General features: G+C 37.4%; 2 protein-coding genes across 3 annotated transcripts; both read left to right on the top strand.

The window, feature by feature from the left end:
• The first annotated feature begins 38,846 nt into the window (after positions 1–38,846).
• Positions 38,847–70,291, top strand: CCDC112 (coiled-coil domain containing 112). Of its 2 annotated transcripts, XM_059919416.1 has the most exons (10): positions 38,847–39,115; positions 52,029–52,150; positions 55,759–55,880; positions 59,074–59,163; positions 62,887–62,962; positions 63,360–63,750; positions 66,883–67,296; positions 68,746–68,841; positions 69,558–69,676; positions 69,890–70,291. In XM_059919416.1, the coding sequence occupies exons 1-10, from the start codon at positions 38,999–39,001 to the stop codon at positions 69,918–69,920; spliced, it is 1,578 nt and encodes a 525-aa protein (XP_059775399.1). In that variant the 5' UTR covers positions 38,847–38,998; the 3' UTR covers positions 69,921–70,291. The 2 variants fall into 2 exon arrangements, with proteins under 2 accessions (XP_059775399.1, XP_059775400.1); XM_059919417.1 differs by lacking the exon at positions 68,746–68,841.
• Positions 70,292–73,480: 3,189 nt separating this feature from the next.
• Positions 73,481–133,703, top strand: PGGT1B (protein geranylgeranyltransferase type I subunit beta). Its single transcript, XM_059916904.1, has 9 exons — positions 73,481–73,621; positions 81,105–81,223; positions 92,574–92,641; positions 96,426–96,577; positions 97,919–98,051; positions 111,063–111,108; positions 118,607–118,791; positions 124,335–124,443; positions 128,329–133,703. The coding sequence occupies exons 1-9, from the start codon at positions 73,482–73,484 to the stop codon at positions 128,508–128,510; spliced, it is 1,134 nt and encodes a 377-aa protein (XP_059772887.1). The 5' UTR covers position 73,481; the 3' UTR covers positions 128,511–133,703.
• Positions 133,704–144,179: the final 10,476 nt, after the last annotated feature.

The raw sequence follows: 144,179 nt of genomic DNA, 5'->3' as shown, positions 1-144,179 counted from the left end.
AGCCCAGGTGACACCTCGAAATGCAGTGAGTGACATTATAAGGGAGAAACTCTGAGCTTAGGGAAGCCAAATATTTTATAAAGGCAGTAAGCATGCCTGTTCTTTGCTCCAGAGGGAGACATGATCTCTGTCTTCCAAGGCTGTTCTCTGTATAAACATTCTTGAAAAGATATCTCAGAACAAAAGCAGCCTGCGCCACTATTCACAAGACCTGCAGAAATTCAAGAGTCCCCGTGGAGAATTATCTTCCAACAGTTGTTTGCTGGTAAATGGGTAAAAAAGTTTAAATATTTTTCCTTAGCAAGCAAGTTTAATTTTTCTTACTTGAAGCAGTTGACTAATATTCTTTTAATGTAAGATTTGCCATGTGTATAATATGTTGGTGGGGGACCAACTGTTCCTGGGCCTTTATATGAGAAGTCTTAATAGATGAAGTGAAACTTATTATGTATAATCATTATCCATGTCCACTCACAGTTTAGTGTACACTGATAACTGGGCAGCTCTAACTGGAATGCCTTAAAAATAACACAGGTTAGTATAAATTCTACCATATCCCTGTAAAACCCAGCACAACTCTCATCTGCAACAAGATAATGTCTCCTCACTTTAAATTAAGTGGACAGGCACTGGTTCAAGATGGCAGACTAGAAGGAGGTGCTCTCACTCCGTCTTATGAGAGCACCGGGATCACAACTAACTGCTGAACTATCATCGACAGGAAGACACTGGAACTCACCAAAATGATACCCCACATCCAAAGACAAAGCAGAAGACACAATGAGACGGTAAGAGGGACGCAAACACAATAAAATCAAATCCCATAACTGCTGGGTGGGTGACTCACAAACTGGAGAACACTTATACCACAGAAGTCCACCCACTGGAGTGAAGGTTCTGAGCCCCACGTCAGGCTTCCCAACCTGGGGGTCCGGCAACAGGAGGAGGAATTCCCAGAGAATCAGACTTTGAAGGCTAGCAGGATTTTTTTTTTTTTTAATAAATTTATTTATTTATTTATTTATTTATGGCTGTGTTGGGTCTTCGTTTCTATGCGAGGGCTTCCTCTAGTTGCGGGGAGCGGGGGCCACTCTTCATCGCGGTGCGCGGGCCTCTCACTGTCGCGGCCTCCAGACGCGCAGGCTCAGTAGTTGTGGCTCACGGGCCTACTTGCTCCGTGGCATGTGGGATCTTCCCGGACCAGAGCTCGAACCCGTGTCCCCTGCATCGGCAGGCAGACTCTCAACCACTGCGCCACCAGGGAAGCCCGGCTAGCAGGATTTGACTGCAGGACTTCGACAGGACTGGGGGAAACAGAGACTCCACTCTTGGAGGGCACACACAAAGTAGTGTGCGCAATGGGACCCAGGGGAAGGAGCAGTGACCCCATAGGAGACTGAACCAGACCTACCTGCTAGTGTTGGAGGGTCTCCTGCACGGGGGGCGGGGGGGTGGCTGTGTCTCACCGTGAGGACAAGGACACTGGCAGCAGAAGTTCTGGGAAATACTCCTTGGTGTGAGCCCTCCCATAGTCCACCATTAGCTCCACCAAAGAGCCCAGGTATGCTCCAGTGTTGGGTCACCTCAGGCCAAACAACCAACAGGGAGGGAACCCAGCCCCACCCATCAGCAGACAAGCAGATTAAAGTTTTACTGAGCTCAGCCCACCAGAGCAACAGCCACCTCTACCCACCACCAGTCCCTCCCATCAGGAAACTTGCACAACCCTCTTAGATAGCTCTGCCCACCAGAGGGCAGAGAGCAGAAGCAAGAAGAACTACAATCCTGCAGCCTGTGGAACAAAAACCACATTCACAGAAAGACAGACAAGATGAAAAGGCAGAGGGCTATGTACCAGATGAAAGAACAAGATAAAACCCCAGAAAAACAAGTAAATGAAGAGGAGATAGGCAACCTTCCAGAAAAAGAATTCAGAATAATGATAGGGAAGATGATCCAGGACCTCAGAAAAAGAATGGAGGCAAAGATCGAGAAGATGCAAGAAATGTTAAAGACCTAGAAGAATTAAAGAACAAACAGAGATGAACAATACAGTAACTGAAATGAAGAATACACTAGAAGGAATCAATAGCAGAATAACTGAGGCAGAAGAACAGGTAAGTGACCTGGAAGACAGAATGGTGGAATTTACTGCTGTGGAACAGAATTAAAAAAAAGGATGAAAAGAAATGAAGACAGCCTAAGAGACCTCTGGGACAACATTAAACGCACCAACATTTGCATTATAGGGGTCCCAGAAGGAGAAGAGAGAGAGAAAGGACCAGAGAAAATATGTGAAGAGATTATAGTCAAAAACTTCCCTAACATGGGAAAGGAAAGAGCCACCCAAGTCCAGGAAGCGCAGACAGTCCCATACAGGATAAACCCAAGGAGAAACATGCCGAGACACATAGTAACCAAACTGGCAAAAATTAAAGACAAAGAAAAATTATTGAAAGCAGCAAGGGAACAACGGACATACAAGGGAACTCCCATAAGGTTAACAGCTGATTTCTAAGCAGAAACTCTTCAAGCCAGAAGGGAGTGGCATGACATATTTAAAGTGATGAAAGGGAAGACCTACAACCAAGATTACTCTACCGGGCAAGGATCTCATTCAGATTCAATGGAGAAATCAAAAGCTTTTCAGACAAGTAAAAGCTAAGAGAATTCAGCAGCACCAAACCAGCTCTACAACAAATGCTAAAGGAACTTTTCTAAGTGGGAAACACAAGAGAAGAAAAAGACCTACAAAAACAAACCCATAACAATTAAGAAAATGGTAATAGGAACATACATATTGATAATTACCTTAAACATGAATGGATTAAATGCTCCAAGCAAAAGACACAGGCTCGCTGAGTGGATACAAAAACAAGACCCATATATATGCTGTCTACAAGAGACCCACTTCAGACCTAGGGACACATACAGACTGAAAGTGAGGGGATGGAAAAAGATATTCCATGCAAATGGAAATCAAAAGAAAGCTGGAGTAGCAATACTCGTATCAGATAAAATAGACTTTAAAATAAAGATTGTTACAAGAGACAAGGAAGGACACTACATAATGATCAAGGGATCAATCCAAGAAGAAGATATAACAATTATAAATATATATGCACCCAACATAGGAGCACCTCAATACATAAGGCAACTGCTAACAGCTATATAAGAGGAAATCTACAGTAATACAATAATAGTGGGGGACGTTAACACCTCACTTACACCAATGGACAGATCATCCAAACAGAAAATTAATAAGGAAGCACAGACTTTAAATGACATAATCATGTCTTGGGTCACAAATCAAGCCTCAGTAAATTCAAGAAAATTGAAATCATATCAAGCATCTTTTCTGACCACAGTGCTATGGAATTAGGAATCAATTACAGGAAAAAAACATAAAAAACACAAACACATGGAGGCTAAACAATACGTTACTAAAATAATCAAGACATCACTGAAGAAATCAAAGAGGAAATCAAAAAATACCTAGAGACAAATGACAATGAAAACACGGCGATCCAAAACCTGTGGGCTGCAGCAAAAGCAGTTTTAAGAGGGAAGTTTATAGCAATACAATCCTACCTCAAGAAACAACAAACATCTCAAATAAACCATCTAACCTTACACCTTCTCTAAAGGAACTAGAGAAAGAAGAACAAACAGAACCCAAAGTGAGTAGAAAGAAAGAAATCATAAAGATCAGAGCAGAAATAAATGAAATAGTAAGAAAGAAAACAATAGAGCAAAGATCATTAAAACTAAAAGCTGGTTCTTTGAGAAGATAAACAAAATTGATAAACCATTAGCCAGACTCTTCAGGAAAAAGAGGGAGAGGACTCAAATCAATAAAATTAGAAATGAAAAAGGAGACGTTACAACAGACACCGCAGAAATACAAAGCATCCTAAGAGACTACTACAAGCAACTCTATGCCAATAAAATGGACAACCTGGAAGAAATTGACAAATTCTTAGAAAGGTATAACCTTCCAAGACTGAACTAGGAAGAAATAGAAAATATAAACAGACCAATCACAAGTAATGAAATTGAAAAATCGAAAAGTGATTAAAATTGAGAAAGTGATCGAAAATCTTCCAGCAAACAAAAGTCCAGGACCAGATGGCTTCACAGGTGAATTCTATCAAACATTTAGAGAAGAGCTAACACCCATCCTTCTCAAACTCTTCCAAAAAATTGCAGAGGAAGGAACACTCCCAAACTCATTCTATGAGGCCACCATCACCCTGATACCAAAACCAGACAAAGATACTACAAAAAAAGAAAATTACAGACCAATATCACTGATGTATATAGATCCAAAAATCCTCAACAAAATACTAGCAAACAGAATCCAACAACACATTAAAAGGATCATACACCATGATCAAGAGGGATTTATCCCAGGGATGCAAGGATTCTTCAGTATATGCAAATCAATCAATGTGATACACCATATTAACAAATTGAAGAAGAAAAATCATATGATCATCTCAATAGATGCAGAAAAAGCTTTTGACAAAATTCAACACCCGTTTATGATAAAAACTCTCCAGAAAGTGGGCATAGAGGGAACCTACCTCAACTTAATAAAGGCCATATATGACAAACCCACAGCAAACATCATTCTCAATGGTGAAAAACTGAAAGCATTTCCTCTAAGATCAGGAACAAGACAAGGATGTCCACTCTCACCACTGTTATTCAACATAGTTTTGGAAGTCCTAACCACAGCAATCAGAGAAAAAAAGAAAGAAAAGGAATACAAATTGGAAAAGAAGAAGTAAAACTGTCACTGTTTGCAGATGACATGATACTATACATAGAGAATCCTAAAGATGCCACCAGAAAACTACTAGAGCCAATCAATGAATTTGATAAAGTTGCAGGATACAAAATTAATGCATGGAAATCTCTTGCATTCTTATACACTAATGATGAAAATTCTGAAAGAGAAATTAAGGAAACACTCCCATTTACCACTGTAATAAAAAGAATAAAATTCCTAGGAATAAACCTACCTAGGGAGACAGAAGACCTCTATGCAGAAAACTATAAGACACTGATGAAAAAAATTAAAGATGATACAAACAGATGGAGAGATATACTGTGTTCTTGGATTGGAAGAATCAATATTGTGAAAATGACTATACTACCCAAAGCAATCTACAGATTCAAGGCAATCCCTATCAAATTACCAATGGCATTTTTAACAGAACTAAAACAAAAAATCTTAAAATTTGTATGGAGACACAAGAGATGCCGAATAGCCAAAGCAGTCTTGAGGGAAAAAAACGGAGCTGGAGGAATCAGACTCCCTGACTTCAGACTATACTACAAAGCTACAGTAATCAAGACAATATGGTACTGGCACAAAAATAGAAATATAGATCAATGGAACAGGATAGAAAGCCGAGAGATAAACCCACGCACCTATGGTCAACTAACCTATGACAAAGGAGGCAAGGATATACAACGGAGAAAAGACAGTCTCTTCAGTAAGTGGTGCTGGGAAAACTGGACAGCTACATGTAAAAGAATGAAATTAGAACACTCCCTAACCCCACACACAAAAATAAACTCAAAATGGATTAGAGACCTAAATGTAAGACCAGATACTATAAAACTCTTAGAGGAAAACATAGGAAGAACACTCTTTGACATAAATCACAGCAAGATCTTTTTTGATCCACCTCCTAGAGTAATGGAAATAAAAACAAAAATAAACAAATGGGACCTAATGAAACTTAAAAGCTTTTGCACAACAAAGGAAACTATAAACAGGATGAAAAGACAACCCTCAGAATGGGAGAAAATATTTGCAAACGAATCAACTGACAAAGGATTAATCTCCAAAATATATAAACAGCTCATGCAGCTCAATATTAAGAAAACAAACAACCTAATCCAAATATGGGCAGAAGACCTAAATAGACATTTCTCCAAAGAAGACATACAGATGGCCAAGAAGCATATGAAAAGCTGCTCAACATCACTAATTATTAGAGAAATGCAAATCAAAACTACAATGAGGTATCACCTCACACCAGTTAGAACGGGCATCATCAGAAAATCTACAAACAACAAATGCTGGAGAGGGTGTGGAGAAAAGGGAACCCTCTTGCACTGTTGGTGGGAATGTAAATTGATGCAGCCCCTATGGAGGACAGTATGGAGGTTCCTTAAGAAACTAAAAACTGAATTACCATGTGACCCAGCAATCCCACTACTGGGCATATACCCAGAGGAAACCATAATTCAAAACGACACATGCACCCCAATGTTCATTGCAGCACTATTTACAATAGCCAGGTCATGGAAGCAACCTAAATGCCCATCGACAGATGAATGGATAAAGAAGATGTGGTACATATATACAGTGGAATATACTCAGCCATAAAAAGGAACGGAATTGAGGCATTTGTAGAGACGTGGATGGATCTAGAGACTGTTATGCAGAATGAAGTAAGTCAGAAAGAGAAAAACAAATATCGTATATTAATGCATATATGTGGAACCTAGAAAAATGGTACAGATGAACCGGTTTGCAGGGCAGAAATAGAGACAGAGATGTAGAGAACAAACGTATGGACACCAAGGCGGGAAAGTGGCAGGGGTCGGTGGTGGTGGTGTGATGAATTGGGAGATTGGGATTGACATATATATATACCAATATGTATAAAATGGATAACTAATAAGAACCTGCTGTATAAAAAAGTAAATAAAATAAAATTCAAAAGAAAAAAAGAAGGAAAAATAAATAAATTAATATATTAAGTGGACATTTAAGGTCTTGGAAGAATATGGAGAAAGGGGGATTGGGGTTGTCTGGGAAAAGAGAGAAAGGCTAAGAATGTACAACAGGAAGAGATCCATAGCTACTCAATTGTATTATTTAACCAAACACAAAGAGATATAAAATTTTCTCTAAATGAATAACAGCACTAGCTCTCCCCTCAAGTATCACGACATAAGCTGACCTTTGCTTCATCAATTCCAGTGTGTAGGACTCTAGTGGACTTTGGAATCAAACAAGATGTTCCAGCCTCTGCTGCTGACTAACTTTGTGAGTGTCCACAAGTTTCACATTTTTGCTTCTTAACTGGAAAGTAGATATGATAATAGCACCTACCTCATAAGGCCATTATGAAGAGTAAATTCTGAAAATTTACTCTTTAGCATAGAGTCCAGTATACATTGTCAGTAAATGGTAGCTGATATACATGTTGAAAAAATTTTAGTGATGATAGTCTTAATGATATATGAAAAAAAATATGTCCTGTCCTCCATCCATATCCCTCATACATGTGGGACAAAAACCATTTTATAAACCAACTACACATGATGAGTGTAGACTGGTCATCTAAATGATAAGGCATCCCAGAGACTCAGTGCCACCTCCAGGCCACCATGAGGTGTCTCTGGGTAATGTTCATCTGTCCATTTCCTGTACTCTGTGCAGTCATAGAGCCTGTTCCCAGCTCCAGAAGATGGGTGTAAGATGCAGTAGTTAAATTTCAGAATGTTCTTTATGCATTCTGGTTCCACTTCTTTTTTTATTGAATTATAGTTGATATACCATGTTGTATAAGTTTCAGGCGTACAACATAGTGACTCACAGTTTTCAAGGTTATATTCCATTTATAGTTGTTATAAAATGTTGGCTGTATTCCCTATGCTGCACAATATATCCTTGTAGCTCATTTATTTTATGCATAGTAGTTTGTACCTCTTAATCCCCTACCCCTGTCTTTCCCCTCCCCCCTTCCGTCTCTATATCTGTCTCTCTTTATTTTCTTATATTCACTAGTTTGTTTTATTTTTTAGATTCCACATGTAAGTGATATCACACCTTATTGTCTTTGACCTATTTCACTAAGCATAATACCCTCCAAGTCCACCCATGTTGGTGCAAATTTTTATTCTTTTTTATACATACATATACACACCACATTTTCTTCATCCATTCATCTGTTGATGGACACTTAGGTTGCTTCCATATCTTGGCAATTGTAAATATTGCTGCTATGAACATGGGGGTGCATGTATCTTGAATTAGTGTCTTGGGGTTTTTGGGGGGATATGTACCCAGGAGTGGAATGGTTCCACATTTTGACTGTAAACTGATAAACACCTCAACAAAAAGTTGTAATATTTAAATAAATTATGTTTATAAATTTCTAACTAGCACCGTTTCTGGCACATTTTACACATTCAATAATTATTTATTCTTTCTTTTTCTCTCTGTTGTATTAAGGTGGACCAAGTATTTTCTCCAAGTGGTTGTCAACTGACACTTTTGGGGTCTAGAAAGAGCAACTCGTTCAGCAAATCTTAAAGTCCTTAAATTTTAGTGAGCATCAGAATCACTCAGGGAGATTGTCAAAAATGCAGAATTCCCAGGCCCCATCCACAAAATTTTTGAATGAATAAATCTGAGGTGGTGCCCAGTAATCTGCATTTTTAACAGACTCTCCAGGGGATTCTTCTGGTGTCAGGGATGCGTGGACCACACTTTGAGAAATATTTCCTCAAATGTACCAAACTGTTTTGGGCTCAATTATCTATGTAATATTATGTATTTCTATTTCTCTCTTACCATATTAAACCATAAAAATTTGCTTTTTGGAATGAGGTATATAGAACAGTGGTAGAGAAGATCAAGTAGGGTGAGGGAGGGCAACTCTTCTATTTCCACCCCAGAGCACTTATTTGTCAAACCTAGAGTTGACACTACAAATAAAAAGTGAATTTTCCACTGATTAGGAGACTCTGTCTTGGTTTGAGAGAAGAGAAATGGAGAAATTTTCTAACTTTAAGGGTACAGAAACACATGAAAGAAAAAGGTTATCAAAGAATAATGAAAAGGGTTTTTATTAAGTAAAAAGAACACCATCCATTAATGTGGTTGGTCAGTGAGGATTCAGGTTATTATACAGCTAAATACAGAAGTGGTTTATATGTTTTCAGTAACGAAAACAGACCCTCACGTTCTAATTATGTTAATTGATATCTGCTGAACTTGAGAAGAGAAAAATCATAGGATAAAATTGATAATAAATACTCTGCACTCTTCCATGGTATCATGTTGCACATGGAAATACCTGATGGGGGGTGGCTGTCAGTTTTTCCCTATAACGCAGGCCTGGGGACAAGTGGGGTATTGTGGCCTGTTCCCAGCTGGCTATTTCTAAGAAATGAAGGATTTCTGTGACAGAGACTCTGTGTTCCTGCAGGAACTTCCCTATTCATTATTCAAATCCATACAAATCCCTGGAACAGGTTCAGCAGCAGAAGCTCCTTTGCTTCAGGACGGTGAGGTATAAATAGTTTTGTAAGATTGAATGCCTAGGTCATCTCATAATATTGAGAACATTGGAAGGTAACTGTGAATCAGGTTTCAAGCTGTTGTACCATTTCTTGAAAAAAAGTATATTTTAATTTATCTCTCAAAGGTCTAATGAATTTAATTGCTCCTATTTTGAGCCTGGCTTCAAACAGTACACCCAGTTAACCTGGCTGTGTTTAAAGGAGGAGGAAAAATCATCAAATCAAATAAAAAGGCAACACTCAGAGATACAAAACTGAAGACAGTGTTACTCTTTATCGAGTCATTTTTTGAGAGGAGTTGTGTGACCTGGAGGCCTGAAATCTCCAGGCCACCCTAAATTTGGAGGTGAACATGGACACAGTGAAATGGAATGGTTGACTTTCTTCACCAGGAGGAGGAAGCTGATCTACAGCCCAGAGAAGGGAGAAGAACCTTTCTTCTCTGTCTCTGACATAGGCAACATCACACCCCAACACCTTCCTAGGAAAGAAAAGCCTTCCTCCACCACCTTCCCAAATTCTATCACAAAGGACGTGATAGATGCTATGAGAGATGCTGATCCAAAAGCTTTCCTACAGTATTTTTAAATGAAACAGAACACCGTTTACCAATTATTTTCAATCTATAAGACAACTGTGACTTACTGTACATACCTCTTTTCCCTTGCCCTTACTTAGATATAACTGTCCAGCTATACGTCCATCTCTTCCCTCCCACTCTCAGACTCACTGTTCAGAGATCACTTCCCCAACCCTTTCCACCGTGGTCACTGACTTGTCTCACTTCTTATTCCCTCTGTACAGAAATTATCAAAGGAGATTGATGAAACACAGAAAGCAGTAACTGCATCTTTAAGATGCATCACAATTTCTCTGTGCGTTTGTGAAAAGCACTGGGTTTGAGAAAACCAGATAACAATAACCAGCTGATACTTCAGGAGCGCTTATCATGTGCCTGGTCTTGTTCTAATTTAAATACTTCATCCTCATGTCAGGCCTATGTTTATTATATCCATTTTACGAAGAAGTAAATCAAGGAGGAGAAAGGATAAATGACTTGGCCCAAGGTCACAGTTCACAAGGCTTGGAGCCAGGATTGGAATGCAGGCAGTATGGCTGTAGAATCTCTGCCACTAGCCACTGTCTAAACAAGAAGATTAACCAACAGTGTGCCGGCAACCCCCATTCTCCTGGCCAGACCTTCAGTGGACCATGTGACTTGAATAAAAGTGGGGAAGAGGAGGCACTGCTGCTGTCCCTCAGAGTCAGGAGGACCAGCCTCACCCCCAGCTGGAGAACCCTCAGAGGGAGCTGACGGTAATGTTACGTGAGCCCCCTCAGACGTGGGCTCTGGAAAATAGGCCTCCCTCTTTCCTGAAGCCACAGGACTTTAAAGATCAGTTGACATTGTGCCGAGCAGACTGTCTCTGAGAAAAGGGAAAAGTTTCATTTCCCCTTTAGGCGTCAAGACCCCCATCACACGTGTCGGTGGCGAGGGAGGCCACTGTCTTCTGCCCTGGCTCTGTGGTCTTGAGCCTGCTCAGCTTCATTCTCTAAAGCAGAGGTGCCAGAGCTCCCCTCCACCGCCCCTCTGGTTGGACAGAGGTCCTGCACTGTGAGGATTTGGTGCACATGGAGGGGTTTCCTCCCGTGAGCAAACAGGACCCTCAAGGCCCCGGGGGTGGCAGTGGGAGGTGCTCACCTGAGAGAAGGAAGACACGCTTCTGTTAGGGCCTGGTCCAGCGTGGCCCCTGGGCACTCACACAGCGAGCGACACTCACGGGCATCTTTCCTGTAGTCCACTCACTGGGCAGCCCCTTCTTTAGTGTATCCCAGGATCAGATTCCAGGTGCAGAAGAGTATGTAAATTATACCTGTTTTAACCACTTCAGATATATATATAAACTCTCAGAAAAATCGCTAGATATTGTCTTCCTTTCTCTTTTTCCTTTCTCTTCTCCTCTGTTTTTCTCCCACACGATGAAAGCACAGAGTATCTTCTGCGATTTTCGACAGCAGTTCACTTGGCTTATATCCCCTCCACTGTGTTTTCATAATAGTGCTTCCAGTAATTTCTAAACTTCAACGTAATGCGAAGCTTGCTTATCTTTGACAAGTAGAAAACCACTTTTAGAGAAACAAAAGTGCATACTTATGTTTACATATGTTTGCAATAACATGGAAAAAATATGTGAAAAGAATACACCCCAGGTCATGAGCATTGGTTACCTTGGAAAGGGGGTAGTAATAGGGAGGTAATGGAGGCAGAGTTTATATTACTGTTTTCCTTATACATATTTTTATTGTTTCACTTGTCAGAGTAAACATGGTTTTTTTTGTAAATTAAAATAGAGAACATTTTAAGAGGAAAAAGTGGACTTCCACTTCTAGAAAGATGGAGTAGACATACTTTTCTCTATTCCTCCCACTGAGTGCAACTAAGAACCCTAGACATTATATATAAAACAAAAATTAAAATACTCTGAAAGGTGGAGAGAGAAGGCAGACCGTCCACGGACAGAGGAACCCACAGAACAACTTGGTGTTTAATTCTCTGGGTTGTCCTTCCACCTCCTTTATCCCTGACCTGGAGCTAAAGAAGCCAGCCACCCAGAAAAGCCAGTGGTTGCAGACACAAAAAAAGCCCAACAAAAGCCAGCGCTCTCTAACCAAAGGACCTGGAAAAGGGCAGCCTAGTAAGACAGAAAGCCTTTAGATAATAACCACTCTCCTCCAGCCAGACACCCAGCGAAAGTTAAGTGGGAAGCCTAGACTTCCACCCTCAGCAGGCTGGAAGGAGATGGTGTCAGAACAGGCCAGGTCGGAAGCCATCCCTGTCAGACAGTAACAGGCCCTTCCCTTGGCGGTGTCAGGTGAGAGCGTGGGGGGGCCTGGCAGGGTCAGTAACGAGGCACTCCTCCTGCTTCCCACCGGGGTGGCGTCAGGGAGTCAGTCACCGCCACCCAGTGGCACTGAGACTCCCTCCCTCCCCAGTCAGTGCCAGTGGAGCAAGGGACTTCCCACCCCTCCCAGCCAGGGAGGTACCCACGGAGGCCTAGTGAGAGCCAGAACGCCATCCCTGCCTAGCTGTAGCTTCTATCACACCAATTTTTAAAAGCTGTGCGACTCAGAATAAGCACAGTGAGAAGTTGCATGTTTACTTGACTAAAGAACTACTAATCAGCACTTCATTAAATCTGGTGCCTTGGATGTTTGAAATATCTGGTTTCCTCTTTGTTCTCAAAACTTGAATATTTAAAAAATTTACATAAAACAAGAATATATTCTAATTTGTTTTAAAAGTTCAAAGTATATAGAGGTATATAGAAGAAGAAGACAATCATGGCTAGCAGTTTGATATATATCCTTCCAGATGATTTTATATCCATTTATATAAATACACATGTATATATTTATAGATCTACGGATAGAAAAATGTCCATTGGAAATTTTAATGTAAGTGGAATTAGGTTTTATGGGTTGTTTTACTACCTTTTAAAACCTTAGCACAATATCATGGAGACCTTTACATACTAGTACATGATAGTTACATGTCAGTACAGTTTTTTTCTCCACTGTTGTGAATATATCACATGTGTATATCATAACTCCATCATTACCATAATGAATATCTTTGTATTCTTTGGGCACATATATGTATTTTTCTAAGGAAACTAGCTAGAAGTTCAATTTCTGGTTTGAAAATCACACACATTTAAAATGTTTGACCCATGCCGCCACGTTGCCATCAGTAACGCCTGTACCACTGTGTACTCCCTGTGTTGTGGGACCCTCGTGTCCCCGTATCTGGGACCCAGCGTCTGTGATCCGGGAGCACTTGCCCTCTCCAGCAACGTCCTCTATCAGCCAGCCCTGTCTTCTCGCTGTCTTTCAGGGAATTTTCAAAATGTCTAGTCTATTAGTGGCAGTCCTTGTTTTTTAGCATGACTTTATTATTTATTTTTAAAATATGTATCCTGTTAATTGAAAAGATTTAGAGAGGTAGGTGTGTGTGCTCAGTCTGACATCTTGTTCTGATCTTTCAGCTCTGCATAAAGGAAGATGAGTGGTTCAGAATTGTCACAAGAGAATGACTTGTTAAGAATCTTTACATAGAAACTCTCTAGGAAATTTTCCTCTTTTGGAAATCTCTGACTCTGAAATCTGCCAGTGGGCTCTGTGAAACATCATCTGTCATGCTAGTTTTTTTTGGGTTGAATGCCTCTAGCTGTGGGTCATGGGGGCAGAGGACATAGATTTTTATATCATCCTAATGGATTAATGGCTCGAAGTCAAATCCTGGCAGAGTATCAAAGACTCACATCAGAAATGCAAGGGTGAAAGTTCCCTCTCTTGAAAATGTATAATTTGGGACTTGTGTTTTAAACGTTGAATATATTTATCATTTTCTTTTAATCTAAGAAATCAAAAGAAAACCACATGGTGCCAAAGTAGGAAAGAAAGCCTGCAAAGAACACAATAATTTTGGAAGCAATAAAATCTACTTTAAAAGATTTGCTTCTTTTGAAGAGCAGCTTAAATGACCTCATGTTTCATATCAGATTCTCAAATCTGAACGTTTGTATTCTGTCTGCTTAAAAGTCCTGTACAGGAGTCCAAGCAAATGCTTTGTTCAGCTGCTTTGTTCCCTGAGCTGCGTCTGCTGTGACAGGATTTCACCTGCGTCAGTTGGCAGGAAGGTTTCTGGCCATAAACTCCACACTCAGGGCTGGATCTCAGCAATGTTGTGAAGTGAAGAGATTTTTTTTTTAGCCCCTGGCTTCCCAGTTTGAACAATCTTTTTCTTCTTTCTCTGCATTTTCTTCCGTCTCCTACCTGTTAAAAAAACTTTGGTTCTTTGTTAGATTTAGGTGCAAATAACTGACAATAACTTAAACTTTTACCCCTTTAAAAGTACCTGCATTTGATCATTGGTGCTGTAACTGTGGCATCCTGGTGTCAGCAAGCAGGTGAGGGGCAGGTGAAGCAGGACTCTGTGGGCACCAGGGCCTTCCAAATCCCACATAGGTGAGGGGGAGGCTCTTTCATCTGCCTGGGTGCCATTTCTCTTCTCACCAGGACTCTCACCCCATTGTGGCCAACAGGGTAATACTTTTATGCCTCTTCTGTTCAAAGGAGAGTCAAAAGTCAGCAGGGCTTCATATAGTAACTGCTTCAGTATGAACCCCTCAGAGGCCTCCAGGGGAGGGAATTGGTGAGAGCAGGTGGGGCTCTGGCCCCTCCCCAGCCCTGTTCTTCAAGCAAAGCAATTATTTTTTCCTTTTCTTCAGTGTAAAATGTTTGAAAATGGGGTTCTGTGGCCAAAAGAAGGAAAACAACAGTGAAGGAGAAAAAGTTCTCTGGAATGGGAAAGATCTGGGCTCTAATTCCTGCTTCCTGAAGCTCAGGTGAGTTCAATATGCAGTGGCTGATATGAATGAGTCTCAGTGCCACATCTGGCCAAAGGAGATTGTGCCCTACAGCCACATCCCAGCTCAGGATGCACATTTGTAGAGAGGGGATCTCTTCACTCCATCCTTGGGGCAGGAAAGATAATATACATGAGAGGGACATTTTCAGTAAACATGGAAAACCAGACTGTGGTAAATGACATGTGATATTTTCACTAACTCTCCAAGCCTCAGTTTCCTCATCTGTAAGATGGGAGTGATGGCAGCAACCTCATAGGGTTGTTGTGAGGATTGAGTAACGAGTAATATGCAAAGCTCTCTGCCCAGTGTTTGGCCCACAATCAGTGTAAGTGCCAGCTATTACCATTAAGTATATGCTGTTCTATTTCACTCTCCAGTCTCTTCATGTGGGACCATGTGTCTCCCAGCTGGACAGGAAGTGTTTGGATGGCATTATACTTCTTATCCTATATTTTTAAACTTCCATTTCCCTACAACACCTAGCGCAGTGTCTGGCATATCATGGATTCTCAACAAAAACCTGTCAGTTGAGTCATTAATATTGCAGCTGAGATCATCGACTCTTTTTTCTTCTGCAGTCCATGAAATTGTGTCACCTCGGCTGCCCTCATTTCTGTTTGTTCTTTATATATAGAATGCTACCTTTACTTCTACCTTTACTTTTGATTTTTTTTTAGAAAAAGAAGTTTCTCCTGTTTGATCTTTTGGTCTACCTACATGAAAATGTAAAGGAAAAAAAGGGATAAAAATCAACTTCTGTGTTTTTTTAAATGTACTTTTAAGTCAACTCAATAAGAGCTTATATTTTCTGCTCTTAAACTGCAGGATATTGGAAGAATCTTTTGGTTTCACTTTGCTTTATACTCTCCTCTTGTAAAAAGAGGAGAAAAACATGTTCTTGAGTGCTGCGGAGACTGTCTTGTTTTTATAAGATTAGAGAGGTAAACATCAATAAAGATCAACTGCATAAAGTGTATTCAGTAGTAGGGACATGAAGAGGATTACATTCTCTTCCATCATTGGGTGGATTTTAAGTTAAAAATAGATCTGATATAAGGTTAACTTTGTAATTTATGAGGTGGCAAAGTAAATGATTTAAGTTTTTAAAATATGAATAATAAATATTGTAGCTAATATTGAATAACAAAGGAGTTTTCTTATTTAATGTACGCTTTAAAAACAAATAGGAACAAAATGGTATAGTTACTCCAGAATACAGTTGGGTAGTTTCTTTAATACTAAACATGCACTTATCACATGACCCAGCAATTGTACTTTGGGGCATTTATCCCAGAGAAATGAAAACTTACGTTTACACAAAAATTTGTACGTGAATATTCACTGCAGCTTTATCCATAATAACCCCAAACTGGTAACAACCCAAGTGTCCTTCAGTCGCTAAATGGTTAAACAAACTGTCGTCCATCCATACTCAGCAATAAAAAACCCAACTATTGTTATACACAACAGGAATTATGCTGAGTAAAAAAGCCAATCTCAAAATATATGATATTACATACTATATGACTCCATTTGTGTAACGTTCTTGAAATAACAAAATTAGAATGATGGAGAACAGATTAGTGGTTGCCAGGGGTTAAGGAGGGAGGGCATAGCTATAAAAGAGTAGCATGAGGCAGCCTTGTGTTGATGAAACAGTTCTGTGTCTTGATTGTGGTGGTGGTTACATTCATCTACACGTATGATAAAATTGCATAGAGCTGTGCACACACACATACAGGCACACACATAAGGGCATGTGAAGCTGGTGAAACTGAATAAGCTCTGTGTATTCTACCAATGTCAGTCTCCTGGCTTTGGTATTGAACTATAGCTGTGCAGATGATACAGTTGGAGTAAACTGGGTAAAGGGTATTTAAGACCTCCCCGTGTATCTAACTCCAGATATGTCTATTAATCTCTTAAAAATCCAGGAGCGTTCCCCAGCATGGCTATTAAAGAGCACACATACTTATCCATATTTTTAGAGAAATAAAATGAAGCATAAAATGTCTCACTGGATGTATAGTTTATGCTACCGAATTTCTGTTATGCCAGAAATTCTTTATTCTCCACAGTTCTCTATATTTCTTTCCCTTTTATTTGATCTTCACAATAATCACATGAAATATGTAGGGGAAAAAACAGAAGTAGAAACATCTTAGGCTGCTAATATTACTGTTCTTCTGTGAACTGCCAAGATGATCACACATACCCAGGCACAGGTGTCCTCAGTAACCCAGAGACCCCTGGTATCCCTCAAATATTACATCAGAAGGGCAAGGACACAAAAATGTGGAGTGACTTGACCACTCCTCCGAAGTACTGTGCTGATGCAAACATTGTACTGTTTGGTTCATTCCGTTCCCCAGCAGTTTGTTCTTTCACAGTCCTATGAGGTAGGCATCTTATAAAGAATCCAGGTAGCTCGTAAACTTCGATGAAGTCTGTAGACAACTGAGCGCAGGGCTAGTCCTGGCCGTGGCACACTTGAGGTGCCTCTGTGCTCAGTGCCTGGAGTCACTCTGTGTGGGTATGAACTTCAGCTCTGCAAGGTATGAGCTGTGCCATCCAAGCCAGTTACATGGCCCCTCTGTGCCACGGTTCATTTGTGAATTAAAGGCTATAGAGTGTTTTGAAGATCAAATAAGTTAGTACATGTAAGTCACTTAGACCACGGGTCATCAGTAAGTCACTTAGATCAGGAGCTGTCAAGCTGTGTCCTGTGGGCCACATCTGGCCCCACCCCTGTTCAGAAAAATTAAGTTTCGCTGGAACACAGCCAGACTCGTTCCTTCCGTATTACCTGTGGCTGCCGACTTACTACAGCAGCAAAGTTGAGCTCTGCTAGCAACAAGACCAGATGGCCCACAGACTGAAAACACTTCCTGTCTGTTCCTTTACAAAAGTTTGCAAACACCTGAGTTGGATGAATGCTTGGCGAAAACTAAGTGCTCAGGAAGTGGTGGCCATTGTTGTCACTGTTATTGTTAAAGTTGACCCTGAAGTCTTGGAGAACAGGCTTGCACCATCCATTGAGGGCTGGCACAGTTCATACTTCAAGTAGTTTATCCTTCAGTCATAATTCTGAAGTCTCTCACTTAGAAAACGTATACAGCTAGCCATGTTTTAGGCCTGTGTCCTGAGGGCAGTAACCTGGTAGAACTGGTTTATACTTTCAGAGAAAACTACAGTCACTCTAATTAATCAAGTACAGCTGACCTGTCAAAAATTCTTGGTTTTTGGCAGAGTTGCAGCATAGCTTTTCCAGGTCAGACAAACAAATGTGTTTGCTAGGAAAGCATGAGGCAATGGACTGATTTTCTCCTATACTAGGTCATGATGGTCATGTTCCCTGGTGCTAGGAAAGGTCATCACCTAGAAGGCCCTGCTGTTTCTGGAGGTCAAGTCTAAAGATAATAAGGAGAAACATCAGAAGCTAATCTGGATTTGCAAAAAATAGGAAATAAAAGTAACACTGACCCCAGTAGAACTCCTGGATGAATTGGGATCAGCCCAAATTATAAAGCTAAAATAGATCCACTTGTCACATAGCATTCAGCTCCATCTTTGACAACACAGAGCAGATTACATCCCTCCCTTGACTAAAATCTTCCACCAACTTCTCCTTTTAGCATAAAGTCAGAATTCTATGATCTTACACTGCTACTTCTCTGACCTCAGTCTGCCACCAGTCTCCCCCTTGCTCCCTTGGACGCATCACATAAGCCTTCTTTCCTTCCCAGCATGTCCAGAGGCTCCTGCCTGAGCTGTTTGCACTTGCTTTCCTCTCTCTTCTCTCTGCCTGGAACCCTGTGTTCCACATCTCCACAGGGCTGGTTCCTGCTCATGTTTTGGGTCTCAGCTCAAATGGCACTTCCCCAACCAATTTTCTCTCAAGATCACCCGCTCACATTCTCCATTACATCTTCCTGTTCCATTCTGTTGGTAGCCCTCCTCACTAACTGAAATGATCTTATGTATTTGCTTACTTGATAACTGTCCTCCACCATTAGTATACAGGCTCTGTGATAGCCTGGAATTTCCCTTGTACATAACCGGTGCTTAATGAATAGTTGTTCAATGAAGAATGAATGCTCCAGCAAGGTTTTTACCTCACAACTTACCAAAAAACTCTGAGGTAAAAAAAAATAACTCTCTAGGGAAAATTAATTTAGGTCAAAGAGTAGGGTGTAGTTGGAGTGCAGTAAGGTAGCAGAGACTGTGTCAAGCAGAGCTCTTTGGGATGTGATTTCGAAACGTGATCTACTGATGCATGCATCCTGTCTCCTCCCATTTAGGCAGGACTTTCCTGTTTACAAAGTCTGTGGAAGTGTGCTTTACCTAGCAATTCCATTCCTCCTTGTTAATCTTCATCAAGCTGCCTTTAAAGCCAGCAGACAAATGGAATGTCCCTGAGTGTTGAGTTCACCTAAATGCCTGCAGGTAATTTTTCCTTTCAGGTAATTTTTCCTCTGGCATCGTGGTCAAAAGGTCATGTCCCTCTTTCAGTACAGAACAAAAATCACTTATAAACACTTTTTGAACTTTTTGTTAATCGTTCCATTTCCAGTTTTTAAAAAAATGTGGAAAGTTAGTAACACATAAAAGCCCATTAAGGAAAACAATTTTGTATCTGAGAGTAGTTCTCTAATATTTTCACAAAAAGTAAAACTGGATTGTCATATGGAAGAAATGATGTCATTAACCCTTGGAAAGACCTCTAACAGAAGTTCTTTTGTACTACTACCAAAATTAGACAAACATTCCACCCAGAATGAGAGATCTAAACAGCCCCTTAAATTATCTATACTGGCAAAATAAGGCTGCTGTGAAAGCAGGCATCCGTTCTTCAGGAATCTCTCTTAGGACCAAACATGTCTAGTTCGTTTGTCAATAGCACATGGGTATTATCATTGAAAATGTATTTAAATTTTCATACAAGGTAAAATGTACACAGTTCATACATGTGAAAGGTTGTAGATTAACTTTAGAAATGAAAAAGAGAGGAGAGTTAAAAATAATTAAAACTACTGGTAAAACTCAGTGCATTTAGATGAAAAAAGCTTAGCCTAGTACAGATCTTATTTTCTAGCCCAGATATTATTTTTTTAGTTGTGTGGTAAAAAGCTTGCTGGTTCATTCACCGTTCATGCATTCATTCATTCATTCAACAGTTACCTATTAAGTTTCTATTATGTACCAGGTGAAATTCTAGATTCTCACAGGACTTATATACTAGCAAAGGGAGACAAACAATTATCAAGAAAGAAATTTAATTTCAGATTTAACACTGGAAGTTTTAAATGTCAAGCAAACTGTCTGAAAGAGTTATAGTCTTGACCAAGCTTTAATATTCTTCATGTAAATTATTGGACATCGATCTGGGCAGGCTTAGGGAACATTAATTCTAGCAAGAATTCAGAATTTCATATAGACACAGATTTGAGTGAGAATTTCAAAGTGGGACAGATGAGAAATGTGTCTTCCAGTAGGATTTTATTTTTATTGAATTGAAAGAGGATTGGGCCCAGATTTTACTGAAACAAATTAAATATTGGACATTTGCTCTAATTATGTAACTAAATGCATTTTGTAAATGGAGTTTATAAAATAAAAAAAAGCTTTTCATCTATTTGGTGGATTAGAAAGACCAGTCTTTCATGGAGCGATACATTTTGCTGTTCTCCACGGAGCGCTCCTCTGAGATGGGTCTCTGAAGGGGAGCACACGTGTGTAGGAAAACTCAGGGCCTTACTTGCTGACTGCTGGGGCTCTGCCATGTGCAGAGGGCTTTATAGCCATCACCTCATTTAAACCTCACACACAGCCCACCAAGGCAGGTAAAGGAAATGGACGGAAACAGAGAAGTAATTTGCCCAAGGTTTGCACAGCTAGTAGGTTAGTGGGAGGATCTAGATTCAAATTTAGGTCGGACTCAAGAGTCCGTAAGCCCTCAACCACTTCACTGGGACCTCTCTCAGTTGAGAAATGTGTGGTGAACTTGAATTTGAATCGAGAAAGCATTATGGGCTGTTTGACTGTTTCCCTAAAGTGAACTGCTCAGATCCCCTGGACAAACTCCAGGCATTTGACAGGCTCATTTTGACGATGCCTGACAAAGATATTTGGTCCCAGTACATAGTTTTCACTGTGGATCTTCACTGTGGGTTTTGCCTTAAATTTTTGTTTTTCCTACAAATTTATTAATAAACCCTATCAAAAGGAAATTCGTGACATAGTTAAATGCTAAGAGACCAGGGGACAAACTTAGCCCTGGAAATAGTGACCTGATTTCACTAGATATTACAGGAAAATTACTGATTTATAGGTCACTGGTTTTTTTCTACCAGAAGTGTTTGACTAAATTAGGTTACAGCCTGCAGGCCCTTCACCTGTCTCTCACATAAATAAAATTTCCCAAGAGTGCCCTCTCAGCCCTACTCACTGCATGGCTGACACAAAGACATTTCAGCTAGTCTAAACTACCTTTTGTTTGTTTGCTTATTTCAGAAGAAACTCGGTTCCCTCAGATGGATGTGAGAGTGATAGGAAGATTTGCTTAAAGCCAAAGGTGAGTGATAAAACATAATAGTCTCTAAAAGGATCCTTCTATGATTCTAGAATTCTTTGATTATAGGATATGAAATAGAAATTAATGAGTCATGTTTCACATAAATGAGCAAATCTAAGATTAGGAGTATGTCATAATTTAAAGACAACCCCAAATTTATTTTTAGGCTGCATGAATCCTTCAGGGTCCTTGATTTAAAAAACAAAAACAAAAAACAAAACACATTCTAGCTGGTTTAAGGAAAAAATAATTTTTTTTATTAAAGGTTTTAAGTAGTTCTCAGAATCCTGGTGAGGGCCAGAGAATCAACTATGGATGCTCTGAGATCAGGAGCTACATGCAGGTTACATAGGGGGATGGCCCTAGGGGACACCTCACTGTCCCTAGGCCTAGACAGCTCATCTCTCGCCCCCAGTGGTGGACCCTAGAGGCTACTGCTAGGACCTCTGGTCATGGTCTCTCGAAGGTGCTGCTTCTCCCTCCACCTGCCATGATGGATTCCGTGAGGAACCTTGCTCACTTCCCCATGGAGTTCTCAGTCAAGTGGGTCTGATTGACAGAACCTGGACCCTATAGTTGGACATTCTCCAAATATAAAATAAGCCCAAAGATAATGAGTAGCCAAAAAACATGACAAATGCCCACTTCAGTAAAGCAGTATAACCTCAGCTTCTCCTCGGTGCCTGGAGACACTGAGTCATGGCTTTCCAGGGTAGTTAATGCCCCACAGGGCAGACTTATGACCAATGGGAAGTGAGGAGTGGGAAAGAGCTGACAGATAAATTCCTTTCCCTTCCCTTCTCCTGATGGGCTGCCTTGAGATGCAGTAGCTTATCTGGTCTTACTGAACACATCGCATGAGATGGAGCGTTAACTATACTCGTTACCAACCACAGGCTGACTGAAGCCTCCCTCACGTTGCCTCTGCCTCACTCCTTTTCCCCTCACTCTTGTTTCCCTGAGATTATACCTCCCTAGAAAGTGGCAGCTCATCAGCTTTTCCCTTAGGCTCTGGATTCTTGCAACCCAGGCTACAAGAGCATCTCTTGCAGTTGCAGTGTATTCTCACTAGAGTCTTTGCCTGGTCTCTAAGACCAGCTTCAATTATTTTCTCTAGAAAGCTAGTAATAGTAGCTCGTGCTGATTTGAAAACCTGCGTTTGCCATAACTGTCACTCATGTGGAAAACTTTTCTACTGTCTCTATTTTTTCCTTATGCACAAACAAAAAAGAAAGAAAGGAAGGAAGAAAAATTCACTGGGAGGTTGGGTTGTGAGAGTGGGGGTGGAGGAATTAGCTTGTCATTGAGAGTCTCCTAGCTTCTAGTTGACGCTCTTCTAATTCCCTAAACAAGCCATTGTGTCTCATTTCTCTGCGCCCTCCCTCAGATTATTTTCTCTTCTAAAAAGCTATTTGGGGCTTCCTGGTGGCGCAGTGGTTAAGAATCCGCCTGCCAATGCAGGGGACATGGATTCGAGCCCTGGGCTGGGAAGATCCCACCTGCCGCGGAGCAACAAGCCCGTGCCCCACAACTACTGAGCCTGCGCTCTAGAGCCCACGTGCCACAACTACTGAGCCCATGTGCCTAGAGCCCGTGCTCCGCAATGAAGAGTAATCCCCGCTCACCACAGCTAGAGAAAGCCCGCGCAGCAACGAAGACCCAACGCAGCCAAAAATAAATAAATTAAATAAATAAATTTATTTTTTAAAAAAAACTGTTTGCCCTTTCTTTATTTTTACAGTTAAATATTTCTTGTCCTTGAAGACTAATCTTGGGTGTCTCCTCTTTAAGGAAACTGTCTTGACCCCCGACCCAAATCTAATTTACATTGAGCTGTGTATTCCTATGGTACCCTGTACATCGTATTTATGTGGGCCATGCTGGACTTCAGCTATTGGTCTTCCCTAAAAGCCTGTCTTCCCTAAAAGATGGTAAGTTTCTTGGGGACAAGGACCATGTCTCATTTGGCTTTGTAGCCCTGGCTTAAATCAATATAACTGGCACATAATGATTACTCAATTTTAAAAAAGCTGTTGAATATGTGATTAATATATGTGGAATAACTGGTTGAATAATTCCATTCAGGATCCCTGTGCCATGTTGTGGCAGTGCCTGGAAAAATCCCCCATCTAAGCCCTTGGCTGGGTGGAAGAGTTGTTCCACCCTTGCACCCACCTAAGAGATAGTCAATAATTGCACTGCACTGTTCTACTTGACAAATCCCAGTAATTTCCCCAGAAAAGAAGAAAACCCTATGAAAGGGTTTAGTGTCGTATTTTTTCTTGGCTCCTAAGTGAGTGAGTGAGGGTAATAAGAAACAAAATTTCTACTAAAAAAAATAAGTAAAGTGTAATTTCACCTAGAACTTGCCTCATAGGTGACCAGTGTTTTTGTCATCCACATACCACTTGGTCAGTGGACAAAAATAGGTGTTAAAAAAAGACATTTAATTGTTCCCATGTTTGGCAGCCCTGTCTAAAGTTAATCCTCATTTCATATATGTGTCCAAATGTGTTCTAATTTTTTGTGTAGAAGATATCTACTCATTCATTTATTCATGGATCCATTTAACAAATATTTATTGATGCCTGCAATGGGCTTGTGTTGGGCTAAGGATGCAACAGTGAGCAGAACAAAGCTCATTCCTCATGGAACTTGCATTCTAATAGGGGAGGTGTACAAACATTGTAATCCATATTCAATAATTCTTTCTTTAAATAAATAATTTTTAAACATTATTTATTTATAAATAAATAAAAATAAGTAAATATAAATTTATTTATATTTATTAAGCACTACTGACGACTAGATGGTAAAGGTATAAGGGTGCCCCGTGGAGGCTACTCTCTAGATCAAATCAAATGCTGACAACTGTTAACGAAGGAAAAACAGATGAGAAGGGATCCAAATTTCGGTAGGGGTGGAGGTGGCCAAAGAAGGCTTCCTTGGGACCTGACATTCAAACCGTGTGCAGAAGGATCATGACTAATAAGATAAAGGGAGGGTTAGAGGTTCACTCTACATTGCACTGCTAACATAGGCAAAGGGATACTTGGCACATTTGGGGATCTGAATGAGGCCCAGGGTAGCTGGAGAACCAGGAGAGAAAGAGTGGAAACAAGAATGGTGGTCAGGGCCAGATCACACAGGGTTTGTAGATCATTTAAGGAGTCTCGTCACACACACCAGGGGATAATAGATTATCGAAGACTGAATGAGATTGTTGGTAAAAAGGAGTTTGTGAACTTCAGAGTTACTAGTCTCTATTCTTTTGGCTTACATTCTAGTATGAGTAGTTGAGCTTTTTAACTGTTTGCATCATGTAGAAATTAGTATTAAAAGCTGTTCTAACAATTTTCACTAAAAAGAACTCTTAAATTTAGTATAAAATTTGGGAAACTCAATCTGTTTAAAAGACTTGAATGTCAGTTGACTATATTTGAGAATCTGAATATGAGAGTAAATCTTTTTATTTTCTGTCTGGGTTTTAACTGGTATGTGCCTTCATATCCCTACTGCTGATATATCCTAACAAGAACATTCTAATTTTTATGCATGAAAGATGAAAATATTATTCTTTTGCAAAGAATCAAATATAGACTCCCCACTGTTGTTTATTGTTTCTCAGGTGACATCTGGTGGATAAAAACTGAAATGCAGTTCTCTGTAGTTTCGGAAAGGTGAGGTTCTCAAATGTCTTTGGGAGGAAATCATTAAAGAATATGAGCTGAATTGGTTGAAGATTAATTTTGCTTACACTTTTGGCATAATATTTTCGGCATTGTGGTATCAGATGTAATGGAGAGAACACTCCAGTGCTCTGCTGGATTTGGCAGGCTTTGAGTTTTGCTCAAACCTCTGACAGTAAATAGCAAAGTGATTTGCTTTTGTTTTTGCTTTTTTAAAGAGCTTCCAAATTAAAACAAGAGATTAGCTACAGAGGGACAAAAATCAGATTGCTATTGGACTTCTCAGTGGCAATACTGGATAAAAGAGACAAGAGAACAATATCTTCAACGTTCTGAGGGAAAATTTCTTTCTATCTAGAGTTCACTACTGAATCAGGTTCTCCTTCAGGTATGAGCAAAATAAAAGCATTTTCAGACATGCGTGGGTATGAAAGTTATCCTTTTGCGTAAGTCCTCTCTGAAAGAGTTACTAATTTAAAATGTTGTCTTTGTTAAGCACTATGTTTCAGTTTATTTTTAGATATTTTCTTTTTTGCTATTGCAATTTTGGTCTTTATTTCCATTATGTTTTCTTTTTTTACTTTGAGATGTAATTGACATATCCATGATGTTTTCTACTGGTTGTTTGTATAGATGAAAGCAACTGATTTTTGCACACTAATTTGATACCCATCCATCTCATAAGTCCTCATACTGTTTGCAACAGATTTTTAATTGAGTTTATTGGGTTTTCCAGGTATACAGTTATCTATAAATAGTAAAAAATGTACCTCTCTTCCAATGTTTATACCTCATATCTTTCTCTTGTCTTATTGCATTGGTTAAACCTCTAGAGTTATGCTAAAAAATAGTGGTGACTGTAGACATAATTGTATTGCTGTTGATTTTAATGGGAATACTTCTAGTGTTTCCTCATTAAACATAATGCTGGCTTTTAAGATCTTTCCTATTTTATGAAGATTTTTAAAAATTAATTATGGATACTGAAATTTATCAAATGCCTTTCCCACATATTTGAAGAAAATTGTACATTTTTTCTTTCTCTTAATCTGTTTTATCAATCAGAGTTCACTTGGCAGAAAACAGAAAGGGATTTAATACAGGGAATGAACTGCTTATAAATCAGTGGAGAGCTAGAGGTTCAAGCTCTCTAGAAATAACTCCCAAATCCACACTATAGAACTGGCCCACCAAGAGACCTGCTCCCTCTGCCACAGTAGAAAGTCATGCTCCCACTGTTAGCTCCAGGAACACACCATCTTAATGTGATCTGGGAATGAGAAGTTGCCACCAGAATTCTTAGCTGCCGGAATACACCTTCTTATTTGTCACCTCTGAATCAGAAAACTAATGCTAGAACTGTCAGCTCCAGAGTTTCACTATGTCTGCTATAATGCGTCCCAGTAAAATGTGTGCCTTGCTACTATGTCTTCCCCTATTTAAATGAGTTCTGAAATCGAACTTCACACAAGTGTATCTGATTGGCAAAACATAATTTACATTGAGGACCCTAGCTGCAAGGGAGCCTGGGAAATGAGGGTTCTGAGCTTTCCAGCCTCTGCAGTATACATGGCACACTAAAAAGAGGCTGAAATAGATGCTGAGTGAGCCAACCAACTGTACCCAACCACTTCCTAACATAGGAAATGAAACTGAATCATTCTTATGATACTGGGAGTGGGGGGAACTAGTTTTCTTTTAATTCTTCTAATACGCTGCTGGATTCAGTTTGCTAAAACTTGGTAAACATTTTCTGCATCGATATTCATAACTGATTTTTGTCAGTAGCTTGCTTTTTCGTATTATTGCTGTCAGTTTTTGGTAACAAACATATGCTACTGTTATTAGAATTTGGAAGTCTTCCTCTTTTTGTCTCTGCTCTGGAACAGTTTAAAAAGCATTAGAGTCTGTTTATTCTGTAAGATTTCCTAAAATCAGCCTATGAAGCCCTCAGGGCCTGGTGCTCTTTGGGAGCCTACCATTTTAACAATTTCTTCCTTTTTCTTAGGTTTTTAATATTTAATGTTTAGAATTTTAATTTGCCAACTTTAGTAAACTGTGTTTTCTTAGAAAAATGATTCATTTCATCTGGATCTTCAAATTTATTTGCAGATAATCGAAAAAAATAGTCTCCTGTGATTCTTTTTTTTGTATTTTTATTATGTATATTTGTGCTTTCTTAATTTTAATTCTTGATCAGGTTAGCTAGTGGTTAATCTGTCTTAACTGGTTAAATTTATTCATTAGGATTATCATTTCTCTGTTTTTTATTTTATTATTTTTTTCTTTCACATTTCTTAATTCATTTCTCCTTTTTTCCATTTTTGATTATTGATTATTTTTTCCCCTATCTTCTTGAGCTAGGTGATTAGTTCATTTATTTTTATTCTTTCTTATTTATTAAGGTAACTACTGAAACTGCTAATTTTCTGCTGAGGATGGCTTTAGCTGTATTACATGGATATTGGTTTGTAATATTACCAATGTTTTCTAATTAAATTGCAGTTTTAGTTTTGATATCCTCTTTGACTCAGGATTTTAAAAATTTTATGTAATAGGGTCTTTCTGTCTTCTCAGTTGATTTCTTTCGTGACCAGAGAATTATATCTGCATTATTTCTGCTTTTTGACATTTATTGAGGTTTTTGTGGCCTAAATATATGGTCATCTTTGTGAATAGTTCATGAGTGTTAAAAAAGAAAGTATAGTCCCTGTTTTCAGTGAATAGAGTTCAGGATATGTCAAGTAGAATTACCTTATAAATCTATCATCTAGTCTACTCTTTATTGAAAGCCCCTTGTCTGTGACCTTCTCCAGGTAGTCTCCCCGTGGCTTGGCAGCCTTAAAGAAGGAGAGCAATTCTGATATAGGTGTCTGACAGCTACAGTCCCAAGCTCTGCCAAGAAAGTGAACATCCCTGCCTCCCCAGCTAAGAACTAGTCCTTGCAGAAATATTGATAGGCAGGGGAAAGAAATCTGCAAGAACTAGTCATTATGTCTTATTCATTTACACTGACCAATAGCCAAGTCAGGCACACACTTGGCTTTACATATTTGTACAAAACCAAAACCTTTCCTTTTTTCTTTCTTTCTTTCTCTTTTGATTCCACTGAGGTTTCCACCAAGTACTTCCTGCAGACAGATGTGTAACACACTCTGAGCAGTCTTTCAGTGCTGCCTACTTCCATGCCCAAGTCAGGATGGCACTTCCTTGTATTTCCCTGTCCTTGGAAACCTGGTTTGGTGTCTACAGTCTTTCCTTGATAATGGCCCAACGCTTGTTGATTTTCCTTCCAACGTGAGCAAGCCATGCAGTGTCTCTGTGCTCCAGATTATGCCCATCACTAGACATTTACTGGTGTTATAAGCACCGGCTAGTGTTAAAGTGCTAAGTTTATCTCAGTCTATGTGTAACAAAAATTCAAAAAGCACTGGTTTTAAAAATAGTTCTTTTTCTTACATAAAAGGAAGCCCGGAGGCAGCCAGTACAGCTGCTCAAATTAATACATGATAATTGTAAAAAAATCTCAAACATTACAGAAGTCCCAACCATTCAGTAATATTTTCTTTATCATTTTCATGATGTACAGTTCCTTAACTTCCACATTTATATACAGAGATCTGTTTCTGATTTAAAATTCTCAAGCAAGAGTATAAATACTTAATTGAAAAGTTATTTTGTTCCTGTGAGCTAGGAGTTCCTGAAAATTTTCCCATAAATCCAAGGGAATATATAGATGATATACAAGTTTCATTTTCTATCTAATTGTAGAAGAATGACCCTGTGATAACTTCTGAAATTAACTTTTTAACGATAGGTTCATGTTCATCAAATGGGTTTGAATTTTCAGGGAAAAGTGCTCTATTGGGACTAAGTGGTGTAGTCATAAAACTGTCAACCATACTGAAGATTTTTCATTTCCCTGAGTCTGATCTGAAGGATGTAAACCTGGGACTACCTGCAAAAGAATAATCAACATCCATTCAAACACAAGTGATTATCTTCTTTATTTTCTACTGGCATCCAGGAAAAAATTATTTTTCAAAAGAAGAAAAATAGACTTGGAGGTTTTTTTGCTTTAGGAAAATAAGTTTTAACTATTAAGTCAGATCCAGGCTTGATGCTTGGCTCTGCCATATTCTAGCTGTATTATCTTAGAAAGTTTGTTGACTAAGATTCTCAAACTTTATTTATTTACAGCAAAGAGTAGCTATGTGTGTTGTTAAGAGTGTTTGGCACACGATAGGCCATCAAAAGTAAGGATTATTATTTTTAAAGTAAATATTCACATTTTTTCCTTTTATCTAGACCTACCTTTAAATTGTTTTAACAGCTACGTTTGGTGTAAAGATTCACTGTTGTTGCTTTGGCTGTTGTTGTTGTTATTGTTCAACAATAAATATTTTTGCCCCATCAGGGAACTGACAATCTGTTGGAGAGTATCTGGTTAGGGAACTCTGATATTACTGAGGAACTATAAAAAAAGAGCTGAAAGACTGGGAAGTCTTTACACCACTTTCTCTTTTCTGTTTCTAGAAATATAGTTCAGTTTAAACAATTGAACATTTTGTATGGGGATAGTCATTTAAAGGTCAGTGGAAGGAGTTCAACTGTTTTTATTTGAGAATAAAAATTGTGGAGGAAGTTATCACCCCTTACATAAGTAATATTGATTAGCTTTTTTTTTTTTTTCCGTTGGGGGTATCAAGAGGTATCCTTTTTTTTTTTTAACATCTTTATTGGAGTATAATTGCTTTACAATGGTGTGTTAGTTTCTGCTTTATAACAAAGTGAGTCAGCTATACATATACATACATCCCCATATCTCTTCCCTCTTGCGTCTCCCTCCCTCCCACCCTCCCTATCCCACCCCTCTAGGTGGTCACAAAGCACCGAGCTGATCTCCCTGTGCTATGCGGCTGCTTCCCACTAGCTATTGATTTTACACTTGGTAGTGTATATATGTCCATGCCACTCTCTCACTTTGTCCCAGCTTACCCTTCCCTCTCCCCATGTCCTCAAGTCCATTCTCTAGTAGGTCTGCATCTTTATTCCCATCCTGCCCCTAGGTTCTTCATAACCATTTTTTTTTTTTTAGATTCCATATATATGTGTTAGCATACGGTATTTGTTTTTCTCTTTCTGACTTACTTCACTCTGGATGATAGACTCTAGATCCATCTACCTCACTACAAATAACTCAATTTCGTTTCGTTTTATGGCTGAGTAATGTTCCATTGTATATATGTGCCACATCTTCTTTACCCATTCATCTGTCGATGGACACTTAGGTTGCTTCCATGTCCTGGCTATTGTAAATAGAGCTGCAATGAACATTGTGGTACATGACTCTTTTTGAATTATGGTTTTCTCAGGGTATATGCCCAGTAGTGGAATTGCTGGGTCGTATGGTAATTCTATTTTTAGTTTTTTAAGGAACCTCCATACTGTTCTCCATAGTGGCTGTATCAATTTACATTCCCACCAACAGTGCAAGAGGGTTCCCATATTGATTAGCTTTTATTCTGATTTCAGAAGTCAATATGAAGCAACCTTATTCCAGCCCTGTCAGTTTATACTGGTGAATTCTATAGCTCACCATAAAATTATCCATTTGTTAGTGTATTTAAGACAGTAATACAAATATTTTTTTAATAATTAAGCCTATATAAAAGAATAAATCTGGTGCCCAGGCATAAGAGTATATTTGATTGTGCCTAACTGTCTGGAGCAATTCCACACATTTTCAGCATATTATTCTGTAGCTTTGGGATGGATCATAACTGCTTCACCATTGTTCAGTTTGCAATAGTGATCTCTACATAATTATTAAAACAAAACATTTGCCTCTTCTTTTTTTTTTTTTATTATTAATTAATTTATTAATTAATTTATTTATGGCTGTGTTGTGTCTTCATTTCTGTGCGAGGGCTTTCTCTAGTTGTGGCAAGCGAGGGCCACTCTTCATCGCGGTGCGCGGGCCTCTCACTATCGCGGTCTCTCTTGTTGCAGAGCACAGGCTCCAGACGCGCAGGCTCAGTAATTGTGGCTCACGGGCCCAGTTGCTCCGCGGCATGTGGGATCTTCCCAGACCAGGGCTCGAACCCGTGTCCCTTGCATTGGCAGGCGGATTCTCAACCACTGCGCCACCAGGGAAGCCCACATTTGCCTCTTCTAAGTCCTAGTTTCATGATCTGACTTCAAGGAAACCCAAATTGACAGCCTTTCTTTTTAAGTTAATTTTTATTGGAGCATAGTTGCTTTACAATGTTGTGTTAGTTTCTACTGTACAGCAAAGTGAATCAGCTATACATATACATATATCCCCTCTTTTTTGGATTTCCTTCCCATTTAGGTCACCACAGAGCATTGAGTAGAGTTCCCTGTGCTATACAGTAGGTTCTTATTAGTTATCTATTTTATACATAGTATCAATAGTGTATATATATCAATCACCAATCTTCCAATTCCTACCACCCCCCCTTCCCCCTTGGTATGAATACATTTGTTCTCTACGTCTGTGTCTCTATTTCTGCTTTGCAAATAAAATCATCTATACCATTTTTCTAGATTCCACAGATATGCGTTAATATACGATATTTGTTTTTCTCTTTCTGACTTACCTCACTCTGTATGACAGTCTCTAGGTCCATCCACATATCTACAAATGACCCAATTTCAATCCTTTTTATGGCTGAGTAATATTCCATTGTATATGTGTACAACATCTTCTTTATCCATTCCTCTGTTGATGGACATTTAGGTTTGACAGCCTTCTTCCATCTTCCTCTCTGGAAGAAGTGTGAGAATTGGAAAGAAAGCGATAACATGATCTCTGTTTGCAGATAATGTAACAGAATAAAAGGAAACCCTAAGATAATCATTCTAAAAATAAAACCAAAATTAAGAGAATTGATTAAAGTAGCAGTATAAATAATAAAGAAAAATCAATAGTTTCATATATCCAAAGATTAACTAGCTAGATGATATCAAGGGAGGGGAAATCACACTTGTAGTTGCAAGAGATTATTTTTTTTAAACTTAGGAATAAGCTTAAAATGTTTACTCTTCAAAGATGCAAAAGTAGACTTGAACAAATGTAAAGGCATCCCTTGTTTATGGGTAGGGCAACTCTACATCATACTTATGTTAATTCTTCCCAAGTTAATAAAGAAATTTAATGTGATTCCATTAAAAATATTGAGATTTTTCTCTTAAAGTAGACTATTGATTCTAAAGTTCTTTTGGGAAATGAGTAAGCAGGAAAAGGAAGGGAAACCCAAAAACAAGAACAATGAGAGGAACTAGCCCTGTAAGATATTAAAACACTGTATAATTTCCCTATAAATAAAAAAAGCATGTTCACTGATACATAACTAGATATACAGAATGATAGAATAGACAAAAAATTCAAAATAGAACAATTATATGTGAAAAGTTAAGTGACACCTCAAATCACTGGGGAAATATACTTTTTTAAATAAATAGTTTTGGCATAACTAGATAGCCTTTTGGGAAAAAGTAAAATTGAATCCATATCTCATCCTGGATATCAGAATGAAATCCAAATTATCCAGATATCTAAATGTAAAAAGTAAAACTGCACAAGAACACAAGGATTCATTTCTTTATAAACTGGGAGTGAGAAAAGCCTTTCCAACTATGATTACAAATCCAGAAGCATCAAAGAAAATACTAAAACATTGACAAACTTGACTACATAAAAGTAGAAAGAACTTTTTCAAAGCAAAAAAAAAAGCAAAAGTCACTAAACAAATTAAAAACCTAGAAGAAAATATTTTCAATTTATATGAAAAAATTATATCACAATCACCTAATTGATAAAGAGCTCTTAAAAACTGGGAAGACCATACACAAAAATAAACTCCAAATGGCTTAAAGACTTAAATGTAAGACCAGACACTATAAAACTCTTAGAGGAAAACATAGGAAAAACACTTTTTGACATAAACTACAGCAAGATCTTTTTTGACCCACCTCCTAGAGTAATGGAAATAAAAACAAAAATAAACAAATGGGACTTAATTAAACTTAAAAGCTTTTGCACAGCAAAGGAAACCAAAAACAAGACAAAAAGACAACCCTCAGAATGGGAGAAAATATTTGCAAATGAAACAACAGACAAAGGATTAATCTCCAAAATATACAAACAGCTCATGGAGCTCAATATCAGAAAAACAAACAATCCAGTTAAAAAATGGGTGGAAGTCCTAAATAGACATTTCACCAAGGAAGACATACAGATGGCCAAGAGGCACATGAAAAGATGCTCAACATCGCTAATTATTAGAGAAATGCAAATCAAAACTACAATGAGGTATCTCGCCTCACGCCGGTCAGAATGGCCATTATCAAAAAATCTAGAAACAATAAATGCTGGAGAGGGTGTGGTGAAAAGGGAACCCTCCTGCACTGTTGGTGGGAATGTAAATTGATACAACCACTATGGAAAAAGTATGGAGGTTCCTTAAAAAACTAAAAATAGGACTACTATATGACCCAGCAATCCCACTACTGGGCATATACCCTGAGAAAACCATAATGCAAAAAGAGACATGTACCCCAATGTTCATTGCAGCACTATTTACAATAGCCAGGACAGGGAATCAACCTAAATGTCCATCGACAGATGAATGGATAAAGAAGATGTGGCATATATATACAGTGGAATATTACTCAGCCATAAACAAATGAAATTGAATTATTTGTGGTGAGGTGGATGGACCTGGAGTCTGTCATACAGAGTGAAGTAAGTCAGAAAGAGAAAAGCAAATACCATATGCTAATGCATATATATGGAATCTAAAAAAAAAATATGGTACTGATGGACCTAGTTACAGGGCAGGAATAAAGAGGTAGACATAGAAAATGGACTTGAGGACATGGGGTGGGAGGGCAAAGTGAGAGTAGCATCGACATATATAGACTACCGAATGTAAAATAGTTGGCTGGTGGGAAGCAGCAGCATAGCACAGGGAGATCCGCTTGGTGCTTTGTGATGACCTAGAGGGGTGGGATAGGGAGGATGGGAGGGAGGCTCAAGAGGGAGGGGATATGGGGACATGTGTATGCATATGGCTGATTCACTTTGTTGTGCAACAGGAACTAACATAGTATTGTGAAGCAATTATACTCCAATAAAGATTTATTTAAAAAAAAAAGAAACTGGGAAGAGGAAGACTAAATACCATTGGGGAAAGATGTGAACAGAGTTTAAAGAAAAAGCTGACATTCTTCAACTTACGAAAAAAGGCTTCATTCATAACAAAAGAAAGGTATATTAAAATTACTGAGAGATACCATTTTTCACCTATTCAGATTGCCCAAAATACAAAAACTTGAAGAAATACTGTGATGGCAAATAATAAGGAAACAGGCACCCTCAGGCATTGCTAGTTGGAGTACAAAATGGTACAACTTCTATGGAAAGGAATTTAACAATATCTAACTACATTGCCTTTGCATTTATCACTTGACTCAGCAATTCCACTGAAGATACACTTCCCCAAATATGAAATACTAATCATTACTTGTCATGGGGTTCAGGGCGGGCCACCCCAAAATATGCTACTTTGGCATATTGATTGCTTTGAATTCAAGTTACTTGAGAAACAGCCAGTGCAAGATGGACACCCTGACCCTGCCCTCTTTCCGCCTGAAAGCAGGAAATAAATCTCCCATCTGAAAGGCAACCTCTGAGCACCAAGACGTAGGGACATTTTTACCTCCAGGGATAGAAAATTCAGGGTGGAAAAGGCTATGTAAACTAATTCTGCTTAGTTTCTTCACTAATTAATACCCAAGCCTAAGTGTCTTTGTCAGTTCTTCACAAATTTATTGTTTCTTTGTCTAAAAAGTATAAAAGCTGCCTGCTTTGGTCATTTCTTTGAGTCTCATGTTTCTGTGAACTCCCACATGTATGAAATTAAAATTTGTCTCCTGTTAAATCTGTGTCATGTCAATTTAATTATTAGACTCTCAGAAGAACCTAGAAAGGTAGAGGAAAAGTTTTTCTTCCCCAATACTTGTAACAGCAAAAGATTGGAAATAACCCCAACATCTGTCAATAGATGCCTGGTTGAGTAAAATAGAGTATTATGCATCCATTAAAAAAATGAGGAAGGTTTCTGTGAACTTACATCAAGCGAGTTATAAGATATATTGTTAAGTGAAAAAATGTAAGGTGTAGAGTATTATATATGTGTTATGAGTTGAATTGTGTCCTCTAAAGAGATATGCTGAAGGCCTAATGCCCAGTACCTGTGAATGTGACCTTATGTGGAAACAGGGTCTTTACAGATATAATAAAGTAAAGATAAGGTCATACGGGATTAGGGAGAACCCTAATCCAATGACAGGTGTCCTTATAAGAAGAGGGAAATTTCGACACAGAGACACAGACACATAGGAGAGAAGGCCATCCAACCATACAGGCAATGACTAGAGTAATGCTTCCACAAGCCAAGGAATACTACAGGGTGCTAGTGACCACAGATGCTGGGAGAGAGGCATGGAACAGATAACTCACTCTGAGAGGAAGGAACTCAGGAACCAACTCCTTAGGAACCAACTCTGCCGCCACCTTGATTTTGGACTTCTGGCCTCCTGAACTGTGAGAGAATAATACATTTCTGTTGTTTTAAACCACCCAGTTTGTGATACTTTGTTATGGCAGCACTAGGAAAATAATACAATATGCTACATGTTTTTGTAAGAGAAAAGGAAAAATAAGAACACATATATATACTCATTTTTGCAAAAAAAAAGTAAAAGAGCAAGCCAGAAATTAATAAAAAATGGTCACATATAGAGGATCAGTTGAAAAGGCCATGGAGAGGATGTGTTTGGGGGCAAGACTTCCTTAAATATGTCATATCATTTTGACTTTACATATATTACATATGTTTTACATATTTTTTAAAAAGGATACCAAAAAGAAAAAAATAGAGGAAACACTAAAAGTGAAGACAAATACAATCAAAAGAATCTGACTCATAAAAATTGATTCTTTTACCACCCAGAAAAGAGAAATTTCAGAAAACTCTTGAACACAACACTCTGACTGAATATCCTGTGCAGGACATATTCTAAGGGCAAAAAGAACTACAAAATGATCTTAAACTTCATTCAGTAGGTTTACTGTTAGTGGTAATATCAGAATTGTAATTTGAAACTACATAATTGTTGCAAGAAAAAGCAAATAAGTAAATATGTTGATATTCTAAGGAAATTCTAAGATTTTTAGTGTTTAAGAGAAAAGAAATACAAATATAAAAGAAATTAAGGAATGACAAACTTCTGATGTAACGTTAGAATTAGTACAAAATGTAAGAAATGAAACTATACAATGAAAATATATTCTGTAGCTCTGGCCACTGAAAGGGCCCCAAAGTGAGGGCCCAGGCAGCTGCCTAATCTTCATGTTGCAAAGGCCTGCTCTGGTTTTCTGTTTACGAGATTCTTAATCGTTTTTTGGAATTTTTCATCCTAATAAAACAGTAAAAATCTTAAAGCGGCCATCTTGCGTGTTGTTACTATTAATATATTCCCTTATAGTATCCAGTCCAGTGTTGTCCCCGGCAGAGACCACTCAATTCAAGTAATTGGTTGACTGTTTTCCCTTGAGGCTACCAGATTATTCTAGACTAACAGTTACAGGAACTCAGTGCTGTGACAACAGACCTCATTTTGGGTGAAAGATAAGTACATAAATTAAAGAGATCTTACCTTCTCAATACCCTGAAGCTTCCCTCTTCCTTCTAGTGCATGGGGAAAGGAGAGCAGCCCATCTTTTGTCTCCAAATCTACCAGCCACCTTGTGCTGCAACCCTCCAGTAAGGAAGAGCAGGTGCCCCTCTCAGAGACCAAACTTTCCATTTGTGACCTAGACTCCAAGGTACAGATGCCCTCCACTAGTCCCCAGCTTGAAACATACACACACACACACACACACACACACACGCACCCCACATGTATCTTCTTTGATCACACATCTTCAAGCTACCACCTCATTTCACTGGTCACCTGCATCACAGAATCATCAAAATAGTTGTCTAAAGACATCATTTCTACTCCTCACCTTCATCATCTCCTCAACTGTCTCAGCCAGGCTTTGGCCCTCACCACCCCACTGACAGTGCTCTTGTCAGGGTGGCCAGTGGCCTCCTCATTGTCAAATCCAACCATCAGCTGTCTGTTTTCATGTCACTCAACCTCTGGGCAGCAGACCACACAGTTGATCATTCTTGAAACACTTTCTTCCATAGGATTCCGGCTTTCCTCCCTTCTCACAGACCTCTCCTATCAACTCCTCCTGTCTGTGTCATCTGTGTTGGAGGGCTCTAGGCCTCAGTTCCCAGACTTCAATTTATACTCTCCCTGAGTGATCTCATTCAGTCTTTTAAGATGTTTTCTACATGGAGATGAAGATCAAATTCATTATTTAGCTCTAGTCTCTTTCCTGGGCTCCATCTGCCTGTTCAACGTCTCTACCAGGATGGTCTCTGGAGTTAGGCCAGCTAGGCTTGTATCCCAGTTCCTACTTGTATATGGTCTTGTGTTACTTAACATTATCCATGAAATGAAAATGATAATAGTACCTACTTCACTAGATTGTTTAGAACAGTGCTGGCACAAAGTAAGTGCTCGATAAATACCCTGTTTGTTTACTTGTTTGAATTCCCTGGTAGAAGTTTGGAGAGAAGGAACTTCGTGTGTGTGTCTAATTCAACAGTTAATTTTCAAGGTCTGGCATATAGTAGCAGCTGGATATTGATTGAATTAATGAATCGATGAATGGATGAATACATTCGTTTAAAGGAGGAAAACGCAATGCATCCACAAATCAGCTGAATTGCCACTGGTTTCCAATGCCTTGACTGCAGGAGTCATCTCTGGCTCTTTGCCACCTTCCCAACACTGTATCTTTGGAGTCTCTCTTCTCAATGGCCAAGTCCTAGGAGTGTGACATCCCTGTGACATCTGATACCTGATAGTGTAGGGCATGCTCTGTTTTTTTTTTTTTTTAATAAATTTATTTATTTAATTTATTTATTTTTGGCTGTGTTGGGTCCCTGTTGCTGTGCGTGGGCTTTCCCCAGTTGCGGCGAGCGGGGGCCACTCTTCGTTGCGGTGCGCGGGCCTCTCATTGCAGTGACCTCTCTCTGCTGCAGAGCACAGGCTCCAGACGCACGGGCTTCCGTAGCTGTGGCTCGCGGGCTCCAGAGCGCAGGCTCAGTAGTTGTGGCTCACGGGCCTAGCTGCTCCGCGGCACGTGGGATCCTCCCAGACCAGGGCTCGAACCCGTGTCCCCTGCATTGGCAGGCGGACTCCCAACCACTGCGCCACCAGGGAAGCCCGGGCATGCTCTGTTTTGTTTGAAAATGTGAAATATGGTCTGTCGTTCAGGCTCATCAATAATGTTTTTTCATTTAGACTCAGTTTCACCAGAACTTAGCAGAAACCTAGAAAGAAGTTCTATTATGTAAAGTATATCTCTCTATGGATGTATAGATATCTATGTATATCATATATCTATATATAACACTAATAAATTTAAGTAGGACAGTGAAAAACAATGAATTTTCCCGGCGGTTAAGGGACAGGGGCCGGGGAGAAAGATTTTTTGCCAAATAAAGAGTAGATAACGTGCACTGTAATACAACCGCGCCGCAGAGCACAGCGAAGCCGAGCCCGCCACCGGCCCGCGCTCCCGCCCGCGCTCGGGCCCCGCCCTGATCCCGACCCCGCCCCGCCTTGCACCGCGGCCCACCTCCGCCCTGCACTCCCGCCCCGCCCTGCGCTCCGGCCCCGTCCCACATCTCGGCGGCGCTCTCCCGCCCGGGGGAGCCCTGCCGCCCCGGCGGAGCCAGGCTCTCTCCACGCCCGAACCCCTCCACCCCAGGCCTGGGGGGGCCGCAGCGCACCGAGCGGCTCGGCGTGGAAAAATGGCCGCCCTGACGACGGTCGTGGTGGCGGCGGCGGCCACAGCTGTAGCGGGGAGTGTGGCGGGGGCGGGCGCGGCCACCGGGACCCGCGTGGGAGCAACGCCTGTGCCGCAACAGGTAAATGGAGGAGGCAGACGTGGGCCGGGGAGCTGCAGGCGCCGGAGGCTGGACGGGGCCCCAGGCTGAACAGGTGTGCTCTGTAGCGCGGCCCCGGGAGGCGGGAGGCGCGGTGTTAGCCTCCCTTTGCTCGGGGCCTGGCACACGCCAGCGTTTCGCTTTGTTCGCTTGTGCGTTTAACTGCTTTTACGGAGCCGCCTCTCTTGTGGTTTTGGAGTGGAGGAAGATCTGGGTGGAAACGCTGGCTCTGCCTCTTCCTAGCGTGTGATAGGAACATATTTAACCTCTCGGTGACTCAGTTTCTTCTCGAAACGTTGGAACTGATAATATGCACCTTCCCGAGCCGTGCACATTGTCTGGGAAGCCCCTGGTACAATGCTTGGTTGGAGAGAGATTCGGTGCCCAGTGACTGGTGGCTGCTGTATTATTGTATCAGCGCTGGGAATACAAGGAGGAGTCAAACATGGGATGGTCTGAGGCTGCCAGAGATCTTCTCAGGACCCGTTTCTCTGCAGTGAGGACCAGAGGATCCCCCAAGGAGAATTGTTGGATCCAGCTGCTCAGGTCAAAGATCTTGACTCCTCTCCTTCTCTCACAGCCCACACCCCAGAGCATGGGCAGTTCCCGTCTGCTCTACCTAAGGAATAAGTGCAGAATCCCACTCTTCTCACCACCTCACATGGTGGTCCACACCATCATTTCTCCCCCAGCAGAAATACTTTCCTAGTTGGTTTCTCTTCTTCCACTCTTGCCTTCCTGAAATATTCTCAACAGTCAGATGATTGAGTCCAATAATGACACTTGTCTGCTCAGATCCCTCAGAGTAAAAGCAAACGTTTTTACCGTGGTCCACAGGGCCTCTGAGCTGCCCCTACCACCTCCCTGTCACCTCATCCCCAGTCCCCTGCCCTGAGTCTCCTGCAGCCATACTGGCTTCCTGGTGGTCCTTCAGACAGGTGGAGCACACTTCTCCCTCAGGATTTTTGCAGTTGCTGTTCCCTCTGCTTGGAATCTCTTTCCTCATGGTCTCATGGCCAGCACCATCACCACCTTCAGATATCTTTGTTCAAATGCCATCAGCTCAGTGATTCTTTCCTTGACCTCCCCTTACTGAATCCCCCTTCCCAGCACGCCCTGTTGTCTTTTCTGGTTTTGTTTTTCTCCATAGCACTTATTACCATATAATATATTACATATTTTATGCTTACTTTTTAATTTTTCTCCACCCTGCCTGGGAACGTAAACCCTGCCCTCTATGAGGGAAGAAACTTTTGGAAGTTTATTCACTCTTGTATTCCCAGCACCAAAAGCTGTGCCTCTTTAGTCCAGGAACATAGTAGATGCTCATTAAATAATTGTGGCTTAGTCCAAACCTTAAAGCAGGCTGTTGGGAGCTGAGGACAGCTTCTATCATTTTCTTCCTCTAAGGAAATACAGTGTCTTTACCTGTTTCAAGAAATTCAGGAAATTCCACCTCAGACAAATTTTCTCACACATCCTCTGTATTTCTTTTTATTATTCTAACTCTGGCCCAGATGTCTCAGGAAAAAAATATAAAATACAGAAAAATACATAATAGATATATATTTTTTTCAGATATATTTTAAATACTTTAAAAATATTTTTTTAAATGTATGGCCCTAGTGTTTTAGCCCTCTTGGTGGCTCTCTCCATGAAACCTTTCTGGCTTACTTTAGTTGAAAATGATTTGTTCTCTAAATTCTTATAACCATGTTTTACCTCCTGGTTTGCATTTCTCACAAGTTGCCTAATACTGTTATTGATGCACACTCTTGCCTACTACAGTGATTCTCAGAGGTTTGCCTTCCTTGGTGTTGGATCAGAATCACCTGTGGAGCTGTTTCAACTGTGACATCGGTTTCTCACATTCAGCAATGTCTGGAGACAGTTTTGGTTGTCACAGCTGCAGGTGGACTGTGGGGTGTTTGTGTGTGCTCCTAGCATCTAGTGGGTACAGGCCAAAGGACAGCTCCCCCCGCAAAAAAATTACCTGGTCAAAAATATCCGTAGTGCTGAGGTTGAGACACCCCACTTTATACCCTCTCACTAGTTTAGGGAGGGCAGAGCCTCATGGTTGACAGTCACAGCAGTAGCGAGGTAGAATTTCTCAAGGGTGTTTGGGTTTAAAAAAAAAAGAAAACAATTAGAATCTCTACTGTACCATACTGCTTTTTGAGGAGTTTAACTATGTGTTATCCCTCTGTGTATTCCCCCCAACGTACCACATACACATACACACAGACACACACACATACGCACTGTACACTCAAATTCTACAGCCTCGCACTGAACTTGGATATTTGTCATAGGATTTCATGAATGAGTATTCCTATTGATTCTAACAGTGAAACCAACTAATGTTTTCCTGAGAAGAGATAATTTTCCTCATGATATTAGAGATGTCCTCCAAAATATCTGGAGTTCCTATATTAGCCTGCTAGGGCTTCCATAACAAAATACCACAGACTGAATGGCTTAAATGACAGAAATTTACTTTTTTACCATTTTGCAGGCTGGGAAGTCCAAGATCAAGGTGCTGTCAGGGTTGGTTTCTGGCTTGTAGACAGTCACCTTCTTGCTGTGTCCTCACATGTGCACACGCAGAGAGAGAGAGTTTTCTGGTGTCTCTTCCTCTTTTTATAAGGACACCAGTCCTAATGGATTAGGACTCTATCCTTATGATCCCATTTAACCTTAATGACTTCCTCCAAATCTAAGGCCTCAACCTGTGAATTTGGGGGGTGATAATTCAGTCCATAACTGTTCCCTTAAATTATTTTGGAATAATTATCTTTGAAGTTTTAGAACTATTTTATATTGTGTTTTATTTTACAACCTCCATAGAGTGTGGAATCCCATAAATTTCTCATTCATTTTGAAAAGAAATAATGTACCCTATCTATGCATTTTAATACTTGTATATTATTTGTTCATAATTCTCCTCAGCCATTGCCTTTCAAGGCCGAAGACTATGAATCTCTTGATTGTCCTCTCAGATGCCTTTTCCCTTTTTATCTTTTCAGCAGCTGAATTATAACTTTTTTGAAGTATCTCTAGCAGTATCACACTAGTGTATGTTCTGGTTGTACCAAGATAGAGCTGTGTCTTCTGTTTGTTTTGTTTCTAGTGCCCTTCCTGTGATGACTTGTATTTTATGGCATTTGGCTGCCTGGAGTGGTCCTTCAGTAATAAGCACATTACTTTTCTGACTTTAAATGATTACTCAAAATGGATTTCCTCTAGAAGATCACACACATGAATAGGGCTGTGTGTATGTGGTAGAGTGCAGAATCCACCTCCCCCCTCAAGGATAGTCACATCCTAATCCCCAGCACCTGTGACTATGTGACCTTACATGATTGAAGGAACTTTGCAGATATGATTAAGTTGAGGATCTTGAGATGGGGAGTTTATCTGGGTGGGCCAATATATTCACAAAGGTCCTTGTAAGAGGGAAGCAGGAGGATCAGAACCAGTAGGAGAGGTAACAGTGGAAGCAAGAGGGTGAAGTTATGTGAGGAAGGGGCCATGAGCCAAGGAATGAAGGTGGCCTCTAAAAGCTGAAAAAAAGGTAAGGAAGTAATAAATTCTCCTCTGAATCTCCAGAAAGAACACAATCCTACCAACACCTTAATCTTAGACTTGACCTCCAGAATTGTAAGAGAATAAATTTGTGTTGTTTAAGCCTCTAAGTTTGTGGTAAACTAATTTTTGGTAAGTTTGTTATAGTAGTGATAGGAAATGAATGCAACCAGAGGCCTGAGCTCTCACCTTTGGCTGGTCTTGAAACTCTGTGCAACAGGTAGTGAAGGCTAAAGTAGAGTTTTAAACTGCTTGCCCAAGTACTGATGGCACGCTCCAGCATGTACTCAGACCACCTCAGCAAAGACTGGGGACTTAATTGGTTCAAGACATCTAAGAAAATCTTTGACCAACCAGTTGTTCACTGACAACTAAGCTAACGAAACAGGGATTTCAGTGCCACACAAACAAAGAATACAGACTTTACGGAATTGGTTCAGAAAAATGACTAAACAAACAGTGACAACAACAAACCTTGGAGAGGGGAAAGAATCTCATTTTCAGAGTTGCCACATTATATTATTTAAAGTGTTGAGTATTTGACAGACAAATTATGAGATATGCAAAGAAACAAGAAAGTATGGTCCACACACAGAAGAATTAAAAAGAAAAAAGAACAGTAAAAAGAAATTGTCCCTTAAGATGACCAAATGTTGGACATAATAGACAAAGACTTAAAATCATCTACTTTCAATATGTTCAAAAATCTAAAGGAAACCATTTCTAAAGAAATAAAACAAACTATGAGAATGGTGTCTCACCAAATAGAAAATATCTATAAAGAGAAAAATTATAATAAAAGAATCAAATAGAAATTTTGGAGTTAAAAAATACAAGAACTCAATTCACTAGAGGGACTCAACACTAGATTTGAGCTGCCAGAAGATAGGTCAATTCAGATTATCCAGACTGAGGAACAGAAAGAAAAAAAGAATGAAGAAAAATGAACAGAGCCTTAGAGACCTGTGAGATACCATCAAGTGTCACAGCTAATGAGAGTCCCAGAAGGAGAGGAAAGAGAAAAGGGGGGAAAAGAATATTTGAAGAAATGATGGGTGAAATATGAATCTACACATCGTTGGAACTCAGTGAACTCCAAGTAGAATAAACTCAAAGAGATCCATACCTAGACATGTCATAATCAAACTGTAGAAAAGACAAAGACAAAAAGAAAATCTTGAAAGCACCAACAGAGAAGCAACTCAACATATACAAGGGATCCTCAGTAAATACTGGTTTCTCAACAGACACCTTGGACTCCAAAGGCATGGAATGATAGACATAGTCAAAATGCTGAAAGAAAAGGACTCTCAACCAAGAATTCTGTGTCCAGAAAAATAATTGTCTAAAAATGAAGGAGACTACATCAAACTAAAAAGATTCTGCACAGCAAAGGGAACATCAACAAAATGAAAAGACAGCCTACTGAATGAGAGAAAACATTTGCAAATCATATAAGGAGTTAATATCCAAAGTATATACTCGTACAACTCAATAGCAGAAAAAAAATCAGATTGGAAAATGGGCAAAGGAACTGAATAAACATTTTCCTCAAGAAGACATACAGATGACCAACAGGTACTTGAAAAGATGCTCAGCATCATTAATCATCAGGGAAATGCAAATCAAAACTGCACTTTTTAGAATAGCTGTTATCAAAGGGACGAGAAATAACAAGTGTTGGTGAGGATGTGGAGAAAAGTGAACCCTTGTGCACTGTTGGTAGGGATATAAATTGGTTTAGACGCTCTGGAAAACAGTATGGGGGTTCCTCAAAAAATTAAAAATAGAACTACGATATGATCCAGCAATTCCGATTCTGGGTATTTATCTGAAGGAAATGAAAACACTAACTTGAAAGATACATGCACCCCAGTGTTCACTGTAGCATTATATACAATAGCCAAGAAATGGAAGCAACCTGTGACCACTAATGATGAATGGATAAAGAAAATATGATACACACACACACCACTGGAATACTATTCGGCCATAAAAAGAAGGAAATCTTGCCATTTACAAAAATGTGGATGGACCTTGAGGACATTATGTCAAGTGAAATAAGTCAGACAGAGAAAGACAAATACCATATGATCTCACTTAAATGTGGAATCTAAAAAAAAAATTAAACTCATAGGTACAAAGAACAGGTTGGTGGTTGCCAGAGGCAGGGGATAGGGGCTGGGCAAAATGGATAAAGGTAGTCAAAAGGTACAAACTTAGTTATAAAATAAATAAGTCCTGGGGATGTAATGTACAGCATGGTGACTAGTTAACAGTAGTTGCTAAGAGAGTAGATCTAAAAAGTTCTCATCACAAGAAAAACATTTTGTAACTCTGGTAATGGATGCTAACTAGACTTGTGGTGAGCATTTTGCAATATATACAAATATTGAATTATATTGTACATCTGAAACTAATATAATGTTATATGTCAATTATATCTCAATTTAAATATCAAAGGAGATTGGAATTCAAAGGGAGCTTAGAGTTTATCTAATAAAATATTTTCATAAAAATAACTTTAAAAATAAAGTTGAGACTTAAAGATATTAAATAATTTGCCTTGATTTCTGTTATCAGATATACATCTCAATAGATGCTCTGTTTCCAGCATAGTGTTTCTGCCAATGCAACATGCTAACTCAAGCTCTAAGTGAGTTGATTTGTTAAAAATATAGATAGTATTATCTCTTACAGCATAGTAAAACCCAAAGACTTTATTGTTTGCCAAGTTACTTTTCATAAAAAACATATAAAATGGAAACCTAGGTTACAAAATTTGCTGCCACTAATTATAAGGACATCTTCACTCTATTGTCCCCAAAATATAATGGCAGTAAAATATAATGGATAATGGTAGACTATGGAAAATTGAATACATATGCACAGGTCCTCTATTGGCTCCCATGTAAATTCTCCTAGAAGTCCACATCCCTGGAATTCACATAACTAGAACAAGTAAGTGCACTTGACCCTTAAACAACACGAGGGTTAGAGGCACCAACCCCTGCATAGTCAGAAATCTATATATAGCTTTTGACTCCTCAAAAACCTAACTACTAATAGCCTACTGTTGATCTTTTGGTCAATTAACACATATTTTGTAAGTCATTATACTGTATTGTTACAATTAAATAGGCTAGAGAAAGTAAAATGTTACTAAGAAAATCATAAGGAGGCAAAAATACATTAACAGTACTGTACTGTACTTATCGATACTGTAAGTTTACATGATTTGTTTATAAGATGAATTGCCAGTCAGTATCTACATCAGTATTGTCATATACAAAACACTATAGGGCTTCCCTGGTGGCTCAGTGGTTGAGAATCTGCCTGCCAATGCAGGGGACACGGGTTCGAGCCCTGGTCTGGGAGGATCCCACATGCCGCGGAGCGGCTGGGCCCGTGAGCCACAATTACTGAGCCTGCGCGTCTGGAGCCTGTGCTCCGCAATAAGAGAGGCCGCGATAGTGAGAGGCCCGCGCACCGCGATGAAGAGTGGCCCCCACTTGCCGCAACTAGAGAAAGCCCTTGCACAGAAACGAAGACCCAACACAGCCATAAATAAAAATAAAATTAAATAAAAATAAAATTAAAAAAAAAAACACTATAGATGTTGTACATATTACTAACACTAGACATCAAAAATGAAAACATAATGTGAAGAAGAAATTCATATTTATTTACAAATATAATGGTCCATGCACTGATAATGAAGAAGCAGCAATATGATTGCTTTATGGTAGCCTAATATAGTCGATATGTTTGCTTCACAATAGCCTAGCCTGTACACGAATGAATCATTATAAAATTTTTATGACATACAATATTATCATCATATTCATAATGTAACACTGGGAACATTGTTCCATTTTTTTCAAAAACCACTTACCTGTGATGATAGGCTGCTAGGCACTTTCTCCAATTAAGAGAGAGAAAAGCATACTGTACGGTAATGTAATTCTTTGAAAGCAAAGTTATAAAACAGTAAGAAAACTAACACGTTATTAATTTTATATGACTATCACTCACCTTATGCCTATGTAGGGATAGACTAGTATCTACATATATTTCATGCATTCATGACATACCTAACTTTTTCTTAATTTTTTTGATATTTCTAGGCTGTGTGATTCGTCTGTTTTTTCAAATTGTCACAAATCTCCAAAATTTTTTCCAGTATATTTATTGGAAAAAATCTGTGTATAAGTGCACCTGCTTCAAATCTGTATTGTTCAAGGGTCAGCTGTATAGTATTTCTCAGAATTGGAGCGTATTTTCCTCAGCTAAACATAATTTCCCCATATGATCAAGATTATATTATACTTATAAACTAATGAACAAATTTTTAAAAATTGTATTCTCTGCACACATTTCTCAAGTAAAATGTAAAAATCTTTAGTGAAAAAAATGGAGAAATTTAGACAATCCCAGATTTTAAAAAACTGAGAGGATTCATTGCCAGCATATCTGCCCTACAAGGAATACTAAAGGAAGTCCTTCGAGCAAAAGTAAAAAGATACTAGGTAATAATTCAAATCCAAATGAAGAATAATATCAATAAAGAGTACTGGTAAAGGTAAATATAGAGGTAAATATAAAAGTCAGTATAATGTAAAGGTATATAATAATAAAGGTAATGTATGATAATATAAGGTAATATTATAATAAAGGTATATATAAACATTTATAATATATAATAGTAAAGACAAATGTAGAGGTAAATATAAATGTCAGGGTTTTTTTGTTCATAACAAATTTCTTTCGTAAAATAGAGAAGGGAACACTTCTCAACTCATTCTATAAGGCCATTGTTACCTTGATACCAAAATTAGACATCACAAGAAAGAAAATAACAGATCAGTATCTCTTATGCATACAAATGCAAAGATTCTCAACAAAACACTATCAAGCCAAACCTAACAACATAGGGGAGGATTTTACACCATGATTAGTTGGGATTTATTCCAGGCATATGAAAATCAATCAACATAATGGAATTTATTAATAGAATAAAGGACAAAAACCATATGATCATCTCAATAGATGCAGAAACAGCAACTGAAAAAATCCAGCACTCTTTCATGATAAAAATATTCGACAAGTTAGCGATAGAAGGAAACTCCTCTGCCTGATAAAGGCATCTATGAAACACCAACCTTTAACATAATACTTAATGACGAAAGATTGAAGACTTCCCCATAAGATCAGGAATAAGACAAGAATATCCACTCTCACCACTTTATTCACTGGAGATTCTAGCCAGGCAACTAGGCAAGAAAAACAAAAAGCATTCAGATTGGAAAAGAAGAAATAAAACTATCCTTATTTGCAGATGACATGATCTTGTATATAAAAAATCCTAACTAATCCTCCAAAAAAACTATTAGAGCTAATAAACAAGTTCAGCTGTTTGCAGGAACTTGCAGGAAACAAGAGCAATGTACAAAAATCAGTTGTACTTCTATACAGTAGTAATGGACCATTCAAAAATGAAATTAAGAAAATAATGCCATTTTGGAGTATTACTCAGCAATAAAAAAGAATGAAATATTGCCATTTGCAGCAACACAGATGGACCTAGAGATTATCATACTGAGTGAAGTAAGACAGAGAAAGACAAATAGTATATGATATCGCTTATATGCAGAATCTAGAAAATAATACAGATGAATTTTTACAAGACAGAAACAGACTCACAGAAAAAACAAAAACAACAAAAAAAGTATGGTTACCAAAGGGGAAAGAGGGGGAGCAGGGATAAATTAGGAGTATGGAATTAATAGATACGTACCACTATATATAAAATGGATAAACAACAGAGATTTACTGTATAGCACAGGGAATTATATTCAATATCTTGTAATAACCTATAATTGAAAAGAATGTGAAAAAAATGTAAGAATCATTTTGCTGTACATCTAAACTAACACAATACTGTAAATCAACTATACTTCAATTAAAAAAATTTAATATTCCATAGTATAACGAAGAATAAAATACATAGGAATGAATTTAGCAAAAGAAGTGCAACACGTTTAAGTTTTTGAAACATATGTTTCGAAAACTCAGAAACATCATTGAGAGAAATTAAAGAAAACCTACCTAAACGAACGTTTTGTGTTCATGAATATGAAGACTTAATATTCGTGAGATGGTAGTACTCCCCAAATTGATTCAATGCAATCCCTATCAGAATCTCAGCTGCCTTTTTTTTGTTTTTTTTGCAGAAACTGTCAATCTGATCCTAAAATTCATATGGGAAATTCAAGGGACCCAAAATAGTCAAAACAATCTTGAAAAAGAACAAAGTTGGAGAACTCCCACTTCTTAATTTCAGAATTGAATATGAAGCGACAGTAATCAAACAGTATGGTACTGGCACAAGGATAGACATACCAGTGAGAGTTAAGAGTAAACCGTTACATTTGTGGGCAATTGATTTTCAACAAGGGTGCTAATATAATTCAATAAGGAAAGAATGGTCTTTTCAACAGATGGTGTATTCACATACAAAAGAGTGAAGTTGGACTTCTCCCACACACCACATATAAAAATTAACTCAAAATGGATTAGAAACCTAAATGTGAGAGATAAAACTGTAAAACTCTTAGAAGAAAACTTAGATGTAAGTCCTCATGACCTTTAATTAGGTAATGGTGTCTTCTATATGACATCTAATGCACAAGCAACTGAAGATAAAATAAATTGGACTTCATCAAAATTTAAAACTCTGTGCTTCAAAGGACATTATCAAGAAGGTGAAAAGACAGCTCAGAGAATGGGAGAAAATATTTACAAATCATATTTTGATAAGGACATATCTAAAATATGTAAATAACTCTTACAACTCAAAAATAAAAACACAACCCAATTTTAAAAATAGGGAAGGATATAAGTAGATATTCCTCCAAAGAAATAGCCAATAAGTACATGGAAAGATGCTCAGTATCATTAGTCATTATGGACTAATGAAAAACCACTGTGAGATACCATTTCACATCTATTAGGATGACTGTAGTAAAAAAGATAGACAATAACAAGTGTCGGTGAGGATGTGAAGAAACTGGAACCCCCATATAGTGCTGTTGGGAATGTAAAATGGTGCAGCCAGTGTGGAAAACAGTTTGGCACTTTTTCAAAATTTTGTGCTTCAAAAGACATTATCAGGGAAGTGAAAAGGCAACTCAGAATTGGTGAAAATATTTGCAGATCATTTATCTGATAAGGGACTTATAAGAATGCTTAGAGCTTAAAAAAAAAAAAAAACACGAAAATTTTAAATGGGAAAGTAAAAAAGAGTTACCTATGATCCAGAAATTCCACTGCTAGGTATATACCCAAGAAAATTGAAAACATATATTCATACTTAAACTTGTACACAAATGTTCTTAGTAGCATTATTCGTATTGACCAAATAGTGAAAGTAACCCCATTGTCCATTAACTGATGAGTAGATAAACAAAATATGCTAGATCCGTATGGAATATGACTTAGCCATAAAAAGGAATGAAGTACAGATTCATGGTACAACGTGGATGAATCTTAAAAAACATTATACTAGGGACTTCCCTGGTGGCTCAGTGGTTGAGAGTCCGCCTGCCAATGCAGGGGACACGGGTTCAATCCCTGGTCCAGGAAGATCCCACATGCCACGGAGCAGCTAAGCCCGTGCGCTGCAACTACTGAGCCTGCACCCTAGACCCCGCGAGCCACAACTACTGAAGCCCACGCGCCTAGAGCCCGTGCTCCGCAACAAGAGAAGCCACCGCAATGAGAAGCCCGCGCACCACAACAAAGAGTAGCCCCCGCTCCCCGCAACTAGAGAAAGCCCGCGCAACAACAACAATCCAACGCAGCCAAAAATAAATAAATACATTAAATAAATTTTAAAAAAATTATACTGAGTGAAAGAAACCAGACAGAAAGTTTGCATATTGTATGATCCTGTTTATATTAATTGTCCAGAATAGGCAAATCCATAGAGTTGGAAAATAGATTAATGGCTGCCTAGGGGTATGGGGAGTGACTGCTTAATGAGTATGGGGTTTCTTTTTGGTATGATGGAAATATTCTGGTACTAGATAGTGTTGATAGTTGCACGACTTTGTGAATATACTAAAAACCACTGAATTGCAAACTTTATGTATACATTTTATGGTATGTGGATTATATCTCAATTTTAGAAGTATTCCCTAAATTCATTACTTTATTCTTGCTTGCTTCTCGAAATTTAAAGGCTTGTTTCCTTTTTTCTTTATTTCCCACATCCAGGCTGTCAGCAATTCCTCTTGGTTATACCTCCCAGATATATTTAGTCTTCTTACTTTTAATCTTCACCATCACCCTGGTAGCCCTGAACACCATTCTTCCTTGTCTGTGTTGCTGCGTCACCTGCCTCATTGATTCTCCTGCTTCCAGTCTTGCCTCACCTCCTCCTCCACCTTCCATCAATTTATTCTTCAAAAAAATAGCCAAAAGGATTTCCTTTAAAAATTAAGTGTATTGTGGCATTCTCCTACTCTAAACCCTTCAGTAAAATCCAGACTCCCCTAGTGACTTAAAATGCTGGTGTGATGTGCCACTTGCCTACCTCTGTATCCTCATCTCCTACTTTACTCTGCACTTTACTAATCTCGTGTCACAGTTGCCTTTTCTCTGCTTGAACTAGCCAAGGTTTTTCCTGCTCTAGGGCTTTTGCACATGCTAGTCCCTCTGCCTGGCACACCTTTCCCTATAGTTTTTGGCATGGCTGGCTCCATTCTTCCTTAAACATCATCCCCTCAAATAGACCTTATGTGGCCATTCTAACTGAAAAAAAAAAGACGCTTTGCCCCATTATCTTCATCTCAACATTGTTTATTTCCTTAATAGCACTTACCATGTTGTTTGTTTTTTTTTTAAATTTATTGCTTATTTACTCTTTTCTTTTTAAGTCTGTTCCCCTCACTAGACTTTAAGTCAAGGGCCATATTATCATGGGCTATCATTGTTTCTCTAGTGTCCAGTGCAGCACCTGTCACATCATAAATGTTCAATACATATTGGTAAATGACTGATTGAATGAAAGAATTAGATCTTTTTCTGAAAATCCCTGAAGACTTTACATATCTTACTTACTAATTTAGCATTTTAAGATAGATATTCCTTCTTCCACAAAATGCATTTTTAAAAATTAAATAAGATTGGCCCCCAAATTATCCCCTGAGAAACTCCATCATTGATGGTTTTTCTCTGAAAAAAATTCCACCTTCATCTCCTACCACTTTTATTATTGAGGATAAACTTATTTTTGTTTTCTATTCAGAATGATGGCTGTTTTGGTACTTCAGGTGGAATTCGTCCTTTTCAGCTTCAAAACTGGAAGCAGAAAGTTAGTCGGACTAAGAAAGCAGAATTCATACGTACAGCAGAAAAATTTAAAAATCAGTAAGTATAAAAACATTATCTTCAAATAACATTACTAGCTATTTTATGGTGAACAGTATAAAAATTCTACTCCACCCTATTCAATCCCACACTAAGTTACGAAATTCTAGTCACTAGTCTTTCAGATGTAAAACAAGAGAAAGGTGAGAAGTGTGAAATAGACAAATGATAATAAACTATTTAGTATAAAGTTAATTTTAAGTAGAGTTATTTAAATTTTATTTATTTATTTTTACCATTTTGAGACAGTGTATATCAACAAAAACAAAAGTTATTTCTTTAGATCACATATATCAAGTAACAGATTAAATACATTTTTACTAACCAAGGTGAGCACTTAGTAAATCTTTCTGAGTGAGTGAATAATTTTAATGAAAAGTCTGTGCTGTACCCTTGAGTTTTTTTTATTGGCCTTTTCATTGGTTTCCCTTCCTTGGTCTCTGCCCTTTCAGATCCATCCTGCACATTATGACTAGAATAATTGAGAAGTTGGCATTTATTTTAAGTTTTAGCGTATATGTATTTTTAAAATAACCAGTGATAGTTACTGAATGTTTAACATTATCAGTAGCACCATATGATATGATGAATATCATGAGTAAAGATAAAATAATTAGTATTCAGAACACCCAACCCTATCCTATAGTTGGAGGCTTTGTAAAAACACTGCTTTGAATTTATACAAAATCAGTTTGCTAAGGAACCAAGAGAAAAGGAGTCATTTGTAAGAAAGAGTCTCTGGACCAGAATTAGTGGCAGTTGGGTCTGTTTAGAAATTCTACCAATAAAAAGTGTACTGTTTGAATTTTGAAAAGTTATACCATACTGTAGTCTTGTGAGATTGAATTCTCACTGTATTTGTATAATTCTTGTATTTTTAATACTCAGAATTTGATAAAATACAAATTTTTTTAAATTTCCAAAATGCATTACCTTAGATAGAATTGGTTAAGAATTCTGGTCATGTTTCTCTCTAGATAGGGTAATCCACCAGGCGGTTAATGTCCATATATATAGCAAACCAGTAGATTACGCCAGTATAGATAGATACCTTGTCTATCAGTATGTGTAGGTTTTGTAACTGATTAACCTTCCTTCATCTGTTGTAAGGTTTTAGAAAAACTCATTGAAAGAGTATTAGAAAAATCCGTTGAAATTGAATCCAACAATTCTCATTGGATACAAAGGAAAGAACACCATTTGTAATATAATTGTTTTATTTTCAGAATAGGTTATACATTCACATAATTCAAAAATCAGTTCATATCAAAGAGTCCACAGTGGAAGGTCTTTGTTTCAAACACTCCCCTTCCCCTCAGATAGCCAGTATTTTTAGTTTCTTGTGTATCCTTCCACAGATATTTTATGTACTTATAAGGAAATAAAAAGACATATTCAGATGGTTCCTTTTTTATATAAATGGTAGCATACTGTATACACTGTTCTGCATCTTGTTTTGTTTTGTTTTTTTAACTTAAGAATATATCCTAGATACCAAGGAATTATTGATTTTGTCAGGCATGATAATGGCATTATAATTATATACGTCAAATATCCATAATCTCTAGAAATGCACACTGAAGTATGTTGGGGTGAAACTACATAATGTAGTAGATTTACTTTGGAATACTTAAGCAAAAAAGGAAGAGAAAAGATAAGAAAAGGTAGCTGAACCAAGAGAGGAAAAAGGTAAAATTGTTGAGTGAATCAGAGTGATATGAGGTATATATCATATGAAGCTATCTGAGGGGAGTCAGTTTACCATTCTCTACTTTTGGGTATATCTAACATTTTCATATAAAACCTTTGTTAAAAAAGAGTGTATCTTGGAGTTCTTTCCTTATCAGTACATAGAACATGGTACTACTGCATTGTATTCCACTGTAGGAGTGTACCATCATTTATTTAACCTGCACCTTAGTGATAGACATTTAGGTTATAGCAAATCTTATGTGATAACAAATAATGCTGAATTAATTGCAGTTTCAAAGGTTCACATTATTTTGCACATGTGTGAGTGTATCTTTAGGAACAATTCCTAGAAGTAGAAATGCTGGGTCAAAGGTATATGAATTTGCAAATGTGATGAATATTGCTAAATTGTCTTCCATAGGCAATTTATGATTTCACCAACAATATATGAGAGGACCCATTTCATCACAGTTTTATGATCAGAATATATTATTTAAAGTTGTGATTTTTTTCTCTAGTCTGATAGGTATACAGTGTTACCATGGTATAGTTTTAATATTCATTTCTCATGCTATGAGTGAGGTTGAACACCTTTTCATATGTTTGGCAAGTTGTCTCCATTATTACGTTTTGAATGTCTTTATAGGTTAATATTTCTAATCCAGGAATATCAAAACATAACTTACTTACTGTCGTTGCATATCCTGTGTCCATGACAGACATTTCTATTTGATCACAGTAACTTCCCCCACCCCAACCAGAGACTAGATGGGCTGGAGTCCTCAGCGCAGGACTCCAGTAGCCACCCTCAATCTGTTAGAGTTGACCTGCAGACTGACATCTATTTGACGTCTCTGTTCTACCCCTTCCTTCCTTTCCCAACATACGTGCAAGTTATGACCTCCTCAGCCTTTGGGGCAGCCAGGTAGGGCCTGTGACATTCTCATCTGTTTACCCCAGTATGCCTTATGAATATTAAATTTTTCTCTATGTGTGGCAAGTGAAAAAGATTGGGAAACTCTACCTTAGATAGTTGCCCCTGGGGTTATATGAAATTAAGTCAGTGGCCAGAGATACTCCACCACTCATTAAATTCAGGATTAGTGGAGAAGTAGTCATATTAATTTCCACCTTGTGGGAGAAAGAAAACAGGTGTTGAGGAAGTAAATTTCTTTGTCCAACTAAAAAAAGTTTCTTGATGGTAATTGTTTTGTTTTACCCCAGGGTTCAAGCTCACATTAAAAGTCCTACCTACCAATAGGTGGATGGACTAAAGCCAAGGAGCAAGGATGAGACGAAGGAAGCTTTGAAGTAAATGTAGACAGTATCCCTTAAATATACGAAAATTCCTAGATTGTTTGCCTTTTGAAGTTTTAGTTTTACTAATATTAATGACTTGCATTTCCATAGTGCATTTTACTATATAAAGATCCCTCACATATGTCATCTCATACAGTATTAATCACAGCCCTGTTGGCTAGTCGTGAGTTGTTATTACTCACTTTTTAGTGGTGAGGATGTTCATGCCTGGAGAGGTTAGATGTCTTGGCTGCAAAGTTAACAGTATCTCCTATTGAAAGCAGCCATCCGCAGTGGTGACAGTTTTCAGCCCACGGTGAGACTGAGTTGGAATCAATAGCCAAAAGTTTATGTATTTTCAAAGCAAGTCTAGGATTAAATTTTCTTAAATTAACATTTTGTAACTTAAGTAACAACTCAAGTTACTCTTGATTTTAGTTGAACTTAACAGGTTTCTAACTACTATTTTGACTCCTTAGCCTTATTGATCCAAGTAATTATATTTTGAATCCTTAGATGAGTTAATCCAAATATAAAGTACAGATTGTATCTTCATATTTTAAACAATTAAAAATATACTTAAATCATATTTACACTATTTGTTTCTTTCCCTAAAGAGTTATTAACATAGAAAAAGATAAACACAATCATTTCTACAACCAAAAAAGTGACTTCAGAATTGAACATAGTATGCTGGAAGAATTGGAAAATAAATTGATTAACAGCCGGAAAACAGACAGTAAGTTGAGTTCTTGATGAACAAAACCTGAGATATAAAGTTATAGTTTTGCCCTGTGCTTTGTCTTTGTTCATTGACTGTGTTATTTTCTCTTTAAAGATACTTTCTAGCTGGTAATGAGTTTGTCTTTTAAGGATATGTATTTATTTTTTCGGGTCACTATTTAGTTATTCTGACTGGATTGTTTTCTGTGTATATTTCTTTAATTTTAATAGGAAAAAGAGGGTTTTGTTTTCTGGTTGTCAAATCAATTAATGCTATTAAATTTTTTTAAAGTAAAGGGAAATTGATTCCTGGGCTATCTGATCTTACTTAGCTCATCACCATGATCTTACTGACTGAGCCCTGGACTAAGTAAGCATCAACAGATTCAGAACCTGTACTTAGTGGTATGAAGTGGTCAAGTCACATAATTGCTTAAACTGGAGTTTACTTGTCTGTGATATAAAACCTACCATTTCTACCGTAGTAGAGCTGTCTGTGCATCTGATGAAATAATATATAAGAAAGTGCCTTAGAGGTTGTACAGTGAATATGTTCTGTTGTTTGTTATGAATATTAACATTGTTAACAGTGTACTAAATGTTGGCCTTAAAAAAGAATTCTACAAGAATACTTTGTTTCCTTGTAGAGTAGATTTTATATGCTGCAAAGTCCTTATGTTATAATAAAAACATCTTAGCTTTGATTAAAGGAAAAATAATGGTTATCAACCCACTAAGCTTTATAAAATATTAAGACTTATTATATAGAGATTATACTGCTCATGGGACTCCCTTATAGTCAATTAAAAGAATATTTTAATAAGTTTTTCTTTTCAGAATGTAAGATTGTGCTATTTTAAAAAGTCATCTTTTGTGAGATAGTGGCAAGAATCATTCTCCCTCTTGTGTTGGAATGATAAGACCTAACATAGATGCCAAATTTCCATTTCTCCTCTTTGATTCATAAAGGAATCTAAATATCCCTTGTTTAATATTTCTTAATGTCCCTCAGTTCTTTTGCAGACAACAGCAAGGCTGATCTTTCTGTCTCTCAGTCATGCCATTAAATAGAGTGTCTCCATTCTGTGCATTTTAAGTTATTTGATTTTCCCCCTTTTAAGGCAACTTTATTTTTATCATTTTATTTCCCTTCTACAATTTTGCCTCTTCTTTATTCACACTTTGTGTTTATCTTATCTAGGAGAAAAATGAATGCACTGTGTTAGTATAAGGATATAGAAATTTCCCCTTCACATATTACAGCTCAGGAGTACTAAATACATATTCCTTACATCAAATATCATGCCACAATTTTAGCCTGAATTTGTGTAATATTGTACTTGAATGGTTTGCCTACAGTGCAGAATGTCAGTTCCAAATGAATTAATAAAAGATCATTTGCCCGGACTTCCCTGGTGGCGCGGTGGTTAAGAATCCACCTGCTGGGCTTCCCTGGTAGCACAGTGGTTGAGAATCTGCCTGCCAATGCAGGGGACACGGGTTCGAGCCCTGGTCTGGGAAGATCCCACATGCCGCGGAGCATCTGGGCCCGTGAGCCACAACTACTGAGCCTGCGCGTCTGGAGCCTGTGCTCCACAACAAGAGAGGCCGCGATAGTGAGAGTCCCGCGCACCGCGATGAAGAGTGGCCCCTGCTTGCCACAACTAGAGAAAGCCCTTGCACAGAAACGAAGACCCGGCACAGCCATATAAATAAATAAATAAATAAATAAATAAATAAATAAATAAATAAATAAAATAAAAATTAAAAAAAAAAAAAAAAAGAATCCACCTGCCAATGCAGGGGACACACACGGGTTTGAGCCCTGGTCCGGGAAGATCCCGCATGCCACAGAGCAACTGAGCCCGTGTGCTGCAACTACTGAGCCTGTGCTCTAGAGCCTGCAAGCCACAACTACCGAAGCCCGCGCACAGAAAAGAAGACCCAACACAGCCAAAAAAAATAATAAATTAATTAATTAATTAAAAAAATAAAAAGATCATTTGCCCTGTAGCAGTATCACTATAGCTGATCAAACTATGGCAAAAATAAAACAACAAAAAACACTTTCCTGATTACTTTACTAGGGAAGTTTCTTGACCTAAAGTTTCAACAGTAAGACTATAAAATACGTTGGATAAAGTTTCTACTTTTATGGAACGCTTGAATTTTAATAAAAAATAGAACAAGCCAAAGTCACATACACATATTTGAGGTTTGTTTTGAATATTAGCACTGGCTTCAGGCCTAAAGGTAAACTTTTTAAAAAATAATTGCTTTTAAGGACTTTTGAACAGAGCCTTTTGGTGCTTCATGTTCATTTGTGGAAAAGTTGCAAAAAAATAAGGGGGGTGCATAAGTAAAATACCCAAAGATGATAAAATATTATTATTATATGAATATGTATATGAATGTGAATATTTGACTTTAGCCTAATAATTTAAGTAAATATTAAAGTAAGATTACAACTTCAGAAAGAAAATACGAAAGAAGAATCCAGTCTTCCTGCTGCTGATATGGAACATCTGAAAATGGCTTTGAGACCCTCTTCTGTTCTTCAGGCTCTTATTGTGGGCCTAACACTTTACTTCAGACTGGTCCTTTGGCTGAGCTTGGCAACATGTAGCATACATACCAGTAAATGGCACCTGAGACATCTCCTCAAGGCCATGACTGTGACACCAGTGGGTATCACCAGCCCCATCTTAGAGGATGTGGTTAGATGAAGTTAATTCTCACTAGGAAGTTTGTCAGTATTCATAGAATTAATATTGGTTAGACAGTTTTAATATTCCAACAATAGTTGAGGTCAAAATCTATGTCCATAAATTATAACAAATTAAAAGAGAAAGAGAAAAACTGTTAAAGAACAAAACATGACTAAACCTATGCTACTGATCCGTGTATTTGAGTGTCCAATAACTCAGTCTCTAGAGTTCAAAAAAATATTTCCAAGGACATTTCCTTGGCACAGGTTATAGTAAGATTTAGCCTATTGTGCTTTAAAACATTAGAGGAAATTGAGAGATGCTTTAGTTAGAGCAAGAGTTTGTTCAGGCTGTTTTGACACTTATAAATAACCATCTTTTGTTCATTATTTAATTGCTCTTCACTATCATTTACTAAATGGTGGTGATCAGTCTTGTGTGAAGAATCCTGAACCACATTTGTCATAGAGTTATTTTAAAGTACATACTTCTGCCTTACAGGAGTAAAAATCCAGCAACAATTGGCCAAAATTCACAACAATGTAAAGAAACTTCAGCATCAGTTAAAAGATGTGAAGCCTACACCTGACTGTAAGTAAATTTAGATTTTATATTTTTTCTTATGTATTAGTTTTTTCTTTTGTTCATTAGAAAAGTTTATACTTTTCTAGTACGAGTTTTTCTATTTGGCATTAATGGAGGAGCTAAGCCCTACTTTTTGGTTAGGGATTAATAAGGATACATCAGAAAACTGTAATATCTGGTGTTTATGTATTTTTTTTATCTTTAAGATGCTATCAAACCCTTACAAATTATGAAGTAGACAGAACAGATAATAGTGTCACATACAGGATGAAGAATCTGTGGTATGCAAAGATTCAGAGTCAGCTGATGAAGAGGAAAAAAAGACTGATTTCTTGATTCTTAGCCTAGTGTTTTCCCATCATTTGCTTTTTGAAATTATTGCCTTGCAGAGGCATTTCAGATACCTAAGGGAATGGCTAAGTAGTATTGGGGCAAATTCTAGTCATTTGTGAAAAACAAAATTGTATCCTTATCTCCTTGCTTAAGCCAACATTCATTCCTGAGAGATCAAAGCAATACAGTAAAGTGCTCAAGTTGTATGGACTTAAGAATCAGACACATGTTGGGTCAAATCCTTGAACTATCAGTTAAGTGATTTTAGGCAAGTTACCTGATCTCTGAGCTTTCATTTACTTAGCTCTAAAATGGAGATAATCATACAACCTAACTCATAGAGTTGTTGCAGGAATGAAGTGAGACAATGCACATAAAGCATTTATGCACTGCTTATAACATAGTAAGCAATAAAAAATAGTAAATATAATTATTATTTATTAAATTAATACATGAAACCATTAAAATATTAGAAAGGAACATGGGTTAATATTTTTGTAATTGTATTATAATTTATAAGAATGACAAAGATCAGAAACCATAAAGAAAAAAGTGGACATAATTGACTATTAAAAAATACCTTGGGGGCTTCCCTGGTGGCGCAGTGGTTGAGAATCTGCCTGCCAATGCAGGGGACACGGGTTCGAGCCCTGGTCTGGGAGGATCCCACATGCCGCGGAGCAGCTGGGCCCGTGAGCCACAACTACTGAGCCTGCACGACTGGAGCCTGTGCTCCGCAACAAGAGAGGCTGCAATAGTGAGAGGCCCGCGCACTGCGATGAAGAGTGGCCCCCGCTTGCCACAACTAGAGAAAGCCCTCGCACAGAAACGAAGACCCAACACAGCCAAAAATAAAATAAATAAATAAATTAAAAAATACCTCAAACCCATAAGCAAAGTTGAAATACAAATTAGGAAAATATTAGCAGTATATATGTAACTTAAAAAGCTAATATCCATAATGTGTAAAGAGTGCCTACAAATTAGAGCAACAGAAAAATGGGCAAAGATTGTAAGTTGCATATTATAGCAAAAGAAACATAAAACACATGTGAAAAAGTGCTCAGGCTTATTAATTATTATAAAAATATCAATTAAATCAATGACAATAAAGTTTTGTTTATTTTTGAACTGGCTAGAATTACGTGGGAAGGAGCACTCCCAAGAACTGTAAAGAGATAGAGCCTCTTTGAAGGACAGTGTGACAGTATTTAGCATACTGTAAAGTGGGCATACCTTTTTGATTTAGCATTTAAGGTTATCAATTATCCCCTAAAAGTATTTATTTGAGGGGGCAGGGATAGACTGAGAGTTTGGGATTGACATGTACACACTGCTATGTTTAAAATAGATAGCCAACAAGGACCTACTGTATAGCACAGGGAACTCTGCTCGATATTCTATAATAACCTAAATGGGAAAAGAATTTGAGAAAGAATAGATACATGTATATGTATAACTGAATCACCTTGCTGTATACCTGAAACTAGCACAACATTGTTAATCAACTATACTCTGATATAAAATAAAAATTAAAAATAAAATAAAAATATTTATTTGAGCATGCAAAAATATGTATGCAAAGATAGTTACTACAGCATTGCATCTATTTAAAGGTTCATCAGTTGGAGAATTAATTAAATGAATTAGGGTAGCATTAGACAATGAAATACCATGTAGCCATAAAAAGAATGAAGTAGCCATATGTATATTGATATGGAAAATTAACTACAACATTTTGTTAAAGAAAAAGTGCATGTCACAAAAAAATATATGTGGTATAAAACATTTTTTTGGAAAACATAATATTTAAGATATGTGCATAGGAAAAAATCTGTAATCAAAAAACTGCAATCATAAAAATTCTTTTTTTTAAATTTAAAAAAAAATTTTTTTTTAATCAGTCATCAATTTTATACACATCATTGTATACATGTCAATCCCAATCTCCCAATTCAGCACACCACCATCCCCACCCCACCGCGGTTTTCCCCCCTTGGTGTCCATACGTTTGTTCTCTACATCTGTGTCTCAACTTCTGCCCTGCAAACCGGTTCATCTGTACCATTTTTCTAGGTTCCACATACATGCGTTAATATACGATATTTGTTTTTCTCTTTCTGACTTACCTCACTCTGTATGACAGTCTCTAGATCCATCCACGTCTCAACAAATGACCCAATTTCATTCCTTTTTATGGCTGAGTAATATTCCATTGTATATATGTACCACATCTTCTTTATCCATTCGTCTGTCGATGGGCATTTAGGTTGCTTCCATGACCTGGCTATTGTAAATAGTGCTGCAATGAACATTGGGGTGCATGTGTCGTTTTGAATTACGGTTTTCTCTGGGTATGTGCCGAGTAGTGGGATTGCTGGATCATATGGTAATTCTATTTTTAGTTTTTTAAGGAACCTCCATATTGTTCTCCATAGTGGTTGTATCAATTTACATTCCCACCAACAGTGCAAGAGGGTTCCCTTTTCTCCACACCCTCTCCAGCATTTGTTGTTTGTAGATTTTCTGATGATGCCCGTTCTAACTGGTGTGAGGTGATACCTCATTGTAGTTTTGATTTGCATTTCTCTAATAATTAGTGATGTTGAGCATCTTTTCATGTGCTTCTTGGCCATCTGTATGTCTTCTTTGGAGAAATGTCTATTTAGGTCTTCTGCCCATTTTTGGATTGGGTTGTTTGTTTCTTTAATATTGAGCTGCATGAGCTGTTTATATATTTTGGAGATTAATCCTTTGTCCGTTGATTCGTTTGCAAATATTCTCTCCCATTCTGAGGGTTGTCTTTTCGTCTTGTTTATGGTTTCCTTTGCTGTGCAAAAGCTTTTAAGTTTCATTAGGTCCCATTTGTTTATTTTTGTTTTTATTTCCATTACTCTAGGAGGGGGATCAAAAAAGATTTTGCTGTGATTTACATCAGAGAGTGTTCTTCCTATGTTTTCCTCTAAGAGTTTTATAGTGTCCGGTCTTACATTTAGGTCTCGAATCCATTTTGAGTTTATTTTTGTGTATGGTGTTAGGGAATATTCTAATTTCATTCTTTTACATGTAGCTGTCCAGTTTTCCCAGCACCACTTATTGAAGAGACTGTCTTTTCTCCATTGTATATCTTTGCCTCCTTTGTCATAGATTAGTTGACCATAGGTATGTGGGTTTATCTCTGGGCTTTCTATCTTGTTCCATTGATCTATGTTTCTGTTTTTGTGCCAGTACCATATTGCCTTGATTACTGTACACATTAAAAGCACATTTTTTTCTTATCCTTTAGGCTAAGAAATGTTTTTAAATTAAGGGAACATTCTAATTTTCTAACTAATTTTTAATTCTTAGTCATAATAAAATATGACATAACATAATTTTTCCTTTTTTTTTTTACAGTTGTTGAAAAGCTCAGAGAAATGATGGAAGAAATTGAAAATGCAATTAACACTTTTAAGGAAGAGCGGAGGTTGATGTATGTTTTAAATACATTTTAATATACAATTATTTACCTTTTTTTCAATAACTCTTTACTAGGTTGTTGTATGTAAACTATTTTATTGTTATGTATTTAATACTAGTCTTACACAAAGGCAATATAAAACTTCTTTTGCTTTAGGTTTTAGACTGCTTTTCATGTTTGAAGTGAATTTTCATTTATATTTGGACACTATAAAATCTCAAATAAGAATTTGAAAGATTGTTTTTTCTCTGAGGAAACTCTTTTAAGGCTTAGATTTATAAACGTTAATAATGTAAGGTGGAGAAGATGACATCAAAAGAGTTGGGCATAATAAAATTTGAAGAAAAATGAAGGGTTAATATGGATTGGTTTGTATCTTATTTTTCAAACTTTATTTTTAAAATTTTAGCTATGAAGAGCTTATTAAAGAAGAGAAAACAACTAATAATGAGTTGTGTGCCATATCAAGAAAAATTGACACATGGGCTTTGGATAATTCAGAAACAGAGAAAACTTTCAGAGCAATGTCGAGCAAAGTTCCTGTGGACAAAGTAACACCAAGTACTCTTCCAGAAGAAGTGGTAGAGTTTGAAAAATTCCTTCAGCAAGCAGGAGGGCGACGAGGGGGCTGGGATGATTATGATCACCAGAACTTTGTAAAGGTGAGAAACAAGCATAAAGGGAAGCTAGCATTTATGGGAGAAGTTCTTGAACACCTTCCTGGAAGAACACAGGATGAAGTTCGACAGCATGAGAAATGGTATCAAAAATTTCTGGCCCTAGAAGAAAGGAAAAAAGAGGTAATAACAATTATAATAGCTATTATTTGTTGTATATTTTTGTGTTCTAGGACTGTGCTAAACTCTTTAACATGTATTATTAACTTTACAACAACCCCATGAGGTATGTTACAGTTTTTCCCGCCATCTTATAGAGGGTGAAACTGAGGCATTGAGAAGTGAAGTCATTTTAGTGGAACTATAGTTGGACATCCTCAACATCCAGCATATCTACTCCAGTAAATAATACAGTGGGTCAGAAAACGTCTGACAGTGGGCAACACCCTCTGTGTCCACTAGAAGTGTGGGAAATGCAGATTTACCCGGGCTTTTGATAAAAGTCATCTTACCAGCAAAGGCCACATTATTTTCAACAGAAAATAAAGAGGCAGTAGAAAGAAAACTCTTTGACTCAAAAGTTTCTTTTAGTTTTGGCACTTCAGCCTCATTGTTTATTTTAAAAGACTCAAAATTTTGGCAACTCCAGAGTAAAGGGGTAACTCTTAATTGCAGCAAATACCTAAAAAGTTCCATTTTCACAAAAATATTATTCTGGCTCTGGTTTAGATCAGGATTTCTCAACATTGGCATTGTTGACCATTTGGGCTGGATAATTCTTTGCTCTGGAGGCTGTCCTGTGCATTGTAGGATGGCTAGCAGCATCCTTGACCTCCACCCATTAGATGCTGGTAGCACCCCCTGAATTGTGATTATCAAAAGTATTTCCAGACATTACCAGATGTCCCCTGGAGGGTAAAAATTGCCCCTGGTCAAGAACCATGGGTTTAGATAGTCTAAGTCTGAGTCACTTTTTTGTAGACTTCAGCTAGATAAACTTTAACTCGATTGGTTTAACAAGAAAGGTATGACAATTCAACAAACAACATACCTAAGGAGCGTTAAAGAAATATTTGATTCCACGTGTAGTCTAAAGTTTTAGAAGAAGTAGCTGGCATTTGTTGTTGCAGTTGTTTCTGTCCAAAATAAGTTGAATGTTCGTAAGGTTGAGACTTGAAACTTTAAGAAAAACTTTGAAACATAAGTCATTTTTAAAAACTCAAAATAACAAGCAATTAAGAATTATTTGGGATTTTTTTTTCTCCAGGATACTGAAAACTTGAGGTCCACAGGCCAGCAGAGTGGTCTGTGGACCAGCGAAGTCAGCATCACCTGGGAACTTGTTAGAATTTAGCAGGCCCCAACCCCAGACCTAATCTCAGCTCTGGGGGCAGGGCCCCAAAATCTGTGTTTAAACAAGTACTCTAGGTTATTCTGTTAACAAGCTAAAGTTTGAGAACCACCTCTCTAGGGAAAAGGAACAGACACACTGCTTCTTGTAATGAAGGTAAACCACCTGGATTCCAGCTTTCTCTTCTTATTCCCAGCCACTCTGTTTCCTGATATCTGATGATTGATTGGATGTAGGGGTGAGGTAAGGGGGGGTGTGAAGGTGGAGGTGTCATTTACTGAAGTAGGACATGGTGGAAGAGAAGAGGGAAGTTTGGGGGTACAGCATCAGGAATGCAGTTTCAAATCTGTTGAGTTTAAAATGTTGAGTAGGAAATTTACCATTTTTATCTCCCACTTCCTTTAATATATCCTGTGTTTTGCCTAAATGAACACACTTATTTTCAGACATTCCATGAACTTTCTGGCCCAACTACCCTTGCTTATCTTGTTCTCACTTTTTGGAACTTCCTTCTTTCTTCCCCCTTCCACTATCAACCTACCCAAATCTGCCCAGATCAGATGCTGCTTCCTTTCTGCCCACTCAAACATAAATAGTCCACTCAGAATTTCACTAGTACTTGTTTATACGTCTTGTGTGATGTGCGATGGCACATTCTGTATTCTAGTATTTATGTACATATCTCACCTCGAGCAATGCTGCTCAAACGTGGTGCATGGACTGGATGTTAGTTTGCAAACTATTCTGGTCTTCAATGAGTTATCATGATTGCATGAGAATCAGCTACCCAGTAAGCACACTATTTAGTTCAGGTGACTGCTTTTTCATAGAAAACTTTCTCATTGAGGAAGCAGTACACTGATTTACATTCTGGCATGAATTCCTGATATTGTTGTGGACCAGTACTTTGAGTAGCACTATACTAGATGGCATTTGGTATTGTTTTAATCATCTATGGTTCCCGTCACATTGTCTTGCATATAGTACACATAGCATAAGGATTTATTTAATGAAAATGAATGATATACCATAAGGAAAGATGAGGAAATGATTTCCCAACTTGAGGGGAAAGTAATTCAGTGGATGTTTCCTTTATGGCATAGAGAAGGCTGCTAGAATTTTAAATAATCTTTACATACCATATATAAAGATCTGAAGCTATTTTACCTTTTACTTTTTTTTTTTTTTTACACTTATGAAGCACTATGTGCCAGGCATTTACTCATTTAAACTTCACAACAACCCTATTTGAGAAGTGCTGCCTACCACTTACAGATGAACAAAATGAGGACAGAGACATTTAGTGACTCGTCCAAGGTTACACCTAGTAAATGGCACAACCAGGATTTGGTCCCAGATACCTGGCTTCAGAGCACATAACTCTCAACTACCCCACTTTTAATTCCTCTTCTGATATTTGACCAGAGATAGGTCACTCAGAAAGGATTCTAATCCTAGAAAGAGGATTTGGAAGCAGAAGTGAAATGATCAGAGGCAAGGGATGTTTCCCCTGAACACAAATGAAGGAGGTAAAGGGGAGGAGGATACTTCATGAGGTGTTGTCCTTGTGCACCTGGGGATTAAAAGAGGAAGAGAAAGGCCGATGGAATAGCCATTATTCAGTGTTTTAAAAGATACATTAAATTTTTTACAAACAGAAGTAGAAAAAACCTGCGTTGGTTTAAAAAAACACTTTTAAAACCTAAGCAACTAGCATCCTGCATCACTATTGTAGAAAGAAAGATGGATTTGAGGTTGTATTTTAAAATATTTTTGGCGGGAATTTTCTGGCAGTCCAGTGGTTAGGACTCAGCTCTTTCACTGCCGGGGCCCAGGTTCGATCACTGGTTGGGGAACTAAGATACCGTATGCTGCGCAGTGTGGCCAAATAAAAAAATAAAATAAAAAATAAAATGCTTTTGGCTATTAAAAATATTTTTTCTTACTATGTTTTAACCATTTAGTCTATTCAGAATTGGAAAACCAAAAAGCAGCAAAAAAAGGAGGAAATTTTCAAGTTAAAGGAAAAAGCAGAGAACATACCAATGCTTTTTCATAATAAACAGGAAGATAATCAAAAGCAAAAAGAAGAACAAAGAAAGAAGCAGAAATTGGCAGTTGAAGCTTGGAAAAAACAGAAAAGTGTAGAAATGTCAATGAAATATGCTTCCCAGTTAAAAGAAGAGGAAGAGAAGGAGAAAAAGCAGCAGAAAGAACGTCAACGCCAATGTAAACTAAAATTGCTGCTAGAAACTTATACCCAGCAGAAGAAAGAACAGGAAGAATTTTTGAGACTTGAAAAGGAGATTAGGGAAAAGACAGAAAAGGTAGAAAAAAGAAAAACCGCTGCTGATGAAATTTCCAGGTTTCAAGAAAGAGTGAGTAAATACATTTCCTAAATAATTTTTCAGTGATACACATGGAGGTATTACTTCCAGGTTCAGTTCAGCAAAAATTAATTGAGTCCTTCTTATATATCTGGCCTGGACCTAGCATTAGTACACCAAAATGAGTGGGCCACGCTCCCTGCTTTCTAGTAGATTATAGTCTACTGGGAAAGACTGGTGTGCAAATAGAGGACTTCAGTATAATATGGTAAACAGTGTGGTGACTGAGGTGTGGACAGAGAACTTTCGGAGGTGAATGTGCAAGGAGGAAAGCTTACCATAACTGTGAGTGTGAGACAGAAGGTGATACTTGAGTTGAGTCTTGGAAGAGAAGAAAGGGGAAGGAAAGGGGAGATCTTTCTTAGTAGAGTGAACATGAATGGGCAGCTTGGAGGAGTGTAACAGAGTAGTTTGTGGGGGAAACTGTAAACACTTCAGTATTTTTAGGGCATCATCTGGGAGATGGGAACCAGCAGGAGACAAGTCTGGAAAGGTAGCCACAGGCCAGGCCATGAATGTCTTGTTTTCTCTGCCAAACTGGCTGGCTTTTCCCCATAGGTGATTTGCTTACTAGTTCACTGTCCATCTCCCTACCATAATGTAAGCTCCATGAAGGCAGAGGTTTTGCCCTTTTTGTTCATCCTTTACCCTAGGGTCTAGCACATTATAGATACTCAACATATACTTAAAGGAATCAAGGTTATGGCTGAGAGGGAGGATTATAGGTGATTTTAAACAAATGTATATAAGAAAAATCCTAATCAAAGAAAGAAGTTGCAATCTTATTATCAGACAGGGTGGAATTCAGTCCAAATGTATTAAAAAAGACAAGGAAGGGTACTTTAAAATGAAAAAGAGTACAAATGAGAGGTAAGTGTTATGAATTGTTATATGCATCAGAATACATAGGAACAACCCTCACAAAGCAAAAAATAAGGGAAATACAAAGAAAAATAATAGAAAAAAACACATTACTAGTGGGATTTCTTTTGGTTCATATATAAAAATCTCCCTAAATAACAAAAGATCCACTCCCCAAAAAGGCAAGCAGGTCACATAATTAAAGGCTTAGAAAAAAAAGAAAACCTGTTATACAGAAAATATATGAGAGGTCTAAAACCAGACATATCTGTATTGATAAGTGAAAATAGGCTAACTCACCCATTAAAAGAAAGGAAGTTTTAGACTGAGCCATAAAATAAAACAAGAAACACCTAAAAGAAGGTGATTCAGAAAGGATGTGAATGTATTATATTTATATTCAGAAAATAAAGCTCTTAGCTTTTTTTGGATAAAGTTGATATTAAAGGAGTATTGCTACTTAAGGTAATTTAATTTTAATTTAAACTTTATTAAAGTTTACTTTAATAAACTTTGAAACAAATTCTAACTAATTTTAATTTCTTAATGTTATCTTTTTTGTTGGTATATGTCTTTTAGGATTTACATAAACTTGAATTGAAAATTCTAGATAGACAATCAAAGGAAGATGAAAAGGCAGAAAAACAAAGAAAACTGGCAAAATTAAAAGAAAAGGTACTCAGTACTGAGGTTAATTTATTTTCATTGTTATTATCCTAATTCATTGATTTGTAAGGATACAAACATAAAATCCATTTTCTTTTTATCCATCTCCTTTATTTCATACTTATTTATTTACATATTACAAAAAATAACTTGGTACAACTTAAGCAGCTGTTGTTTGAATTCTACCATTTCACATTATAAGCACCTCATTTTCTTTTACCCTAAATTCCTTCTCTCTTCCTACTCTTCATTCTTTTCTTCATTCTTCCTATGTGAGCCTATATTTTAGACCTATAGCAGCTATGAGCATTGTTTAATTTCATTGGTGATAAAGATACTGGTGACTCTCATGGATAAAACAAAGGACTTACTGGTGTTTATTTATCTTAAATTTATTGTCTGGCTATATCACTATCATACTTTGCTGCATTACATTTCCCTCATGATAGAAATAGAAAAAAATACAATAACAGTGGAAGTAGAATAAAATAATTGAACTAGAAAAAAACCTAAATTAACACTTTATTAATAGATTGATATAATCCAAATTTTATTTTAGCTATATGAGCACAATTATAAGTTTACTGAAACGGTTTTATTTCTGTCTAGCGAATATCAAGTATTTTCCTTAAAACTGCTTTCTTTCCTTAAAACTAAGTATCTTACAAGTACAAACTTAATAGTTCATATAAATTAACTGGCACTCATTTTACTTCTGATTACAGGTTGAAAACAACATTAGTAGAGATCCCTCTAGACTTTACAAACCTACTAAAGGTTGGGAAGAACGGACCAAAAAGATAGGACCAACAGGCTCTGGGCCACTTCTACATATCCCACATAGGTAAAAAGGAGTTAGAATGGGTGTTCACTCTATAATAATTTAATAAACTGCATATAAATTGTATATATTTTATGCAGTTTATGTATGTATATTGTATTTTATAATAAAAAGTTGATAAAACAAATCTATATACTTTTTTAAAGTTAACATTTAATCAGGACTTTAAAAAAATATCCTATATATTTGTAATTGCTCTTTTCTTCTTCTCCTTAGGGCTATTCCAACCTGGAGACAAGGAGTTTAGAGAAGAATATGGGATTATGAAATTGGCATTCAGTTGATGAGAACGTTAGCATATTCCGTTACAGGAGAGAGTGACTGTGTTCTTGAAATATCACTAGCCTAGTCAGATTGATTATTGTGTTGCATGTGAATTGGCAGGTAGTAAGTTCCATGAGGCATTGTCATTAGTATTTCCTGTTTATACTAAGAGGGTAATTAATGTGTAAGTTGGCCTATTATTGATGTAAAAGTTCCTTGAATAAGTCTATGTTAGAAACAGTATTTCATTTAAATACTTAGAACATTTGAAAGATACTTTGTTTTTGTCATGGCATAGCAAAATAGAGGCAATCATAGAGTAACATTTTTAAACCAAAATTGTAAGATTTATAACTTGGAGCTAAATTAGCTTGAGTAACAAAAATGTAAAGTTTTTTTTTTTTTTTGAGTTATGAAATAAGTTGCTACTTTTTCTAAGTTTAACAAATTGGTAATTTGTCAGTTACTACATTTTTGTGTACCAAATATTTTGTATTTGTTTGAAGCATGCTTTGTTTTATATAGAGAATATTTATTTTAAAAATATGCCTCTCATCTCATATATACCCTATTATTTGTATTATTGATATTTAATCTTTTTGGTTTCTTTTAGCTATTCCAAATCTCCTTTCAGCCTTTCTGGACTCCACACATTTATAAAATCTTGTGTCTTTCACATCTTCTTGGCTGATGCAGTTTTCTTTTCTGCTTTGTTTGCCTCAAAATATGAAAATCTTCTGTTTTGAAACATCATCTGAAATAAGCTGGCTTTAGAATACTATGATTTCTCTTAGTGGTATTTAAAATGTTTTAAAATTGCTAGACTAATATATTTGGTCAAAAGAGTTAATTTTAAAATTTCCAAACTTTTGTAAATGAAAACACAATTTAACTTAATTTGACTCAACTTTTCATATTAAAAAAATCTTAGTTCCTAACTTTAATTAGTTCCCATCTTATAGGAAAGGCATCATATACATAATAAATATAGAAACTCATTTCTTATAACTTTTATATTAGAGTATCTTTAATTGTAATTTGATACATTTAGGTCAAATGACTCAGAAATTTACTATGAGTAGTAGTCAAAGCCTTTTCTTATTTCAAAGTTAATATTCAAAGTAGATGGCCTCCAAATTTTGGAAACTGAATTCTGATTATACAATTATTGGTGCAAAGTGAGAGAATATAAAACATCCTTAATCAGGAATGCCCATTTTATTTATTGTACTTGTTCTCCTTAACTTTTAAAAATGATTTGAGGCAGTTTAGAAATAAAAGAACAGGACAAGGGAATTTAAAAACAGAATTGAACAGTGACAAGATACAGAAAAGTAAAGGTTTCTTATATATTACTTTCTAACGTGTTCCTTTTTGTTGTACACAAATACAGCTTTTAGTTTCCTGCATCTAAGGTAAGCTTACTGGGTGATATGGTTCTTATAGCTTTTTGTTTTATTTTTTGTTTTTTAAATAAAAGTAAGTATGGAAGTATTTTGAAGAAACTAGTCCTTCCAACTGAATCTGTTGATAAATGAGGAATTTATCATATGGATCCTTTGTATAAAGGACGTAGAATAAACATAATTAATAATGTCTTCAGTTACAGGCTCACAGAAGATATGTCAAATAAACATTTCTTATGCCAGATTAAAAAATATATTAATAAGAAATTTAGAAAAAAACACTAAAGGAAAAATGTTATAAAGCACCCATAATTCCACTACCCTAAGGTAATTTCTTCCAAAAATACACCTACATATTTTAAATAGGTAGTCTTAGAATACATTTTAGATATTACACTGTAATCGCTTAACATTACATCACATATTTTTCTATGTTTCTGTATAGTTCAAACATTATCATTTAATGGATAAATAGTATTCAATTTTATAGATACTCTATCATTCCAATACTTTGAAGACGTGCTATTTACACTTCTTAACTAATAATGTAGAGTGACATTTTATGTAGGGGGTTAGATTCTGTCACATGTATGTCAAAAATCTTGTATGGTCAGAATCACCCATGAAAAGGTGGGTGATTACTTACCTAGGAGGTATATTATCTCTCAATGAGTCCACCATAGAAGTATTTCCTCCAGATTTGGATCAGATTAGTGGTTCTTGGGCTGAGAATCAGATGAAATATTGGCTTCCCTTTAAGGGCCAGGTTGAATAGGATTGTCTTTCTGAGCTTATATAGAATGTGCATAATTGATTCTAGTTAAGTTATATGTGTGTGATGTAATTTCACTTTGAACATCTTCAGACATTTTGTGGTGTATATGTGTAAGTGAGAGAGAAAGATCTTCATTGTAATAATGGAGTGAAAACTTCTCTGAACTGGGCACACCTAAAGGGCAAGGACTGTTGGCCTCTGTGTTTGTAGGGAAGCACCAAGGACAGCCCTCTGCCCCTACCTGGCAGTTGTTAATGCAATATTTGTTAAAGACATGCAGAAGTACCTGTGAATAATTAGTTACTAGTACCTAACATTATGCAAGGTGCTTTGGATTGGTGAATTAGGATAACTCCAGCCCACATGGTATGTTTTTTAAGAAATACATTTTCTAAGAAAGCTAACAATTGAAATTATGCCCAAACTTCTATTAGTTGATTGTAAGAACCAAGTTCAGGCCTGATCCTTGCGTGGAATTTTTTCCCCCAAGACTGAATCGTAAACTTTTAAAGGGAAGAATATATGGTTGAAGCAACTTAAATACCTCTTTTTGAAGAAGAAAAAAAAAGCTAGAAGCCTATGTTATTTCATTTTTTAGCATATGCGTAGAGAACACGTTGCGCTTATTTTCCGTTGCAAATTGATCCAACATTGATGCTGGATGACACATTGACTCAAGGAGTAAAATCTTTGTCCCGTGAAAGCAAATGATACAAACCCTCGCACGCGAGTGAACAGGGTGTGTGTGTGTGTGTGTGTGTGTGCGCACGCGCGCGCAATTCCTGGTATTCTATAGGACTAGGAACGTCTCTGAACTTTTGTAACATCGATAATTATTTAATAAGCATTTGGTTATCCCCATAACCAAATAATTTGATTTGTAGATTGAGTTTCTCCATCCATTCAGCTTAAAACTGTGGCCTTCCAAAAATGAGTCTGTTGGCAAATTTATACTGGCCCATCTCTGTTTTCATATGTACCATCTTCATGTTCTTTAGGGCATTACTTTTCTCAAAGCGAACTTGAAGCTACTGACCTTGCACTTCCTCCCAAATATCGAAGGTAAAAGTTCTGGAAGGATTTGTGGATTTGTGGGCTGATTTTTACAAGGCTTGCGAGGTGTTTCCAAACCTTTGGAGCTTAGAGTAGAAAAGGCGGGGTCGTGCGCTACCTACGGAAAAATAGGAGGGAGAAAGCGCCGCGTAAGGCCTTCCGTTGACAGCGTGTAGCTTCAATCACCGAAGTGGGAAGCGGAGAGCGCACGCCCCCTCCCCACCCGACCCCCAGGTGTCGCCCCTTGGGTTTTCTTCGCGCCGCGAGCCAACTGCTTCCGGGTCGCGGCGGACGTCGTTTCCGTAGCAGCATGGCGGCCACGGAGGATGAGCGGCCGGCGGGGAGTGGAGAGGGAGAGCGGCTGGATTTCCTACGGGACCGGCACGTGCGGTTCTTCCAGCGTTGCCTCCAGGTCTTGCCGGAGCGCTACTCTTCGCTCGAGACAAGCAGGTAACTGGTGGCCACAGTCAGCGAGGCCGACACAGGGCCCGGCCCCCCGGAAAGGCGCTGCGGAGCCTGATGGCTAAGTGGGCGCCCGCTGAGGGCTGCGCCACCGCCCACCCGGCACTGCTTCCCCTCCCGGGCCGGGCTGCAGTCACCCTCGCTCCCGCGAGCTACGGCGAGAGGGCTGGGGCGAGCTGTAAGTCGAGGGCTTTTGGAATCTACAGGTTCCGCCCTTTTCACTTCTCAACCATTTTTTCGTCTCAACTCTGAGCTTCCTTTTTACCCCTGCTCCGAACCTGTGAGTCCCTTGGCCTCGCTTCCGAGTATAAATAGAAAAAGACAAAGGGTTTGGCATCGTATTTTACCTAAATGGCCTCTCCAGTGCTTCCCTTTTCGTCCATAAAGTCATTAATTCTTAATTGAATGCCTGTACGGTGTTCAGTGTATAGGAGCGGTAGGGAGCCTCTACGGTTTGCGTAGATAAGAACTTTCCAGGAATCGTAAATCTAATGATAGGATTGGCGGAAGAGGTACAGTGTTGCTGGAAGCAGCCTGTTAAAGTTTATTTGCAATAGCATTGTGAGTTGGGGTGGTCTGAGGACTGTGGTCTGGCAGAGGCTAAGAAACTGTGAATTAGTCATTCAGAGTAAACGTCTGGGGATGAGAATAACGAAAGGAGGCGGCGATCTTTACTTTGCACTGCTGTGTTTAGAAGTGAGACTCCAAAGCTTCACGGGACTGGCTTGGAAGAGAGAGCCAATTGGTTTTGCTCAGATCTTTTCCGTATTTTCGTAACTGAGTCTGTGGTGTATTTTGAACACTTCAGTTTTGGAAGTTTTATAGATTACTTTCGCATACATGGTCAAGAAATATTTATTATGGTAGGTGCTGGAGGACAGCTAAACAAGACGTACAGGCAGTTTCAGTAGGGCAGGTTCCTAACCCGGATTTCCTTAGAGAGACCTTCCCTAATCACCCTTTCCAAAGGAGACTACTTCCAGTCACCACCTGAAATTATATATTGATGATACCCTTCTTTCACACAGGATTGTAGACTTCATGAAGGCAGGATTTTTGTCTTTCTTGTTTACCTCCGTAATACCAGGGCTGCCCTGTCCAATTTGGTAGCCACATTTGGATATTTAAATTTGAATTAATTAAAATTAAATCAGATTAAAAATTCACTTCCTCTGATTTCAGTAGATACCACTTTTCAAGTGCTCGGTCACCACATTGGCCTGTGGCTTTTGTTTCTATCTCAACATTTACGTCATCTCAACAAGTCCTACTGGACAACATTGCACTAGAACCTTGACTGATATCTGGCATAAGAGAAGGCAATAAGTACATATTTGTTGAATAACTATTCCGAGCTGAGCCCTGAAAGATGAACAGATTTTTGCTAAAGAAAGAGTGAAGCATCATTTATATTCCTTTCTCCATCCATGTATATTGATTGACTAGCAGAGCCCATACCTCGATCTAAATTAACATTTCCAAGACTCAGTCATTGATTGTAATGATGTGGGATGTTTAGAAATATATTGATAAATCACATTTATATTTTATGAGGATTAATTTTATGTGAATTTAAAGCATTTGGATAAAAAAAAATCCATCCTATTTTGACTGTTAAACAGTTGAACTTTGCTTGTAGCTGTCACAGGTCTGTGGTTGCATTTTCAAAATGCTAGTGTGTTTGGTCTATATAAAATTCAGCAAGGACAGAATCATACAGACTAACGCATGTTGGCAGTAAACTGTAATCCTGCTCACAGCATAAGTAAAACAGCAAAAATTGTCTGATTAAACAACTAACTTAACAATAGATTTAATAACTTAGTATGATTTTAGGATTTACACCAGGCATTGTATATTAGGTAATAGATATGTAATATCACAGTGCACTAGTTAAGAGATATTAATTATGTCCTTTTTATGCCTCATGTTTGTCACTTAAGTATGTTTTATCATTTTGTTTTTTTTTTAATGGCTCAATTCATAACCACATTTAAGATAATATGCACATACTGGTTTTTGTGGTGATTTTTTAAAAAGTTTTTCAATTTTTCTCTTTCCTGATTCACATTCTTTACTTTCCTTAGTTCAGCATTAAGTCCTTTTGTGGTGTATGTGATTCATAATTGACTTTAAGATGCTTGTGAAGAAGCTCCAACTTTTTAAGCAAAGGTGACTGGTCACGAAATTTTTACTAATAGCAGAGTTTTAAGATAAAACAATGTATTAACTAAGTCATAATTCTTAGCTAGTATTATAGTTCAATTCCGCAAGCATTTATTGAGGGACTAACATGTATCTGGGTATGGGGATAGGTATAAAACAATGATTCAGGTTTTCCCATGTTCATTTCTTTTTACTGATAGATGTGAAACAGCTGACTCCTAGGAAGGCTAATATTGAACTAGACATTTAGACCCTTATTTTCTGACCCACCATTTTGAAAAAATTATTCTATTTCCCTGTTTCTTTTAGCCAGATCAATAGAATAATTTTAATTTTCCTAATAGCAGTGGCTTTATGAAAATTAAAAGGTATACTGTTTGTTGATTCACTCGAGGTTTTTCTCTTATATTAACTTAGGAAAAGTGATGGTTACTAGTTAACTCAAGTGAATATAGACCTTGGATTGTGAGCTTTGTCAGTTAACAGGTTTCTTTTCATGAGTGGTTTAGAGAGCTTTTTGGTTATGTGATATTGTTGTCATTTGTGTTTGGGCAGTAGGCATTAGAGTAGGCCTTTTTAAATTGAGGAGCAAAATATTGACCATTTTCTTTTATGTTATTTTTACAGACCCAACTCTTCTAGAGGAAGGGTTTCGATGATTTCCCCCCCCCCCCCAAGACATTCACAATCTTTCTATTCTGGTTTCCTCCATATCCCCTCTGTATCCTGTGTCGTAACCACTTAGCTGCCTACCAGCCAGCAACTTCTCTGTCCTTTTGTTCCCTCCCTTATCTGAAGTATATCACAGTCTGGCAGTGTGTCTCTCAAAGTGTGTTGGTGAGGGAGGCTTTTAATCAGTGATAACAGAGTACTTATAAAAATACGCATACCTGAGCCCCTCCCCAGATCTACTGCATTGGACTTTCTGTATGGGCCTGGGAGTCTAGCTTCATAATAAGCATCCCAGGTAGTTCTGATGCACACTAAAGTTTGAGACAGTTTGCCTAATAGGAGAAACAAAAGTACAAACAGATTATTTAATACAACAGTGCTTCCCAGCTCTAATGTGCATATGAATCACCTGGGGATCTTGTTAAAATGCAGGTTCTTGTTGTGTAGGTCTGGGTGGGGTCTGAGATGCTGCAGCTGTGACAGGCTCCCAGGTGAGGCTGATGCTGCTGATCCCCGGGCCCACTTTGATTTTGTTTGCACCGTGATTGTGATATTCACAGGGCGTTCCGGAAGCACCTAGTGATCAACCTGAAGAGACACTCGTGGAAGAGTCTGAGGCTTCCTGGAAGAAGTAACCCTGGAGCTAAATATTAAAGAATGTGTTGAGTTTTTGTGTGGGTGGGTGGATTATAGGCAAAAGGACAATAAATAAAGACAATAAAGATAGATAAGTGAGTGTTGAGCAGGGAAACACCACTCAGTTCTCTGATAGTGGTTCAAAATGTAAGGCAGGTGTGGTAGGAATTTAGTATGGAGAGTTAGACATAGACTTTGTTTGCCATGTCAAGAACCTGGGAATTTGATATCATTTAAGTGACGGGCAGTTGCCAAGCAGTGGATCTTCCTGGTTAGATATGCATTTTAGAGTGATCATTGGATTTGAGATTGGTTATTGTACCAAGTGGGGCAAAACCAGAACCAGGGACACCAATTAGGAAGCTGTTGCAATAGTCCAGGAGTCAAGTGCTGGAACAGCAAAATTAGGGATAGAAAGGAGGGGATGAAGAAAGAAGGAGGAGTCCCAGAATTCTAGGGTTGGAACTAGCAACTGGTCTAGAGAACAAGAGGCCAAAGGAGCAGATTTAGAAAGGAAGAGGATGTTATCTGTAGTAGCGCTTAGAAACATCATTTAGTTTACCTGCAAACTGATCTGCTGATGAAGCAACTTGATTGTGGTGGGGGTTGGGGGCGATGGGGGTGTGGGCAGGGCGGTGGCGGGATGTTACTTGTTCATCCAAGTAAGATAAACTTTTTATATGTACTGTTCAGAGGAGGAGAAGGGGCAGGAAGACATGGCTTAGTTCAGTTTTTCAGAGTTCAATTCTAGGGAAAAGAAGAAAGGAAGAAAACAGATGCTCTCCAAAGAAGTAATAAAGTAAAAATCACTTCTCTGGCCTGATTTTAGGTGCATGCATTGGCAAGATTACCCCTCTAGATGCCTGAACCAAGGCAGGTTGCCTAGCAGTCTCTACCCCAAGCAGCAGTCAACTGGGCACCATAAAACCCTACATTATTTCTCCCAGAGGCCCACAGCCCAGAATTCCTTTTTATTCCTTGTGACTTATTTAATTCTCTCCCTCTCAGTGTTTTAGGACTACTTGAGAACTCTAGTGTGGTCGGAAAAGGAATACTTTATTATCCTTAGAGGAAGTCTGGATGTTTGCTCCAAACTGACTTCTTGGTTCTGTCTGCCAGCCACTGCTGGGTGCTTAACTTGATAAACAGGCTTTTCACTATAACGTTGTTAATCCTATAAACCTTAGTCTAAACTGCTGTGAGTTGAAAATGCTGGACTTTGAGAAGCTTTTAATAGTTAAGTATGCAGGACTTTAAAATGACTGATTTCTGGTGTTTGCATCCATACCGTGGAGCAAGTAAAACAAAAAAACAGATCATTCAGTTATCTCTTATATACAGATAACAGTATGACTTTAGAGGAGAGTTTCTAGACATCAGCGCTGTTGACATTTTGGACCAGACACTTCTTTGTTGACTGGGGCTGTCCTGTGCATCATAGTACATTTAGCAGCATCCCTGGCTTTTACCAACTAGATGCCAAATAGCACCCTTCCCTAGTGGTGAAAACCAAAATTGTCTTCAGAATGTCCGCTGGGGAACAGTATTGCCCTAGTGGAGAATCGCTGTGCTTCTAAAGCCTGGCCGCCCTTTAGAATCATCTGGGAAGCTCCCCATCCTCCACCCCGTCCCCACTTACCCAAACACCAGGTACCAGACCCTACCTTCCATCTAGAATTTATGATACCTTTGTCGTGGAGTAAGGCCTAGGCCTCTCCTGGTTTTGTTGGTGGTGTATTAAGTTGTTTGTTTTTAAGCTGATTCTAATTGCACCACATTTGAGAAACACCCCTTTGACTCAGAATTCCTTGAGTAGTTTTCATTGGTTATCTAGCATTGAAATCTCAAGTTACTTGAATTCTTTGGACTTCATTATCTTGAACTAGAAAATTAAAGAGATGGACTAGATAATTTCTGCTTTTAACTTAGGAAATAATACCTACTTATTTTTATAGCCCTTTGGATATGTTTTCTTACAATATTTTTTAGTAACAGGAAGATGATTGTTTTATCAACACCTCATGTTGTTCCTCACTTTTATCTCTCTTCCTTTTGCTTTTCTCTGTAATAATGATTTAATAAACTAAAGTATTAGATGCTTAATTTTACCAGACTGTCATCATTCACTTTATAGATTACAGCCAAACTGAACCCTATGATAGCTCTCCAGGAGGGCTAGATGTAGTATTGCAGGTCTTTTATTTGTTAGGTAATTCAATAAATTATTTGAGTGCATATCATGCACAAGGCAGACCTTACCTCATGAAACATAATTAGCACCAAGAGCAGTGATTTTCACATGTGGGTACTGTTAGGTAGAAATATTCCCCATGTCTAAAATATTTTGTTTTGGAGAAGAGCAGTTGGGGGGATGGTGGAAGTTGCCAACTAATGAAAAGGCCTATATAGTGTAAGTTAGTCCTGTCCCTTCAAATCAGGGAAATACCAATAATAATAGCTTCCACTTATTTAGTGCTTGCTTTTGAGCAGGTAAGCACAATAACTGTGTGAAGTTTAATGATTTACAGATAAAGAAGCTGACTTAGAAAAGACTTAGAAAAGGTTAGGTAACCTAACCAGATTACATATGGCTAGAAATTGACCAACCTAGGATTTGAGGCTAGCTCATTTTATTGCAGATTTGGGCTCTGAACTACTGCTTCCCACATAAAGGTGTTCCACTGCCCTTAATTTATTCCTGATCTTATCCAGATAAATCACCCCCCTAATTCAAGTGGATTTCAGTGAGTTGTTAGAATTAAATTGAGATAATATATGAGAAATTTCCTAGCCCAGTGCCTAATACATAGTAATAATCTCTCGATAATGTGAGTTTCCTAAAATGTGTTGTTCTTGAGTGTACCAGTATCTCATTAGTTTTAGTTTTTGCCTTTAAGCTTTGGTTGGAATTAAATTGCTCTCTGATTTCTCCTCCTGTTATCTAATGGATGCCAGCCTTTTCAACCAGGGATCAGAGAGAGAATTATACCCTTTAAAAAAATGAGTGACTATTTTCTCATTTCTCCTAAAGTTGGTAATACCATTCTAGATGCAGAGGAGAGAAGTTAATTATATACAATGGTTGCCTTAGGGCATTAAGGCTTAATTTTCTCTTGGAATCTCTGTTTAGAAGGTTATAGAATGCATCAAGTGGCTCTGCTAGAACATTTTAGACCAGATAATTTGAAGTATTAGTTTATCAGTATTAGTCATAGGAATTATTAGAATATGGAAACGAGATAACCATGCTCAATCAAACAACATTGTAGAATGTATCTCAACAGGAAAGGAATTATATGAAACAAACTCTTTAAGTAAAAAGCAACCACTAAGGGGACTAGTTTTTATACGAAAGCACAAGGCTTAGATTTCTGATTTAGTGCACAATCTTGGAGGGGAAGGATATTGCTTTATAGTGTTCCATTTCATCAAAAATGTTCCTCTCTAGGAACATGGAAATTGAAATGCATTTGCATTTTTTAAAGTGTTCCTTATTCCCCAAAATTCATTATAAGTTTTTTCCAAGGGGTCACATTATTTATAAACAAATTTGAATAATGATAGATTTATTCTACCATCCTTAAGAATTAAGCACCAGCTGCAAGCATAATTGCTCTTGGCAAATCAGTGAAAATCGAGATTTTTATATATTTTCCACCTTTTTGGCCTTATATATACTGATTAGGTGCAGGGAATTCTCTTTTTCAAATCTACTTTTAGCCTTCAGGTTGCTCATAAACTGGCTTCAGTGAATTCATGTATACTTCAGATGAGTAGGGTTGATTTCTTAACCCTTAAATGTCCCTTTATTAAAAATTAAAACAAAGGTTTGATTGATACTATTGAATTATAAGAATAAATTGGTTTTTTCGGCTTTTGCAAGTTGGGAATATTGTTTAAATTATTGTAAAGTTGGAATGAGTTTATTATTTTCCTGAACCAGAAAGACTTCATTGGTTTGATAGTTAAGATGGAATTTTATATTTTTTTCATTTAGGTTGACTATTGCATTTTTTGCACTCTCCGGGCTGGATATGTTGGACTCCTTAGATGTGGTGAACAAGGATGATATAATCGAGTGGATTTACTCCCTGCAGGTCCTTCCCACAGAAGACAGTGAGTGAGTTTTTAGCATTTTGTTTTTAGTGTGACTAGTTGTACCTGGCATAACATGTGTTGCACTTGGACATCTTAGTATTTGTTCCTAAACTATTAACATATTTTATTCATCTGTGTTTTCCTCGTAAAACTCCTTTCTGTTCAAACACAGTGCTGACCAAGTCCAGTCATTAATCTCTAGAGAGAACAATTTAGCGATGTCTAAGGTTGGATGGAGATTCACAGTTGTACACCATGCTGTGTTGCGTATTTCCACGCTCACGACTGCTTGTTGACTACTTGTATTCCATATTTATGTTTGATTAGTTCTGTAGCATTCACTCTATTTTTATTTTTCATTCCCAACCATTCTTTTTGTCTCTTCAGTGAAAAACTCTTTGCTGTCAGAAAGTTTCATTCCAGTCTCTTGGCCATTTTCCCTCTAATGTTCCATTAGTATTTCTTTAATGGTTTCTTAGAGCTCTTATTTATACTTCAGTCATTTTTATGCTTCTTCAGACTTTATACATTTTGATCAATTAAATAAATTCTCAAAATTCATAAATTATTGATCAACTAAATACACACAAGTTTTATAAACTCTGTTGTTCACTCCATTAAGTGTAAGATACCTAATATCTATTTAACTTATAAATGTTGGAAATTCTAACATTGAATTGAATTAGAGCAAGCAGATAAACTCACAGAAAATCATGCAATTTTTGTCTGTGGTCACTACTTACCTTTCATTTAAGAGTCAGCATTTATAAATTAACTGTGTGGTTCATTGGTTGGAGTAATCATGTATAAATCTCAGGTGAACTTTGGGGAAATAATAAGCTAAAGCTTTATTTAGAAATAAAGTGCTTTGATCTATTAGCAGATGCTGTTGGACATGGTTTGTGGCTTTCTACTTTAGTGTTCTTGAAGTTTGTAGTATTTTTTAATACATAATTTAAAAAATCTGTGCCTGTTGATGAATTCTTGTTAAAAAATGATTAAGCATTTTTAAATCTATCAGAATTTTATTACATAAATATCTAATCACTTTTCACCAACTACATGAAGCAGCATATATGATATATTGGTGAGTAGTTATAGATTCTAACATGTTGGTGAGCAGGATTTATTGAATGTTTTGCTAAGAGTACTCTGCTAAACCTGTGGAGAAGGGCTGTGATAAATTATAAGATATGGTTCTCATTCCCTGGGAGCTTCTGGCTGAGGTGAGGTCACAGTTCTAGTGACCTACAATATGGGAATAATTTGTGTTTTCCTTTTTTAATCAGGATTTTTTTTTCACTAGTTTAAGTGAAAGTCTGGAATTTTTTAAAAAGTTAGATATTAGACAGATGTAAGGTAGCTTTGTTATAGATTATGTATAATTTTTGTTTGTTTACTAAAAATACATGTCCTAATCAAATTATACATTGTATTTTCTTAAATATATTTCACTGATACAGATACGAAATTATACACTGTGGTACATAGGAAAGCTATTGTATAAGTTTTTGTTAAAATATATATTATTTAAAAAAATTATTTATGATATTCATTTCCTTGGAATAAAATAGCTATTGTCTCTCTAGAAATGTAAGGACCATAGCATTTTAGTGAGAGACTCATGCTGTAGGTTACAATTACCAGAACACTAGTCACTTATTCACTATGCTTCCTACTTTCTGTTTTTTCTTACATTTTTATCTACCTTTAAGGACTGTTTGCCGGCTCCAGCTAATTAACATCCATATTCTTTTTGAAGCCTTCTTACTTTTCTCATTATTTGATCTTTTGTTGTGAGAACTTTGCTGTTATCTGGACTTTCATATTATCCCTAATAATTGTGTTTGCTACATACTCACTAGAACGGCCAAAATGGAAAATAACAAATGTTGATGAGAATGTTGCACAACTGTAACTACTATTTTACAACTGCTATTTAGCAATATTTACTACAACTGAACATATGTACAGTCTATGAACCAGCAGTTCTACTCCCTAGTAGGTATCCAACAGAAATGAAAAAATGTATTCACCAAAAGATATGTACTAGAATGTTGATAGCAGTATTTTTCACAGGACTCCAGAGTAGGAATATACAAACTACCCATCATTGGTATAATAGATAAATGATATATTACAATTCACACAATGGAATAGTATACAGTAATGGGAAAGAACAATTTAGACCTACATGCAGAAATGTGGATGAATGTCACAAACATGTTTTGAGATAAAGAAGTATATAGTGTATTATTCTATTAATACAAAGTGAAAATGTAGGTAAAACGAATCTGAGCTTTTGGGGAGTGACAAGAAGGAAGTAGGATGGGGCTTCTAGGCTGCTGGTCATGTGCTTTTTCTTGAGCTGAGTGCTAGTTATACAGGTGAGTTTACTTTGCAGAAGTACCTTAAGCTGTTTATTATACTTTGATGAAAGTTAAAAATTTTTTTGAATTAGGGTGTACTCACCATCTCTTAAGATCCATCAGAATTCTCTTTCCCATTGTACTTTCAACTACATGGACTTCATTGGATTGAAGCCCATTGCTAATTTTTTAATTTTTTTAGTCATTGTTGCTTAACTGTTGCTTAAAATATTTTTGCTTACATCTGAATTGTAAACTTCTGGAGGGCAGTGAATGCGTCAGTCTTACATTTCTTTTCCCTTTTGGTGCCTAGAGCATTGTTGTGTTATCAACAGTTGTTGGACTGCTAAATTACCTACACCTTTTCCTACTTTTCTTCTTTTCTGTATTTTCACGTTTAGCCTAGAGCGTCCTCTGGCTCCTCAAATATTTTCTCATTCATAAGGCATTTGCAGACTGAATAGAACATGCTTTCTGTAACTCTTAGCTCTGTATTTGTCCTACTTTGTGATATCACATAAAATCTTAGGGAATTTAAAAAGCTTAAAAGTGTTAAACAAAACCCAGAGACCATAAAGGAAAAATATGGTAGATTTGACTAAATAAATATTTTTAAATGTTATGTAGGGAAAGATAAAGTTGGATAACTGACGGACTTGGAGGAAATTGTGCCAATATATATACCAGACAAAATATTAATATCCAAACTATAAGGAATTGTTAAAGATAAAAAAAAATGACACATTGCCATTTAGAAAATGACAGAATTTATGAATAGGTAGTTCGCAAAAGAAGTACAGATAGTCATTAAATACATGAAAAGAGGATTAATCGATACTAGAAATTAGGGAGATGCAATAGAAACAAGGATGTTAACATTATTTTTTATGTAACAAATCAATTTAGCAAAAAGTTTTTAAAAGTTGATAAGAATGTGAGGAAAGGAGCACTTTAATATTCTTTTTTGTTTGTTTGTTTGTTTTTTAACATCTTTATTGGAGTATAATTGCTTTACAATGGTGTGTTAGTTTCTGCTTTATAACAAAGTGAATCAGTTCTTTTGGTGGAAGTAAAAATTATTGCAGCCTTTGGAAGAGCATTTTAGCAGTGTAACTTTTTATCCTCACATATTCTCGTGTGTGTTGTAGTTAGTTAAATAATGGCCCCCAAAATATATGCCCATCCAGAACCTCAGAATATGACCATATTTGGAATAAGGTATAATTAAGGTAAGGATCTCAAGATCAGTGTCCTTCCAAGAGAAAGGAGAGGGAGATTTGAGACACAGAGGGGAAGGCCATATGAAGACAGATGCAGAGATTAGAGCGATGGGTCCACATGGTAAGGAACATCAGGACTCCCCACAGCCACCAGAAACTAAGAGGGGGCATAAAATGGATTTTCCCTTAGAGCCTCCAGAAGGAACCAACCCTGCTAACAACTTGATTTTGGACTTCTGGGCTCCAGAACTATGAGAGAATAAATTTCTGTTGTTTAAAGCCACCAGATTTATGGTAAGTTGTTACTAACCTCAGGAAACTAATACATGTGCACAAAAATCTGTATAGAAGAATGTTTTGGCATTGTTTGTTACGGTAACAAATTAGAAACAAAATAAATATCCACCAAAAGTGAAACAGTTAAATAAACTATGGTCCAGTAAAGAGTACAGCCCAGTAGTAAAGTGACTGAGGTAGATCTATATATGTACCGACATGAAACTGTTCATCAAATATAGTTAAATGATAAATGCCAACGTGTACAGGGGTGTTTTGTTTTGCTGATCTATTAACATCAATGTATAGGAAAAACTCTGAAAGCGTGCATAGACAGTCTTTGTGGAGGGGGAAGTAGATGAAAACAGAGGTATGGGATGGCAGGATAAGGTACTTTAGTTTTATTCTATATATCTGCATTGTTTGAATGCTTAACAATAAATATGTTTCTGTATTAAAATTCAACATAAAAAACTTTAGCTTAACCGCTCTTCAAAACACAACAAAAATAAACAAAAACTAAACCCATTTATATGATTATACACAAATATCCATATTTTGCTAATGGCAGAAGCAATGCTGTACATTATTTAATATTTTGTAATTTTCAAAGACATCATCAAATTTGTTCTTCCCCTAATCTGCCTTCCCCAGAAGTGGAGAAAAAAATGAGAGGCAGAGTGATTAAGAGACCTGCCCGAGGCCACACACAGATGGAAAGTAATAGAGTCAGACTGAAATCCCTGGCTTCTGACTCCAGGTCCCAGTGCTGCTTTACTGGTGAAGTATATAGGTCCCTAGTGGAGACTATCATGAATGGAACTTAAGTACATTGTGAATATTTAATCACAATTAACCCTGGCCTTCCACTTAATTCCAGGGTTGTAAAGACCCTGTGGTATCCTAGTAATAAGTGTGTGGTCAGACCATTGGAGAGTTGGGGCCCTTCTCATCAATATCGGGAAGTATTTAGGAAACACAAGGGATCAGGCTGGGAATTTTGTGTTACCCTCTCTGATCAGGGACACAACCAGAGAATTTTGGAACTAGAACCAAACAAGGAATATTATAGTCCATCATTTTACAAATGAGGATATTATCATATAGCTAGTTAATGCTAGGGGCAAAATTAGAGTACAGTTTTCCGTTTCTAATTTTCAGTTTTTCTAATACTAGTCCCATGAATAGGTTCTCTGTTTATCATGTATGTTTTTCTGTAAGATATGGATTTTTTTCATGAGAACTCTGAGGCTGTCTTATGGTGATAAAGGAAAATAAATTTGGTATCTCTTCCGTAACAGAGCTCATAAAACATTAGAATTAAGTGTTTGGAATTGTAGATAAGGTGGTTTAATATTAAAAGGTAAACTGTTTAATGATTTTAGTTTTTTAGTAGACTTAACAGTCAGCTTGTGCCTTTTTTTTTTTTTAACAACATGCTGAAAATGTAAGTATAGTTTCATGTGGCTAAATTGAGCATGTTGCAGATTTTAGAAATTACAGAGCACCTGTTTGGGAAGCATTGTAGATCAAGAACTTTTTGCAAAGATAGTCTCACAGTGGTTGGTTGGTTGATGTCCCCAGTTGCCCCTAGTCACATGTCTGGTACGCTATACTACAGGTCTTTTCACAGTCCACCTGCAATTCCAAATAATCAGTTTACCATTTGGTTGGATGAAACACTATTAAATTTCTAATCTCTATGAGAGAAAATCTCCCACCTGCCTTCTGTTTAATTGCCCTGTTCTAAAACTAATCTGTGAAATTTAGAAAATAGATTAAAAAAAAACACTTTTAAAATTATATAATATTTTATGTACCTTGTCTGGGTCTCTCTTGACATCCTGAAACAGTTGTGTAAGGTGTGTCCTTTTACTAGGAAACCTTGTGTTTCTTGAGACCTGTGAGGAATTACTTCTATAGCCATAAAATATAAACGTCCATTTTAACATTAAAAAATCACCACATTCCTCACTTGAATTCTCTTTGCTTAGTGCAAAAACCTAACATTCAAAATGAGAATTAGAAAGTTAAGAACATGACCAAAACAAGTTTTGAACTATATTTAAGCAGCATGACCACCATTAGTAATGTGATATTTTAGCCCAAGAGTTGTCCTTTATTAGAAACACCTAAATATAATTTTTTAATGTATTTTTATTTTATCATTCACAATAAAATTTTCTCCTAAAAGAGGGGAAACGCATTTTCTTATGAAAAGCAAAATAACTCTGCTGATTAAAATAAATCTTTTTAAACTCATTAAAGTTTTACATTCTACGGGTTTATAATCATTTTCTTTGCTTTTTAGAGAATATCTAAATGCATTGTCTTTGTGATGCTTGACATATAATTGGTGTTTATATGAGCTTAGTAGTAAAATCCTAGGTTGTAAATGAGATATGACCCAGTCATCAAGCAGGAGTCAGCCTTGTAGCTTAATAATTGTCTTTCATGTGCAAGCATGCAGATAAAAGGATTGTTTTCCTTATGGTTGATAGCTAAACATGTTATATTCTCTAATAACACATCCCTCTACGTGCTCACACATAAATGCACATATATGTATTATATCCATCTGCATATGCCCATTTTTGCTATTTTCCTTTTCTTTCCATCGACCCAGTTTCATTTTTTAAAGTAATCTGGGTTTTTTTGATACATAGCTATCTAGACTGCGTCCATAAAACAAGGAAACTAGTTTGACTTTATGGATGCATTCACCAAATCAGTGGTTCTCAATTCTGACTGTGTATCAGACAGGGATTATTTTTCTTTCTTATATATGATTGTTCAGGCCGTACTGTGAGAGTTTTGATGTGGGCTGAGGTTAGGACCCAAGAGCATCTATATTTTTTCAAACTGTACTTGATTCTGTTGGTCAGCCAGATCACACTTTGTTCGCTTCGTTACTACTGAATAGGAACACGAGATGGTGCTATCTAAAAACCTCCAAAGAGGTTTAAACTGTATCCTGAATATGCATGCAGTTGTAAATTTGGAATAAATTGCATGTTTATACTTTGATAGTTATCATGAACAGGTAAGCTTACTAGAATTATAAAAGAACGCACAATAGCAGACAAATCTTGACAGGAACCAGAAAGAATGGCCTAATGAATTTTTTAAGATGATGATATGTACTCCATTTTGAAAATGGAAGAAAAGGTATTTTTATTTTAAAGAAACTTTCCTTGATAAATTGTAACAGAAGCTGTTAATTTCCTCCTATTTCACTTTTGATAACATCTAATTAGCTGATGTTAAATGGTTACTATTTATTGAGCCTTAGTCACTGTGCTGAACACCATCTAAACATGCCCTTGAACCTTTAGAAGAACCCTGCTAAATATTGATTGTAGTGTATTACTGTTCCTAGTTCAAAAATGGAGGGAACCAGCTCAGAGAGGTTGTTACTTGCCTATAGAACACAGTGCTAGCAAGAATAGGATATTGAGTTTGATTCCAAGTGTCCATGCCACAGCTCCTAACCTTATGTGGTATTTTTGAGCATCAATATTTCTGCTACTTTTCAGAAAAGTTCATAATTTAAGTAACATAAAAACATAGAAATGAGCAAATAGAAATGCCATTCATTTATTTCTAAGGAAATAATTTCATTGAGAAACAGATATTTATTAAGCCCCTACTATATGTCAGCCTCTGTAAGGCTGACAGAGGCTAACTGAGTTACTTAGTTAACCTAACTAACTTAGTGGGGGCTCCAGAAAGGCTTCCTAAGGGAAGTATAAACTCAGACCTGAAACATGGAATCAGAGCTTTCTTCCATCAAAAGTAGAAATAGGATTTTATTTTCATAGAAAACTATCAGCAAATCAGTAGCTTGAAAGGATAATTTTTAAAAAGGCAGTCTGAAGGAAATAAAACTGATTGCAATAATTTAAGTCATAATAGGAAAACATTTTAGGCATCAGATCAAATATAGGGCCTAGGAAAATATACCTTTTGACACTACCCCTCACCCAATTAAAGGTGGATTAAAACAAGTGACGCTAAAAGGATAAAGGCACCCATGGCTTGGTAAGGAAGGGATAATTTAATTTTAGATTTTAAAAGTACAGTGTTAACATCCAATTTGGAGTATGGAAGGAGTATTAGGCAGAATTCTAAAGATGTTGCCCCCTCTCCCACCAAAATTCCTGTTCCCTGGTTATTTAATCAAACACTGAGTTCTACAGATTTTGCAGGTGAAGTTAAGGTTACTAATTAGCTGACCTTAAAATGTGGAGATTGTCAATGAGTGTTATACGTACAGGCACAGTATAATCACATAAACCCTTAGTAGAGAAGAAGGCAGAAGAGTCAGTCAGAGAAATGCAGATGAAAGAGGGCAAAAGAGAGATGCTGCAGAAGGGGCCGCCAGAGAGAGTCTAAGCATGAGACGGATTTGAGCACCATTGCTGATTCTGAGATACAGGGGCCCAGATGCAAGAAATAGCAAGAGTGCCCTTTAGGAGCTAAGGGGGTTCCCCAGCTGACAGCTAGCAAAGGAATGGAGACCTTAGTCTTAAAACTGTAAGGAACTTGATTCTGCCAAATAACTTGAATGAACTTGGAGGCAGATTGTTCCCCAGAGTCTCTAATAAGGAATGTAGCCCTACCAACACTTTGATTTTTAGCCTGGCAAGACCTGCCTTGGACTTCTGACCTTATAGAACTGTGAGATGATAAATGGGTGTTGTTTTAAGTCGCTAAGTTTGTGGTAATTTGTGATGACAACAATGACTAATAAAGAGAACAAAATTCACCTTTATTCATATCCTCCCACACAGTATTATTTTATTTATTCTCTTCCAGGCTTTGATGATAAGCCCACTTCGCCTAATTATAAACATAATACACATATATTTTTGTATCCTGCTTTTTCTCTCTTTTTTTTTTAATTAATTAATTTATTTATTTTTGGCTGTGTTGGGTCTTCGTTTCTGTGCAAGGGCTTTCTCCAGTTGCAGCGAGCGGGGACCACTCTTCATCGTGGTGCGCGGGCCTCTCACTGTCGCAGCCTCTCTTGTTGCGGAGCACAGGCTCCAGACGCACAGACTGAGCAGTTGTGGCTCACGGGCCCAGTTGCTCCGCGGCATGTGGGATCCTCCCAGACCAGGGCTCGAACCCGTGTCCCCTGCATTAGCAGGCGGATTCTCAACCACTGCGCCACCAGGGAAGCCCCCCCTGCTTTTTCTCTTAACTTGAGCATATATATTTCTCCATGTTACTATGTAGTTTTCCCTAATCATTACTTTTAATAGCAGTATTATGTTCCTTTGAGTATAGTATGTTATATTTAACCTGTTGGATTTTTGTGTCACTTCAAAATTTTTACCATCATAATACTATAGTGAGTGTTTCTGTGCATATGACCATCTCATATTTGAAGTTACTGAAGTGGATTTTCAGGTGCATCATTACCAGTCAGAAGGTATGAGCCTTTTTATAACTCATTATATATTGGCAAGTCTTAAATGGCTTACCAATTTAAAATTCTTAAGCAAAGATAAGAGAACCATGTTCATCAAAATCGTTATCACCATTAGATAGCATTCTTTTTTAAATAATTTTTTTCGTTAATGGGGGAAGATGCTTGGTGGAGAGTTTTAAGTTTAGGGATAGTTTCCTAAATTACTCAAAGAATTAATGTATAAGCTACTATTCTAAGTATTTCAGGGGGTATAAAGCTGAATAGTTTATAGTACCTGAAAACCAGTTATTATGATTAGTCATGTACCAGTCATAAGAGATATGAAGCTAGTTCCTCACCTTGGAACCTGTTTTTAAGTCAACTTGATTTTTTTATTAGCAATGCATGTACAGTCTGTTGGTACTACATTCCTACCTTCTGTTTTTATCATGCTGATTTTATAATAGTTCTCAAAACCATAATTATTTTCTTATTGTGGGTATGACCATTTTTTTCATTTATATTTTTTAATTTCTGTTTTTTCCAGCTTTCTGGAGATATTATTGACATATATATAAATTTAAGGTGTACAGCATGATTATTTGATACACGTATATACTGTGAAATGATTACCACAATAAGGTTAGTTAACACCTCCATTCCCTTCACATAATTGCCTTTTTGTGTGTGTGGTGATAAAATTTAAGGTCTACTGTTTAAGGTCTTAACTTCCAAGTATACAATACTGTATTGTTAACTATAACCACCATGCTGTACATAACATTAAATCCCCAGAACTTATTCATCTTATAGTTAAAAGTTTGTACCCTTTGGCCAACATCTCCACTGCTAGCCCTGACAACTACTATTCTACTCTCTATTTCTATGAGTTCAGCTTTTTTAGATTACACATGTAAGTAAGAACATACACTATATGTCTTTCTCTGTCTGGTTTATTTCACTTAGCATAATGCCCTCAAGGCTCATCCATGTTGTAAAAGGCAGGATTTCCATCTTTTTGATGGCTGAATAATATTCCCATGTGTGTGTGTCTGTTTGTGTCTGTGTATGTGTAACATATATGACATCTTATCTGTATATAGCTCACATTTTCTCTACCCGTTCATCCATCGTTGGATACTTAGGTTGTTTCCACATCTTGGCTGTTGTGAATCATGCTGCGATGAACGTGGGAGTACAGATATCTCTTTGAGATAATGATGTCATTTTGGGGGGGATATATATACCCAGAAGTGAAATTGCTGGATCATGGTGGTTCTATTTTTAATATTTTGAGGAACCTCCATACTGTTTTCCATAGTGACTGCAACGATTTACAGTCCCAGCAGTAGTCACAAGAGTTCCCTTTTCATGGATGTAGATATTTTCTTTGTTAAGTTCCCAGTTATATTCCATTGACATCTTGAAAAATGAAAAATTTTAGGTAAGAAAAATATCAGTGTGAGTAAACATACTTTGAATAACTAGAGACTAAGTGCTAACTTACAGTGTTCTTTTGTACTTCAAAGCAAAGTATTGGACTTAGAATGAAGGTCTGTCTAATACTAAAATACAAAGTACATATATTTTCTGTGACTGTAGAGCAGTTTATACCTTTACCTTGCTCCCCTATAAAGAATCCGTGAGATAAGTAAAAAGGCACTGGATGGGACATTAGGTGTCTAGATCCTTTTATGTTGCTAACCAGCTATTACCTTGAACATGTCACTTAACATCTGGGCTTCTGCTTTCTGTTCTGTAGCATGAGGGATTGAATATGTTGATCACATGAAAATGGTCATTTAGGAAAAGTATGAAAGCATTTTGTACTCAGTGAGTTAGGCTTAAATTAAAGGTACCTGGTAGGAGGTCATTGTTTTGGTTTGGACTGGTTTGGAAATTAAATGAAGAAATTCCCATAAAGCTCCTAGAGCAGACATTCAGTGTTGGCTAGCATGAAAATGGAGACAGTGACAAAACTTTGGTACTAAAATACTCTGTTTCGGAGAGACTGTATAACTGAACTGCTTTAGAATCTGTACAAAAATAAGGTACACTTTAAATAAGTACATATTTTTATTTTCCAGGATCAAATCTAAATCGCTGTGGTTTCCGAGGCTCTTCATACCTGGGTCTTCCATTCAATCCATCAAAGGTTAGTTCTCTTTGCATTAGGAGGAAGGAGGAGAGGGAGCGGAGAGATTTTAGTAAGAAAGAAAACTAAGAAAGTAACAGAAAGAACCAGGCCTCCAAGTTTCAGTGTAGCTAAATACTGTCTAATAAACTGTGTGTTATGAACTGGAACTTTTTAAGGGAAAGCTATACCCACCTTACTTCCTGGAAGAATGCACAGTATATAAATGAATAGAAATTCCTGTTGTTAAAAAATTATGTCTTTCTTACTGTCGTTGTGTGTGTGTGTGTGTGTGTGTGTGTGTGTGTAAAAATTATTGGTGATTTATTGGAGAAAATGTAAATAAAGCACTCAAGAACATGATACTTGTTCTCTAAGAAACCAATGAACCATGTGTTATAGAAGGACTTTATATTTGGTTCACATTTCTTAGGAATGAAAGAGAAAGCTCTTGCTAAGCAGTGATTGGAGACCCAAGTAGTGATGAATTATGATGACCTTCCTGACGGTAGGCAGACTGTCTTCAGGGTTATAGGAAGAGGCTTTGGTACCAGCACATGCAGGTATAGAAAGCAGTGAATCCTAACATACGAGAAGCTTTTTTCCTTCTTCAAAGAAGCAGACCCCAAACAAACTTTTGTAGGTGTTTCATCTGTGTATAAAATATTTTTCTGCAATAGAAGGCAGAGAAGAACTTCATCATTTTGTGGAAAGAGACCTCACAAAATAGAAACTTTTTCCTTGATGGGGGTCAGTCTGCTTATATAACGGTTACAAGCCAATATCTGGCTACACTGAGTACATCAAGATTTATATCCCTTTCCAAGCTGAAGGTAAATGACACGTTGCCAATTTTTCCACACTCTGCTTCAAAATTTTGGAATAAATAGCAGTGATTTTGGAAAGGTGACATGATTTGATAGAGGCACTACTTCAACTATCTTCCTCTGCCTTAAGCTGTAGACCAGAATGCCTGTGTCAAAGTCATATGACTTGCTAAGGTGTCTCCAATCATGTATGCCAATTGCTTTTAACAGAGAATCTAGAAACTAAGGATCCATAAAAATTGTCCTTTTTCCCCATACATATAATACTTTCCAACTTAAGCCAGTCCTGAATAGAGGTAGCTCTCCATTTAGTCATAATGGACAGGATATCTAAAAGTCATGACACTGATAATAATGACCATTATACAGCACCATACACTATACAGATGTATACTTAACACTTGTTGGGGTAAAACAGTTCTTTGATAACATTACTTTTAAGAGACAGCCCCCTTACTCCCCTTACCCCCTCCCAAGGCATTTTCGAAACAACAAGGATAAAATGTAAGAAGAAACCATTTTTTGCCTTTGATTCACAGTGTCTCCTGAAACCCATTTTGGGCCCTTAATTCATTGAGACCCTGGCATTTTCTGGGGAAGCTAGGTCCCACTCCATTCTGTGTTGCATTAATCTGAATCTTGAGTGGTAGAGGGAGCTAGAGACTCTAGGTGGAATCATATAGGGCCACAAGGAGTTGTCACTTAGGGTGGTGGCTGAGAATCCAGGAGACAGATGAAGCCAAGAGAATCTGAGGAGGCACATATGATTTTCCAATACAGTATATAAATAGTATCATTGCTTTTTCTTCTGAAACCACCTATGGGCCATTCACTTACCTGAAAAATGTCCAGGACCTTTAGTGGCCATAGAACACTTTTTGAGAAACACTAATGGATCTTCTCAACCCCCTTTTCTCACTGTTTTCCTTCAACAAATCCCATATTCTCTATTAAATTATGTACTGTCCTTAACACATACTACATAGCCTGGAATCTGCCTTCTCTGCTTTCCTTTTACTTTTTCTTCTACCTGTAAAGCCTCCTCTTCATCTGTACCTAACCAAGCTCCTCTTCTGCTGCAGAAAAAAATCCTTTATCCATGTATTATTGTATCTCCATCATGACACATACAGTATTCTACTTTGTACTGTACTTAATTCAAGTAGCCCTCTTCTCCCTTCAAGGTTAAGGTCCACATTTGATTTCTGTTCGGATTCCCCACAGTGCTTTTAACATAGCAGATATTTAGTTTGAGTACCAAAAAATGAAATGTTACAGGATTTCTAAGAAGGTGATTATAAATGTGGAATAGGATATCCAGGAGTATTAAAGCTTGAGTTCTAAGGAGGAGCTCAGAATGAAAGAAATACCACAGTGAAAATTTGCTTGTCATATTTGTGAGACCATATTAAGGAATTGTATATGTAAGGCTGGATAGGTGGGGTGAGTTCAGATTATAGAGGATATTGAACACCTTTGCAAACTTATTCTGTGAAGAACTACAGAAGGTCAGTGAGCAGCAAAGTATTCTGATTAAGTCACTAGTGGTTTCAAGACCCTTGAGTCGTGACTCCAAAGAAGTAGTGGCCCTTTTGATATTTGCCTTGCACTTGCATCATCAGTAAGATAACTAGCATCTGTATAGACAGTAATTTTATTTAATCCTCACAGTAACCCTGTGAAATAGGTACTAATATCTCCATTTTCCAGAATGAGAAAATGCAGCAGTGAGTAGTGGAGCCAGGATTTGATGCCTCACAGTAGTGTAGAAGTTAACATTTATTGTAGAAAGCAGAGGAGTCTATTTTAACCAAAATCTTGGTACAAGCTTCATTTTAACTTTCTAGTGTTATAGGCAGTTATTCTAGTATTTGAGGCAGTTATTGATGAGCCCAAACTAAAACAGAAGGAAATCCTGTGAGAAAGATGAATTTAAAATGCACTCTTAGTCTATCAAAATTAAAACTTTCTTAAACTGAGAAATAGTACAATGTGAAGTTTTACATTTTTTAAGTGAAATCATCTTTTTAAAATAACCGAACAGGATTGGCTGACTATTTGAAAATAATTATAAAACTTTAAATGCTTTGTGTATTGAAGAATGTAAAGTTACTTGGTTTTACATTTTTACTTTTACTTTAATAAGTTTTTAAATTAATTTTACCTGTGCCAGTGCCAACTAGAGTCTACAGGATTTCCTACAAGGAGTCACATATTTTATAAACCTTAAGAGATCTTTGATAACTGTTGATAGTTTTGTTGAAACAGTCAAATCAGTGAAACTAATCCAATAAATATTCTGGTTATATGAGTTTCCTAGTTTGACTCCCCAGCTCTGCCTGGGCAATTACTAGTCTAACAGTCTTCACAAAAGACTTTTTGCAATCAATACTCATTTGGTAATTTAAACTTTAAAAGTTAGATTGTTTTATTTCTAGAGAATTTTTCAATATTAGTATCTTGAGCTCTTCTTTGCATTTTTTTGTCATTTGTTATTCTAAGTGTTAATATTATTAGAGACTCAAATAATTAAACCATATGAGAATAGAATAATGTTTTTCAACTGTATTGTTTTGTAGGATTTTTAAATGGTGATCACTACTGTGGTATTTAATTTGAATTTGTACAGCATAAAAAATAATTATTTCTACATGCTTTTCTAACTTTATAAGACTTAAATTATAAGTGATATGGTTGGTCAAATAGGAAGTTGAAATAATTTGGTTTATTTGAATATCAGATCTACTTCCATAAACTTGAGGATAAAATTGAAAATTATGTAGCCTGGAAAGTATGCAATAATACTTATGTTGAGACATACACGAAATTGAGTTTTGTTTGTCTCTATCAGATGTCTATGCAAATCAGTATAAACAACATTTAATTTTACTGTTTACTGAAACCTCTTGTCAAATTGCATAATGAAATAAGATCTCATTTCAGTTTTCTAATTAACATTATATTAATTTTGAATCTAGAATCCGGGAACAGCTCATCCTTATGATAGTGGCCACATAGCAATGACCTACACTGGCCTTTCATGCTTAGTTATTCTTGGAGATGACCTAAGCCGAGTAAATAAAGAAGCTTGCTTAGCAGGCTTGAGAGCCCTTCAGCTAGAAGATGGAAGGTATGGGTCATTTTTTGTTACTTGTCTTATTTTTTTTAAGAAAAATCATTTGGAATTAAAAATAGATATAATACTATACTAGAATTGTAGAGTTTATCATAAACTCTTATTAGAACCACCTAAAGTTCACTGTATACATATGGTTTAAGTGCCTAATCAGTGAAATATTTCTTATGTGAATGAAAATAAAAGTAATCACAATAACAATTCCAATCTTTCTTAGTTCATTTTTCTTTTTTTTAAAGGCGATAATAGATCCATAAATAAATGGTTTAATAGTTTCCGGATAAGGATCTACTTTAATTTACCTTCTGGGTAAAAACAATGGACATTTTGAAGCAGACGTACATTTAATCTAAACTTTTATGCCTTAAGACATAGTGATGGGGGAAAAAGGAATGAACATTGAATATTATTATATTCTAGTGTAGGTAGTTTCTGTGATATTATTAAAGGATAGAAAAAGTAGTGAGTTCATTAATATTTGATGGTTTGAGTGGTGTGTCTAACGAAAGAGTTTTAAGGTGAAACTTTTTTTTAAGTCTGGGAAGTGATAAAGCAGTAGTGATGCTGTCTAAAGAAAAGACTTTGCAAACAAATCCTGCCACGTTGTTATATCTGTACTCCATCTACTGCTGTCTCTATTTTCCTGTCAGTATTAAAAACACTGCTGTTGATGAGGGGAAAATTAGTGGAAACATATAAGGTAAATTGACATTAATTGGAAATACTGTAAAACTAAATATTTACCTCAGCAAGTACATGTGACTAATTTCTCAATATTTCATTATAGTCTTTGGTCACTGTTATCTTATCCTTATTTATAAATGAAAGAATAGATATAAAATACAAACTATTATGTACTTCTCTAAAACTAATTAAATATGTGAAAATTAAAACAATATGATCAGTTAATTAATGGTTATCTATGTATACATTGAGAAGAAATTTCACATAAGCAGAACTTGGGCTTGAGAGTTTCTTACTACCCAGTAGGTCCCTGCTACTTTTTCTGCTATTAATTCTGAAGCCACTGTGCCATAGCTTTCCATGGCTGAGAGAAAAGAAACTTACTCTGAGTGGTGGCATCTGGGAAAGAGTAACTGTGGTAGTGTGTTAAGCTACCCAGAAATTGAACTTGGGAGTACAGTGTTGATTTAGAGATAGTTTTATATTATTCAGATTAATAGTCCTTTATTGAATAATACAAGTAGTATATGGTTTTTAAATCTGTATTTAGTGATAGCTTTTTCTGTGAGTGAAGACATGAAGTAGGTGTTTCTAACCCCCCTACCAAAAAATAAATTATAGTACAGTGAATCATATGGTTATTATTTTCAGTTTTTGTGCAGTACCTGAAGGCAGTGAAAATGACATGCGATTTGTATACTGTGCTTCCTGTATTTGCTATATGCTCAACAACTGGTCTGGCATGGATATGAAAAAAGCCATCAACTATATTAGAAGAAGTATGGTGAGTTATGTTGATAAATTGACTCTTTGTTTTAAGTTATTACTGCTGATATATGGGGGCTGGGGCATGCCTCATCTCTTCTAGCAATAATTTGGAAATAAGGATAATAAGATTGCTTTCTGGGTACATCATATATCAGAATAGCCATTTAAGAATAATATTCAAGGAAAGTTTGACTCTTTAGCCATTAAATTTTAAATGTAATCTGATTGTGTCCAAAGAAACTGTCTTTAGGAGAAAGAGGTTGGTCAGCCTTAGAAGCAAAAAATAGTAAAATCTCAAAGGTAAATGTTGATAACCTATCTTAGTAGGGATCATTGGGAAGTCGCAGCCAAGCATAAAGGAGAATTACAGTGCCCTTGGTGAGATTATTCCTATATTGGGTGTGAGGTGTGAGTTCTTAAGCCATTTTGACTAGCAAGATTGACTGGGCTGACAATAGATTTTTGGATCACTTTTGGTTTCTTAATACTTTTATGTGGGTTTTTTTTTAATCTAAGGTTTATTTTAAGGAGAATATCAAGTAGAAATTTTATTCTTTCACGCAGTACAATTTAGTCTTTTTATCAACAATAGTAAGGAAAACTTAGTTTAGTCTCAGCCAGAACTATCCTTTGCTTTACTTTTTAGTCTCTCATATACAACCAGAGAAATAGAAGTGCTGCTTCCCAGGTCTATTTTACTTCCTAAATATGAAATTTTTATAGATTAGAATATTTTAGGCTGTTAATTCAACTTTCACTAGTCCATATTTCAGAACAAAAATGTAAGTTCTTAGAGGAATGGAGTTATTTTTAATTGAATGTGTGAATGTGAATCAGATTTTATAGAATCTATAATAGCACAGGTTTTTAAAAGCCTGTGGAGGCAGAAAGAGGAAACTTTTAAAAGAGTTTTAACATCTTTATTGGAGTATAATTGCTTTACAATGGTGTGTTAGTTTCTGCTTTATAAAAGGAGTTTTAAGAGGAAAGGAGATTTATGTTACAGACAGAGGTGGGAGATATGCATTTTGGCATGAATATTGCAGAAATAACACCATGTTCTTCTCAGTGCATTGTATTTGGAGGTACAACATGTTGATTTGCTCTATTATTGGTGATGTTAACTTTACTCACTTGGTTAAGGTGGTGTATGCCAGATTTTCCTCTGTAAAGTTAGCATTTTTCCCTTTGTAATTATGTAGTATCTCATGGTGAGATACTTGGAGACTATAAATATCCTGTCCCTCATCAAACTTTTATCCACTAGTATTAGTATGCATTGATGATTTTCCAGCTCTATCATTCATTCTGTAATTATCAGTTAAAATTCTACAGTTACGAAAAGCTTTCCCTTCACCTTTATCTACTTATTTATTTATTTAATTTAAACAGGCACTCTAGATTCTTGTTTTACTCAATGGATTATTATCTGTAACTATCATTATTTATTTTGATGCTGTCCCAGATTCAGCCAGCAAAAACCCCTTCACCCCTTCACCCCTTCAGCCAGCAAAAGCCCCTTGTGCCCTTTTGATATGTCTCCTTCATTCTTTGAGCACCTCCTTGTCTTCTGGCGCAAGATATTCCAGGTTCATAGTTTAATTTCCCAGCCTCAGTTCTGAAATTGGTCATTTCTTCAAGGAGTTCTAGTTCTTATTGGAGGGTGGTGTTTAGAAACCACGATTTGGGCACAAAATGTGCTTATTGGTACTGGGATATCACTGCTTCTGGCCCCTCTCTCAGAGGTAGGCAATGTATATATGTATACACAGACATCCCCCTTACACACTTATACACATCTATATCTTTTTATCTATCTATCTGTCAATCAATCAAAAACCATGTGTTCACACTAATACCTCAAATTTTAATCCAGTACCACTAGGTTCATTTTAACCTTCGTCTTTTCATTTGTAACTCCCTTCTCAGACAGTGACAAACCTGGCTCCTATTATCCAGAATGCATTGGTTCTTTTTGTTTAGAGCCTGAAGGTATGTAGTCAAAATGTTATATTTAAGAAACACTTGAGTTACTTCTTTTATTCCCTCCACCCCCAACCTTTAGTTTGTTTATGTTAATTTATTTGAAATAAAGTTGTTTATTTGTTTTTGTTTGGATTCTATTTTAGGATTCCCCCCCAACTTTGTTGATTTTATTTCCTTAATATGTGAAATATTAACTCGGTTCTGAAAGTCATAACTATACAAAAAGTTACATTCAGAGATGTGTAACTCACAGGGCTTCCTGTTCCTTCTATCTCCACCCCCTTCCTAACTCCCATGTTTACCACCTTGTTCCCATTCACTCTGTAGGTAAACGTTCTCATTAGTTTTTGGTTAGGCCTCCCTGTACTTCTTTTTGATGAACAGATATGTACATTTGTATTTCTGCTTTCTTACTCAAGAGTACTTTTTTGCAGTTTGCTTTTTTCATTTAACAATATAGCTTGAAAACCACTCTATATCAGGTCATAGAAATTTTCCACATTTTTTTTAAACAGTTTTGTAGTACTCCATCACGTGCACATGTCATAGCTTTTTCCAACTCCTCTATATATAGGCTACGTATTTTCCAAATGTGAACAATGTTAAAATTCATACCTTCTGCATCTGTGCTTATGTATTGTTGGGGATATAACTTCAGAATAAATTCCTAGCAGTGGAATTGCTTGATCAAAAAGTAAATGCATACGGGGGGATTGGTTCAAGGTGGCGGAGTAGAAGGACATGCACTCACTCCCTCTTGCGAGAGCACCAGAATCACAACTAACTGCTGAACAGTCATCGACAGCAAGACACTGGAACTCACCAAAAAAGATACCCCACATCCAAAGACAAAGGAGAAACTGCAGTGAGACGGTTGTTAGGAGGGGCGCAATCACAGTAAAATCAAATCCCATAACTGCTGGGTGGGTGACTCACAAACTGGAAAACAATTACACCACAGAAGTCCACCCGCTGGGGTGAAGGTTCTGAGCCCCACGTCAGACTTCCCAACCTAGGGGTCCAGCAATGGGAGGAGGAATTCCCAGAGAATCAGACTTTAAAGGCTAGCGGGATTTGATTCCAGGACTTTGACAGGACTGGGGGTAACAGAGACTCCGCTCTTGGAGGGCACACACAAAGTAGTGTGCACATCAGGACCCAGGGAGAAGGGGCAGTGACCCATAAGAGACTGAACCAGACCTACCTGCTAGTGTTGGAGGGTCTCCTGCAGAGGTGGGGGGAGGCTGTGGCTCACCGCGGGGACAAGGACACTGGTAGCAGAAGTTCTGGGAGGTACTCCTTGGCATGAGCCCTCCCGGAGTCCACCATTAGCCCCACCAAAGAGCCTGTAGGCTCCAGTGCTGGGTCGCCTCAGGCCGAACAACCAACAGGGAGGGAACTCAGCCCCACCGATCAGCAAACAAGTGGATTGAAGTTTTACTGAGCTCTGCGCATCAGAGCAAAACCCAGCTCTACCCACCACCAGTCCCTCCCATCAGGGAGCCTGCACAAGTCTCTTAGATAGCCTCATCCACCACAGGGCAGACAGCAGAAGCAAGAACTACAGTCCTGCAGCCTGTGGAACGAAAACCACATACCCAGAAAGATAGACAAAATGAAAAGGCAGAGGACTGTGTACCAGATGAAGGAACAAGATAAAACCCCAGAAAAACAATTAAATGAAGTGGAGATAGGCAACCTTCCAGAAAAAGAATTCAGAATAATGAGAGTGAAGATGATCCAGGACCTCGGAAAAAGAATGGCGGCAAAGATCGAGAAGATGCAAGAAATGTTTAACAACAACCTAGAAGAATTAAAGAACAAACAAACTGAGATGAGCAATACAATAACTGAAATGAAAACTACACTAGAAGGAATCAATAGCAGAATAACTGAGGCAGAAGAATGGATAAGTGACCTGGAAGATAGAATGGTGGAATTCATTGCCACGGAACAGAATAAAGAAAAGGGATTGAAAATAAATGAAGACAGCCTAAGAGACCTCTGGGACAACATTAAATGCACCAACATTTACATTATAGGGGTCCCAGAAGGAGAAGCGAGAGAAAGGACCTGAGAAAATACTTGGAGAGATTATAGTATAAAACTTCCCTAACATGGGAAAGGAAATAGCCACCCAAGTCCAGGAAGCGCAGAGAGTCCCAGGCAGGATAAACCCAAAGAGAAACATGCCGAGACAAATAGTAATCAATGGCAAAAATTAAAGACAAACAAAAACTATTAAAAGCAGCAAGGGAGAAACGACAAATAACATACAAGGGAACTCCCATAAGGTTAACAGCTTATTTCTCAGCAGAAACTCTACAAGCCAGAAGGGAGTGGCATGATATTTTAAAGTGATGAAATGGAAAAACCAACAATCAAGATTACTCTACCTGGCAGGGATCTCATTCAGATTCGACAGAGAAATCAAAAGCTTTACAGACAAGCAAAAGCTAAGAGAATTCAGCACCACCAAACCAGCTCTACAATAAATGCTAAAGGAACTTCTCTAAGTGGGAAACACAAGAGAAAAGACATACAAAAACAAACCCAAAACAATTAAGAAAATAGGAATATACATGTTGATAATTACCTTAAATGTGAATGGATTAAATGCTCCAACCAAAAGACACAGGCTCATTGAATGGATAGAAAAACAAGATCCATATATATGCTGTCTACAAAAGACCCACTTCAGACCTAGGGACACATTCAGACTGAAAGTGAGAGGATGGAAAAAGATATTGCGTGCAGTGGAAATCAATAGAAAGCTGGAGTAGCGATACTCACTCATATCAGATAAAATAGACTTTAAATTAATGAATGTTACAAGAGACAAGAAAGGACACTACCTAATGATCAAGGGACCAAAATCTAAGAAGAAGATAATAACAATTATAAATATATATGCACCCAACATAGGAGCACCTCAATACATAAGGCAGATGCTAAAAGCTATAAAAGAGGAAATCGACAGTAACACAATAATAGTGGGGGACTTTAACACCTCACTTACACCAATGGACAGATCATCCAGACAGAAAATTAAGAGGGAAATGCAAGCTTTAAATGACACAATAGACCAGATAGATTTAATTGATATCTATAGGACATTCCGTCTGAAAACAGCAGGTTACACTTTCTTCTCAAGTGCACATGGAACATTCTCAAGGATAGATCACATCTTGCGTCACAAATCAAGCCTTGGTAAATTTAAGAAAATTGAAATCATATCAAGCATCTTTTCCAACCACAATGCTATGAGATTAGAAATAAATTACAGTGAAAAAAAAAAAACGTAAAAAACACAAACACATGGAGGCTAAACAATATGTTACTAAATAACCAAGAGATCACTGAAGAAATCAAAGAGGAAATCAGAAAATACTTAGACACAAATGACAACAAAAACACGATGATCCAAAACCTATAAACAATCTAACCTTACACCTAAAGGAACTAGAGAAAGAAGAACAAACAAAACCCGAAGTTAGTAGAAGGAAAGAAATCATAAAGATCAGAGCAGAAATACATGAAATTGAAACAAAAAAAAAACAGTAGCAAAGATCAATAAATCTGAAAGCTGGTTCTTTGAGAAGGTAAACAAAATTGATAAAACTTTAGCCAGACTCATCAAGAAACAGAGGGAGAGGATGCAAATCAATAAAATTAGAAATGAAAAAGAAGTTACAACAGATACTGCAGAAATACAAAGCATCATAAAAGACTGCTACAACCAAGTCTGTGCTGATAAAATGGACAACCTGGAAGAAATGAACAAATTCTTAGAAAGAAATAACCTTCCAAGACTGAACCAGGAAGAAATAGAAAATATGAACAGACCAATCACAAGTAATGAAATTGAAACTGTGATTAAAAATCTTCCAACAACAACAACAACAAAAATCTTCCAACAAACAAAAGTCCAGGACCAGATGGCTTCACAGGTGAATTCTATCAAACATTTAGAGAAGAGCTAACACCCATCCTTCTCAAAGTCTTCCAAAAAATTGCAGAGGAAGGAGCACTCCCAAACTCATTCTACTAGGCCACCATCACTCTGATACCAAAACCAGACAGAGATCTACAAAAAAAGAAAATTACAGACCAATATCACTGAGGAATATAGATGCAAAACTCCTCAACAAAATACTAGCAAACAGAATCCAACAACACATTACAAGGATCATACACCATGATCCAGTGGGATTTATCCCAGGCATGCAAGGATTCTTCAGCATACGCAAATCAATCAAAGTGATACACCATATTAACAAATTGAAGAATAAAAACCATATGATCATCTCAATAGATACAGAAGAAGTTTTTGACAAAATTCAACACCATTTAGGATAAAAACTCTTCAGAAAGTGGGCATAGAGGGAAAGTACCTCAACATAATAAAAGCCATATACGACAAACCCACAGCAAATATTATTCTCAATGGTGAAAAACTGAAAGCATTTCCTCTAAGATCAGGAACAAGACAAGGATGTCCACTCTCACCACTCTTATTCAACATAATTTTGGAAGTCCTAGCCATGGCAATCAGAGAAGAAAAAGAAATAAAAGGAATCCAAATTGGAAAAGAAGAAGTAAAACTGTCACTGTTTGCAGATGACATGATACTATACATAGAAAATCCTAAAGATGCCAGCAGAAAACTACTAGAGCCAATCAATGAATTTGGTGGAGTTGCAGGATACAAAATTAATGCACAGAAATCTCTTGCATTCCTAGACACTAAAACGAAAGATCAGAAAGAGAAATTAAGGAAGCGATCCCATTCACCATTGCAACAAAAAGAATTAAATACCTAGGAATAAACCTACCTAAAGAGATAAAAGACCTGTACTCAGAAAACTATAAGACAGTGATGAAAGAAATCAAAGATGACACAGACAGATGGAGAGATATACCATGTTCTTGGATTGGAAGAATCAATATTGTGAAAATGACCATACTACCCAAAGCAATCTACAGATTCAATGCAATCCCTATCAAACTACCAATGGCATTTTTTGCAGAACTAGAACAAAAAATCTTAAAACTTGTATGGAGACACAAAAGACCCCGAACAGCCAAAGCAATCTCGAGGAAAATAAATGATGCTGGAGGAATCAGACTCCCTGACTTCAGACTATACCACAAAGGTACAGTAATCAAGACAGTATGGTACTGGCACAAAAACAGAAATATAGATCAATGGAGCAGGATAGAAAGCCCAGAGATTAACCCATGCACCTATGGTCAACTAATCTATGACAAAGGAAGCAAGGCTATACAATGGAGAAAAGACAATTTCTTCAGTAAGTGGTGCTGGGGAAACTGGACAGCTACATGTAAAAGAATGAAATTAGAACACTCCCTAACACCACACACAAAAATAAACTCAAAATGGATTAAAGACCTAAATGTAAGACCAGGCACTATCAAACCCTTAGAGGAAAACATAGGAAGAACACTCTTTGATGTAAATCACAGCAAGATCTTTTTTGATCCACCTCCTAGAGTAATGGAAATAAAAACAAAAATAAGCAAATGGGACCTAATGAAACTTAAAAGCTTTTGCACAGCAAAGGAAACTATAAACAAGACGAAAAGACAACCCTCAGAATGGGAGAACATATTTGCAAACGAAGCAATGGACAAACGATTAATCTGCAAAGTATATAAACAGCTCATGCAGCTCAATATTAAAAAAAACAAACACCCCAATCAAAAAATGGGCATAAGACCTAAATAGACATTTCTCCATAGAAGACATACAGATGGCCAAGAGGCACATGAAAAGTTGCTCAACATCACTAATCGTTAGAGAAATGCAAATCAAAACTACAATGAGGTATCACCTCACACCGGTCAAAATGGCTATCATCAAAAAGTCTACAAACAAGAAATGCTGGAGAGGGTGTGGAGAAAAGGGAACCCTCTTGCACTGTTGGTGGGAATGTAAATTGATACAGCCACTATGGAGAACAGTATGGAGGTTCCTTAGAAAACTAAAAATAGAACTACCATATGATCCAGCAATCCCACTACTTGGCATATACCCTGAGAAAACCATAATTCAAAAAGAGACATGTACCCCAATGTTCATTGCAGCACTATTTGCAATAGCCAGGACATGGAAGCAACCTAAATGTCCATCGGCAGATGAATGGATGAAGAAGATGTGGCACATATATACAATGGAATATTACTCAGCCATAAAAAGAAACGAAATTGAGTCATTTGTAGTGAGGTGGATGGACCTAGAGTCTGTCATCCAGAGTGAAGTAAGTCAGAAAGAGAAAAACAAATACCGTATGCTAACACATATATATGGAATCTAAAAAAAAAAATGTTTCTTATGAACCTAGGGGCAGGACAGGAATAAAGATGCAGATATAGAGAATGGAGTTGAGGACACGGGGAGGGGGCAGGGTAAGCTGGGGCGAAGTGAGAGAGTGGCATGGACATATATACACTACCAAATGCAAAATAGCTAGTGGGAAGCAGCTGCATAGCACAGCGAGAGCAGCTCAGTGCTTTGTGACCACCTAGAGGGGTGGGATAGGGAGGGTGGGAGGGAGGCTCTAGAGGGAGGGGATATGGGGATATATGTATACATATACCTGATTCACTTTGTTATACAGCAGAAACTAACACAACATTGTAAAGCAATTATACTCCAATAAAGATGTTAAAAAAAAGTTCAAGAAGATTTCTCAGAAGGGAAAGATCTGAGTTTCCAGATATCCTGAAAGGACCACTGAGGGCCCATTATAATGGATGAAAATAGGCTCAAACCCAGGAACATTATTGTAAAATTTCACAACACTGGGACAAAGGGAAGATCCTTCTTTGCCTTGACTCCTAGAGGATGTTCTCCACCAAAACAAAAGAGTAAACCAAGAAAGAGGAAGAGATAAGAAATCCAACTCAGGTGAAAAACATAGGAAGTTCCAAGGTTGATAGTGAAGGGAAGTCCCCAGATGACAGCTCTGCAACAGTATGGAGAGCACTCAACCCAGATAGGACAAGGGTGGAGGAGTGGGGGGCTCTATTCAAGAGAAAGACAGACACTGGTAGGTGTCTAATGGTGGTTGACTGTGTCTATCAGAAGGTGTGTCTATTAGACGGTCAATACAAAGTAAAACACACAGATGGGGGAAAAGGTAACAGTTAATTTCAGGAAAAATAAGAAGAAAAGAAACAACCATAGTCCACGATGCTCAACTGTGAATTGTATTTTCGTAGACAAGTTACATAATCACAGAAATTGATTTAAGCAAAGTGTAGTATCCTTGGAGCATGGGGCACAGGAACAGAGGGGAATGGGGTGTAAGAGAGTTGGATGCTTATCTACCATAATAAATGATAGAATATGTCTAAAAGTCACAATTTAAAACAATATGATCTAGGCATATTATTTGGAAGCACCAAGATGTATACTCCAGAAGAAATGGCCAAATACTGAAAAGTGGTTGCCTCTGGAAAGGGGTACTGGAGGAGTGTGAGGAATGATGCAGGGAATCACTGTTTTGTTATAAATTTTTGTTGTAAATTTTTCAGTACCATTTAACTTTCTAAATGGTGGATGTGTATACCTTTGATAAAATAAATTTTTTAAAATATGCTTTTTTAGGGTTTTTGTAAAATAATTTTTTAAAAGCATATGTTATGCTTTTTTCAAAATGAAAAAATAAAACAAACATAAAGGGAAAAAAAAAAGAATTACCATATGACCCAGCAATCCCACTGCTGGGCATATACCCAGAGATAGCTATAATTCAAAAAGACACGTGCATCCCAGTGTTCATTGCAGCACTGTTTACAATAGCCTGGTTATGGAAGCAGCCTAAATGCCCATCGACAGACAAATGGATAAAGAAGATGTGGTACATGCATACAATGGAATATTACTCAGCCATAAAAAAGGAACGAAATTGGGTCATTTGCAGAGACATGGATGGACCTAGAGACTGTCATGCAGAGTGAAGTCAGAAAGAGAAAAACAAATATCGTATATTAACGCGTATATGTGGAATCTAGAAAAGTGGTACAGATGAACCAGTTTGCAAGGCAGAAATAGGGACACAGATGTAGAGAACAAAAGTATGGACACCAAGGGGGGAAAGCGGGGGGGGGGGGGTATGGTGAATTGAGAGATTGGGAATGACATATATACACCAATATGTATAAAATAGATAACTAATAAGAACCTGCTGTATAAAAAAACAAATGCATACATAAAGTTTATCAGATATTGCCCATTTTCTCTACAAAAGGTATGAACCAATTTATATTCCCACCAGTGTATGAGAGTGCCTGTGTCCACACAGTCTCACCAGTAGAATGTGTTGTCACACAGTTTTTATTTTTACCAATGTGATGGGTGAAAAATGGTATCTCAGTGTTTTTAATTTGCATTTATTTTATTAGGAATGAGTTTGACCATTTTCTTAACTTTAGACTGTACAAAACCAGGCCACAGGCCAGATTTAACCTGTAGTCCCCAGTTTGCTGACCCCTACTTGTAGTCCATTACTTTTCCTTTTTCTTTAGGTATTCCAAGTTTGTGTGTTTTCTTTCTTTGCTTAGCTTTCATTTCAACCACTTTCTCTCTGACCCTTTTTACTTCTTTATCTCATTTTTATTCTCTTTGCTCTTTTCAGCCTTTCTTAAATGTCCCTTACTATGTTTTCCTGAAATCATTTAATTTTTATTTCTTCCTACTGTTTATCCTTTTCATTTTTTAACATTAAATCTCTTTTCATATTCCCAAATGCTTATTTGAGGATATGCAATTGAGTTTGGGGTGCTGTATTACAGTTTTCCTTTGCTTTATCACCATTTGTTGGAGGTGAAGGCAGATTTTCCTATGCTGGGATGTTTTCATTTTGATGGTTGTGTTTTCATCTCAGAGTTACTTTGTGTAGATTTGCCTGTTTCTGTTTAGTCATTAGTGGATTTTTTTTTTCTTACAAGAATTCCTAGTTTAAGAGTGCCCTCTTTTCAACGCAGAGAAACAAAGTATGATTTCTTTAATTTAGAGTGTCTTTTTGTTTGTTTGTTTAGTGATTGGGGAAGGTTTGTGAGTTCTGTGATTTTCTGGTAGGAGAAAGGTTCTCTTTTGTTTCCCGGGTTTTTGCATTTTGCTCTTTGGAGTTTTCATTTATTTGGTCTTCAGTGGGCCCTTCTCCCTTCCTTTTTTAACTGTCTTCACCAGACTTATGCCCATTGAATGCTGCCACCTTGACTTGCACACTCTCCTCGGTCTCTTCTCTGTAGTCACTGTTCAGTGTTACCGGAGCTCCTACAGTACAGGCATCCTCGCTTCGCCTGGTAGTGCCAGACTGTAATGATGCTCTTGCAGGCTGAAATGATGCAAAGTGATTTTAATCATCAGTGGGAAAAATGACACTTGTTCTGTGACCTTTATAATTTTTTGCCAAAACATTAAAAACTATTACTGTTATAAATGGACACAGAATGTTTTAATGGTAAAACCAATGTTTATTTATTGTACATCGTAATTTAAAACATTAGCAATATTGAAAATTAAAGTGTTTTCTGTGTAAAAAAATTCATCAATAGTAGTTTGAACAGCACTGTTTGTCTTCTTCTCATTATATAATTTATAATATGGAGCAGGCACTTTTCTGTCTTGGTAAATGATCATACTCCTTTCTAAATTTGTATCAGCTTCCAACATTCTGTCCTTTGCATTTTCATTGTTGTGAAATATCTGAGAGTTCCTTTTATGTGAAGTTTTTGCCAGCATCTCTTCTCTAGAACATCTCCATCTTTTTCATCAGAGCCACTTTCCTCATTTATGTAGATATTTCGCCTTCACTTGATTTTTCTGACTGCATATCTAGTCTCAATCAGCCAGCACTGTCATGATAGCTGTTTCTTTTATTACTCTGTTTGATCTCAATTTCACTTTCAGTGTTACTGCTTTTCATTTCTTTACTGCATTTTCATCTTTGGTAGCCAGTCTCCTTTTTTGATTATATTTTTGAAACATCATGTGGGTTTATTACTAAAAGACAAAGAGACAGCACAGCCACATACATTGCTGTCTGTGTGTGAACTGAATAACATGTGCAATGACCAGTTACTCACAGACTTTGAAAAAGGTGACGTGATTGGTCACTGATTGTGATACACATCTATTATGTATGTAATGGTTTGTGGACTGAGGAGCTAGCAGCAAGTTTGTACTTTATGCAGTTGCTCACAGTTAATATATTGTTATTACTGAAATTTGAACCATACTATGTTACTTAACTAAGCCAGGGTACCTGGAATTTGTGTATATTGGAACTGTGCAAAGCAAGGATTGCCTGTATTTCACACTCAGGCTTTTCCTAGTGATTTAAGCTAGTGATTTTAGGTAATCTCAGACCTGCCATTAGCACCCCTCCTCTCTCTTCCTCACAAGTTTTCATAGATTGCCCTTGCTCTCTGCAAAAGTATGTCAGGAGTGTGGGATTTGATGCTTCTTTTTCTATAGACAGGAAATTTGAAGCTTGAGCATGTCTTCTAGCTTTGACAAGGTTTCTGTTTTATGTAGTTGTATTGTTCTTATCCTGTTTTGATTTTGTGGGATATGTGGGGAGATTCAAATTTAGGCAGGCACCATTATCATCGGCTACCCAAGAGCCTCAAAATAGATTTGTTTTGTGCTTATAATGTTATAGGAGTATAAAATCCTTACACTTTCCTTAAATTCATATATTCTTCCAAGTGGGAGAGGAATAAAGGTTGGGGCTTCTTATTGGGTAGAAATTAAATATGTAGGTGCCATCTTTGAACAATCTATTCTCGGAATATGCCTAGTGCATACATTTACTGATTTGGCTTGGTGAATAAGACAAGAGCAGGTACTTGAAAATGCCTAGATCTATTTCATTGTGGGAAAGAGTGCATATTTTGAAAAATATAAAGGAGAACTAAAATTAGATCAAGAGACAAAAAATTAGCATAATGACAACTTATTTATTTATTATTATTTCCCTATTAAACTGAACATATTTTTCTTTTTCAGTCCTATGACAATGGGTTGGCACAGGGAGCTGGACTTGAATCTCATGGTAAGGCATCTTAAAATAAATGGACATGTAGTTTCTTTTGTTCCTTCAAATAACATCATGGTATCTTCAACATGTAGGACCTCAGAAGTCTGTCTCAACTCTTGGTGCAGCCTGACTGTCTTCTTTCCTACTTCTCTCTGTTGACACTGCTGTGCCAACTCGAGCCTCTCCTAGGTCAGTAACCATTCAGAGATTATTCAGACCAGAATGTTCATACAGTACTTTCTGGTGATCATTTCAGCTGTTAGTTGCATGAAAACATCTTGGGATGATTTAAAATATTGTTAGAAAACAGCACGTTTTCTTCTTTGGTATAATACTAAAAAGCTAGATACAGAGTATTAAACATGAATCAATGAATTTGTGAAGAAAAAAATTTTTTTACCTTCCTTAATATAATTGTCCTAAGTCATAGTGATAAAACATTTTGCCACATAGCATATGTTCACTACGTACATTAATACAGTCTCTCCTTTCACACTTTTCCTCAATTTTGGCAGAACCAGAGTGAGCGATAGTCACTCAGTTTGTCAAAACATCAATAGCCTGAACCCTTTGAAGTGGAATATATCATGTAGAAGTAAATGTACTTCCATGCTCCTTTTTTTTAAAAAAAAAAAAAAGAGCCCAGATCAGGGAGGCTCTCTGAGTGAAATCCTTGTTTCCTCTTCATCACAGCAGTGTTTTTGCACTCATCTGTGTGTCCATCCCTCTGCTTGCACGATAGAGTAGAAAGAACACATGAGCATTCAGGTCTTCTCAGCCCTAACACTAGCTATGTGGCTTAGGCCCCTTACTTAATCTCTCTGAGGATTTCCTCATCAACAGAATAGAAATAATTATATCTTTCTTTAAAATTATTGTTAGAGATACGAGGGAAACTGGTTTGTAAACTGTAAACCGTGTATAAACATTTTTTTAAAACACATTCCTTGTGCTTTCCCTAGGAACTGTCCTATCAGGTGTCTCCTCCCTCTCTGACATTTTCACTCCCTCCTTCGGTGGTATTTGTAGAGTATATGTGTCACTAAGGGGCGTATAGAAAACTGTCTTGGATTTTCCTCTGAAGCCGTACTACAATTAGGACATCATAATTCTTGTGTATGTCTATATGAGATTGGGGGTGGCAGTAGCAATTATGTCACTGGTCATCATCACTTGTTAAGGAGGGATATACTTGTAGTTGCACAAAGAGGAAAGCTGGCGTCTATAAGAATTTCTGAGAAGACGAGGTCTGGGCTCACTATCGTAAAGGATGTTAATGGGCAAGCTGAGGAGATACTTGGCAGTGCAGGAGACCTGTGGAACAGACACTATTGTTCCCCAGAAAATGGGATTATGTTCTCTGGGATATGAAACAGAGAGGGCCACTCAAACATGATACTCTCTGATGGAAAAAAAGTCTTGCTGAGTCACACAAACAGTGATTTGGAGTCAGTATGACTCGAGTAGGATCACACCCAGCAAGATCATCATTGATGGGCTGTGGTTCATGCCAAAAAGCTTACATCTTCCTTTTACACTCTTTTTGTCTTGGTAGGTTTAAGGTCTAAAGGCCGAGAGGAGTGCTTCCTACTCAGGGTGCCACAGTACCGGGTGTGCTGCAAATGGGCTATAGGCATGTCAAGCTCTTGCTGCCTCAGCCTTTGGAGCAGCCAAGGCCTGGGTGTCTAGAGCTCCCGTTTAGGTGCCAGGAGCTCGCTCCTCAGGTCACCGCTGTGTGTCCTACAAATGTCAGACGTTTTAATGTTCTTGTGTGCTGTGAGGTTAGATAGGCTGCGAAGTACTACTCTAGAAGGCTTTGGTATAGCCTCCCTTCCCTATCTTATCACTGTCTACACTGGCAAGAGAAACCTCTTTCTAAAAAGTAGTCCTGCAGATTGGGCACTCTGAAGTCATGGTGTTCTCCCTTTTTCTTCTTTTATTAATCTTTTTAGAATAGTGGTCCAGGTATACTATTTGCCCTTCTACACAAATGGCTGTTCTTTAATTTTTCTGTGTAAGATTCAGCAACTTAAATGAAATATTTCTTTTAAAGTCATGAATGATCTACATTTCAAATCCAGTGTCTTTTTCTTATTCCTCATCTTCTATTTATTGAAGCAAATGAAGCTGTTAGCCTCTTCCCCTTCTTTCTTGAAGTATCACATTGCTCTTGTCCTTCTTCCTGACACGTTGTTTCTGGCTCCTTCACCATTTTTGTTTCTTCCTCTCACCTCTTTATCTTAGTCCAACTTTCTTCTTTTCTTTGGATCATTCATCTTTCTAAATATCAGGACTCTTATACTTGCTATTCCTTCTATATAGAATCCTCCACTCCCATCCCTAGCAAACACCTGGCTTCATTTCACATCCTTCAGGTATTGGCTCAAATGATATTTTTGGATAAGCCCCCTTTCTAAAATTGCAAACCACCCACAAACATACCTCCTGTTTAGAATTGCAAACCAACCACAGATACATACCCCATTCTCTGTCTCCCTTTCTGGCTTTATTTTTCTCCATATCACTTTTATTTTATTTATTTGTTTATTGTCTGTCTCCACATAATAGGTGCCTCACGAGATCAGAGGTTTTGGCCTGTTTTATTCACTGTTGTATCTCCCACACTTGTAGCATATGGCACATAGTTAAATGAACTAACAGATGGTTCTCTATCAATCATCCCTGGTGTGATGGCACCCACACTTTGTTTCCAAATCTATACTGTTGCTTCTGAGCTGCACACCGCCTTTCTGTGTGCCTGCCAGGCATAGCTAGCTACCTTTGTATCTCTCAAGCTGCACATTTTTAAAAACCATCATTCTCCTCTTTCCTTCCTTCCAAGTCTGTTTTTGCTATTCAGGAATGTGGAACTATTCTGACCTACTGATTTTTCAGAGCCAGAAATCCAGAATTTGGGGTGTTTAATCTCCTGTTCTGTTTTTTGTTGTTGTTGTTCTTAACTTGCCAGTCACACCAGTCCTCCATTAGTCACCAGTTTATAACCTTTTACAGACATAAAAGGAAAAGAATTTATTTATTAAGCAGCTGCTCTGTGCCAGCTAACAGTTATTCTCACTTAATCCTCACACTAGCCCTCCGAGAGTGGACATCTTTGTATTAGTTAGATTCAGTCAGAAGCAAAATCACTATGAATATTAAAGACTAGGAATTTATTATAGGAGTAAGATTTTACATGGTTGTGGAAGAAGATGGAGAAGGCCCTGAAAGGGGTAGTAGGTGGATCAGGGAAGAGTCACCGACAAGCTCTCCTGAGGCACTGGCACAGGTGGACAAGTGAGACCTTGCAGGGGAATCTGGAGAGCCAGGCGCATCCAGCTGCCAGAATATAACTGGAAGGCTCTTGTTCGTACATCCATTTGTGGGCCTGGTTTCACTAGAGCAAGAAGTAAAAAGAACTTGGATTCCAAGTATATGGGAGAATAAGGGCAAGCTAGACTCTCACAGCACCTCTACCCTTGTCTCTCACCTCCTGTGCCCACAACCAGGGCAATGGCTACTGCTTCACTTCCACCTTAGAGATCTCACACAGATTTCTCTAGCTTCAGACCACATAAAGAAGGGGATTCTGGGAAACAGTTCTCGCTTAGCCAAGTTAACACAGCATAAAACCACCACAGTGATTATTGTCGTTTTACTCAGAGAAGGTAAGTAACTTAACTCCTAGGCTCACATATCAGGTAAGTGTCTTGAAACCCTATGCTTGTTCAGCAGTACCATTCTGCCCATATTTAAATCCCTTAGTTTAGTTCTCCGTGGTCCAGTGCCAGCCTAGCTTTGTAGATACACATGTGAGAGATCCCTTCCATGCGCTCTAGGTTGCAGAGAAAATGTATTCTCCAAATGTTCTTACATGCCTTCTCACCCCTGGACTTTGCTAATGTTCTTTTTCCTATACTTGAAATGCTTCCCCTTTACTCGCTTCTCTTCATTTACCTTTTCTTAAACTTCAAATTTTACCCATCTTTCTATGCCTAGTTTCACTGTCACATTCTTTGTAAAATCTTTCATTGTTTCTTGTCCCCCCTAGCCCTAAGCAATTTCTCCCTTTTCTATATTCCCGTAATACTTGGTTCGTACCATTTACTTCTGTTTACCTTCTCTGCTAGGTTGTAAGCTGATCGTGTCTTATTTATGTCATACTCCATATGCCCTTGAACATTGTAGTTGTTCAGTACATATTCGATGAGTTAGTTATGCTGTATTCCACTCTGCATCCCAAAGCTGGGAAGGCTGAATTTAGAATGTGTACTTCTGCTACACTTTGATGTTAATCAAGTTTCTTCATGTGCTTTTTGTCCTAATTCTGCGGTCTAAATGCTACTTAATATACTGTTTTCTTTTTCTTTTTAACTCAACTGCTGTTCTCCAACACCTGCTTAGCCTGGAGTCCATTTGTCACGAAAACTAAATAGGCACATTGTACCCTTCTAGGCCATGATTATCAAATGTTATGATTCTGTTTATCCTAGTGATTCTTTTATGATATTACAGTTCTAGGGGAAAATGTTCATGTGTTTTGGAAGAATTAGATTTTCCTACTTTGCTAGGATTGAAACTACTTTTCCTCTTGAGATTCATAATGTAAAAGTTCAGATATATTAATTTGATTCCGTGATTCTTTTAGAATATCTCTACTCCTCAATCCAGAAGAGAAGTATTAAACTTTACTTGGCCTGATTTCGTCTAAGCATTCGACTCCCTTGAATCTACCTCACTTTACCTTTTTCATGTGGTGTTTAAGAGTAAAATGGTGTACTTATTTGTGTACCTGTTTACTTAGCCTTCTACTTTAGCTGTATGTTTGTTTACCATCTTAAATTACACATTTCAGAGCACATAGATTCTTTCAAATTATTTGGTATATACAAATAGATACTAAGAGAATGCTTAAAAACGAGCTTTAAAACCTTATGGGAACAATAAGTTAAAGCATAAGTAAAGCATAGCAAACAGAACCAGAGTCAGGAACACCTCCTTTACCCTGCAACTGGAAGAACTGGGGTAGGTTGTAAAGAGAGAACCAGTCCCTCCCAGCTGTGATTTTTTTATGACTGTGGTATTCTGTGTACATTAATTATCCACATAACTGAAGCATTTCACTTTAGGTGGCAAACTTTCAGCAATTTCAGGTGGAAATCTCTCCCTTATTTGAATGTGCCTTAATATTCTCGTACTCTTACATGCCTTCGATAAAGAAGGTTATTTTCATAACCTTCAACCAGGGCATGATGAACAGAATTTAATCTTTTCTTGATGAATTCAGATCATTATTATGAGAAGGAATTCTTAAATTGTACTTTATATAGTGACGTAACATTCTCGAAGTTTTTTGAAGCTTGTAGGAATCATTGACCTAATCCTATTTAGCCCCAAAAGGATATTCTAGTTGAGTTCTTATGCGTGCTTTTTCTTACTGTACTTATTGTCAGAATGTTACCTGTCTTTTCTTGCTGTTTTTATGTCTGCCTCTAACGCTTTTCTAACATCCTACTTTTAATCCAGGTTTTTAAGTACTGGTTTTTAAAAATTGTTTAGACAGGAACCTCTCGGGGGTAAATGTTGATAAGTGAATTTTAGCTTAAAGAATAGACTTTGTAATGACTGTGTTTGGCTACTCAGAGACCAAGCTTACTTCAGAAATTGTCATTTTCAAAATCTGGTCATTTGGGCAAAGGAAAGAGTATTTTTATTTTGAATTGTGCCAGTTTGCTTTAAAAAATCCAAACAGTTATTTTGGAGAGTAACAATTAAATGTGTCTTTATTTCTTGGTAGATAGTTTTAAAGATTATGTACTTTCTCTTAGAGGCTTTATATTTAATGATGTAATAATACCTGAAGTCATGGCCAGCTTGTCATGAAAGAGAAATTGAAACTAGTAGGTCATTGAAGGGGAAATAAGATTGATAGTTGCTGAATAGAAATTATTCTAAAAGGTTATGATAAATTTGTTTTTTGTTTTAATTCACTCATGACTAACATAGATCTCCCTTTTTTTTTTCCATTGGGAAAAATTCTGAAGACTAAATAGTTCTTACAGTGTGACCCTTTTATTTATTTATTTTTATTTTTTTGACAGTGACCCTTTTAATGTGATAGCTGCCTTACATTTTCTAGAGAGAATGCTCACTTTTCCTTTGCCAGAGAATGCAACCAAGATTTGTAACACCAAAAGGAAAGTTACAGGATGAGGCATATTAGGAACAATCTATTTAAAGAGATGGAATTAATAAAAATCACTAGGTCAAGTTGTAATAAATTGGAAATATAAGTATTTTCAAACTGTTTGGAGTTGACAGCAGATAACGCCAATGGAAAGTGGTGGGGGTTTTTTTGTTGTTGTTTTTTCCTTTATGGAAAAATACTGACTTTTCATTTCCCGAGGAAAGTAATTACCTTTGTGACTATACTGGTTCTATTGATGCTATAACATTTTAATAAACTTAGGGGTATAAAACAACACAAATTTATTCTCTTACAGTTCCAGAGGCCAGAAGTCTGAACTGCATCTTACAGGGCTTCAAATCAAGGTGTCAGCAGGGCAGGTTTTTTCTGGAGGCTCCAGGAGATAATCTGTTCCTTTGTCTCTTTCAGCTTCTGGTGGCTGCTGACATTCTTTGACTTCTTGTCTCATCACTTTAGTCTCTGCTTCCATAGTCACAATGCCTCCTCTTTGACTGTAGTTTAATCTCCCTCTGCCCCACTTTTATAGGGACACTTGTGGTTACACTTAGGGTACACCCCATCCAGGATGATCTCCCTGTCTCAAGATCCTTAACTTCCATCACATTTGCAGAGTCCTTTTTGCCATATAAGGTAGCATGCCCATGTTCAGGGATTAGGACCTGGATATCACTGGGGGGCATTAGTCAGTCTATCATAGTGAGCATGGACATGTATTGTGCATCTACTTCCAGATACAGTTTTCTTCTCCACACTACCCCCATCCCCAACACACACACACACACACACTCTTTCCTTTTGCTGAAACTTTTCTTCCTTAAATTTCTTAAGCTGACATATAAGCTTCTAGTTTATGTTATATGTGAAAATCAGTCTGCAGCTTTAGGCAGATGGAACCTCAATTCATAAGCAATATACTGTCTTTAAGGGAATTAAAATCAGACTCAGGTGATAGAGTAGTAGGGAGTAGGAGTTCTAGATTTTAGTTTCAACTCTCCCATTAACCATATAATTTTGAACTACTTTCTAAATCTCTTCATTTAAAAAATTGTTCTTACAGCTTTAAGTTATTTTAAAATTTTTTTCTATTTCATCAAGTTCATATTGAAGACTCCAGTGCTTAGTGGTTATTTTAAATAGTGAAATTAAGGTAAATAAAATAGTGAAATAAAAGTAAAATTAATTGTCTTTTAATTTTACTTTTATTTCACTATTTTCTGGAGTTATTTAACCCTTTTTTTCTTCAATCATTTCATATTATTTTCCTAGACATCTAATAAGTTTAAAGTATTGTGTGGTTTTAATTAACAGGAGGATCAACTTTTTGTGGCATTGCATCACTGTGCCTGATGGGTAAACTAGAAGAAGTTTTTTCAGAAAAAGAATTGAACAGGATAAAGAGGTGGTGTATAATGAGACAACAAAACGGTTATCATGGAAGACCTAATAAGCCTGTCGACACCTGTTATTCTTTTTGGGTGGGAGCAACTCTAAAGGTAAGAGAAATAATAAAAATGAGAAACCTTTACTCTTTGTTAATAAAAAAAAACTGTGCTTAAAGGGTTTGGTCTTTGTAATGTTCATTAAATATTGTTAGCTTTAGGGCAAAAGGTTTTTCCTTTTGCTCTGGCAAAGCTAGTCTCTGTATGGTTTTTCCACAGAATTCAGTTATCTGTTGTGCTACTTAAAAATTTCTATTCTTATAAAGCTCTAGTGTCCCAGAACCTATGTAAGAAAGTAGGTGTAATGTCATAAAAAACTTGTACCTGGAACTGATCAGTGGTCTATCTAGTGGGGAGATCTGTCTGAACATACCAGTAAAGGATTTATGGGAAAATTTAATCTTAAAAGATAAACCATGGGTCATTCCTTTAAAAACCATCTAAGGTTTTCTATTTTGTATTAATTTATTTGTGTAAGCCTTCTGAAATTATTGATGAATATGTTCATACATTTTCCCCATCTCTGCTACCTTTTGATGTACCTAAATACATAAGCTTATTAGCCATTGAGTACCCACAAGTTTTCAATACCTTAAAATTGCCTTTTTTGCCTTTAAAAACATATCACCTAGGCCTGATATTCAGGAATCTAACCAAAGTCTATGTTCATCATCTATACACAGTAAGTCCCCTGCATATGAACAAGTTGCATTCCGAGAGTGCGTTCGTAAGTCCAGTTTGTTCGTAAGTCTAACAGAGTTAGCCTAGGTACCCAACTAACACAATCAGCTCTATAGTACTGTACTGTAATAGGTTTATAATACTTTTCACACAAATAATATGTAAAAAACAAACAGAAAAAGTAAAACATTTTTAATCCTACAGTATAGTACTTTGAAAAGTACAATAGTACAGTACAACAGCTGGCACATGGGCTGGCATCGAGTGAACAGGCAAGAAGAGTTACTGACTGGAGGAGGGAGAGGAGGTGGGAGATGGTAGAGCTGAGGGATCGTCGGCAATAGGAGACGGAGGGCAAGCTGCAGTTTCACTCATGCCTGATGTGGATGGCACAGGTTCTGGTTCCTTGCTGGATTCAATTCTATCTACCCTCTTGAAAAAACGATCCAGTGATGTCTGGGTAGTAGCTCTTTTTTTCTCATCACAGATGACACGCTAGCACTGGATTGCATTCTGAACGGCTGCTGCAACCTTCGTGTACCGTTCTACATTCGGGTCCTGTGCCTCAAAAACTAACAGTGCCTCCTCAAATAAAGAAAATCCCCTTGCCATTTCCTGCATCATGAATCTCTTCGGTTCTTCAGTTACTACTTCTTCCTCTTGTCTCTCTTTATCCTTTCTCTGGGCCTCCAGTTCCATCAGGTCTTCATTAGTAAACTTCTCATGTTGCACAGCAAGGAATTCAATGAAGTCGTCCTCTTGCAGATCTAGCTTGAAATAAAGATACTGTACTACTGTACTCTATACAGTACTGTACAGTAGAGTACACAAAAAGCACAACCACTTGTAGAGGATGCACGCATGTGACAATGTACGCCAGACATGTGAACTGACTTACGGGATTGGACGTGTGAATGCACGTTCGCATCTTTGAATGTTCACAACTTGAAGGTTCGTTTGTGGGGACTTACTATAATATCCTAATTTTTTCTCTTAAACAAAATTCATACATGTGGTTGAAATGAATTGGGAAAATAGAACAATTTAAAGTGAAGGCAGTAGCCTCTGTCTCTCTTCTCACTTCTAGTGCCATTCCTCAGGTGCACCATTTTAATTTTTTTAATTATGAAAAATTTCAAACATACTCAAAAGAAGAGAAAATAGTGTATAATGAACCCTTAATATGTTCATCAACCAATCTCAACAGTTTTCATCCCAAACAAAGCCAGCCTTCGTTCATCCATATACCTACCCACTTCCCTCACCCTCACTGACTAATATTTTAAAGCAAATCCCAGATACCATTTTCTATATTATCTGGAAATTTTTCAGTATAATCGCTAAACATAAATAGCTTTTTAAAAAATGGAACCGTAATGTCACTTCTAAGAAATCAGCCATAATTCCTTATCATTAAATATCAAGTCAGGATGATATATATTTCCTATTGCGTCACATCAAGAGGCATATAATAAAATCTCTGGCTGTCTCTCCTTTTGATCAAAGGGCTCCAGAGTTGTCAAAACTGATTAATCCATTATAAAGTTCCCATCAGCCTTCTTTGTTCACTTTTTTTATGGTGTTAAAATATATGTAATGTAATAAAGTTTAACTATTTATAAGTGTACAAATCACAGTGTTGTGTAACCATTACCACTGTCCATACCCCAAACATTGTCATCATCCTAAACATAAAATGTGCTCATTAAACAATAACTCCCCATTCTCCCATCCCTCCAGCCCTGCTAACCTCTATTCTACTTTTTGTCTCTGTGAATTTACTTATTCTAGGTACATCATATAAGTAGAATCATATAATCTACTGTGTCCTGTGTCTGGCTTATATTTCTCAAGCTCCATCCATATTGTCACATATATCAAAATTTCGTTCCTTCTTATGGTTGAGTAAATATACCTGTTGTATGTATATACCACATTTTGTTTTTCTGTTCATCTGTTGATGGACACTTGGATTGTTTTCACCTTTTGGCTATTGTAAATACGGTGGCAATGAGCACTGGTGTAAAATAAATATCTGTTTCTGGATAATTACCTAGGAGTGGAATCTGTGGATTACATGGTAATTATGTGTTCAATTTTTTGAGAAACCACCAAACTATTTTCCACAGTGGCTGCACCATTTTACATTCCCACTAGCAATGTATAAGGGTTTCAGTTTCTCTACATTCTCACCAATACTTGTTTTTTCTGTTTTTTTTTTCCATAATACCATCCTAATGGCTATGCGGTGACATCTCATTGTGGTTTTGATTTGCATTTCCCTAATGATTAGTGATATTGAGCATCTTTTGATGTGCTTATTGGCCATCCTGTGTATCTTCTTCGGAGAAATGTCCAATTTATCTATTTTTTCTTTTGTTGCCTGTGCTTTTGGTTGTTATTCCATGAAATCATTGCCAAATCCAATGTTATGAAGATTTTCCCCAATGTTTTATTCCAACAGTTTTATAGTTTTAGTTCTTGAGCGTAGGTCTTTGATCCACTTTGAGGTGATTTTTGTATATGGTATAAAGCAAGAGCTTCAGCTTCATCCTTTTACATGTGGACATCCAGCTTTCCCAATACCATTTGTTGTAAAGACAGTTCTTTACCCATTAAATGTTCTTGGCACCTTTGTCAAAAATTGCCTGTTTATTTCTGGGCTCTCCATTCTATTACATTGGTCCTTACTGTTTTAATTACTGTAGCTTTGTAGTAAGTTTCAACGTTAGGAAGTATGAGTCCTCGACATTTTTCTTTTTAAAGATTGTTTTGGCTCTTCAGGGCCCCTTTCAGTTTCATGTGAATTTAAGGATTGGCTTTCCCATTTCTTAGGAAAAAGGCTGTTGAAAGTTTGATAGAGTTTACATTGAATCTGTAGATTGCTTTGAGTAGTGTTGACATCTTAACAATGTCAGGTCTTCCTATCCATGATGATGGAATGTTTATCCATTTATTTAGATCTTTAATCTTTCACCAGTGTTTTATAGTTTTTTGTATACAGATCTTTCACCTGCTTAGATAGGTTTATTCCTAAGTATTTAAATTCTTTTGGAAGCTATTATGAGTGGAATTGCTTTCTTAGTTTCCTTTTGGATTGTTTGTTGCTGATGTATAAAAGCATCATCTTCATATGGAATGGTTTTAGCAGCCGTTGAGGATCATTACTTAGGTCCATTATGTCATTGGGGGTTGCTAAATGGTGATATTCTATCATTCCCTCTAAATTTATTAACTAGGATTCTTTTATAAAGAAGAATTTCACTTTAAGGTATGGTTGTACAGAGAAAGGCAGATGATTCTTCTCTTAATTTTAATAATGTTCATTCAGTCAGTGAGTTGGTTCCCTAGCATCCTCTAAAGTTTTCCAATAAAATAATTGGGTTTTAGGGTTTTTTCTTTTTTACCCTTTGAGTATCACTGTGAACTCATAGATTTTAATATATTTTATCCATTTTAGTCCATTACATTGTTCTTTTTAATGCTCAAATTGTCCCATCTTTAGCCAGTAGGAGCCCCTTCAAGTTGTTTCTTGAGTCTTTTTGATATGACCTTGGTGGTCTTTGACAACTTTCTAAAGGCAACTACTTTTAAACCTTTTTAAAAATTTTAATTCTTATGGATAACTTTAAATAATAACTTTAAATATGCTGATTTCTTGACTTAACACCTTTAGACATTATCCCAGCTATGAAAACATATTCCCAACTATGAAAAATGAAGATTTGGCCTCCCCTTTTTCCAGCAAATTGTTACTGGTATATATTTTTTTTAGTTCTGAACCATTTCTCTTCCTCTCCCTTCTAAACCTTTCAGTTTACCTTTACTTTTACAACGTCAACTTAGGTAACATTCATATTTTGTTCAGTAACAGTGATCAAATATTTTATGCTTTGCCTGTAGGTTGATTTTAAAATTTGAAAACCAGTAATCACATATTAGGGCTTATAAATATTTTTTATTGCTAAACCAAGTACAGTGTTAAGATTATTGTTCCTTCTTTCTATGTAATGACCTATTTGCCACTTAATGAAAAATGTTTCTAGCATCAGGAGTCTAAAGAGTCTCTGCTTATATTCTGTTAATTAAACCAAATGAATGAATAAGTTGGTTTCTTATTTGTACCATAACCTTATTATTGGTTTTGTTTCTCTTTTTGAGAAATAATGCTTCTTTATTAATCATTAATACCTTTCGTGGCTCTCTGATTTATTGACACACTTTCAGCTGCTTTGTGACACTTCTTGAACTTTCCTATCTACTGCTCAGCACCCCCCGACCCTGTTCTCTTCACAGTTTGACAATCCTTTATTTTTTTCTATTGAATGGGATCTTCAGAGAAAGGACAAATACATGTCCTAAATCTTTAAGCTGCATAGTTTTTTATGCTAAAATTGTATTTGTCTCACCTTGTATCTTTCCTAATTAAAGAGCTTTAATTTTTTACTATTCTCAAACAAAACTGTCTCTAGCACGTGGTTAATAATTTTTGTTGCTCTTTTTTGAAATATTTTTAGTTTTCATTACCAGCAATTTGTAACTAATAGTTCAAAAGCCTGTCATAAGAGTTAGAATATAGGTTAATAAAATTGCCCTTTTAAAAATAACTGATGAAGTTGAACATACTGGGAAGTTGTGTTTTGAATGTAGCTAAATGTGATGCAGAGAAGTCAGTTGGGTATGGTTCAAAAGAAGGAAATAGTGAGTGGGTCAAGAAAAGGAGAGTATATTTGATAAGATGATAAAAGAAAGTTAATGTGCTTGAGAATTTTAAATGCTTAAGCCCCCTAGGCTTGCTCTGAGAGCCTTACTTAATTAGAGAAAAGCATATTTAAATTACATATATCTGAAAATTGAGCCAAAGATCAATATGAAAGTTTTATGTCAATAAATTTATATTTGTCATGTCATTTCAGCTTCTGAAAATTTTCCAGTATACCAACTTCGAGAAAAATAGAAATTATATCTTATCAACTCAAGATCGCCTCGTAGGGGGATTTGCCAAGTGGCCAGATAGTCATCCAGGTAATTTATTTTTTGTATAAATCCAGAGCAACTTTTGTTTTATTTTTTGAGTAGATCTTCAAGCATCTTTGTCAGAAAGGGCATATGATAGAAAATATAGGCACAGTTGTAAACTTACTTTAAATAATGTTTTTAAAAAGGTAAATTGTTTAAGTTTACGGTAGATTTAGGGTCTTTGGGGTGTAAAGGAAGGATTTGATTATCAAGATGTATTGGTATAGTTTGCCCTTTTTTCCATATATTTCACTTAGCAGTGTTTCATTTTGTTGCGGGCAGTAAGGCAGATGGTCTGAATGGTCCCTGTCCAAAATAGAATTGGTTCATCCAAGATCTTTAGGATTACTAGCTATCACTTGAGCTCTGCAGAATAAATTACTCTTAAATCCAAAAGGGAGCTAGTTCTTACCCTTTTCATAAGTCATTAAATCAGAAATCTCAAATCCTGAATACAGGTGTCCCTCACTGTCCATACTCTTATTCTCTGAATTTTGGCAGATTCAGGTTATTTTTTTTAGATGAATACTTTTGCTATATGAACTCTCAAACCATTCACTCTCTAAAACTCAGGAACCAAATAGATTCAGACAATACAATATTCCATGCTTTCCCAGCTCAGGAAAGGCATGGATGTGAAGAACAGAGGATTCTTGTATTTCATAAGTACTTTTAAAAGAGTTCTTCAGAAATAATGACGTTTCTTCAAAATATGTGGATAATTCTGCTATTTTCCAAACCTAGACAGGCCATAGTCTAAGCCGCATGCTCTAATATAATAAAGTCAGTAACTACGTGGATGCCATCTACAGACCCCTCAGGCCTAGCCTGCCAGCACAGCTCATCATCTCCATGTCCTGCCCCAAACCTTTGGTGGCACTAGGCCCAAGTTCAGGCCTAGGAGTCTGCAGATGTCTTACCAGTCTTCCTCTAGTCCAGTGCCCCTCCTAGTGACACTTTTGTGTGTGTGTATGTACATTTGCTTAAATGAGAGGAAAGGGGCCGAAGCTCTTTTCAGACTCCCAAAGGGATCTCTGATGCAAAAGAGAACCTGTAATCTAAACTCTTCTATTAAGTCTGTTAAAATTGTTCAAAAACTTTCTTAGCACTCAGAGTCAGGTGGCATGGCACACAAGGCCCTCCCAAGATTTGGCTCCTCTCCCACCTCTAGCATCATTCTCCAAGCTACTTGCCCTTCCCCCTTAGGGTTCACCACCAGCAAAATGAATCTATTTATAACTTCCAAAAAACTCAATTCAAGACTTTGTTAACAATAAGTCAGAACACTGACACTTTTGATAAGCAAATTGACTAAGTATTAGCTATAAATATATGACAGTGGATTGAAGGAAGGATTGTTTTTGCAGCATTGCAGTAGTGTCATGGTTTTCATTATGAGTCTAGAACCTCTTCACCTCCTCTCTTGTCATGGAACGGTTACGGTCAGAATATGTACCTGAATCGAGATACAGATAAGGGGCGCATGGAATCATGTTTTTTTACCTGAAGTGAGCAGGAATATTTCCTGACATCCATATTAATGTGTATTTTCATGCAAAATATACTTCTTTTTAAAAAAATGTACAATGCTTTTAATTTCTAAAGCAAAATAATATTTTTAAATTTGGTATCTATAACACATAGCTATAAATATGTTTGAAAAGTGCCTCAAGAAAACAGTTCTTTTGGTATTGATTCCATTGTTTTCAATCAGTACATGGTACTATTTTAAAAAATAATGTACTGTTTTAACAAATAATGGGAATAGGGAAATGACAGTCTCTTGAAAAGCATTTGTTATATAAACGTATTGAGATACATTTTGATTTTTTACAGTAGCTTTTTTAAAAGAAAATTCTTGGAGCTTTTTCCTAGAGAGATCAGTTGTTAAGTTTAACATTTGAGTAAATACTTGGATGTAATATTTTTTATAGATATGTTACAATGTCTTCAGATCCTGTACATTACAGAGCATAGGAAGTCTTTGTATGATAAATTGAATTTATGTGGAAAAGATCTGTTCCCAGAGCTGTTATAAAAATCATTTTAGTAAGAGTTTTTAAAATTAGCTTATTCTTGGTTCTAATAAATCAATCTAGTAGCAGATTTGACAGAGATTTTATATACATTTATAGGAAAAACTTATGAAAAGAATGAAGTTTTATTATGAGGAAAATATATATTTCAGCATCTAAAGTGCTTGAATACGTCACTACCTACAAAGAGTTTTTTTTAATTTGTTTTTGAGGATTGAAACGTTTAACTTCTATTTCATTAGCTTTTACAAAAAATCCTTTTGAGAAAAAAAATTATTCTTACATTACTGGAAAGTGTAAGATCCTATTTTATTTATTCTAAGTGTATTTTCTGTTGCATTCTTTTTTTTTATTATTATTAATTTATTTATTTTTGGCTGTGTTGGGTCTTCGTTTCTGTGCGAGGGCTTTCTCTAGTTGCGGCAAGCGGGGGCCACTCTTCATCGCGGTGCGCGGGCCTCTCACTATGGCGGCCTCTCTTGTTGCGGAGCACAGGCTCCAGACGCGCAGGCTCAGTAGTTGTGGCTCACGGGCCTAGCTGCTCCGCGGCATGTGGGATCCTCCCAGACCAGGGCTCGAACCCGTGTCCCCTGTATCGGCAGGCGGAGTCCCAACCACTGCACCACCAGGGAAGCCCTTCTGTTGCATTCTTTTCCTAGAAATGTTTCCTTATTTCTACACAATAAAATTTAATGTTGCTTTTTAATTTTAGAAAAACTGCAAGAAAACTGTAATAGTATAGGAAAAATCAAGTTTATTTTTTGTGGTCTGAAAATTAGAGGAAAATGAGCTAGAAGAAACCTAAGTATTCTCTGAAAAAGACATAAAAGGGGATTAACATGGACCTTCACTGGTGAAATAACTTTTTCACAAATAACATTGAGTAAGCACAACTATCTGTCATTCCTTTTTTGAAAAGTAAATGATACTTTTGTAAGTAAAACTTTCTCTTTAATTCTTTTGACACAAAAGATGTTTTGAACTTTAATAGCTCATGAGACCATAAATGATGACAAACTCAAAAACAGAAAAAAATTTTGACTGCTACAAAATCTGCTTTTTGTAGTGTTCCCATAACTGCAGTTCTCTGAGCTCTTTCAGTCTCAGGCAAGCAACAGCCATGTGAGTTCAGTAGCCATTTAATGGAAAAAAGTTGCTGCCCCCTGAAAGATGGGAAACGGTAGTGAGGCCACTGTAGAAGAATTGTTATGGTATGAACACTCACATTATTATGACCAAATAGAATGTGTGAGTTTGTTTTTATTGTCAGATCAGATATTTTTAGAATGACTGACATTACCTGAAATAGGGAAATTAAATATGGTACAGCATTCCAGAATGGATTATTTTGCCTAAGCTTCCTTTCACTTAACATAGTGTTGTCATCGTATATGGTTTAGGAACTGTCAGAGGTAAAACTTAAGGGGGAGGGCTAATGCTACTTAGATTCTGAGGTTTATTTTCACTTTTAAGAAAAAAATTTCTGTTTATGATATAAAGCTCCTTGTTTCCATATTCTATAGTAAGCAAAAGGGAAAACCCATTAGAGTGAGAAGTCTTTTATATCACTGGTACTTTTCCTTTTTGTTCTTTAATCACAGAGGATGTTGGTAATGTCACTTCTTCAGCTAGGAACTGTTCTTTGTTAGTGATGTTTTCTTGATAATGTATCATCTGATTTTGGTCACCTGGTTTTTAAAAATTTGGGGTTTGAGACTTTGAGAAAGCAAATATTTCAAAAACTGTATTTAGTATTTTTCTAAATTTCTTTTTAATGTAGTGATGGGCTGATAAGTAGCTAAAATATTTTGTACAAATAAGAATGCCTGTTGTGATAAAACTGCCTTATTTTCAGATGCTTTGCATGCATACTTTGGAATTTGTGGCCTGTCACTAATGGAGGAAAGTGGCATTTGTAAAGTTCATCCTGCCCTGAACGTAAGCACACGGACTTCTGAGCGCCTTCGAGATCTCCATCAGAGCTGGAAAACCAAGGACTCTAAACAGTGCTCAGAGAATGTACACATCTCCACATGACTAACTTTAGATTGGGAGGGTGGGGGGGATTTGTAGCCTAACTGTAGCTCAAGGTTAAAAGCCATGTATAACCAAGTGTGCTCTTTTTTTTAAGAGGTAGAGTCTTACAATTGAATCTTGTGCTGATGTCACTTTGGTATATGGTCTTGAGCCAGTAACCTTCGTACTAGGTTTCAAGGAAATCTTTGTTGAAGTTTGAACCACAGTGGACTCTGTTGTGGTTCTTAAATGTTTATATACTGTATTTCTAAGTTCTTTGAGGCAAACTAACTGTATGTATGAAGGTTATCTTTTTAAAAAGCTCTTCAGTACAAAATTGTATCATAAATACAAATCTTCAAAAGGAGTTTACAGTTCACATAGCATTGATAATCTTCAGGTGAACACTTAGTGATCATTTAAAAAGCTTGACTGCTGATGGTAGAACATTGCTTTAATGAATCAAGCATCTGGGATTATTCTTTGAAAACAGATGATCCCATAATTTTTAAAAAGAAGACTTATTTTGACTTACGTAAAATGTGCCAATTAAACTTTTGTGGCCTATACAAATGAAATTAACTTCATAGCAAGAATGAATAGGCTTAACTAATACAATAATTTTCTAAAGGGAGATTGTTTTAAGAAGACTGTTATGTAACTGAGGGACAAGTAATATAACTGTATGTGATTGTGAATGGGAAAGTTTTGTACTGTGTGGGCCATTTATTTTAGATGTTGCTGGGGTAAATAACAGTTATGTTTGATTTTACTCTCAAATCATTAGTTGCTTTTTTTCCTTTCTGCAGAGAAAAAAGTCTTATCTAGAAGGAAAGCCATTTAATGGTTTTGTTTCTTTTTCTGAGATATGTGATACTGTAAATTATACTTGTACTTTTATAACTGAGTTATTTTTAGCCATTTGGATTCTTATTTTTAGTTTGTTGCCCCAGTGTGTTAGCTGCTCTAATTTCAAACTGATGATTTTCTAATTTTTTCAAATGAAATAAGTAAACATTTAAGTAAAAAAAATAGCACCACTCAAGTAAAGTTAATGGTGTAGCTCCATACACGGTCATTCATATTTTTGTATTTTCAGGTAAGTGGGAAGGAAATGTACCATTTAGGGGTTAAGGACTGGGGTTTTCCTTTTTTTTGTTTTGTTTTCTTCATTCTGTGACCTAGCTAATTGTAAAGGAGTTAGTATAAAAACTCATCTTTATTAGTAATCAATTTATCAGTAAATTACATCTGTCACTGTTGCTCTATGACGTTCAAAGTTATGAGAGTAGTGCTGAAATGGAGAAGGAAATCTCTTCACCAGAGGGACTGGGTTTCATTTAAAGTCTTGGTGATAATAAATGTTGGATTATTAGTTTTACATGTATCAGTGTAAAAACTAAGTTACTAGTATCACTGTTTAGATATTGTAATATTTAAATTTTTGTTTTAATTTCTTTCCTAGAGTGGAGAAAAAATACCCTTAAATAATGGTCCTTCCCAAAGGAAACCTAGTATATACTTGGAGAAATGATTCATTTATTATTGGCATGCTTAGTTTTAAATCCCAATTTGCCAAAGTCAAAAAAAAATTTTTTTTTAATTAGAAATAAAATCAGTTTTCAGATGGTGGGGATAAAATAAGCCTAACAACAGATGTCATCCTTCCATGAGTTATTCCAGTTTGTACCAGTTTAAATTCTGACAAATTGACACCTACATCTCAAACTAACTCATTTTGTAGACATCAGGAGTTAAAATGGCATATATGTAACGGCTTTAGAACTATTTAAAAAGCCCCAGTTTTTTTTTTTCCTGAATTGCTGTTCATGGTTGGAAGCTTAAAAAGTTAGTAATAGTAGCCGTATTCATATGAAGGAGAATTCCAAGGTCAAAGTATTTCAAAAAACTACTAAATATTTTCTAACTCCTTGTGTAATTTAATAGCATAAGATTATATATTACAATATGATTCTAATTGATATACTCGTGGGAGACCTCCTTGTGAAACTTTATGGACCAGTGAATGTTCACATTCCAAGCAGCATATTGACCAAAAAAATACCAGCCCATTGTGAATTGTGGAGAAACTATTACCAACTTTTTCTAAATAGTTACCTACAAGAAAAGTATTAATAAAATAAATTATAAGCACTATTTCATATATATACTTGGTTCTTTAGCAGTGGTGATAGAATAAGAAGGGGAATATGAAGTCTCCATAACTCTGTTCCCTATGCTCTATGGCCAACTCCAGTATGGTATTTTTTAGACTATGGTAGGAGAGGCCTTTGTTTTGAGCATATGCATGAAAACAAGGTTCATCAGGTCATATAACAGAATATCAACCTATTTATCATCTACAGTACTTTTAGATTTGACCTATAATATGTGTACATTTTAATTAGATCTTTAAATAATTATTTATAAATATTCAAATTCAAATAGAAGTTTTGCCGACAGTGGTACATAGTCTGAAACTGTGTCGGGCCTGATAATCTTTGAGAGTCAGTATAGTAAGGAGGTGCTCTGGAGTCAGATGACTTGGGTTTAAATCCTAGATCTGCCAGTTCACCAGTGTAATCTTGGACCCTAACTTCCCCTTTGATAAAATGAGGGGGGAAAAATCTAACTCACAAGATTGTTTGAAGATCAAATGAGGTAATACATATAAAGTACTTAACATAGTACTAAGTAAATAAAGTAAATTCCTGAAATAAAGTAAATTCCTAATTATAATTTCTGTCATAACCATCATAAAATTGTTTTTAAAACCTCTCTTTTTTGTAATAGAGATCCCACAGAGTTTAAACTCGAGGAAGATGATGGCAGCATTGTAGTTTCTCAATCTCCCCATTCGAATCCAGAGTAACTAGGATAGCTATTCTACAAAACTAGATGACAGGGTGTCCCCATGAACTTCAGAATACAGTTTTATAAGGACAAACCACTGACCAACATAGTTTCAGCATCTGTGTGGGAGGAAGTGAAAGGCAGGCAGCTGGTTTCTGACAGCCTTGAGAATAGAACTATAACATTGCCCCCATTTTCTCACTAGAAAGTACAGTGGGCCAGTCTGAGAACAAAAGCTGAAACTGGGAGGGGTTCTACAGGTCCCCATTTGCAGGTAAGTGTTAGAGCAATATGATATGGTCTGATGATTGTGCTAGAGCAGTCTGGGCCCTGTCCTGTATACATCTTAAAACTAATGAGATAAAGCCTAGCTAGAAATAGAATCCAAATTGGGCAGGATAGGTACAATAGGACAAAGAGAAGAGAGAGTCCAGATAAATGTTGGGAAGGAAAGTCAGTATACCTAGACATTATATGTGGACATAGATAATTTTTTAAATCACTTTGTGAAAATGAAACAGGAACTTTAGGGCCATAGAGCAAAGAAAAGTCATCCTAGGGCACCCCTTCCTCCTTAAAGTACAGGAAAACTCATTTCACCCAAAAACAAAAACAAAACCTGAGAAGGATTACAGTCAAAGCCCATTCAAAGTTGTTTTAAGGAATAAAAGAATAAGCAGCCCAATATCCCCACAGACATTGGAAGCACACCAGAAGGACATGACCACAAGACTGATGAAAACCTAGTATTTATTGATTTTAAAAAAGCCATTATGACAGGAAATTTATAGTTTTAGAGCAATATCAATAAAAATGAGAAAAGCTAAGAATTACACAATCGAGTCTTAAAAACTGCAGGAAAAAGCAAACCAAAAGGAAGTAGAAGGAAGGGTTTAATAAAAAGGGGGAAGGAGGGAAGACAAGATAGACAAACCACCAGACAATCTTTTCAAGAAAAAAAGGGAGGAAACAAAAACACAAAAGTTTAAATGACAAGAGAGAAATAACCATAAAACAGGAAAATTTTCAAAATTATAACACTACTTTGAGTAATTTTATATAATAAATTAGAAAATAATAACCTTTCTTAGAAAAATGCCAATTGCCAAGATTACCGAAGTAGATACAGAAATTCAAAACAAATGGACTCTTTACAAAAAAAAAAAATCAGGCCCAGATTGTTTCAAGGGTATTTCTACCAAACTGTCATGATTAAATAATCCTAATGTTGTTTAAACAATTCCAGGGGCTATAAAGAGACTCTTGAACCTCAAAGGGCAAAAAACACAAAAAAGGCTTCTAAATTCATTTTGTAAAGTGAACATGATAAGCATTGTTTCTAAAACCTGACAAAGTTTGTACCAAAGAGAAAATTATAGACCGTTCTCACTTATGAATATATCAGTACATAAATGTTAACAGTACATTAGCAAACAATTCAACAACACTTTCAAAAAATATTAAGTCATGAGTAAGTTGGATTTATTATAGGAATCTGCAAGACTATTATTAGACAATCCATTAATATTCATAATATTAAAAGAGTTAAGGAGAAAAATCATATGATTATCTCCATCTTTGCAGAAAAGACACTTGACAAAATTGAGCCTCATTTATGTTAAATATACTCAATAAGTAGAAATTGATGAGTAATTCGTTGACATTGTACCTCTGCCCAAAAGCCAGCATCTTAATGTCGATACTAAAGTCAGGAACAAGGCCCACTATCTCCTCTACTATTTAACTTTGTGTTGGGGGATTTAGTCAATGAGATTAGACAAAAGAAAACAAAGACATGAATTGAAAAGGAAGAGGAAAACTATTTTTGAATATGATTTTATATCTGGAAAACAAAGGAATTTGTTGAAAAGCTGTAAGAGAACTTAGTAAAGTAGCAATTGCATACAAGTAACTTACAGCTATCAGCCTTCACCAGACACAAGAGAGTGCACACTCTGATTCCATTTAGATGAAGTTCAAAATGGGCAAAATTGTCTATGGTGTCAGAAATCAGTGCCCCCATTCAATCACTACCTCCCTCCTCAAAGGTAAGCACTATCATGACTTCAATCACCATCAGTTATGTCTGGCTTTGAACTTTCTGTAAGTGGAATCATAATCGAAACATTAGTTTTCAGCTGGTTTCTTTTGCTCCACAGGGACTGGAAGAGTACAAGGCAGAGTCTGTGGTGCTGGCGATGTTCTGTTTCATAACTTAGGTGCTGGTTACATAGGTGCATTCACTTTATGAATATTTATCAAGCTGTACACTTATGATTTGTGCACTTTCCTGTATGTGTAATTACAGTTCAATAAAAATGTTTACTAAAAAGAATAAAAGACTATGTATATAAACCTAAACTAGTTAGAAGATGTTCTTGAAGAGAAGATCCCTTTTATGATTGCAAAAAAAGAAACAAAAACAAGAAACGTATATGTAAACTTGACGTCCAAAACCTGTATGAGAAAATCTTAAAACTCTTGAAAGCCCTCACGTGGCTCTGGTGCACGCTGAAATTTGAGAACCAATCACTGATTTAGAAAAAGCAGCTTGGGTAGGAGAAGCAAGTAAGAACCCCATAATTATTTGCAAATGTAAATTTTAAAAAGAAGTTTTAGTTAACAGCTGAGTGCGATTCAACAATGTGATCTTTGCTCCCACCCCAAAAAAGCTAATGTGATCTTAGTCTGTGGTAATAGGGTTGAAATGTAATGAATGCTCAGCTATGCAAAGAAAATATGACATTTATTTTCTCAAATGGACCCAATCTTCATTTGCCCGTATCTTCATCTGTCAAGAGGTAGCGGAGGCTAAAGAGCGGGGCCATTTATATTTGTCAGCTAACAAACAATCTCAGTCTCTTCTGATATCAGTGTTTTTTTTTTCTCTCTTGCTCCTTGTTGGCTGAGTGTATGTGCCTCCTGGCAGTTCGTGGGGGCCTCTGTTGCAGGTTGCTGCTCTGATCTGGTGTCTACTAAGGTGTCTGCCGCCGGTCTCGTGTGGCCTTTGCAGGTGGGTTGCTGCCATTTGCCACTAATTGCACAGTCCCAGCACTGTGGCCTTTTTGCTCTAATCCCAGGCCACCGCCAATCTCCCTGATTTTAGTGACGCTGTATATGCACCCTCCTGTCTCCTTCACACACACACACCCTACCCCATCTCTTGGGCCTATGCAGAAGCTCCTAGGTCTTTATTCCTGAAACACTGTCTTCATTTCATATATCTAGTAACCTCCCCTCCCACTTCAATGGTACTGAGCCACCCTGGATGTAGAGGTAAGCTAAAACTATTTCTCCTAGGACTGCAGCCTCTTCTAGGAAGCCTGGAGAAGCAGGTCAGAAGGCCACCTCACGTACCACGTGTCTAAATATTTAAGAGTTACAAATCACACCAGAAAATTATGTTCTATCCTCCTAGACTGACAAATATAATAACAGATTTGGGGGGAAAAAAAGCAAGTCATACCGAATAATTGTGAATAGCATAAATGCACAATTAACTTCACTTTCCACCCCAGGCCGTGATTTGGCAGTCGGTGCTGCTGGGCTGGAGCAGAGCAGGCAAAGGGGAAAGATTTCTCCCTGATTTGCTGGCTTGCCCGCCCTGGCTCCTTGCAGTCATTAGAGAGATCCACAGATTACACATCCACTTCTTCTTCTTGGAGGGAGTGTAGGGGGTGGCTCTTTGACACCCACTTGATCTCTCTCCACCCCCTGCACCTCCTCCATCTGAGCACAAGGTTCTCTTTACTCCACACAGTCTGAGTCAGGTGATCTTCACCCACATACGTGTCCAGCCTCCTACCCTACCAACATCACCCTATCGAGCATCTCAAAGGAAACTGAGGCTCACATCTAGAAATCTTGGCCTCCTCAGGGTTCCCAGCCCATGGCCAGCCCTCTTTCCCCACCCTAGGCCCCCTCCCACACCTTGAGGGGCTCCCTTATGCTTATGACAAGCTCTATATCATCTCCAACTCCCCCAGGCAGCTGCTCCATCATCACACCTTGGACCCAAGTGTGTACACACACCCTGGCAGCACAGTCCAAAAAGGACCCAGGAGAGAACCCCATGCAGGCCCTGGAAGTGGGCTCACGTGGGAATTCCATGATCTCTGGTAGCTGGGGGCATGCTCTAGAAAGGGGGCCCACCAGTCTTATGGGGAGCAGTGGAATGGGGCCCTCTTGCCCGGATTTAAGGGCAGTACTGACAGACTACCAGCCGCTACGTCCTTAGTTTCCTTCACACCTACTAGCATTCCACGCACCTCCTCTCCTCTGCCCATCTCTCTCATCCTTTCCACACTTTCCCAGGGCTGGGAGCAAATAAGATTTCTCCCCTTTGTTTGTGGCGGGGACTTTCTTCATTTTCTGAGTTCTCTCTACCATTGCCTTGACATGTTAATTGGAGGGCTTTTTTTGTTTTTGTTTTTAATTTATTTATTTTTGGCTGCATTGGGTCCTTGTTGCTGTGCGTGGGCTTTCTCTAGTTGCGGTGAGCGGGCTTCTCATTGCGGTGGCTTCTCTTGTTGCGGAGCACGGGCTCTAGGCGCATAGGCTTCAGTAGTTGTGACATGCGGCCTCTAGAGTGCAGGCTTAGTAGTTGTGGCGCATGGGCTTAGTTGCTCGTCGGCATGTGGGATCTTCCGGGACCAGGGCTGGAACCTGTGTCCCCTGCATTGGCAGGCAGATTCTTAACCACTGCGCCGCCAGGGAAGTCCTTAACTGGAGTTTAATTTATAAAATCCTTTTTCAAGTGACAAAGGCTAGCTTTAATGATTCTTATTTTGCTGCAAACTCTAAAGCTGCTTATTCCCTCTCTTCCTCATTGCTGTAATATGCTAAACCTCTCAAGGTAAATGAGTGCCTCTGGTGGAACAGGAAATGCAAAGGCAAAAAAAATCACAGTTTTTCAAATTTACTATCCCTGCCTATTAAAGTATCATTTTAATAGAAGTAGGGCAGCTAAAATGAAGGAGGTGATGACACCACTGTGTACTGTTGGTTTCAAGGTACCACATATTAAAAAGGTCAGAAGTGGGAAGATCAGGCTTTCTAGGGGGGGCAAGGAGAAATGGGCCATATTTATCATATTCAAATAGCTGAAGAGCCGTTCTGTGGAATAAGGTTTAGATTCAGTGCCAACTCTAGAATTTCTGTTTAGTGGGGGCTTAGGGGGTGGCCAGCGTAAGAAGGGGAGGCCTAGGGGACTTGCCTTGAAGTTGATTTGCATATCACCGACTCTTTATTGTGTGATCATTTGAGCTGGCTTTAGAGCATGTGAGGATTAGGGGTTAATCTTAATGTATACCCCTCCTTAGTCACATTCTGGCTCCACCAGTAGCTGGACTGCTCAAAACTTTAAACATGCACAACAAATAATATTTTTCGAATAGTGGAGTTGATAAATGAATCAGTATGTGAGAAAGATAAAGGACTGCAACGTCAGAGCTGTGTGAAGCTGGAATGGAACCAGTAAGCTCTCTGCCCTGGAGAAGGTAAGCTCAGCTGGAAGACAGGGAGGAAGCAGAGGACTGCAGGCTGGCAGTGCATAGCTAGACTCACTTTCAGGTGACAGTCAGTTTGGACAAGGAAGTGTCAAAACAGGAAAACAGACACCATTATTTTAGAGCATTACCCCATTTCTCTAAAAGTCAGCATTCCTATTGCCTGTTCTTGAACAACCTGCATTTTCAGAGTAAACAAATCATCCTAGTTGATGAGGGAAAGTTCCAGTTTTCAGAAAAATTCTCAGTTTAAATGTGAAAGGAATGATGGGGGCAGAAAAGAACTATTTTGCAAATGCTCATAGATTCTAGGCTAAAACCATCAGTGGATACTGAAACCATTGGGAGAAAAGGTGATGGAGAATGTTAAAATGGAAGGCTCATGCTGCCAGCACCTGAATCCACTAATCAACCCTGCAGTCTCTAAAAGGAGAACAATCAGACAGTAAGAGCCTCCTGATTAATGCCTCAGTGAGGTACACAGTACTAGCTACAAAGTATCCTTGCCAAAAACAGCAGAGACTGAAGCTAGTCAATCTGTAGAGCTAATGTCTAGATCTCACCAGTGAAATGGGAAAAGTAAAATGGCACCACGAGGAGGCATCCAGCTGTGTCAGAGGTAGCACATCCTAAAGATAAATCTGGTTTCTTCAACAAGCCAATGGCATAAGGAAGTGGAAGGAGAGGGATAAGGTAGACTGTTCTAGATTAAAAGAAATGTAAGAGACACAGGAACACATGGACCTGACTTGGGCTTGGGTCCTAATTTAAGCAAACTAACTTTCAAAAGACATTTTTGAGAGGACTAGGGAAATTTGATATGAACTAGATATTTAGTGATATTAAATAATTATTTTAAATTTTGTTAGTTGTGATAATGGTTTGTGTTATACAAAATTTTTTTCTCATATTATAGAGATACATTCAGAATTTGGATTGACAAATTCAGAGCTGCACTTTAAAAAGGTGAGACTCACCTCCAAAGCTTTTCATTCAGAAGGTTATGGTAGAGACAGGAACCTTTTTAAGTTCCACAGGTAATTCTGATGAGAAGCCAGGTTTAAGAATCACTATTAAATAACTCAAAAGGTCCATTCTAACATGGAGAGTAGATGAGCTTAAGGTGACTTCAGGCTGACAAATGTATGTCTCTTAAATGGTAGTTGGGAGCAGGGTCTTTAGGAGGCAAAGTATATATATGTACCTCCCCCTGCCCCTCCCCCCGCGGCCCTGCGCGGCCCCGCCCAGCCCTGCCCAACCCCAGAAGTCCATCAGTACTAAGAAGCCTGAAGATTTGGAAGAGAACAAAAGAGGTAAGGATCCCAGCAGCTCTTGGATTTTCTCTGGCAGACCTAGCTAGATGAGGTTATGTCCAACACTGGAGAAGGAAGATGTTTTTATTGAAAACATTGAGGAAGTGGGGACTGGCTCGATGTTAATTACTATATTGAAATATTTAGATTTTATCTCTAAATCCCTCCTAGATGAAACCTAAAAATGCAGGAAGAATTTCTAGGTGGAAGGCCTATTAATATGTAAGTAGACAAATGAGTTTCTGGAAGCACTACTTCTAAGTTTTTTTCAAACATTGTACTACCTCCTCTGAGGAGAGGAAATACAGATTACAGAACGTAGAGCTCCAAACCAAATTATTTCAGCTTTCATTTCTACAACAGGCGTGTACCAATATTACTTTAGTGTCTAAATGACTTCAGAGAGCTTACACCAATTCACTAAAATGAGATTTTATTTAAGTCAGAGCAGGTTGCAAACTGGGTTATAACTTGTGTGTTTAATACTCAGTGTTTATGGAAGACACGATGCTTCTTCTCTGCTTATAAATATATAATACCATAATGAAAGTTATCCATTAAATGTTAATAGTCAGTATGGCATCTACCTGGAATATGCTTTTCCCCAGAGATCTGTCATAGTGTGTTTGGGGAAGAGGAGGTGGTAGGAAGGGCATCAATGAAGATGTTTGCCTGTGTTAAAAAGATATGTCTTTCCTTCCAGTTCATTTTTATTTTGTAATCTTACATCTCATTTCAATTATGTTTCACCGTTTTCTGAAGAGAGGACAGAAACTGTCAACGGAGGACACAATTGAAAAAAATTCTGACTTACAAGGAATTTATTTCAAAGGTTTAGTTCCTTAATAAATTACTCAGGCTCTGGGTAATTTAGCTTCGGGAGACCTGATGACTTTCATCTTTTCCCCTTAAACACACAGAACAAGAAGAGCTTCAAGACGAGGTGACCCAGGAGGAAAGTGTTACTGCCCAAACTAGCAGACTAAAGGGTGCTGCAAGTGTCATCATGCTTTTCAACCACTGAGACATCTGTCTTCTCTTTTTTTTTTTAAAGGTAAGCAATTATATCAGAAAAACTTTAAACAGGACAAAAAGGGTACTGCTGATGAAGAACTCTCCTCCCACACCAACCCCCATTCTGCAGCCCTCTGCAGAGGCAACATGTGTGACCAGCTTCTATAAAAGGACCTGCACATGCAACCACATACGTGTGAATGTGTTTATACTCACACGCTTACATATGATGGTGACCTCAAGACCAATCAACTCAGCAGAAATTCAAGTTTTCATTTATTTTACGCAGCCTGGCATTTTCCTTTTCCAGATTTCTATTACCGGTTATTAGGAAAAATGGCCAATTTAATCATCTCTGTTATAATTTGAGAAAGGACTAAGGAGTGACTTAAAATAACTTATAAAAAATAATTAAACAATTATATCTGGAAAGTCATAGGACAAGAGTTTCATTTCTCATTTCCACCACTCCTTTGTTGCCCCTGCGTAGTGGAAACTTTGAGCCTGGTAGAGCTGGGCTGCCGCAGACACCACCACAGCCTGGATGAACTGAGTCTCCTGCAGAGGTGAACTAGAACCAAGATTTCAACCTCCTAACCCTTAATGCTTGAGGAGGGAAGGCTCTGGGCCACGCCGACAAGCAATATCAGCTGCTTTGGGTAACGGGCTATTTGTTGCAGCACTGTGTTTTCTCCGTAGAAAACCAGATTGTGGTTCTTAGAGTGCAGAGCTGCTTGTTTGGACTGGCTTGGCTTCTCCACCCTCCTCACATCATAGAACACACAGGAAAGATGCTAGGGCACCCACAGTAAGCCCAGGAGGCAGCTTATGGGCACAATCCTAGAGGCTCTGTTGGCCGAGGTCCCACCCCAAACCCTTCCTCTCAAAGGATTAAAGGTGGCATATCTTAGCACACAGGTGACCCATTCCAGCTGTTGGAATTGGCGACTATCTGCTGCCTCAGTGAGGCCTGAAAACCACTTCATTGCAGAAGCAGCATCACCTGGCACTTGTTAGCAACGGTAACGCTCGGACCCATAGAATCAGCATCTATTTTAATGAGCTCCCCAGTGAATCTTGTGAACGTTAAAGTTTGAGAAGTGCTGTCCGCGGGGTAACATGTATCTCCTTAGCATAATGCTGTGTCAGGCCCTGGAGACCTAAGCCCTGCCTCCCTTTCCAACCTCACCTTTGGTCATTCCCCTCTGCCCAACCCGTGATACCTGAAGGCACTCTGCTCTCTCTGTTCCTGACTTTGCACAGACCGCCTCTCAGCCTAGAACGTCCTCTACCTGCCCTTCTGAACTCTTACTTATCCTTCAACTGTCAACTTAAAAGTCCAATTTCACCTGCCCAGCTGAATTAGACAGAGCAAGACACTGGCCCCTTATGGTCTTTCTCCTACCCTGTTGCTCCCTGGTTCTGCTTATGTGCTTCTGCTAAAGAACTTCCCACGCTGGGCAGTAATTACCTGTTTACTGTCCATTGTCTCAGGCAGACCGTGAGTGCTTGCTGTCAGCAGCTTTGGTTTATTCATCTCTTTTTCTTTTTTGAATTTCAAGGTTGTGACACAGCACATGGTAGGTGTGAAAGTCATGCTTATTGGAAAAATCAATCAGTGAATCTTGGCCATTTTTACTGGAAAGTAATTTTCCTAAAACAGTAGTGTATATAATATTTATAAATCATTTCAAAATATTTCTGTTTTTATTCTTCTGATTTGTGGCCAGTTTCATGAAATGCAGGATAGCATGTAAACCCATTTCTTATCCCTCAGGCCAGATGTAAAATTATGTTCTATCTTTGTTACATTTAATATACTTTAAAAGTAACAAAGTTATTGAAAAGAGAAATTAAATCATATCAAATAAGTTATAGATGAAAAACATCTTCTGATATGACTGCTGTCTACTAAATCACCGTTCATTGCTTATTTTCCAAAAATGTAACACTAAAGACTGATCACTTTTTCCTTAAAAATACTAAAAAAAAATCCTGACTCCTAGCTGGTCTGCATCCACTTTAAAAATCACATTCTTGTATTGTATCCTTTTTCTTCCCCAAGTATTGTGAACTTACCTCCACCCACATCCTCAGCCAGCTTTTTCTACACACCATTTTTAAAACCCTCTTCTGGGTGTTAAGGTCATTTCATGGTGTTAGGAAGACTCATTAAAGGAAGATGTTATAAAAGACGAATTTCCCCCTGATGGCTGAACAATCATTGGGGTAATTTACCAAGGAATTGCAGCCTGTGAGACCACACCAGCCGCTGAACAAAGCCAAGCATATAGAGTTTCTTTTCTCTTCTGAGTTTAGGAAAATGAGTGTGAAGGGAAGGATGTTAACTCTCTCAGGATATGACGTGGGCATCGTCTTTGAGAGCAGGAACTTCTAGGACACCAGAGAGGACCTGGTGGTGACAGAGAAGACTCCAAGCAGAGACAGAAGAGGACCCAACAGCTGGCTGCTTGCCATCTTCAGAAAACATGGAGAGGGAGCAAATAATTTCAAAAATATACAGAATAAAACTAGCAGAAACAACTGATTTGGAACCTCCAGTTTGGGAAATTGCTTCTTTAATTCAGACACTCACTATTAAAAAGAAAGAAAAAAATCTCTTGCATTTGCAAAATGGGCTTTGTACAGTGCCTCAGATCATGGCCTAGGGGACTGACGAGTTACCATGGCTCCTCAAATCTCCCACAGGGAGGAAATGGGCCCAGGGAGTGGTTCACAACCTACAGAAGAAATGCCTATGCCCCACTATCAAAGGGTATAAGAAAATAGCATTAATTTACGTTGTCCCGACTAGCTGATCAGTCACTAAAAGCACAAACAGAAAATTCAGGCTGTCACACTCTCTTAGGAATGCCAACATACCTCACAGTCAAGGAAATCCTGCACGGATCTCCCTTCATTTATTCCTCACAGACACAGGAGGAAGCCGAGTAAATTGGACTGTAACTTTTTTTGCCTTTTTTCTTTTTTTTGCTATTTTGCTATTCGTGTATATCAAAGCCCTTTCATGTTCTCACAAGATCTGGGCCACTGAATGTAAGATTTATGCCCTGCCAGAAAATGGGCTTCAGTGCTGCTGTCCCACTCCTGCCACCAAGTGAACTTTCAGAAGAGCCTTTGGAACTGTAAGAAATCAGATGCAACAGGGCCCCTAAGGAACCAAGAAACACATTTTCCCTAATCAGGGCTCACCTGCACTTCAGGCTGAGATTTTTCCTAGGGCTAAATAGCCACCTCCTGTCTGGGGGAGCCTTTCCTCCCGGCTCCCTCAACACTCTCCACGTGTCTGCCTTGGCACTTAGCTTCTTGTATTGAAAATAACTCTTGATGTATTTGTCTCTCCCCACTGCACCACAACATGGCCCTTGAGCAGGGAGCTGAATTTCATTCAGTTTAAGATTCCCAGTGCTCACAATACTAGTACGTGTTAGCTAACGTCGGTTGAATTGAATGGAATTGAATTCATCTAAGCTGGTTTCCCTGCCCAGCCTGCAGTGGTACCAGGAAAGGTAAACAGGGCTCCACGCCCAGCTCTGCCCCCATCCTGGTGACCTTGAGCAAGCCGTTGCATGTGCCAGATCTCATTACTCTATAACACGGGGATCATAAAATGTGCCATGTAGATTGCTACAAATAACAAAAACTGAGGTGTCTCTCTCTATAAAGTGCCTTCTATAAAGCTCTTCAGAGGAGAGGAGGGGTGTTGGGTTCAGGGTTTCTATAAATGTGAGGACAGTATGTCAGCCAGCCCAGTAGAATTTTACATATACGATAGGACTTGACAACACTGCCCATGTTTGCTTTGTTTTTTTAATAAACTTTATTTTAAAAGTTTTAGATTTACAGAAAAATTGCAAAGATAAATACAGAGAGTTCCCAAACACTCTGCACCCAGTTTCCCATATTATTAACATCTTACATTAGCAGGGTATATTTGCTACAATTACTTAACCAATATTAATGCATTCTTATCATTATTAACTCTATTCAGATTTCCTTAGGTTTTGCCTGGTGTCCTTTTTCTGTTCCAGGATCCCATCCAAGATACCACATTACATTTAGTTATCATGTCTCCTCTTGGCTGTGACAGTTTTTCAGACTTTTCTTCATAACGTTGACAGTTTTGAGGAGTACTGGTCAGGTATTTTGTAGAATGTTCTTCCGTTGGGATTTGTTTGATGTTTTTCTCATTATTAGACTGGGTTTATGGGTTTTGGGAGGAAGATCACAGAAGTAAAGTACATTTTTATACTTTTCTGATTTTTAAAAATTCTGTGTCACTTCCTCCCTATCGTCCCCTGACTCTGCCAAAATGCTGTTATTACATTGATAGTGCCAGTTAGGGTCAAGGAAAAAGGCTCTGTTCTTGCATGTGTTACAGGAAATCTTTCTCCCCAGTTGGGTATCACTAGCAGGAATGGACTCTTCAGAAAAAAAATCTCCCTGGAGAAGCTGACTTGGAGACGCAGACCAGAGGTTCTCATGGGCTTTTGATAGTGAGCTCAGATGAAGGATCAACCAAAGGCAGTAAGCACCCCCAGCACAGAAAACAGTACAATCCTGGAATTTGATCTGGTAGAAGCACTGCCTGAGAGATTTTACCATCATTTGTGAGTAAAGAGAGAGTGGAATACGGAATAACAAGTGATAAAAATATGGCCACAATCAAAGGCACTTGGTCAAAGAATCACACCTCTGCCCTCCCTCCACAGGGGCTGAAGCTTGGAGAGTAAAGGCAGAAAGTGGAGAGTTTATGACTCTAAGACAGATACAAGGTGCTGGCTAAAAGCATGGGCTCTCTCCTGGCTCTGCCACTGCCTCTCCCGGTGATGCTGGGCAAGTCACTCCACTGTTTGTGGCTTAGGATGACCTTCTCTGAAGGGCGGATATAATAGTACCTACCTTGTAGAGTTTCGTGAGAATCAAATGGGATGGTAAGAGTAAGTGCTTACTATAGTGCTGACTCAGAGTGAGTGCCTTAG

This window comes from Balaenoptera ricei, chromosome 3, assembly GCF_028023285.1.
Source record: "Balaenoptera ricei isolate mBalRic1 chromosome 3, mBalRic1.hap2, whole genome shotgun sequence".
Taxonomy (NCBI): domain Eukaryota; kingdom Metazoa; phylum Chordata; class Mammalia; order Artiodactyla; family Balaenopteridae; genus Balaenoptera; species Balaenoptera ricei.
Note: the sequence above shows the minus strand (reverse complement) of the source record. Positions and strands in the feature narration are given on the sequence as shown.

Excerpts from the sequence above, each read along its gene's own strand:
- CCDC112 (XM_059919416.1), top strand. The coding sequence starts at position 38,999 with ATGGCCGCCCTGACGACGGTCGTGGTGGCGGCGGCGGCCACAGCTGTA. Across the intron at positions 55,881-59,073 it reads TAACAGCCGGAAAACAGACA|GAGTAAAAATCCAGCAACAA; the intron begins GTAAGTTGAGTT and ends TCTGCCTTACAG. Across the intron at positions 62,963-63,359 it reads AAGGAAGAGCGGAGGTTGAT|CTATGAAGAGCTTATTAAAG; the intron begins GTATGTTTTAAA and ends TTAAAATTTTAG.
- PGGT1B (XM_059916904.1), top strand. The coding sequence starts at position 73,482 with ATGGCGGCCACGGAGGATGAGCGGCCGGCGGGGAGTGGAGAGGGAGAG. Across the intron at positions 81,224-92,573 it reads GGTCCTTCCCACAGAAGACA|GATCAAATCTAAATCGCTGT; the intron begins GTGAGTGAGTTT and ends TTTATTTTCCAG. Across the intron at positions 98,052-111,062 it reads ACTATATTAGAAGAAGTATG|TCCTATGACAATGGGTTGGC; the intron begins GTGAGTTATGTT and ends TTTCTTTTTCAG.